Below are 142,677 nucleotides of genomic sequence, written 5' to 3'. Positions count from 1 at the left end.
AATATCTAGGGTAAGACTTTAGCTCCCACTTAGGCCCTGTACAAAGGAGCCAGGGTCTCAGATGAAGGGCTGTGCTCAGCACTTTCTCCTTGGCTCTACCTTGGGGGAATGCTGCTCATCACACTCAGCCAAGAGGAACGGGGCACAGATCAGTGCCTGCAGTGAGGGGGCTGGCTACAGGCATTTTGGGGACTTACAGGACAAACAGAGTGCAGTGCTTTGAATTCTGCAGCAATTTCTTCATTACATCTGGTGTGGCATGGCACAGCCCTGGGCAACTTTGCATGAAAAAATTTACCTGAGTGAATTGTCAAACTTTTGTCCAGGATAAACAACCAGGGAATGTCAGCTTGTTTCTGTAAATTAACCTCTGCCAGTGGACTCAGTGAATGTACCAGGAAAAACTCTCATCCTTCCTCTGCACTGCGATTGTCAAACTTTTGTCCAGGATAAACAACCAGGGAATGTCAGCTTGTTTCTGTAAGTTAACCTCTGCCAGTGGACTCAGTGAAAAAAAACTCTCATCCTTCCTCTGCACTGCATTGTATCCTTGCTTTGTATTGGTAAGATGGAGATTTCCTTGCCTGGAGCCTTAATGGTTCACTGTGCTACAGATCTCATGCACAGGTTTAACTGAAGGGAGGCTGCAGAGAGGTGGGATTGGTCTCTTCTCCCATGTAACAAGTGACAGGATGAGAGCAAACAGCTTCAAGTTGTGCCATAGGAGGTTTAGATAATATAGAAAATTCTTATTTTTAACTGCGTTGTATCCTTGCTTTGTATTGGTAAGATGGAGATTTCCTTGCCTGGAGCCTTAATGGTTCACTGTGCTACAGATCTCATGCACAGGTTTAACTGAAGGGAGGCTGCAGAGAGGTGGGATTGGTCTCTTCTCCCATGTAACAAGTGACAGGATGAGAGCAAACAGCTTCAAGTTGTGCCATAGGAGGTTTAGATTGGATAATAAGAAAAATTTCTTCACTGAAAGTGCAGTCAGGCATTGGAACAGTCCAGGGAAATCCATTGGATGTCCAGGGAAGTGGTGGAATCCATGTCTCTGGAAGTGTTCTAGAAATGTCTAGATGAAGAGCCATGGCTTAGTGGTGTCCTTGGCAGTGCTGGGTTGAGGGATAGACTCGATGATCTCAGAGGTCTTTTCCAGCCTTAATGATTCTATGATATTATAAAATTGCCTGTCTATATTGTTCTTTGATATTCCCCTAGAAGGGATAGCCCATGATGGAGGGCTGATAAAATGTGATGGGAGACCTCACTGGGCCTCCCTGGAGGAATGTGTGGATTCAGAAGACCAAGTAAAAACACTTCCCACATCCTGTCTGAGCCTGTACTCTGAACTTGGGCCACTCTTCTTGACAGCTTGAGCAGGCTGGGATCAACCCTTGCAAAGGGGAATGTGTTCCCAGAAATGACACAGCAACACTCTCATGAGATGCTACTCACCAGGACGAGTTAGGAGCCACTGCAAACAACTGGATGCACACAGGAGGATGTCTTACACTGTCCTCAGCTATCATCCCTCTCCTGCTGTAAATGCATCTGAAGGGCATGATTCCCATGTAGAGTACATTATAGAACCAGGTCAAACATGAGGAATTTGGTTTTTTACCTGCCTGCTAACCTGACAGACCACGTAGTTTGATCTTTGTGAAATTATCTGACTAGACATGGCACTCTTCAAAAGTAGAGGATGAGGAACTATTTAGACAAAGGAGAAGACAGGTGTGTTAAAACACAGTGATGAAAGTTGCTTACCCTAGATTTACAGGGAAAATTAAATTAAAGAGGAAACTGTTACTTATTTGACACTGAATGTGTGAATTATTGGGGAAAGTGTTACTTATTTGACTGTGAATGTGGGAATTATTACTAATTGCAAGAGTAATTTCTTGAAAATGATGCTGTAATGATTCTTTGTATTACAAGTGGTAATGCTGTCATTACTACATTACTCAAACTCAAATCCATGGGGGAAGCTCTGTAGGGTGAGCAGTGATTGAACGTTCAACATTAAAATAACTACACTCAGTCTTAAATTTAGAATATGTGATCTGTATCTAATGTTCTCTGGATTTCTTAAGGTTTCTCTTCCACAAAGATGCTTCTCTTGTCTGCACTGTGAACTGGCTAATTTGTTCTTTTTATACTAATTAGTTGTTCAGGACATGTTTAATGATAATATTCAGAAATGAAAGAGTTTTGGCATTCATACAGTGGCAAAAATCAAGAAGTGAACAGCTTATTTCTTATCTGTAATGCTGTGTGGAGAGAAATTTGTCGGTCCTATCCAGAGCTTTCCTGTTTTTGCTGCCTCTTTGAGATAGGATTTAAGCATCTGAGTGGAAACATCCTGTGGCAGTGTGAGAAATATGACAGAGGTAGGTGTAACAAATGCTACTCCAGGTCTCATTTTCATTCTGTAAGCCCTGGTGAGGCAGGCAGGGTGTGTGAAGGATCAAGAAGGACCCTTCTGATTAGAGTAAAAGAGAGTTATGAAGTTGGGCTTCCACACAGCCTCTCTCTACTAAGTGTCTGCCTCACTGACCCAAGGGCTCCCTCAGAATTTCCTAAGGAAGGCAGAGCAAGCCTTTCCACTGGAAAATACTGTTAATTCCATTCTCCCAGAGGTGAGGAACCTGCTTGATCTGGAATTTTAACCAGTATCTTCTGTACTACTTGAGAGTCAGTTCTTCACCAGCCAGATGGAGGCATGTGTGCTGTGTGTGCAGATCTACCTGGGCAAGGCAGAGACCAGGGAGCACCTCTGAAATGCAGGGAGAAACAAGGTGCTGTGCTCTCCTTGCTTTGTTACTGAGGTGTTCCTGGGGGCAGCTGGGAACTGAGTCTGCTGTGCCCTGCCCTTGGCTGGGCTTCCAGTGGAAGGTTGTGCTGACCTAAGTGTTAAATGCTATTGTGGGAACAACTCTGAAGGAGAGTTTATTCTGACTTCTCTGCACCAAACAAAGGGGAAGGAATTCCCCAGAACAATTTTTGGGTCAGTTGAATGGATGGAAATTAGGTAGTCAGAGGAAAAACACAACCCACTTCCACTAGAAGGTGAAGGAGCTGTGGGAGATGGACTCTCCTGCTTTGGCAGCACTTGCAGAGCTGCTGCTCTGTTTCTCCACAAGGTCCTGGGCAGGGGCTGCTGGCTGGGGCTGCTGAGGGGACGTGGCTCCCACATGAGGGAGGTGTCTGGCCCAGTGTGGGCACTGGGGCCTTCTCCCTGGTCTCACTGCTCTTCCCTTCAGTGATGATTTTACCTCCTTACTGAGCTTGTCCCAGTTAAATGTAGTTGGGGACTTGTCAGGATCCTCCTCTGGCAGACATTTTAGTCTTTGCTCTTCAAACATATTCTCCTTTGTAAAAGCTTTCAGAATGTGTTTTCTTTTTAAGTGTAATTTTGAACACATTAATGATATTGGCAATTACTCAAAGGAAAACATGTAATCAATGAACGCTTGCTCATCTGTGGGGTGATAAATTTTAGAAATACAGTCTGTGCTTGCCTGGAATTTATTGCTTCAGGCAAGGTGATGGCTGAAGCAGTGCCATTTCCAAAGACTGTGCTGTGCATTTATTTTCTCATTAGCATCTAGTTTCTATTGTCTATTTTGAACAAAGGTAACCTTGGAGTAGGAACACATTCCTTTCTGTCAGGAAGAACTTGTGATGCTGTTTCAAAGGTGCATGCATGATTGAGCAGCAATACATCACAAGAAGCTCTGCAAAGAAGATAATTCTCCATGGGCTGTAGTTGAAGAAAAGAAAAGAAAAATCCATATTTTGAGATTATCGTACTTTGTGTGGGGGGGAGGGTTAATTTATGTGTGTTGTGACAAGCTCTCTCAGATGGTGAGTAGACTGTTTGTCAACTCGTAACTATCATTCTCCAAAATAGCAAAGATTCATTGATTTGCATTTTAGTAGGTTTTGATAAAAATCTATATTCCTTTTTATAGGAAGAAAGGAAGCTGTTGTCAGTGAAAATTCTGTTAAAAGCAGAAATTCAGAGGGATTTTTGTAGTTCAGGAGAGGAATTTGAAACAGTGACTCTCAACTTCAACTGCAGCATCCACTGTGTAAAGCCCTTGGTTTATTGCAGTCATTTAATGCCCGTGATGCAGACAGACTACACTGAGCTGGAAGTTCACAGGAGCTGCATTTTTGTGGATGGAGAAGAAGATGAGGAGGGGAATTGAGGAGGGGCAGTCCTGTGGCAAAGCACTGAGCTGTGCCCTGGAGGAAGAGGAGGCCCATGGTGGAGGGAGAAGTGTTTGTGACCAAGAACACCAAATGTCAATGGGAGCCCTGGAAATGGAGCTCAGGTGCTCCTGTTTTGGAAGCACCTGCATGCCAGCAACATCTCAGAAACATCAGACCCAGCCCAAGAAGGTAACTAGGAGTGATCCTTTCTGTAGCTTGGCCCAGGGATAATAATCACTGCCCAGCACAGGAAAGACCCATTCACATCCCCCAGAAACCACAGGGCATCATTAGAGCAGGAAAAACACTGGCAGCAGAGCCAGGTATCAACCAGGATGCTAATCCCAGTTCTCTCATTTTACAAAACACAAACTGAGACCTTTTACAGCTCTGCTTAACCTCAGTCTGGTCTGCTCCAGCAGAAACATGCCCCCACATCTGAGGTGAGCACTGGTGCAGGGGAGTGGCTTCTGCTAAAATCCCACCATGGGATTTTAAAAACCTCTTTTAAAACCTCTGGTGTCTAGAAAGTCCATCAGTGCAGGGGCAGCTGCCCTGAATGCTGCCAGGATTTTGACTTAATGTGCCCCTGGAGCAGCTCCCAGTGCCACCAGCGCTCAGGGATGAGCTGAGCTGTCCCAGGAAAACAGAAGCACAGATAATGAGCTGTGGAAGGAAAGTGCACAAGGAGTGTTCCCTGCTGCTGTGGGTGGGTTTTATCTCGGCTGAGCTGGCTCTATGCTGGGGACTCTGTGTGCTGTGTACAAACAAGGCTCATCCCACTCCAAGGAGAGAGCAGTGCCTGGGAATTCCCGAGATGCTACAGGGCTGCAGCAGCCAAAGCAGCTGGATTGTGGCTTTCAGCTCTCAGTTCCAGTGGGCTGTGGTGTTGGCCCTGGCTCTTGTGTGTTTATGATGGTGGGGATGGAACTGACACCCTGGAGTTTCTTTTTTTCAGGGTTTTTCTGTGATGGCAAGTTTGAATCCTCTGCTTTCCTAGGACACCAGAGTCCCAGGAACTTGCTTCAGGAGAAAATGGGGCTGGTCAGTTCTGTGCCAGATTGTTCCTAAAGGTGAAACCTCCATCAGAGGAGTGAGGGGTTTAAGGATAAACTTCGGGCGAGAGGCAACAGAATTCTGTATCATCACAACATGGGGAGATGGCTCTTGGCTTGACAAGCTTCAGCTCTTCAGTCAGCTACAGCTGTGCTGGCTCAAAAGATCACATTAAATCTAGGCCTGTTCCTATTCATGAAACTTGATGGGTTTTGAACATAACAAACTTTAATGTGTTTGAAAGTGCCTTAAGTTGGTAATGATGATGAAATACAGAGAACCATCCAAATTTCTTCTGTTTACTTCTATAGTATAAACAGCTTTATTCAGTAGTTACTACATGGGGTATTCAAGATTTTTAACCGACAACAGAAATCCACATATGGCTCAGAAAAGTGCTGGCATCCTCTTGTGTGAAGTTTGTTAAAATTGTATGATAGACATCTTGTTATTTAAAAAATCCTTTTCCTTTCAAACAAATTTATTCTGTGGTTTAAAAACTGTGTTTTAAAAGCTAATTGGACAAGGCCAAGGTTATAATTAGATTTATGCTCATGCAGAGTAGTCTCCTAGGACTGTTTTGTAACTCAATGTCTGAAACTGAAGTTTGTCAGGGTGTCAAAATTTATTTTAAAAAATAGTCATCTGCTGTAAGTGACAATTGCAGTTGTACTAGGAATGTTTTGAGTATCAAAGGCAGAGATGATCTCAAATGGGGGGGATCTGCCATTATTTACCACCTACCTTGTCAAGCTGGTTTCCTCCCTTCCCTCCTGGAGGTGATGCTGATGGCCAAAACTGTCCTGCTGCTGGTTTCTGTAGGGTTAAGAAGGTTAAACCAGCGTGAGGTCACTCACTGAAGCTGATTCATAGCTATTAACAAGTGCATCCAGTAATCACATTCTTTCTCCCAAAGCAATCATATCTTTAAGAGGAGCAGAAAATAATTTATTTAGTACATAAGAATCTTCATAAGCAGCCTGAACTTGATGAGGGTTTTTTTTTGGTGTGTTTTTTTTTTAAATGGGAATTTTTTTTTAAATGGGAAGCTGGTTTCTGTAGGGTTAAGAAGGTTAAACCAGCGTGAGGTCACTCACTGAAGCTGATTCATAGCTATTAACAAGTGCATCCAGTAATCACATTCTTTCTCCCAAAGCAATCATATCTTTAAGAGGAGCAGAAAATAATTTATTTAGTACATAAGAATCTTCATAAGCAGCCTAAACTTGATGAGGTTTTTTTTTTTAATGGGATTTTTTTTAAATGGGAATTTAAATGAGGGTTTTTTTTTGGTGTTTTTTTTTTTTTAATGGGATTTTTTTTTTAAATGGGAATTTTAATTCTCTCTTCCTCTTACACAGAAGAGCGTGCCTTTGTTTGCATCATTTCATGGCTGAGAGGTGTCTGGGCCCTCTTAGAAAAGCACAAAAGTTTCATTCAGCCACCCCTGGGCTTGTAACAACTGCCTTTCCCAGCCAGACTAAAACTTTGCTAGCTCTCCCCTTGTGCTTTTACCTGCTGTTATCACACATCAGAGACCTGCAGGGTCCTGGCTGAGCACAAGGGCTGTTCCAAGTCCTGGCTGAGCACAAGGGCTGCTCCAGGTCCTGGCTGGGCACAAGGAGTGCTCCAGGTCTTGGCTGGGCACAAAGGGTGCTCCAGGTCCTGGCTGGGCACAAGGCTGCTCCTCTGGGTTCTGGCTGAGCACAGGGGTTACTCCAGATCCTGGCTGGGCACAAAGCTATTCCAGTGGGTTCTCTGTGGAGAAGCTCTGCCCTCAGCCTCGTGTGGCCCTGCTCTGCTGTGGCACGGGCACCTGGGGGAGAGGATCAGCTTACCTGGGCTTTGCCTCCTCTCCCTCCTGATTACCACAGGAAGCAGCAGCTTTTACAGTGGAAATGAGAGGCTGCTGCCAGCAAGTTCCTCCTGATTCCATAGTGCAGATCCTGCATATTGAAGAAGCTGTTCCTCATTGGACACATGCTGTCATTTAGCACAGGGAGGGATCAACAAAAGGCAGGTATCCCTCTGCTAACAGCTGCACATTTGGGTAGTCAGGGTTCATCTCTGTCCTGGAGAACTTGCAGCTTGTGCACAAGACTCACAGGGAACTTCTTGAATGGAGAATTTTCCAGTAGTGAGACCTGAGTGGTTTTGTGGAAATGGCCTGACTTCCCAGACCTCTGACAGAGCATATCCATGTCTGAATGGCCACTGTTTCCTGCTTTCCTAGAAGCCCCAGTCCTCCCAAAATCCCATACAAATGGAATAAATAATAAAGGCTTTCAATTTCATTTAAAGGCTGGGGGTCTTGGACAAAAATGATGCTGAAAATTTTGTTGTTGTTTTTTGCTTTGTTTGTTAAAGTCTTGTTTTCTGGTAAGCTCTATTTATCACGTAATAGAAAAGGTGGATGAAATGTGCCTTTGAGAACAAGCCCATTAAATGACTTCCCCAGGGTCTCACATGTACTCCAGAAGCAGAATTGAACTTACAGCTCCTGAGTATTAGTAGGGCCTTAACTGCAGAATGATCTCAGTCTTGTTATGTGAACATAATCCCAGCTATATTCTGGCTGACTTAAACCACTAAAAATAAAAGCAAAGTTCTAGCTCAAAAATGAAATAAAATGCTGAAATCCCTTCAGTACTAGTGAATTATTAATATTAACCATTTCAAGATAAATGTTGCTGTTGCAGAGGAATAGACTTTTTAAAGAGTGTTTTCAAAGGACAAATGTTTATATCCAATAACCAGACTGCAGGGAATAATCTCTGAGAAAGCTGCTTTGAGTCTTTACCCATAATTTGCTAATGAATTTCATCTTAAGTGCAGTTAAAATGTAAGAGTTTGACTAGGGACTGGATTGAAAATAATAATTTTTCTTCTTCCTGTTTTTTCTCTAGGCACTTGTTAAGAAATGTTTGAATGCAGTGAAGTGTTAAGAGACTGAGAGCTTGTTAAAATAGCAGAGGGGCAGCTGTTGGAGGGGAGGCAAAGAAGAAAGTAAGGAATGCATCTGAAGAATCTTTCTTTCCAAGGAAGATTAAAAGCACTTCAATTTGAGGAAAAATAAATGTCCTTTCAGATCTTCCTGTTACACACTTTAAAATCAAATGAGGCAGAAAATTTGTTTGGCTGCTTCTATGAGCATCAGTCTTTTATGTCTGCATTGGGGCACCAGACCTGGTGTGCACATGCCCAGGTTAATTGCACTGGTAATGGTCCCATGCAGCAACTGGATCCAAAATTGGATGGATATTTAGGAATAATGGATGTACTCATAGTAACTGGAACTGCTAAAGCCAGGCTAATGTGCTCAAATATCTAGGCTGCAGTGGGTGATACATTCAATTTTCCTACGGACGTTTTGCATTAAAAAGGCTTCTCTATCTCAATAATTAATCATCTTCCATATTTATTGCTCAGTAGCCATCACTCAGCTCTGGTTAGGCATCTTCAGAGATGGCTTCTCCCAGTGCTTCTGCATTCCCTGAAGCTTCCCAGATGGTGAAACCAATGGGATCACATCAGCTTCAACCATAAGGGACAAACCAGCAGCTCTAAAACACAGAAGTGTCTGTCTGTCCTGGTGTCTGTCTGTCCTGGGCAGGGGCTGGATTCAGACTGTGTCTGTCTGTCCTGGGCAGGGGCTGAATTCAGGCTCTGTCTGTCTGTCCTGGGCAGGGGCTGAGTTCAGGCTGTGTCTGTCTGTCCTGGTGTCTGTCTCTCCTGGGCAGGGGCTGAGTTCAGGCTGTGTCTGTCTCTCCTGGGCAGGGGCTGAGTTCAGGCTGTGTCTGTCTGTCCTGGGCAGGGGCTGGGTTCAGGCTGTCTGTCTGTCTGGGGAGCAGCCAGCCAGGCTCTGCAGGGCACGGTCTCAGCGTGAGAGTGCAGCTGGTTGGAGCCTGGTGCTGACAAGCCCATGGTGGTAGTGCAATCCCCACGTGGCCACTCACTCAGGAGTGGACTGGATGGTCCTTGTGGGTCCCTTCTAATTCAGAACATCGTGTGATAAGAGTCTGTGATAAGAAAGCTCACTTGGATTATCCCAGGAACTGTGGGGCTGAGCACAGGCAGCAGCTGCCATTGCTCACTGCAAGTCCTCTCAAATAAGAACCAGTCCATGTTTGTCTGCCAAGGCTGGCACAAGGGAAGTGCCTGGGATGTCTCTGTTTGTGTTTGCCACATGCTAAAGGCAGGGGCAGGTTCTCCATGAGTCCAACACCCCGGTGCCAAACAGGAAAGGACTGTGCCCTGTTCCCTTCTGCTCTCTCTACCTGAGCTGGGTTGGATCTGATGCTTTTTGGACCCTGCCTGGAGCTGAATCTTTTTGCTAATCCAACTGAAAAATAACTAAAATTAATTTTTAAAAGGTGGCCTTTGGTTTGGTTTTGGTTTTTAGTTGGTTTGGTTTGGTCTTGGCAGAATTGCCCCAGAGTTGGCTCAGCACAGGCTCCAATGAATTCAGAGCTGAAGGAGGGCAGGGAGCAGCACCTCTGCCTTCAGAGCTGCTCTCTCAGAGTTGCACCCTATACTGGGAAGTAGACTTAACAAGGAAGATTTGTTAAGTGAAGTGTCTTAATTTTGGTGATATTATTACACGTTTGTGGAGTAGATATCCTGCCCTAGGAGCAGATCTGAGCTGACTCTCTGCAAAGGTGGCAATACACCTTTGTGTAAAACCTTAGCTTGTTTCATGGTTTACAGGCACAGGTATTGAAACAATTCAATTAGATTGCATGTGATTAAAGACACTTCTTCTGTTAATCAGTGTGGATTAGGAGGATAGGTTTAAGAGTTTGAAGGGGGAGCTGAAAATATGGAAGGGGATTTATTAATATCTGAAGTGCAGACTGTCATTCATTCAGCTATAAGGCTTTGGGATCCAAGAAGCCCCTGTTTCATTTCCCAGCAGCACACAGATGGGAAAGTCTGTTGACAGATGCATCATTTTCTGTGGGAGACTTAGGGGGAATGTTTGCCCTGGACTTTTAGTATTATTCATATATAGTTCTTATTTAGATTGGATTTTAAGCAAGAAATCTGCCTCCATTCTAGTCTAGTTTGCATTTCAGGGCTGACTTGTACACGTGTTAGAACAGGTTGAGCTCATGCCACTGAAGCCCTGAGTGGGATGTGGGGATGGAGCAGGCACAGGGACTGAGCTGAGCTCCTGTCCCAGCCCAGCTGCTGTGAGCACAGGTCACCAGGCTGTGCTGGGACAGCCCATGGCTCTGACCCTGTCACACCAGGGAGGCACAGGAGACATCTGGCAACAGCTCTGTAACCAGACCCTCAAATTAAGGTGCCCTGAACTCTGGAACTCTGCAAAACCCCCAGAGATTGCTTGGCTGATATGGCAGATATAGATCTCCAGGCAACTAAAGAATATCCTGCAAGGTATTTGCATTGCTGGCTTTGAAAATTATAGTGGTAAATTTTAGGGACTGAATTAAGCCATTTAAATCATCCAGCCTGACTTCTGTAATATCAGAGTTTTTCCTTACAATCTAATGGAGAAAAAAAAATCTTTCAGCTATAAGGACCAGTCTGTCATCCCCCAAGAGGGCTGTTCACCTACAAATCATCCTTAGTCTTAGAAGTGCATTCTGTTGGGCTGATGCCTTTCAGTTGAGTAAGCAAGTCCATAAAACTGGCTTTGATGTTCAGCCTAATGTGCTAAATTGAGCCTGGGTACTGAAAACTTTGCCCAAGAAGGGTACAGAGGTCACCTGGCTTAAAATTTACCTTGTCTTCACCTTTAAACAAAAACAAAAACACAACAACAAAACTAAAAACTCAAACCAGACGAGCAAAAAGTCCCAAGCAAAGAAAAAACACACAAAGAAATTATTGCCATCTAGTTTACCCATGATCACAGCCAGTCCCTCTTTGGTTGCTATAGTGTTGCTAACACAAGGGGATCAGGAGTACTGCTGCTACTTTTCTGGTTGAGCAATAAAATAATCCATGTTGGGGCATGAGTAGTAATTTTCTGCTACTACTTTTCTGGTTGAGCAACCAAATAATCCTCTCTGGTGTCCAAGTACTTTTCAGCACACAACTGAAAATGGCTTTATCAAAATCCTCAATTAAAACAAACCCTCCCCTAGCCTCAAATATTAAATCCTATTCATTGGCAAAACTGGTTAGCTTGTCAGTTTGTTAAGTATTCCCAGGACTAAACTCACACTGCCAAAAAGAATAATGCAAAATGCAGAGTTTTAACAAAGCCATGAGAGGGGATGGAAGCTCTTTGTCCTGCTAATGTATTTCCAGCACTGTTTGCATCCTTATAATTCTGGGGAGCACAGTCTGAGGAGTACATGATCAGGAGTTATCACTGTGATTTCAGAGCCATTCTGTGACCCTGAGTAATAACTCATTTCCCACCACTGTGCACACCAATACTGCTGTCAGGGCTGAGAGCCTGGCACTGGCACCACAGGGAAGGGAAGCCAGGCACCAACATTAACCATTGTGAGCACTTTACACTTGGTAAAGCCAAACAGGCCCGTGGACCAGAGCTGCAGGCTGTTCTGTTACTCCAAGGCATTCTGGTTTATGGTTATAGTTTTCTGTGGGTTTATAAGACAGTCTTATATTTTCCTGGAGGCACCATTTTCATTTTGAGGGCAAATCATGACCAGTGTTGGATTCATCTGTTTAATGAGATCGCTGCAGGTAGAAGTTGCTCTCTGTTAATTAAAACATTCTCTTGAACTCAAACCTGAAATTCTGTTTGGAAGCAGGAGAGCAGCAGCTGCTGGGTGTGGATGTGAGAGGGAGGCTGAGGTTGGTGGGAAGGTGCAGCTTTGGGGCAGAAAGAAGTACAAGAACCTTTACTCTTTAAATCCCTGCTTTTCAGTCTCCCTGTTGGGCCACCTCACATGCAATGAAATGATGGCTGAGATGTCAATTGACAGAGTATCACAAGGGATTCTTGCTGCTTAATCCCTAGACACAGAACTGGAGACCTAGTCCCCATTTCCCAAACAGGCAGGAATGTTTTCATTACTATGTTAATTCAATCTCTCCTAGAACAGTGATACTTTAATTGCTCCTCTGTTTTCCTCAGACATAATCCAATTCCCTTTGGCCTCCTAGTTTATCCACACATTAATTGGGTTATTGCCTTGTAAAACAGAAGGGCAAATATATAGCTTAAATTTTATAACAGACAGTTAATAAGCACGATTGAGATTTTTTAAGTGCCCTAATGCAATTACGTGCCAGGCTCCCAGGAATCTCAGTGGGATTTGGGTGCCTTCCTGCCTCACATTTCTTGGAAATTCCCACCCCAGATATGTAAGGATGGCTATATTTCTTTACTGTACATTGAGTACTTCAGAGTTTCTTCTTTTCAACCTGAATTCTTGATCCTACAGTCTTTAATCCTGTAAATCTGCTTTTGATTTAATCTAGTAAAATTCCTTTTGATTTCCTTGATAAAGGATTGTGGGGTCAAAGCCTTTGAAGTACAGGTGAAGGCTTTGAAGTACAAAAGAGGCAGACCCAGGGCTTGGGGGACTGGAAAATGGACACCCAGGTTCTCACATTCAGGACTGCAGTCCCTGTCAAAGGTGACTCCGTGCTTCCCCAAGCTTGTGGCAGCAGGACCAATGTCCATCCCCTGAAATCTGAGGGAGATGATGAGCAACAACCTTGTTCAGCACACACGGAAAGCTCTGAAGCTTCCCCATCTCCCCAACCCCCCCTCTGTGGGAAGGAGTTTACTCTGTCACAGCCAGCTCTGGGCTGGTTATCCAAGAAGCAGCTGTCTCTGAACCCCCCCTGTCTCGTGGGCACTTTTGTCCTGTGAACTTCTATTAACTGTGTCAAGAAGCACTGGACCAGGATAGCAGCAATGAAAATTGTTAGGAAAAAAACAGAGCCTGTCAAGGATGGCCTTAATTCATTTTGACTTGAGCAGTGCAGTGGAGCACCAGGGCTGAGCACACTGTGAAGATTTCCCCCCCTTGGCTGTTTCAAGCACCACTTGCAGCAGCAGGATCAGAAATAACCTTCACTCTTAATCAAACACACCCTGCAACTCCTTCAGCTGCCTGGTCTGGGAGGCAACAGCTTGCAGCAGAAGGGGAGATGGCTGCTGCACCCTCCCAAGAGTGACAGCAGGCTTGGGACACCCTGACCATTGTGACAAAGCCCTTACCAAGGAAAAGCCTGGGCTCTTTCGTGTCACTGACCTGGAGTTGGAATCAAACAGCACAAAAGGCAATAGGGAATGATCAAAGGGTGAATGCTAGTGATAAGAACATTACATTAATTAATGGAATACCTGCCATGCCCTACCCACAGCACACCTGTGGAGTGGCAGTGATCGATTTTCTTCAAGCTGGCAAGGGAGAAATAAGCATTGCCAAAGCAATACACACTTTGGCCTCTCTATTCCTTTAAAATATGGAGTGAATAAAACTGACAGGGATCGTTTTGCTTTGATTGGTTTTTTAGCTAAAAACGCTTTCCATCCAACCTTACACAGCATAGGTGTTATAATGGCCAGGGAAAACCAGACATTTCATAGAGCATTACAGGAGCTGCTGAAAATCAGAACTAGAAATAAGTCAATAAGTGCAAGTGGTGGGAGAGAGCTGGGGGCAGGTGCTCCTCCAGTTCCAGCAGGGAGTGAAGACCCAGGGCTGAGCTGAGCTGGAACCTCTGAGTCCTGGTGAATGCAAAGCAAGATGTGTTTTGGTAAAAAAATCACTTTCTTTAGTGGAATAATTATTGTTTAAAGTGATTTATGGATTTAGAATCAGTCTCAAGTAACTTTCACTGACATGTGAACTGGGGCTTTTCAGGAAGTGCTGTGTTCCTAACCTCAATGGCCAGAGTGATAATGAACATCCTGGTTCACTTGGGTGTGTCATGGAGGCAGGCACAATGTTTGCTTTTCTTCTGACTCTTCCATGAGGAAAGTCAGCCCTATGGCTGGCTGGGCTTCCAAGTGCCTGTTGATAAAAAAATACTTCTCTGTGGAAAATGTCCCCTGTAAGAATATAGAGATATGCTATCCTAGGGGGGCTGATCAAAGTCTCTGGAGGGGCTGGATTCTCCATCAACTACAGACAAATTCAGAATATTTTAAAGGTACAGTTGTCCAAACAAGAGGAGAGCTTTATGTGGAGTGTTTCTAATCTGTTACACTACGTTGGCTATGACTGTCATAAGTATAATCTTAAAATCTACAAACAAATCTTGTGCTGTGCCTTTCATTTCCAGGAAACACCTTTAATTTAAATAGAAAAAGTCTGGCTAATTAAGGCGAGCAAAATGCTGTAGTGAGGACTGTGCCATCCAGCTGTGATTGTGCTAAGCACTGATGTTTCCTTTCTCCCTTCCCAAGAAATTAAAGGAGTTACAGTCTGCTTTCAGCCCTGTTCCAGTTCCCAGAGCTCCCTTTGCCCATTTCCCAGCAGGGCTGGAGGCGTTCAGCTGGGTCAGCTGGCTGTTTATAGAGAGGGAAGGGTTCCCTGCCTGGGCTGGACCCACAGACAGCCCTGGGAGCAGCTGAGCCAGCCTGGCCCTGCACACCAGGCAAGGGCAGCTGTGCCAGGGCTGAGCCTTCCACGGGCACTGCTGCTCCTGCTGTGCCCCTCCTCAGCTCCAGCAGCAGAGAGGCGAGTGCTCCCTTGGGGAAACTTCCCTGGGCTTCATTTGGGAAATAATAAAAATGAAACGTGGAGGTTTCCCCTGCCGTGTGGTGGGTTTGGAAGAGACAGAAATGACTGCAGCAGTGCTCTGTTAAATGCTCACTGCCACAGGGGAAGAGATGCTGTGGCTGCTAAATTTGGGGTGGATTAAAACTCCCTTGTAGTGTAGGGCAGAGTATTTTCATTTGGAGCTTGGAGTCCATCCAAAACAGAAATGCAGAAATACAGAACAAGCTGTGCTTCTGACAACTGCTCAATCCTGTCCTTCCATCCCTTCTCCCTGTGCAGAAAAACATCACAAGTTTTCATCTCAAGCCCTTGGTCTTGCTTTCCTTTTCAGCTGAACATTCATTTCAGTGCTCAAGTTCATTTCTTGGAAACCAAGTTCTATTTCTTGAAAAGCCAGAAGCCCAAAGATTTATTTTAGGAGATTCTTTTCTCCATTGCAGGCTTCAGAGTTTACATGAGGGGCCAGGATATACTTCTTGGGTTTTTTAGTTACAAAAGTATCTTAAATAATGTCTTTTATGGTCTCACAATCTTTATTTATTGTTGGTCTTTTCTAATACCTTTCAGGATTTATTAGGTGTGTATATAGAAAGCACCCTAAAATCTGATAATCTGTAATACTTTTACTCAGGCTTTGAGTTGATTGCACCTTATGAGACTCAGTGACATCTTAAGTACTTCATTGAAACTACAGCTATAAGATGATTATTGCTAGGTTATTTGCATTAAAATAACAGTAGCCACAAGGGTTTAAAACTGTTGCATGCATTAGAAAGGGGATAAAATATATTAGTTACACTGGAATTTATTCACACTTCTTTAAGACTGTGCCCAGGTGACCCAGGAAAATGCTGATCTCGCTGAGGGAAGATGAGCTCCCATCAGTTCTGCACCAACAGAATCAGGCCCACAGAAAAAGCCTGAGATGGGAGAACCAAAATACCACTGGAGCTGCTGCTGCTGCCTCTCTTACCTACGTGGGGTGTGGGCTCCAAATTCAAAGCAGAGGGAAGTACAGCACTGATTTCCTCAAGCTGATTCCCAAATGGCCAACGAGGCATGGGGAATTGGGTGTTTTCCCCAGTGAATTTCCTGGTTTGCTCTTTGAAATATTTTTTAATTTTGTCTTGGCCCCTTTCCCTGTGGAAGAGCTGCATGGATTGAACTGTCTAAAACCTTTAAGATCAACAAGAAATTGGGCAGCACAGATGAGAACTTCAGTCCTGTCTCTAACTTTGCACAGGCAGTGTAAGATCTCAGGGATAAATGAGAAGGCTTAAGGGAAATGTCGTGCTTAAAGAACTTTATTGCTTACATTCTGTAGCACTGATTTTGATTAATAGCTCTCTCATGCTGGAAGCATCATATCCAGATCAGAGGGAGCTCCACACGTGAGCTACACAGGGACCCCTGAGCTCAAATAATTTGTGTGGTTGGAAAAAATAAGATGGTAGAAATGGGAAAGGGGGCACAGGTGTTAAAAATGTAGATATGGATTATCTTTTAGCTCCATTTCAGTGAGGCTCAGCTGTGGTGCATGCTGTGTGTTCAGAGGTGCCAGTCTGGGTTGTTAACCTGGGACTTGGAATGGACTTTCATCTGGGGTGCTGAAAACCATGAGGTGATACAGATTGCACCCTCCTTTGTGTGCCACGGCACAATCTCCCTGGCCCAGAAGGACTATCCAAGGCTGAGAGTTCATCTGACTCCCAGGGATGCACAGACTGTAACTTTGCCATCCACAAGTGCTCTGTCACTCTGAAAAATCAGCCCTGTGCCTGGCATGAGATCTGAATTCCCCCTTTGTGCCAGCTGGTGCAATGCAAGTCTCAGGGCTGTTCTAACTGCAGAAATCTGTGAAGGTGGCAGTAGCAGTTGAAGTTTATCAGTTTTTTCAGATGTGTAGGTAAAGGAAACGACTCTGTGACCTTGACCTTGAACTGAACACGACCACTCTCTTTACAGCCTCAGCATAAACCTTATCAGGACCACGTGAAAAAAAGCATTATCACCGTTTGGAACTGAGTGGGCTGAGGGCTGTGATCCTGAGCTGTCCTGCAAGCCAAATCCAGATCTGCCTTCCCTGGCCACAGCCAGACCAACTCCCGGGAGATGAATGAGCCAAGTTCTGATCTCAGTTGTGTTTGTGGACTTGTCCCACATCCATCCTATATAAATCAGATGCTCAGGAAAGCCAGCTGGGTTTTGGTCCCAATTAAGTCAATGGGAATGCTGCCATTGACTGCAGTGAGTTTGGGTTTCATTTGGGGTTGAGAGCTTTTGGTCTCATTTAACTGTTTCCTCCTGGAAAAGGCACTATTGTCCCACAGCTGAAATAAGTATTTGGCATCCTCTAAGCAAGGCAGCTCTCATGTAAAGGTGCATTGCATTTCCCATAAAAACTGCTGCAATATTTGGTTGGCCAGGATGCTTCCCTTTCATGCTGAATCAAGGGCTCTAATAAGCATGATGACAAAATATGAGGAATTCTGTGTAATTATGGCAATGGCACCACCTGCCTCTAATTAAGCTGCCAAAACATTTGGTCTAAAATGATGCAACGAATAAAAAAAATATCTATCCAATATTTTGGCAATGCAACAAGAAGCTGGCTTTCCTCACATAATTAGTTTTAACAAAGTATTGTTAATCTGATTTTTGATTAATAGACTATTTAATCTTATAGCAGGCTGACATGACTCTGATCTGCCTCTGGTTTAAGTTTTTTCCACCAAAAAGGCTAAAATTTCTAAGAGTTTTAAGAGATATACTTGTTTAAGAAACATTAGATTTTTTTATTATTTTCATTGTTCTTCATGAGAACCCCAAAGGTTACATTCTCTGGATTCACTGAACTTTTAAGCCTTTCATTAAACTGGAAGCCAGAGGAAAAGCTCTTTTTTTTTTCCCCGCTCCTCCTAATTCCTTGTACAGAGAAGTCACTGGTATGACTAATTGGGGGGAGGAGGGGTGCCCAGAAACCTGACAAGCTCTGCACATTTTAGAGCTGCTGGTCGGCTGGCAGAAAGTATCAGCTTTGTGGAGTGCTGTGATGCCCTGGGGTGTTTGGTGGCTAATGGTCTCTCCCCCTAGAAGTGCTTCTCGGGTTGGATTTAGTGACAATGAGGAAGGGAATGTAATGTGTAACAACAGCAAAGCAGCCCAACCGCTTTTCCAGGGCTTGTGTGGCCATTTGGGTTTCAGAGCTGTTAATGTAACCTGGCATGTTAAATCAGACATGATCAACACTGTAAAAGAGCCAAGCATACCAACAGTACAGATGGGTGGCAGATAATGAAAGCAGCCGTGGCTGAGCAGTGTAAAACTGCTGATCAAACCACGTTAATCTGTGGGTCTTGTAATTCTGAAAATCAGCATTTGAATATACCAGGATGCAAACAGGTAAATGAGTATTCACTATAGGCACCATCTATTAAAAAAAAAAAAAAATTAGCAGCTTGCTTGTCTCTTGCCCTAGGTGCCTTAAATGCATGATTTTTCCAGTACCTTGTGCCCCCTGTAGCAATTGGTGACTCCATGAAGTGGTGTAAATAGTTTCTGCCAGCTGCAGTTTCTTGTCTCACCCTGTTGAGTTTCTTTCCCATAGCAGTGTCTGGGCTGCATTATCTACTCCCACTCCAGCTGCTAAGTCTTGATGAGCTTTAACAATCAGAAGAGTTTCAAGAAAGTCCCAGAACTTGACTGCTCTGGGCTATTTGTAAAGTTGAGTGTTAATTCAAAAGATTTGTTTCACTTTTCTCATCCCGCAGTAAATGATAACAGCACTGTTCTTGTCTCTGGTATATTGCCAGGCCAGTGCTGAGATTTCAGCATTTGAGGAAAGGTTTTCTGGTGCAGTTCCCTGCTCTGACAGCAGAGATTTGATGACATGAGTGATACCCCTTTAGAGGTCAGACAGCCTTTATGTCTGTGCTCACACACCCTTCAGAGCTGAAGTCCATTTGTTATCTCCAGGCTGCCTTTGTGCAAGTAGTAGGTTGGTTTTGTAGCAAACCGTAGCAGATTTGCTAAATAAAAACCGAGTTGATATGTGGTACCCTGGCCCTCCCAGCGTGAGGCTGCAGCACAAAACCATCTCCAGATTCCCCCTCCTGCCAGAGCTGGAGGTGTGGAGCATCCTCAGTAAATGCTCCCTGTTCAGCTGCTGTAGGGGACACACAGAGGCCCCAAGGTCTCACTGGATGCTGATGGGTGTGTGAGCCAAAGCCTGACGTCCCACAGATCTGCTGAAGCAGCAGGAATCTGAGGTTCCTCACTGTTCACTGGCACACCAGATAATAATAAAAGCCAGGATCTCCACTGATTGCCAAATCTTGCCAATAGACTGCCTGCTCCTCCAAAACAACAGCAACAACCCTTAGGTGGCCTCCTCACCTCTATTACATCTCTATTGGACTGGCAGATTAAATGCTTATGACTTCTTTTTTTTTTTTTTTCTCCACTCTCTGTCTTATTTATCAAATGAGTTTTCAGACACAGATTTGGGAATACCCTGTGTTTACTTTTAAATGCACTTGGTAACATTTGTTTTCTTAAAAGCTTATCCAATAACTGAACAAATGGGCTCCTGGGCCAGTCTATAGAAGGAGGTGGCTAGGGTCAGTTTAATATTTGCCATGATTAAAGTACACACTGCTGAGTAAATACAGAGAGGAATTATATGTTATTTGACTAGCTGCTAATTACGGTGAGCTCTTCCTGGCTGTGCTTCCTTTTTAAAAGATGAAAGTCAGATCCCTCAAAATTCTCATATTTAGTTAGTTCCTTTGGAAAAAATGGTCTGGTAAATAAAACAAGTATTACTGCTCGAGATTGTATCATGCTTCTTTTGCATGCTAATCTGAAGTTCCCCTGAGATAATTTGACAAGAAGGCCATTAATGCAAATTTAAGCGTGACCTAGAAAGGACTTATTTTTCATGTACCACGTTGACTCTGCACAGCTATTGTTATTTGTTCTTCTTTGTTTTAAACTGCCTGGTGTTTTGGAATTGCCCTTCCTTCTTTTTATTTCCCTTTTTTTTCTTCAAGATTATAGTAGCACAACTCAGAAGAAATACATTGTTTTCAAATAAAATGCTGGAGTCAGATATGAAAATGTTGCACGTAAAGAAGAGAATTTGTCTGGCAAACACTAGATACAGTTTGGGAAAACTGTTTTTGTAGGCAATTAACAAAAGTTGACTTTAATTTCTTTCAGTTTACTGGAGAACTTGTATGTAAATGTGCATTATAGATACCTGAGCTTTCCTAGCAGGTGTGTTCTCAAAAGCCCTTCATTGTCCAACCATGCCAACAGAATGAAGTAGATGCTAACAAACCAAAACTATTGCAGATGTAAGGATTAAACACTCTCTTTCCTTCAATGGTTTGTTTCAGTAACTTCTAGGCATAACATAATTTTTGGGAACTCTGGCTCTGGCATTCATGTAAGTTAACTATTGCAGAAGAGAGCAAGGAATAGTCCCAAACACTCCAGGATATCAATGCTTCTGGGATTGGTTATACCTAGTAAAGAATAAAAAGGTCCGAGCTACCTGCTTCCCTTTGGCCCTTTACAGGTCACTTCAGGGGTCTTAATATGGAATGGAATGGAATGGAATGGAATAGAATAGAATAGAATAGAATAGAATAGAATAGAATAGAATAGAATAGAATAGAATAGAAATGGAAATAAAGTATGTAACGTTTCCCAGAGAGATCTCCATGCTCTGTGCCACCTTCTTTCACTACGTCCTTGAAAAACACACATTTGTTCACAGTCAGGAAAAGTAGATCTAGCTAGTTTCTGGATAAAATGTGGCTTGTTACTCTGTTGTAGTAGAAACCTCTCTGAGTCAGTAGGGTTTTCCTGCTTTGGACTGGTAATGGCAGCAGGAAAACCTTTCCTGTCCCTGCAGCTCCCGCCTGCTCTGCGAGGGCACCGCTGCGCTGGCCCCGGCAGCGCGCACTCAGCTCGCTGGGGTCAGCTCGTATTTCTGCTCTCCAGGTCGATGCGTCTGCTTAATATTCGGCTGGAGAGAATGCAAAACACTTCCTCGTGTGGCGCAATGGGCACAGCGCTCAGTCCCGGGGCGCAGGGAAGTTCAGCGCCCCGGGGCTCGGGGTGGTGGAGGCGGAGGCCGGCGGGGTGCGAGTCCCGCCGGGCCGGGGCTGCCCTGCCCTGCCGGGCTCGGGGCCAGGCAGCCACACCGAGCCAGCTTCTGCTGCCGGAGAGCGCATCTCGCCTCCAGCCCGCTTGACCCCCCGGTCCGAGCGACTTGTTTTGCCATTTGTCACTGCCAAATGTTTCTTTATTCTGCCTCAGTCACTCGGTTTGCCACTCATTTGACTCCCCGCATAATTAACTTTGCCAGCCAATTGACTCGCTGTGTAATTATCTTTGCCAGTCGCTCCGGTCTGTGCATATTAATCACGGTGTGTAATGGGCCCCGGGGCAGGCTGCAGCTCGGTGGGGCTGGCAGCAGGTGCTGGCCAGCCCTGGCAGCCAGCGAGCCCAGGGGCTGCCGGCACAGACGGGACCCGGCGGGGCCGGGACAGCTGCAGACACGCTGCCACTTGCTGCTTCTCTTCGCTGACCCGAATTTAACTCCGCTTCCCAGCAGTGCCCCCCTCCAGCCCTGCCCCTCCTCGTTTAATTGCTCTCGTTTGGAATCTCCTGCGCCCGCCTGTGCCGGTCCCTGCCACGCTTCCCCGTGTGCTTTATCGCACCCTTGTGCAGCCAGAGCCCTTCGCCCCCCGAACCTGCAAGGCGCCCACAAATTCTTTGTTCGGCTTCAGGTGGGGCTCTTTCGGCAGGAGGCCTTGGGAAGATCATCTGACTTAGAGTGACAAGTGTGAAGAGCAGTTGCAGACAGTTTATACACCCTCCTCCGGGAAAATAAACCTGTTAGTGTGTGCCATATGCTACAAAGAAGTGGCTCTCGGCCACGCAGCTGAAACACTGGAGCCCTTCCTTGACTCTTTGTCTGCTTGTCTATTTGTCTTCAAAGCAGGAGCCCCTTACAGCTGACACTTCTTAAGTCCTGTTTACGAAATAGCTGTGGACTTTGTAAAGAATGCAGATAAAAGTTTTGGATGTTGTTGGGAATAAATAACATCATGGCTAGATTAATAGGAGGGTAATGTACTTTGGAAAACTATCTTGCCTGCCTGCCTGCCTTTCAGAGAGGGCTGTTTTTCTCTGTTGGTGCAGTTTGCCTTTAAAATCTCTCTAGCCTGTGCGTGGTTCTGCCCCTTCTGTCCAGCTTCAATCTGGCCCCTGTACTGCTTGATTAAATTTCATACAACATCATTCCAGGATATGCTTTAGCTCTAAAAACATGATTCAGCACCAAAACCAAAGACTTCCAAACTAATTTTCCCTCTAGTTTGCCTGGATGGATAAAAATCCATTGCTAGGATTTTGGCCTCTCTGCATCCTTTTGTACTGAGTAGTTATTTGATAGTCCAGTTATCCTCCTTGCTTAGAGGACCTGTAACAAATTCCTGTAAAGAGCTTTTCAAAATCCTTTCCCATTGCTCAATGTTTTGCATCTGTATGTAACCAACAATGTCGTGCAGGGCTTCTTTTTCTGACGTGTCAAGAAATATAAACTCCCAAATGCATTTCTGAGATACAAAGGCACAGGTCCCTGTGGTGCAATCAAGAATGGTGTTGTTATCTCACCTGATTTTAGTTTCCAGGTGCTGGGTTAGTACAGCTCTGGCCTGAGGTGCTTTAGCCCCTCTGCCCAGCCCGTGCAGCCTTGCTCAGAGGTTTCTCATGACCTGGACACGGTGCCCTGTGGGGTGAGTGATGTGAATGTTTCACTCATGTCAAAGGGAGGAAAGTATTCCCCCCTCCTCCCAGCTTTTCTTTTGGTCTCCAGCCTTTACATTCCCTGGCATGTTCCTTGGAGAGCCTGAATTATTGTTGGTAGTGGTTTTGTTTTGCAAGAGGACGAGTTCCTTGGCTGACTCATGCACCGGCAAATCGTCTCTCCTGGCTTGGTCTTCCCTGAACTTCCGCATAACAAAAGGAGAAGGAGCGATCCCATCTCAGCTCTGCTGGGCTCTCACGCCTGAGTTTCAGTCTGGGGCAAGATAAAGGAGCTCTGCTGGGAAGAGATCTGAAGTTCACAATCTGGAGTCTTTCTTCTGAGGCTTAGCAAGCTTTTTTTTCTTTTCAGAAAAAATAATGAGTTCATATGTGAAGTATGAGTACTGTTTATTACTTTTTCTTTCTTTTTTTTCCCCTGAAGTGTCTCTGCTCTGCCTCTCCCCACAGCTTTGAGCTGCAATAAACCCACTCAGAACTGCACCAGGAGCCAGATCTGACTGGTGCAGACAGTGAGGCTGCTGAAATTCGATTTCAGCACAGGAAGTGACATGACTGGGGCAAATTCCTCAGCTTGATATTTAGGAGGAAATGTAACATCATTGGTGGTTTGGCTGGGGCTGCTGTTGTTTTGGGCTAGGCTTGGGTCTCTGGGAAACGCAGTGACAGAGGGGATGTGCTAAGGCAGCCTTACCTCACCTGCTCAGGGACAATCTGGGGGACAAGGGCACAGCTTTGCATTTTCCGCAGGTCAGTCCCTGCCTGTATGGATGTACAAACTCAGGGCTCTGTGTACAAGGAACTCCAGCAGAAAGGAGGAAAGAAACACAGTCCTTCACCGAGCTCTGGCTAAAGATTAACCTTGCTGACTAATTGAATGCTGGGTATGAAAAATGTTAAAACTAATAATAGACTAAAAAAACTGGGCTGTATTTTTCCTCTCCACTGGCTGATGGAGGGCAGTGTTGCCACCTGTTTGGGCCAATATTTTCAGATATTAAATAAAACTGATCTCCTTCTGTGATACAGTACTGAGAAGTTAATTCAGCTCTATTAGAAAAGTCTAGAGCACAAAGTGAGCCAATAACAGCTTTGAGTGTGTCCTTAAAGCTATGTTTCACACCCACCCAGAACACAGAGATAACAGTGTTTACTATCACTTTTTAACTCTGGATGACTAAATCAAAAAGTAATGAAATGAGGCTGCCTGCTGTGTTCCTCTTTCCTCTTTCATTTATTCATCTTTGTGTAAAAGAGCCCAGGGTCTGTGATCCCCTCCTCTGGGGAAAGCAGGAGTGGGTTCCCCTCTGGGGAAATTCTGGCTGTTTTTGGAGAGATGTGGAAGCACAGAATGCTGCTCCTGGGGGGTTTCAGCTTTGCTGACAGAGTGGGCTTTGCTCAGGACTCTGAGTTTAGCCTCCCCACTGAATAATCCTGCCCCCCTCCACACCCAGTGCAATATCCCTCTCTCTACCAGTACTGACAAGAGATTGTCAGAGCGAGGGAGGAAAAAGAGACAACAGCAGAGGAAGGAAACAGGGATGCTGCTGGAAATCATTGGCCTTTGAAGACCTTTTTTAAAGTCTCTATTATTGCAAAGATGAGCTTGCTATAAACTCCCGAATGGACAGACAGAGCCTGATGTGCAAGAGAATGGGCCTGAGACAGTTTTCTATTATCTGGGAGATTTCTGTCTTAATAGAAGCTTTCAGAGCCAGCATGAGAGTTGAGCTCCAAAATTATGCCCCCACAGGAACATAGTGTGTTCTGATGGAAAAAGCAAATAAATTGTTTTTTATGATATTGGACACACACAGTATTATTCTGCTGGTTCTCAAGTCACGCAGACTCCATCACAGACACCGAGCCTAAATGTCTTCTGTGGCAAAAATCAAAATCCCTTTCTCTTCTCACTGAGAAAATGGGGCAATACCTGATGAAGGTGGCTGCTGTGCTCATCTCACGAGCTCTTCAAAGTTTTCTTCTCCTCTCTGCTGCTCAGCCCTTTTTACCCTTATGCACTCATTTTTCTTTTAATTTGTCTTTTGACAGTATCTACTTACTCAACCTGTAAGTGTGAAAATCAAATTTTGCATAATTTGAAACAGTTAAAACTAATTAAAGCAAACTATCACCTTCCAGGCTGGGTTGAAGCAGAGAATAGTCTTTGCCCCAATGCACACACACCCCTTCAGTCCCCTGCCTGTCACACAGCAGGAGGAAATGCTAAAAATTTCAGAATCAAATCAGAATGTCAACTTAGAGGAAGTTCTGCTGTCACACTGCTACTCTGTGCTGTGATTTCAGCCATCAGAACAGAACTCTCTCCACATTCAAACCTGTGGTTTACAAAATAGATTTTGTACTTCCAGTCTTGCCACTACTTTATTTACTTTACTTCTTTCTTTACTTGCCACTTGTGGGTGGTGCCTCCTTTGGGAATGCTGGCCATGGCTTCCATTACTGGCTGCACTATTTATCATAATTCCCCATTATTTTATTTTCTGCCAATGGCAATCATATTATAGCAATGGATTATTTGCCTCCTTTCAGCTTAAATATGATCTATATATTTCAGCCCAACTTAATAACTCTTGCATTTTTTGAAGATTTTAATCAGATGTATGCTCCAATAATCCCTACAACAATATTTATTTTTCTAGCAAAAACCAGGATTCAATAAAGAGGCTGTCTTCATGTTTTACAGGTTTTTAAAAGGAAAGAATCTCGTGAGCAATTTTTGGTGTTATACTTTTTTTTTTAATCTGCAATTAAGGGAATATAATTACTTTTCACCTTGTGTTCTGTTTGCTTTTTGCATTCCACTTCTGTGCTTGGGGTATGAATCATGTTTTATTTCATAGTTGGAAGGCAGGCATGGGTGTGCTGCTGATTCCATGTCTGGGCTGTATTTTTGGTAGAATCACTCAGCTGCTACAAATCAACAAAGGAGTCACTGAAGCCAAGTTGGTTTAGATGAGCAAAGGATGTAACCTTTGATCTTCTGCAAGAAAAAGCCCTTGACCCTACTCCTTTGAAAAATCTAATTTCAAACAAAAAAGTACATGACTGTCAATCAAACAGATACTATTGTCTGGGTGAGAGTTTGCCCTTGCAGGCTTTTTTCCTCCTCCAAGGAATGCAGTCGACAGAATTCAGATAAAAACCTGATAGCTAAGAAAGACCCTTCAGCAAAATGTTTGTCCAGCAGTGTTAGAACTTGCCCCTGGATGATGAGTTAGATCCACCTTTGTCATTCCCTCACAGCTCTCAATTAGGCAGCAGATTCCAGCAGTCCTTGGAGCTTCCGGAGAGTTTCCAGCCTGGATCTGCTCCTGCTGACAATCAGTTCGACCCTGCTGGAGCAGAGAGGGCCTGGGCCATCTCTCCCAGGCTACCTGTGCTCTGTGCTGCTTTCCAAACCTCAGGCTGTGTCACTGATGCAATAACTCTGGAGGCTCAGCCGAGCTTTCCCTTGAACCTGCTCTGTAATTAACTCTGTTTCAGGTTCTTATCAGCAGATTAACGTACTGCAGAAACATTCTGCATTTCCATAGCTTCCAAGCCACAGAGGAACTTGGCCACAGCCTTGGCATTACTCAATATGTCAGCTGGAGTCTTAGAAGTTTTCCAGACCTTTTAATCTTTACTCCTCACATAATATTGTTCCCTTCAAATAGATGTCATTCCACCCACAGACACTTTGCCTCGTGGGGATCTAAAGCAAGCTGGATTGAGTAAAGACCCATTTCACACATGGAGGAAAACACAAGAAAGATAAGGCCTCTAAATATAAACCTCCATTTAGCAGGACAATAAAGCCCATGCTTAAATCCATTCCTGTTGTAATTATTGGTGTTAAGAGAGCTATAGAAACTACAGCCCTATTTATACTTGATGTTGTATGAATATATAATGAGAAGGAAGTGGTGTGTCCTGAAAGACTGCCTGGCAATGTAAGGATAAAGGCAACAGGGAGATCCAAGCCACAGACAGGAGCACAGGAAAGTTGACAAAACCTTTATCTACAGAGGCATTGGCACTGGCCAAAACAAATTACCTGCTGAACAGCGCTGTGATCTCTGTGGGTATTGTGGCATATCCTCAGCCCTAAACATGTATTTAAGTCTAATTGAAGAAATTAAAGTTTAGCATGTGTTTCACTGCTTTGCTGAATCAGGGCCATAATGCTGCCACCAGCCACTTTAACACTGGACAGAGAGGAGCTAAGGATTTTGTGATATCAGAGACATTCCTCAGCAGCTCCCAAATTGAGGACATAGTGTCCAGCCAGGAGAACTGAAGCCCCTTTCTGTGCTGTGATTTTCAACTCTGATTAAACCATCTCAATATACATTCCCGAGGCCACTGATGTAATAGATTCCTTCCAGAGAAAAAACTGGTCAAGCAATGCTGCCAGGAAACGGGAGCCCTCACACTTGGTGCCTGTATTTATTGTAAATATCCTGACTGAAGTCTTTTGTGTGATAGTTTGAGAAGCAGCTTGTTGTTGTCACCCTCTTCAACTGCACCATTGTCCAAGTCTGAAAAGAAATTGGGTTCTCATCTGTGGTGAAAAAAAATCCATCTTAGAAAAGGAGATGAAATACAGTAAAGACAAAAATAGCCTGAAAATGGGTTTTCGGTGGGAAAGAAAGTTTCCTGGAGTTCTTGTCAAAATAATCTTCATCAACAAAGAGTTCTTAAATGCTATGGGATTTTCAGGGGTTTTTTTCCTGTAACAGTAGATTCAATACATGAATGCTCCTTCCCAAAAGTGGTGCTCTCCCTGACCATATGGTCACAACATGACCCCCAGTCCCTCACTGCAAACAAATCCAGCAGCTTGGCAGCCTCCTATGCAAGGGGCCAGCTCACCTTACCCTTACTCATTTCCCAGAAGCAGCAAAATGGAAGGGGAGTTTTGCAGCTGAGGAGGATCAAACCCTGGAGTGTTTGTGCTGGCTCCTCCACCATGCCCCTAGCAAAGGCTTGAGAGCTCTTCTGCTGGAATCAACAAGCCCCTTGTCCCAGCACTCCAAATGTGCAAGGCTCCTTTATGCATTACAGCAGCTAAAATGTAGACAAAAGAAGCAGCCAGTTTTTTGGCATGCTAACAGTATTAAATGTCATTATGCAGTTAGAGATCAAAGGAACTGAGCTTGGACCAGAGTTCTCCCTTGCTGAGAGCAGTCAGTGACTGCAGGCTGTGGCATCTGGGCAGGCCAGCACTAACCAGAGGGGCACATCTGCTGGCTGTGCCTGGCTGGGAGTCCTCAGCCACAGGATCAGCATCCACAGCTGCTTTCCAGCCACTGCTGGAGCTTGTGGGCTTTCCCATAGCCCTGACCACTTGCCAGATCCTCATTACGGTGTCAGAGCTAAAGATGAGGAATGTCAGGTAAAATGTGGGGCAAGAATAGGGCTTAGTCACCACGAGGTGCTCCAGACTTTGATCCTGGGGGCAGGTGGGACTCTGCTCCAGGGATGATAACTGCTGTGGTGGCTGTGGACAGCCACACCGCCCTGTGGCTGCTGATGGGCCTCACCTGGTAAAAATTATCACAGCACTAACAAAAGAGCATTACCTAAAAGAGCTAATTACCAAAATTGAGAGGGGAATGTCTTAGTGAAACCACACAGCTCACTGGGTGTGCCTTCAATTTATGGTAAATCCCTCAGTGGAAATATCATCAATCTGCCACCACAGACACCCTTCTGATTAAAGTGGCAACATCCCACATACATTTCTCAATGTCCAGTGTTCTTTCTTCATTTGCAATGCTGGTTTTGATCTAGGAGCTCCTTGTGTGATTTGGTTAAAGGCTGTCTTGGAGTTTGCTCTGTCTCCCTCCAGCCACCACAGCAGCAGAGACCAGGGATGCTGTGACAGGGACTTGCTGAAGCCAAGCTGCTGAAAAAGCTTTGGGCAGTTCTGTCTCATTGGAATTAATTCTCCTGTTGAGCCAATAAAATCTGGATGTTGAAGCTAGCACAGAGTGTAACACTGGGCCATGTGAGTGAGAACTGAGAAGGTTTCTTAATTGAGGAAACCATACTGGTGACTGTCAGAGGACACATTTTTCTTTTCACAAAAAAGCATGCAATGAACCATCTGCTGATGAAGAAAATATACCTCTTTGCCACCTTTTTTCTTTTTATCTAAGAGTCACATCTGCATGGCAAATATGATGAGCAAGAGCCCCACCCTTCCTTCAGAACCCTGCACTTCTATCTGGCAGCAGAGGAGATGTGGCTCAGCTGTCTGAGACACAACAGATGAAGATGTAGAACATCTGAAGACCAGAGACTTGTCTCTGGATTTTTGCCATGGTGTTTTGTAGATTCTACGTCCATCCTCCCTCACCTGGGAGAAGGTTATGATGTGACAGGGAGCAGTGCTGTCACACAGCTGAGTGAAGCTGCACCTTCATGTGCTAGTACCAAAAAGTCCTTTTGTAGGAAGGCAGAGATAAGGAGAGATTGGGAGACCAATTCAAAAATATTCTGGGATTTTTGTGGTTTTGTGATGTTTCTTCACTCTCCCAGGTGTCTCATTAAAAATGAATTAAAATGAGACAATTAGCTGCTACAGAGAATTTACAATGCTGCTGCATCAAAGTACTTTGGAATGCTCACTAAATAAGAGCCAAGTAATTGGTACCTATCTCTACTGCCTGTCATAAAAACCATGGACATGGTGAGGGTCCTGGAGAGATGTGGTCTTTACTGAAGAAAGAAAATAAATGCTTTAAAATGCTAATTATATACAACATATATAAATTAATATGATTAGCAGTAGCTTGACTGGCTTTTTCTTTCATTTCTCTTTTTTTCCCCCCTGCTTCCTTCCACACAGTTTTGTTCTGGTTGGCTGTAGAATGGCTTTCCTGGTGAACAAATAAGGAAAGGCAGAAATAATATTACATTCACAAAGCTATGGTTGAAATGCCCTTGTGCTTCTTAAAAATGGAAGCAGGTCAGCTGGAGCCCACTCCCTGTCAGTGCCTGCAGGACAGCTGCAGCTTCTTCTGTCTGTCCTCTCTAACCTTGCTGCTTCTCTGGTTAGTTCCTGAGCAGAATTCAGGTCTTGACTACCATCAGGACCAAAATTAAGGCTGAGATTTCCCATGTCAAATGTGCTGTGAGTGCAGCAGCAGTGCCTGTGTGTGGGGCAGGTCCCCCTCTGGCCCAGGCATGTTTGATCCCTGCAGGCAGAGCCACCAGCCTGGGCTGAGGGATCCTGCCAGCCCTCTGCTGTGAGCCAGGATTTATGCTGTTCCACATCTTCACAGTGCTCTGGCTGCTCCTGCCTCCCCAGCTCTCTGCTCTGCAGGATTTCACCCCAACAAAAGGAGGAAAGAAACAGAAAAAGCAATAAGGCAGGGGAGTGGCAGGAGAGAATTTCTGATTAACTCTTTTTCACAAGCTCCATTTTTATTTGAGACGATACCAATTCCAGTTTTCATAACAATGCATTTTTCCTTTGACAAGTGCTTATTTCATTTCATATAGTTGTCTAAATAGTTATCACACTGCTAATGTTTCAAGCCAGAAATTATTCCCCAGTGTGCCAGATCCAGACCTTCCAGTAATTTGTGTATGTAAATTTAGATTATTATTATTATTATGTTCACATGTAATACTACAGGTAACAAAATGAAAGAGCAGGTACAAATTATCTACATAAAAATCTGCATAAAATATTCACATAGAGAAACCTAATTTTTCTTGTTTGTAGAAATGTCTGAAAATGTGAGATCTATTAATCAATCTCACTAGTACCCTTACAGCTCATATTTATTGCGTGAATCCTAACACCATCTTCCAGTAGTTCATAAAATATGATCACTGTGAGGAGCTGAGCAGAATTCAGAACTGTATGATTATTTGGTTACTACTCTGGGTCTAAAATGTCTTTCTTTTTTTTTTTTTTCTCATTTGACAGGCAGCTCAACTATAGTGATCTGGGATTTAGCAGCTGATGGCTGTTCAGCACTGCAGGATGCTTTATGCAATTAGCAAAGTTAATAAAATGCTGGACAGGTGCCTTGTGCTGGGGAAAAAAGCATTGTTCTTAGTTGCTCAAGATCAAACAGTTATATTACCTTGTTCCTTTTAAGAAAGCATTTATTCTAAAAATGGGATAAAATAAATAGAAACAATGATTGACTTGTTACTGGTTGAATTTTACAGTAAGTTTCCCTGTTTTCTGCTTTCAGGAAAATAGAAGGACAATGCCTTCAGGAAACAACATCTACCTATTTGCAGAGGGGCACAGAAACAAAAAGTACACTGAAAAGGGCAAAGCCTGAAGAAGATTACCCTGGAATATCTGAGGAACAAGGTGGAGCCAGATCTGAACCATCTACCTTTAATAATGGGTGGAGGACAGGAAATATAAGAGAGGTCAGGGAGGAATAAGTTCCTCCTCTCTTTGACAGAGGTGATCCTTGGAAATCACACACATCACCTTAACACCTGGAAAGACAGCAGAGAAACTCAGTCAGTGAGAGAGAGCTGGAAAGTATCTGTAGAACAGGGGGAGCAGAAAGTTCCTGCTGGGAGGTCAGCCATGAAGCATAAGAAAAGCAAGGATAAGGTAAGTGTGAGAGTTTGCTTGTACCTCCACTGGAGAACTCCTCTGTTTGAGGTGAATGTTCTCCTGCATCTGCCCTTGAGGGGAAACTAAACTGGGTGGTTCTCTGTGAAGTAGTTTCTGTGTTGTTTTAAAGGAAGATTGGGAACTCTAAGGGAGAACCTGTAATTATGATGGGCTGGTTTTTAAAATTAAAAAAAATAATAATTTAAAGAAAAGAGCTTGAAAGAGAAATTGCAGAGTCAGTCTGTCAGGTTGCTTGTCCTCTGTTTCAAGTCATGTTGTTCCAGGTTGTATTGCCTTTGTGCTTCCCCCACCTCTTCTATATTTATATCCTTCTAAGAAAAGATTCTACTATAGCTGAAGGGAAAATGGAGGAAAATATAGTCTTAGCTTCTTTGTCCCTATCTTGCCTCCTAAGCCATCCACTGCAGAGGCATCTGCTCTCAGGGAACACACAGAGCTGCCTGTGACACTACACCTACCCATGCCTTCCCCTCTGGGACCAGAACTGAATCAAGAACAAAAAGCAGACATTATAAATAGTGTCTGGAAGACCAGCATCACTTATATCTCTGTGATTGTGTTGGATTCTCTGTCTCCTGAGCAGCCATGGGCATATTCCAGCGTGAGCAAAACCCCAAGGAGGCCCAGCTGAAGGCAAACCAAGGACGCTCCATGTCCTGCCCAGCTTGTGAAACCCTCTGTCTGTTTTGGTCCCCCAGAAATCTGCAGAGCATAGGTGTGAAAACCAGGAGCATTTTACTGTTCCTGCTGAGGAAAAGGCAGAGCTCCTTGTGCTGAGGCCAGAATTAATGCTGATGTAGCTCCAGAGTCTGCACAGAGCCACCCCTTTACCCTTTCCATAGGTCCAAAATGGTTCTGTGTTCACAGGTGTCACCTGGGTACCACTGGTAAATATGAAATGGAAGCACGACTATTGTTGTGTGCTTGGGCTGAAAAGTTTGTAATTGCTTGAAAGAACTGTAGTCTTCACTTAAATTGATAAGAGCTCGTGGTTAAGACCCTGGACTGGGCAGGACAGAATCTCTTTTGGGGATCGGGGAGCTGAATTCCAACCTGGAATTTGTGTTAACAAGCAGGACCGCCCATCCCCTTAGACACTGCCCAAGCTGACAGAAGTACAGATGTGTCAGCTCTCTGTGGCTCCCCTCTGCAACCCTGGGCTAAAACAATTCCCTAATCCTGCTTATCTGAAGTATTTACACACCTCATAGTGTCCAGGTGTCAGCAGGAATGGCATGGCTGGGTTTCAGCTTTGAGTCATGGGGTGAAAGCAGTGTGGTCTGGGGCCTGTAGTGACTAGAAATCATTACCTTGTGTTGGCTGCTTGTCCTCTACAAGATGAATTTGTGGGCTTGATCCATTTTCCTCACAGAGGTGCATAAAACGCCCACACATCTGACTTGTATTAGCGTGTCCTTATTGGCAATTTCCCTAAAGACAAACCAAGCTGGGGAGAACTGGGGTGTTTTAATCATCTGCAGCTCACCTGGCCCGTTGGGAGCACAGGTACAGCAGGGGAGCTGCACAGGGGGTGTCAGCCGGCCAGGACATCCTCTGCCGCTGAGCTCCTGGTCAATAACAAGGTCCTTCCTTCCCCAGTGTGTGCAATAACCTTTCCATCCTACAACCACGGTGTTTCATCCTCCCTGGCTGCGGGCAGCCCAGTTAAGCCCGTGCTCTCTGAGGACACACACTTTAAGAAATAAGTAAATAGTCTTTGTCCCTCATCTTCACCTGCTGTGAGCCAAAGCAATCGCAGGTGTCTGAAGGCGGGTTCTCGGGAGCGGGGCCCCGGCCATGCGGGGTCCCCAGGGCAGAGCCCGGGCGCGGTGTCGGGGGCGGCCCCGGCTCTGCGGAGCCGGCGGGGGCAGCGCACGGGGGGATTCGATCAGCGCGGCTGCCAAAGCCAATTATCGGGGAGAGGACGATATAATTATATTAGGGAACATCTGTACTTCATTAAAAGCCCTCGCGGGGCGGATTCGCGCCCGGCCGCGTTACACACAGGCGCTTCCAGCCGCTCCTCGCCCCCGTTCCGCGGCGGCCGCCGCCAGCCCCCATCCCAAACCATCCCATCCCATCCCATCGCGGCGGGCAGGCGGCGCTCTGCGGCCGGGCTGTGCGGGGCTCCGGGGCGGCGCGCTCCGCTCTTCCTCCTCCTCCTCCTCCTCCGCGGCGGCGGCGGCGCCGGGCAGATGCGGCGGATCGCGGGGCGGCTGTGGCCCGCAGCGGGCTCCCGTCCCCCCGCCGGCCCGATGGACGGCAGCGGGGGCAGCAGCAGCAGCAGCAGCCGCGCGTAGCTCGGTGAGTGCCGCTCCGCGCCCGCCCCGCGCCCTGCCCGCTCCGCGCTGCGCAGCCGCCGCTCCTCTGCCGCGCTCCTCCGGCTCCTTCTCTCCCACCAAAAATCACCCCCGGCCCGGCGCCCCACGCCTGCTGGTGCCGGGGCCCGGCTGGCGGCGGGGCTGGGCTGCGGGGACCGGCTCTGCCACCTGCTCCCCCGGCTCGGGCCCCGGCTCCCCTCGGGGCTGCGGAGCGCCGCCGGTGCCGCCGGACGGGGCTTGGGGAGCGCTCCCCGCTCCCGCCGCGCCAGCGTCCTGCCCTCCTCTATCCGGAGTCCCGGGCTGGGGGTGCACTTGGGCTCCCGAGCATTTGTTTCAGGGTAGGACTTTACCGCTGTGAATTTTGGAGTTATTTTGTTTCAGTGAATTTGATTTAAATCGACCCAGCGGCGGTGAGAAGCTGAGAGGAGAATGTCAGTTTGAGGACTGTTTTCTTTACCTTGCATTTAAAGATCTCTCCCTGTGTATCCGCTAGTGATTTCTTTTTGCAAAATAATTTTGTTGTGCTCTATTAACTCCTGGAGTTTCACAGTCCTCCAAGACAGGCTTGTTAGAGGCTGAAATAATCAGCTCCAAGGCGCAGACAGTGCCCTTGGCCGTAACAGGTGCAGCGTGCATATTCTTATGAACAATGAAATGGTTTCAGCATTCAGGTTTATTTGTATGCTCTGCGTTTCTGTGACTCTGGAGAAATTGTCATGCTGTGTTATGTCAAAGATGTGCTTACGGCGTGAGCGTGTCCGCAGTACCCAATTAGCAGGGCAGGGGAGCAGCTGCACAGACCTCCTCAGCCCCTGGTGGCTTTGATGCCCACGGTATTCCTGGTGACATCGCATAGCCTCGGGTGTTTTGGTGGCTGTTTGAGCACCCACACTGGGCACTGCTCCCTCTGGCACAGCATTAAACACTGGGAGGTGAGGAGGAAAAGGAGAAGTGCAGAGGAGGAACCATTTATGCTTTGATTGTATTCTCTAGACTTGATGGTCTCTGCCCATGTGTTGAGTAGGGTGGTGGTGGCACATCCTATGATGTTACTGAAACCTGAAATACTGACATTTGTATTCCACAGGAGAAATTTCCTGGGTGTGTATTTTCCAGATAAAAAGATAGTTATTGTTTTAGTGGCTTCCTGGGCTCTTTATTTAAGGTCAACACCCAGAGTGATACTGCAGTTGGGAATTAGCTTAAAAGGAGTCACTAAGGAATTAGAGGTGTAGATCAGGAGAAAATTAGACTGGAATTTAATTATTGTTCTCAAACCAGTGTAGCTGAAAAGGTGTATCCAGCAGTCCTTGCCCAGGTTCAGCTCTTGCTGTGGGATACCTGTGCTCTGTGCTGCAGCCAGTGGCACCCATTCCTGGAGGTGTGTCTGCCCTTCTGAGCACTGAAAGATGCCCCTTGCTGCTGCTCTGTTTCCCAGGACTCTTTTGACCTCACTGTTTTGTTAGGGATGGGACAAGGGGTGAGCTGCCTTTGAGGGATGGGGAAGATGACTTGGTACAGGAGTGAGGATGGGGAGTGCATTTCTTTGTTACACTCTGGCTCTTTGTGTACTTCAACGAAGAAGTGCTAGAGCAAAGGAAGAGGTTCTATCCAGGGGAAATAACCTGGTAATGAAGTCCTGGGTGATATTAATGGAGGCTCTGAACAAAGCAGAGGCACCAGAGATGTCTGAGAGACCTGAGCTTATTGTGAGAGATGCCCTACACTGCTCAGGCTTGGAGTTATGCCTTGTAGCTTACCCCATCATAGGAGACAGTGCTTCCTCCTCCAGGAAATTGGTGAAAGAAAGTAATGAAGCTGTCATGTGGAGCTGTCAGCCCTCTCCAGAGGGCCTGCCCAGTGGTGGGGTCTGCCAGGTCATGCTGATAACTGCAACAGCAGTGAACTTTGTGTTGCTTTGTAGAGTCTGCAAACCTTGGGACAGCAAAGTGTCTTGCAGAGGAGGTGGAGAAATACAACCAGGATTCCTTGTGGTGTCTTAACTTCCCTTGGACTTCTTACAGCCTCCCCCAACATTCTAATTCCATCCCTCACGGCAGGTGAAGGTAGGGATTTGTTCTGCCTCCTTTGAGTCAGGGCATTTTGTGTAGTTGTAATTCAGCCAAACAAGGAAGATAAACACCTTGTTAACCATTTGTAAGGTGTGACTAGTACAGCTCTCTCTGGTTCATTAAGGTAAAAGTGCTGTGTACTGTTAAAATACAGTGCACTTCTCAAAAAGCCTTTACTTAAGAAAATGGTTCTTTTATACCATCAAGTCAATTTCACCTAATGATGTTTGGTTTAAAATATTTACAGCATTTTTAAATCAAATTCGAGGACAGTAATCTTGAGGGATTCTTTAAAAATCCTTAGAAATAATTAGCAGCCTTATTTAACTTCTTGGGTAATTTATGCTGGTGAGAGAGTGATTTGTCCGTTTCACATCGCTGGCAAAACGTGCTGTTGCTGTGAGTAAGCTGGATAATGTTTATGGCTCTGCCACAGCAATGAAGCTCTGCATAGTGGCCCTTTGGTTGCCTGAGGCTTTTCTTGCTATACATGCTTGTTTAGCAGGGTTTGAAAATCATCTCTGGGAGCCAGCTATATGTTTATGCTGCAGATGCTCGTCTGGCCAGGGCTGTGTCCAGGCTGCAGCTGTGGCTGTGGCTGGCAGTGCTCTGCTCTGCAGGAGTGTCTGCCTGCCTGCAGCTCGCTGCATCCTGACACTGCAGGTCCCTGCTCGAGCTCTGCCCAGCTCACCTGCACCAGAGGAGCTCTGTCCTCTCTCACAGACCTGATCCATCTGCAGGAGAGGGCTCAGGATGAGCAGGTCAGGGTGGGGCTGGTGCAGGAGCAGAGACTCCTGGACACTCTGATTTAGCAGACTGGTAGCCCCAAGCCATTAGCTAGCCCAGGAGTTTAGCAGGATGTAAATTGAGTTCGATGCTTCAGATAGTGAGGATGTGAGAGGAGCGTGTGCTGAAAATGAACAAGGTTTTAGGGGGGTTCCATTCCTTTTGCTCAGTACTGTTCCTGTCTGATACAGTTATAAGATGCTTTCTAGGTGTTGCTGAAGGCATATGGAACTTCTGAGGACTGGGTGGCAGTGCCTGTCCTCTGAGGAAAGCCTCTTCTCTTACAGTAGACAGTTAATAAATGAATGCATTCTTTTGTGACTATAAATTCCTAGTCAGAAGTTCAAATCTGTGTGGTGAATTTCTTAATTAATTTCATTTATTCTGTTTTCTGGTTTCCTTGCTCAAGGACTACTCTGTGTATGTAAGAATAGTAGGTCACATGCTCTGGGATGCTTCTCTCAAATATCAGCATGCTGGTTATTTTAGAAAGGTTTTGTCTAAGCAAGCTCACTCTGGACACTTTTCCCACCTGCAGGTTTCCTGAGGGATGCAAAAGCTTAGCAGGTGTATACTGAAGGCTTTTCCTTTGCTGGCCAAATGTTTGCTCATGTCCTAAATATAACTTCTGGGAATTTGTGTTTGTTTTGGAGCTGGGGAGCACTTTTCTCTTTTACTCTCTTTATAGATTCAGAGAATTTAAGCATATGATTAACATTAAACATGTGAATATTCTCCGCGGACTCATTTTTTGGATCAAAGGCAGAGTGCTCAGTCTGTTGAGAGGATGGAGCCCACAACCACTAAATGAAGGGAGCTGATCTGCTGCCGTGCTTGTCTGAAAGAAGTATATGATATGAGTGCTTTGGATTTATGTCTGTCTGTGCCCCAAATCCCTCTGCTAACTGCTGGCTTGATGTTGCTTATCTACAAAGTGCTTACAAGCATTAACAAACCTTTGTGGTGCTGCTGAGACATGTTGTTATCCCCCTTTTCCATAAGGGGATGCTGAGAGAGTTTGGTGATCTCCTGAGACCACTGTGGGTTATGGACAGAGCTGGGCATTGACCGTGGGGCTGTGAATTCCCAGCCTGGAAGGGGCAGCAGCACAGCTCTCTGGCAGTCCTGGGTGGGACATTGCCATCTCTCACACGTCCAGAATGCTTCCCACATTTCCATCCTGACACAGAAGCTTCTCATATCATCTGCTGGATCAGGCTGCAATGCAAAATACAGCCTGTCTGCAGGAGTGAGCAGTGGCCTGTTAAGGGAAGGAATCTCAGAGTGAATTGTGTCCGTGCTGGCTCTCAGCCTTGCTGGATGCTACAGGCAGAGCTGATGCATCAACATTCCTCTAATCTGAGCTTAGAGAAAAGGGAATTTTTCCATCTTCTCTAAGTACAGTGATTCTTGATTTCTTGGTGATTTAAAAATACTCATAGTGCCTCTACCAAGCAGGGAGCCTGAGTCCATGTGTATAAATATAGAAACACTAGGTGTGTGTGCCTATGAGCTGGCAAATGAATCAGTTTCCAAATCTGAACTTGGCGTGGTGTCACTTTTGGCTCCGAGGTGGTTGTTTTTCATCTTCCTGGTTTTATTGTGCTTCACTTCCTTAAATTAGAAGAATTTCTTGAAAGAGAATGGGCAAACTTCAAACATGGAAGCACATGCTTTGCACTGTGCTTGTGCAGAGGTGAGAGGCCAGTGCCTGCTTCACTCCCTTGCCCCTGGTCCATGAGACCCTCCTGGACCACTGCAGGATTCCAGGACACTGGGAAACTGTGGCGGCCAGGCAGGCTTGTGCTGGGTCCAGTGATAAAGCTTTGCTGTGACAAAGGCAAGGTTCTGTATTTGTTGAATATTTCCTTTAGGAAATGCAATTCACTAAAATCCAGTGTTCTGTAATATAAGGCTGGTGACAAATTTGCACCAGTTCTCAAGTTTTCCACAAGACAGCCATCTGCTGTACCTGCACACACAAACATGTGAGGGACAGACAAGCCCTAATTGGGAATTTACTACCTTTGTGTGCTGGGTGAATGAGCCATCCTGAGCTTTTGCATGTATATAATGGCATCTTTTCTTCTTTCCTTTTATCTTCTGTAGGGAACCTGTGTTCTTCTGAACTAATGTTCCATTCCATAAATGACCCAATCAGCCTTCATCACTGCTTGTTAGATCAGAAACTTATTAGTTAATAGCAGTGCTGTTCTTCCTTTTAGTCCCTTCTACAGCTAAGCTCATGGCATTTTCAGACAGACTTGTTAGTCATTAATATTCTTTGTATTCTTCATCTTTGGCTTCAGAAGAGAAGGCCTTTCATCTTTTGCCTTGCTTTGTTTTCAGAAGAAGCCCAGTTTGACTGGAGGAAAAAAGAAACCAAAAAAACATTTCTCTACTGCTTTCTTACAAGCTTCCAAGCAGTCTCCCCTGCTGACTTTGTACTTTTGCAGTAGACAAACATTGACTTTGTTTTCACAGAATATAGCTGATTTTTTTTTCTAGTTTGCCTTTTTGGTTATGTCTCAGTAGCTTGACAGGACTGGATTAATTAGTCAATGACTGCGTCTTGTGCTGAAATTCTCATTCTTTATTTTTCCATCAGGTTTATTATACCTGAAATCAAGTTGGTGTAGAGAGAACGTAAGCGCTTGTCTAAATTTAGCAAAATAGTGAAGGGTTTCCCTGGTTTGGAGACTAAAAGATTACTGAGATTGATCTGTGGATTCTTGTTCTTTTCTTTAAAAGAAACCCAAATGCTGATACCCAGGAATGTGTTTTAAGTCTATGCACTGGGGGTGACGTGAGCGTGGGCAGGTATGATTGCAAATCATGTTTCTCAGATGGGGAAGGCTTTCTTAAAATCACTAAATTCTCACTACTTGCAAGTGGTCAAATCCTTTGCTAATCTGCAGTCCTAACTAAAATGAAAATACAGAGAACAGCATTTGTTGTCTGTGATCACATGAAATCTCACACCTCATTTCTGAGGAGCAGGATCAAAAGACAAAAAACTTGGTGCCTGAGCTATGTGTTTTGCTCTTGAGGTTTGTTAAATGCTTTTTTTGAGTGTGCCAGTAGTTCATATCCATTCTGCTCAGGTTTCCTCACTCCCAGCTCTGATGCGGTGCACATCACAGTGTGATCATTAAGTGTGATTACTGCATTTTTGACCTATTTAAAAGTGTCTGGCTGTGAAATTCCAAAGATTCTAATTTAAGCTATAAAACAGATTATTAATGTGCCGCCGCTTACACATTTCATGGCTCATTTCCTGATTACAGCAGTTGTGAACGTGTACGTGTAGGCTGTTCCAATGCATGTGCATAAACATCCTACACCATGTTCAGCCTGGTCACCTGGCTCGGGGATCATGTTCACAGTTTAAAAACAAATACAAGAGAAAGCCACAAGTGCAGGAAGTTGGGATGTTCCACATTGGTGCTGCTGAAAGGCCTGATGGTTTCTGCAGGGCTGGAGCTCAGCACAGGGTGTAGGAAAGGGGATCATGCAGGGTATGGAAGCTGGGCAGGAATGTCTTCAGACAGTCCCCTGCTGTGCCCTGTGGGCTGGAGAAGGTCCCTGAAAGCATCAGGGATCCATGGCTGTCCCTGGAGTGCTGCCAGGAGACTTCAGCTGTACTGAAACTGGAACACAGACAAGATGCTGAGTGTAGTCAGTGGATCTGCAGAGAGCAAAGATGACTCTTGAGATCTGCAGTCTTTTCCATCGCTTCATTCAAATCTGTCAACTTGTTCATGGAACTGAAACTCTGCAGACCCTCCCTATTTGGGTGCAGAAAGAATTTGGGGTTATGTTTATGTGGGTCACTTATGATTCACCATTAGGATGAGCCAGCATGGAATAATTCACCAGGGTTACAGGTGCAACTGCAAACAGTGGGTCCAACAGAGAAATTCAGGTAGGAAAATCAAGAGCAGGTGAAAGTGTTGTAGAAAATATCCTGCAAGGCACTTCGGTGCTGCTACATTGAGTCTTCTCCTGCTGAGGGCATAGAGGAAAGCTTGTCTTGCTGTGTTTTGTAGGATTAATTACGTGCTGAAAACTGCACCTGGAGATTTCTCTCCGGGCTGGGAACATGTGTAAAGCTAGGTGTGTGGCTGGCTGAGTTTGGTGCTTTGTTCCAGAAGGGCTGGACCTGGTCCTATGTGAGCTGCCAGATATGGATATCTCCTCTGTGTGAGATTAGCAGTGATTTTATACAAGTTTCAGATGCAGCATGAAAGCAAGGTCTGGAGCAGGCGTGATGCTCTGTATCAGGGGTGGAATTTGTGCTTCTGCTCCTGGCATGTGCACACACTAAACGTAATTTCAGTGTGTATTGCTTCAGAACTTTATGAAGGTAGAGTTGCTGCCATTTGTTACTCAGTTGCTGGAACTGATTTGGATCCTTTGGATCCTTCTGTCTTTCTCCCAACTGGAAGGTTGGTAGCAGGGCTGGCTGAGCCCTGGTGGAAGGTATAATTGCACAGTGTACACAGCTGGGAGAGCAGCAGCTTGTCGTTTGCAGTTGTCTTATTCCTTAATGTGGTGTAGTAAATTATAAACGTACACAAACACCTACGGAGTGTTTCATTCATGAGCTGCCAAACTGCAGTGTGCTTTTGGAAAGTGCTGGTTTGGGGGTTGTTTTTGTTTTGTGAGATAATTTCATTATCTGATACCAGGCATTTCCTAAAAGGAAATGGATCACATGAGGACTCTGTGTCCATTAGTGATTCTGCTAATAAAAATTTGGGTTTTTGGTTTTTTTTTTTCATTCCACAAAAGACCTTCTGTACCACAGCCTTTTTATGCTTTATGGCAGTTATTAGCTGTTACCAGGTCATTTTAGGAAGGTCATTATTTGCTAATGGGTGTGCTGTGGGGCTTAGAAGCATATGCCACAACCTCCTGTAGGCCAACAGAAGTGTTTGAAAATGTGCAGGAGGGTTGAATAAGTATAAATAGGGATGGTTACTGGGAGTCCCTCTCGTGGCATTTCTCACATGCCTCTCTTCCCGGCTGCAGCAGTGCTAACAGCGATCCCATTTGTGTATTAAAGCAAGGATCTTCTGAAGTGGAACCACAAATGACAGCAGAATTAGGATTAAAGGGCGGTCAGTACTGATGGCAAGCCCAACATAACATACAAGCCTGGCTGCGGTTGGGAGGATGTGCCCATCTAATAAGCAGCTTAACTTGGTGTATTACTGTGAAATAGAAAGAACCATGGAATATGTGATGTTAATAGTAGGCTGGATTTCCCTGTCACTTCGTATTTATGTTCCTGGAGCTGCCCTGGGTTCGCCAGGGTTACTTCTGAATTGCACCCAAGGGAATGAGAGGTGGATTTCCACTTCTCAACACCTTTGTTTTTAATCTGGAAACTACTATAATTTCTTTGGTTTAGCCTTAGATTTGAAGTTTTCATATCAGATAAAATGTGTCCTAAATATCTTAGCAGTAAAACTTAATTGGTCCAAATGTTTGATTTTTCCAGTTCAGCTGCTGATACAACTTCATCCAACTCTGTTGAAGGAAAGGGACATTGTTCCTTTCTCATTAATAACAGTTGAATCGGGCCATTAAAGGCCAATTCCAGGAGAAATATTAGCAAATACTAAGGCTTGATCCACAGCTCTTCGCAGTCAATAAATCAGCAATTGCTGTCTACACAATAGCAGGTCTAGCAGGGTTTGAGTGTCTTTGAGATTGAGAGCCCTCATCTTGAGTATTGCTTAAGTTTCCTGAAATCAGTTAAATTAAGATAAAGCCAGTGACTTCTTCATGTCTGTTGGAGTTGCTCAAAATTTATGTTCCTCACTGAGAATAGACTGTGCTCTGCTGTGGGTTGGGGAAGGTGGAAAGTTTTTCCCTTGAACTGTAAATTGGCTGCTGAATATTTGTATTCTAAAGGTGTTCAACCAGCCACTGAAACCATATTTCCAAATTGCCTTAAATAATTTCCTGAAGGTTTCTGTTACAGGTATCCAGGTTTTATCTTTTGTAGGCTTTTACTTGTGTGAAGTTTCCTTTTAAGATGGTTGTGTCTCCCTTCCCTCCCATCAGGATCCTCCTTTACAGCCACATCTCAGAGGTGTGTTGAGGAAAGAAAAGCCTGTTGGTACCAGGCTGTGTCTTTGTGTGTTTCAGCAAAGACCACAGGAAAACAGTGGTTCTCTCCTGCACACCTTCCATCCTGATGTTTTGACAAGCCCCATTTAAGAGCTCTTATGGCAAGTGATTTTTATGAGCATGTGTGGAGGGGAATGTGCAAAGATGGTAGGGACTGGAAGAAGCATGACAACTGCTTTGTGTAAGCTGATCTGTGTTCGGAGGAACAAATGGTGCATTGAGATGACAAATGGAGCAGCAGAGGTGCAGCTGGGCACTTCCATAGCAGGGGCACTGCCAGGCAGCTCCCTGGAAGGAGTTTGTAGTCGATAGAAACAATTTTCTATTAGCTTTGAGCTTTCTGATGAATTAATGATATAATTCTTATTGATTTAATTAAATCAGATTCCAAGGGCTTGATTTGCAGTTTTCTGGTAGTAGTTTTATAACTAGGTGGACAAATAAATGGCCTTGATTTTCTTGCTGGCTGGATGGGGTGTCTGGTGATAATTACTGCATTTATCAAAACATCCTTCCATGCTGGAGATGGGCTGGTTTCCCTTGTGATAGCCAGAAACAGAGACAGTGAGATTCTGGGACTCTCCAGTGGCTGCTGTGTGATGATGGGTCAGAGCTCAGGAGTTAAGTGCTGGCACCCTAAAAGCCAGACTGGTCCCACGAGTTGTGCATCGCTCATCCTTTGGACTACACGGTGCCTTTGTCCTTCCTGGGGAGGGCAAACAAACCCTGCATTGCTCCCTGCCCCAGCTACTGCTGGCACCAATTAAAGCTCCAGTACAAAGACTTGAGGTTTCAGTGCCATCCCAGCTTGGCTTTTCACCTGGTGAGACACTGTGTAATATCACCTTGCTCTAATTGGTTTTGGTTTCTCTCACACGAGTTTGAATGTGCATTGGCTCTTGTCAGGAGATCAAGAAGGAATTAAAGCTTCATTCTACTTAATTGTTCCTCAACAGTTCAATCATGACAAAATTGCTCCACCCCAACTAGTAAAATAACACTTAAGAAGACTTAATTAGAGTCAATATCTGAATTTTATTTATATGTGTCTTTTTAATTCTACTAATTACTGTGTTGAGTAGCAAGTTTAATAAGACCAGCTTGTAAGATGAATGACAATAAAAACAGGGGAAGAGAATGCTTGGGCTTTTTCCTGTAACAGGACTAGAGGAATTTGTACCCATGGGTTAGACTTGCAAAGCCTCCAACCCTCCCCTGTTGGTATTTTTTTCCTAAAAACAAAGATGCTGTCAGCACAAGTCATGACGTCTTGGAGAGGGTCGTTTACCTTTCATAAAATATAATAAAGGCCTGTATAAATACTCCCCATATGCTGCTGCTGGATTATATTAGTGAAATATGTCAGTGTTTGTGGTGTGTGCAGCCCTGTGTTTCATGGCACCGCTTGAAAAATGAAAGACATTCATGTGAGTTATTTGGGAGACAGTGACAAACCTATTTGGCCAAGCAAAGTCCTGAAGGGAGCCTTTCCAGGGTCCTGAAGGGAGCATTTCCAGGCTCCCAGCAGAAGCAGAGTGTGTGACCAGGTGTCCCCAGTGCCAGAGGAACTTCAGCTCAAGTGCTGCTGGAGGATGGATGGCTGTGGGGCTTCCCAGTTTGCTGGGTCTTCCCAGTGTGACCTGTGGGACCAAGTTACAGGCACCAAGCAGATGGCCATGAAGATCTTTTCTGCATGGCTTCCAGATATCTGAAAGCAGGGTGGTTGTTTTGTTTTGGTTTGGTTTTTTGACAGTTTATGTGCTGTTGGGTCTCTACTATACCTTGGCATTTCTTAGCCATGTTTTACTGAGCTTCTTGGATAATCTGTGTGTTGCCAAGATGTGCTGCAGAGCTCAGCAGACACAGCAGAATCCAAGGCTGTGGTCAACCTCTAAAGCAATGTAGATTTCCACCTGACAGAGCTGGCCTGGAGCAGGTTGCACCTCTGTACATCTGGTGCCCCGTTCTGCTGGGTGCAATGGTGACCAGAGTTGTTTTTTTGAGCCAGAAGAGTAGGGGTGCTCAGGGACAAGCTGGGTTTGGATTTGGGCAGCCAAGGAGAAGGTTACCCCAGCCACCCCTCCTGCTGAAGCTGTTGTGCTCTGCCTTCCCCTTCCAATACAACAGGGACAACTGGTTGTAGAGAGCAAGCACAAAGCAGCTTCTGACTGCATCTTTGTATGATTTTATCTAGTCTCTGAGCCTTCACTGTATTATCTCCTTAAATCTCTGTGCCTGACACTTTTGCTTTAGCACAGTTGAATGTATTAGTGTCCTGGGTTGTAAAAGAAAAGCGTGTGCTGCAAGCTTCCATAGGCTTCCTGGGAGGGCTTGGAGTAAATCTCCCAACGTGCAGCTGCCCGCTTCAATTCTCCCTTTTTATGCAGCTCTTTTTTTAGCAGTGAACTAATGCAAGGATAAGTTTCTATATGCAAATTTGAGATTAAACCTATTGTGTTTCCAGCATTTTCTGTTTGAGTTGCTCAAAGAGTGGTTGCAGGTTCCCAGCTTTGGGCTCTGGCTGTGCAAATGCCCCAGCTGAGGGAGGGAGTGTTGCTGCATTCCAGGCTCAGGTTCCTGGGACAGTGAGTGACAGGATTGATAAAACCCGGGGGTGGGTGATTTGTACTGCAGGCAGCAGCAGCACAAGGTGGGGGCTCTTTTGGTTAATGAATATTGAACTGCTCCTGTCTAACAGCAAGTTGTGTTGTGCTCTGCAAATGAGCATCTCTGCAAGAGGCTGAGCTGCGGGCAGGGGGGGCTGCTTGGGAATTCATTAATTCCTGTCTGGGTGATGGGTGTGCTCCAAACAGGGCTCTGCTGGTCACCCAACAGTTGGTGCCATGCAAGATGACTTTTTCTTTCTTCAGTTGTTCATTTCTAATAATTTTCCTCTCAAAAATCTTTACTCAGGATCGGATGCTTTTCTCTGGATGCTTTTCTCTAGCTGCCCACATTGCATTTTCTACATGTCAATGTTCTCAAAGAATTGATGTAATAAATTTGTGTACTTGGCAGTCCCTAAATTCAGCTCTATTTGTGGCAGGAGTTCCAAAGGGCAAATGCATCTCAGAAGCATTGTGACTGTTGCATGAAATGGTAATTGTAATGCATGGAAGATCAGCTGCTGATTTATTTTTATTAGTGCAGATGAAAATTACTATGATGTTTCAAGTAGGGCGTAAAATAATATCTTTCATCTTATTCCAGCAGGAATATTAACTTCACATTTTGTATTTCTTTTCTTTTCCAAACCACTGAAAATGCTTAGTATGCGATTTGAGTGTCTGTTCTATCATGTTTATGTAGGAAGGTTTCTCTTTTTTTTCATGCTCATAATAGGAAAAGAGTATTTTGATTTGTTGTTTTTTATATAGTATAGAAGTTCCACCTCCTTTGATCAGAAAAGTCTCAGTTTTTAAGCAGAAATGTGCCTTTATCCCTGTAGATACATTAGGTAATACTTTTCCAAACAGGTCACTGCAGGTGAATTCAATTTAAAATCCACCTGGAGTCAAACATTTGCCATCAGCAGGAACATCTGGGTACCCACAGCTTGTGGAAGGGACAGTTTCTACTCTTGGTTTCCTACAGGTGAGAACCAGTTTGTTCCTGGAGACTCCACAGATACACAAGTAGTTCCTTGGAAGGCTGACTGTAAAGTGAGGCTCTGAGCAGTGTCTGTGTGCTGGAGTCTCCACTTGTGGAGTTTCCCAGCTGTCTTGGCAGGAGCTGCAGGGAGGATAAGCCCTCTGTGGACTTCAGCTGTGCCCTGGCTCTGGCAGGTTCATCTGCTGCCCATGCCCGTGCCTGGGGGAGGTTGGCAGCAGGAAAGCAGCCCTGGAAATGGAAAGCAGTGCTCCGTCCTGCTGCCACTTCAGGGCTGGCACCTGGAGAGGTGAGGGGCACGACGTGTGCCAGCTGTGTAGCACCCCTGCACGCTGTGCTGCTGCTGCACAGCCCAGGCTGTTCTGGGAGGGCTGACTGATGGCACTGGCCAAACATCCCTGGAGAAAGAGTGGTGATTGTGCCAGCATGACTCAGTACTCTGCTCTGAGCTACCAAAACAGGAGGGTAAGCAGAGCTGTGAATAACTGAGGGTTTTCATCCCTAGTTAAGTTAACAAAAACATGGTTGTGGGCAGGCCAGGACTTCATACCAGCATGTGAGGACATGAATGTGTTTTTCTGTCACATTCTCCTGTCTCTGAGTGCTGCTGTGAGAGCATTAGGTAGCAGTGGTGTTTCAGGGGGGTTAATTGCTAAATAGCAATTGTGGGGAAAATTGTAAAAGGCCTTGAAGAGAATATTAAAGGATTGAAGTATTGCTTAAAGCATTAACAGAAGATGCACATGTAGGTGTGTGCATGCATGTGTGTAATTGACAAAGCAAAGCCTTTGAATTGGAAATCATTGGTACAGAAATACAGTTAAGGGTTTAGAATGGACTTAGTTCAAACAGCCATAGGGAGAAGTCAGCAGTAAAAAGATGTATGGCAAGGTATTCACTTCTTTATCAATGTATTGATTATACTGAAGGTGGAGTGTGTGCAGAGATGGGTCTTCTGGTAGGAAAGGAAAATGTATTTTAGGAAATGGGAAAAGTCACTGAAAGTTCTGTAAGATGTTCTTAATACATCTTTCTAAAAGTCTGAAGAGGATCCCTGTGAGTTCTGCTCTGTGTTCCAGGAAGTTGAAGACTGTCCTGTGTCTGGGAAATGCTTTGCACAGGTGAAGAAATTGGTGTGGTCTAAGACTCCACAGGTATAAGAGAAGGAAAGTAATGATATGAAAATATTTATAGTGGCAAGAAATTGTACACTGCTGAAGTGACACTTCTGCTGTGAATAATTTTCCATAATGAAAGTCAAGAGCTGGGCATCCTGGTGAGTTGACTTTGACTCTTTGTAGTGAGAGTACTCGGAGGTGTTTCTGAGGCAGCCAGGTTGGTGCTTATTATTCCATAGAACAGCTCAAACAGTCTTTATCAGTAGCACACAGTGTGCTAAGGGTTATGATCAGCTGGCCTGGGGAATCAACACCTGGAGTTGTGTGGCCAAGATGTTTTCTATTCCAAGTGCCTTACCTGCCCTGGAGCCCTCTCAGTGTTCCCTCATCTGGGCTGAGCACTCTGTTGGGAGTAAAGCTTTGTGTAGGCAAACTCTGGGGAGGAATTTGGAGGAAGTGGCTTTGGGAGTGTTAGAGGGTGAGCTGGGCAGAGGCAGACAACCCACACTGCACTTGTGCCTGGTCTGTCTGCTGCTGACTTGTCAGTGGTGCCCCTGGCCTCTCCCAGCAGGTTTGGGGTATCTGGGGGCTGTGATGGAGAGCTGCCATAGCTGTGTGCTCCAGAGTGAAGTGGGAGCAGGTGTCCATTGGTGGGCTCCACCACTTCTGTTTGCTCAAGCTGTGCTCTCACCCACCTGCTGTTGATGCCCGAGGCCACTGTGGGTTTCTGCCCAGTGCTGGGGATGCTGAGCCTGTCCTGTCCATGCCCTGCAGTGGGCACACTGCACAAATGCTGTTAACCCCATCCAAACCAGCTCCCACTGTTCCCATGAGGGTACACAGTGGCCCCCAGGCAGTGACAGTGTGAGATGTGATGTCTGTGCAGAGCAGGGTTTGGGGCCAGTTCATTGCTTTATACTGCAGAGCATAAACCTGCCCCAAGAGCCTTCTGGTCACAGGAGGCAGCTCATCCCTGTCTCCTGAGCTTTTGTAAAACCAACAGGCTGAGCTGCTGTGGGGTTTTTTTTTTTACTACTAAGTACAAAATCTTTGAATGTACCAGCTCCTGTAGGAGGTATTGGTATTTTTAAGGATTCCTTGGTTTCCGCTTGCAAATACACAGCTTGTATTCCTGGATGAAGATATTCTTGGAATACTTCAGTGTGAACCCTCCAGTGGGCAATCTTTTATTCCAGAATAATGGGCCTTTGTCCAATTTAACATAATGTACTTTGGAAGTGGAAGCCTGTCGTTTGTTGCACAGGAAATGCACTCATTTACCAAAACTCATTAATTAACTGGCACCTATTTAAGGGAAGTCTCTTCTCTCATGTGGTGCTTAAAACCTCATCTATCATAAAAGTAGCTCTTTAGTTTTTTAGATTTCATCCTTGATTTTACAGATGATTCCTTCTGCACATTAAAAGTAATTTTTCTGCTGTTCCTTGTTATGAAAAAGGGACCTCAGCCTTGAGAACTGCAGTTTAAGCTGCCCAGAGTTGTGTGGCAGCTCTGTGCTTGCTGCCAGAAGCTGGGACTGTGCTCAGGACACTGCGTCTCTGCCGTTCGACTTCATCTTCTACGTGATGAAAAACTAAAGTAGCTATTTTTTTATTCTGTGTCTAGCCCCCACCGCTTCTGAAAGGTACAAGATTAATCTTCTGGCTGCCAATCTACAGAGCTTTGCCCACAGCAGAGACATCCAGCAGTGCCTGCACTGCACCAACTGTGTCAGACAAACCTCGTCGCCTCTCCTCAGTGGGCTCTGTAGAAATAACTGTGCAGATGCTTCTCCTCAGCCACCTCGTCTTTGCTCCTTCCCTTGCCTCACTTTGTCATTTCCAGGTCACTTCCCTTGCCTTTGTCAGCATGTTTAGCATTGCTCCGTGTAGGCACTGCCCCCAGGAGCACTGTCATGCATACTAAATCCACGGCTGGGGCCACGGCGTGGAGTGGCCCATCCACTTGGGAGTGAAATACAGCCATAGGGAAGAACAGGCAAGCTGCTGACCTTCTGGGAGTCAGCTCTGGGCAGCCACACAGGCACCTTCTGCTGTCCTGCCAGAGTCAGGGTGCCAGGGTGGCCCTTGTGCAGGTGGGTGCACTGCTTCTGCCACCCCTGGCTGCTCTGACTTATCTTCAGTGGTGCCTGAGCCAATCTATTTCAGTAATGCAATTATTCACATTGAGCTTAATCAATGAGCCACAGAGCAATCTACTGGTGGCTCCAATCAGTGGAATTACTCAGAAGGATGAAGATGAGCTGCCCTTTCTGAAAATGAAGCTGTCGTTCACACAGAAATGAGTTCAAGGGAGCCCTGTTCTCTATGCAGGGCATGCTGTGACTCAGAGCACCTGGCCATGGCAGTCCTTGCCTTGCTGTAATGTAGGAGTAGGGGTCTGTGCATGTTTGGGAGGATGAGGATTCCAAAGCAGAAGGGCCAGGGTGGTAACCTTACAGAGGGAATAGGAATAAAGGGCTGCAGAGAACCCTGCAGTTTGCTGTCTGCCTGCCAGCAGCACCAGTGCAGTGAAAAAAGATCATTTCAGTGGGGCCCAGATGAGTGTCTCAAGGACAGTGTGGCACAGCCCAGACTGTGATCACTGCCTGAGGTGGAGTTTGTGCAGCTGTCCAGCTGTGAGCTGCTGTGTCTGGTACCTGCTGGCATGAGCTTGCTGTCCCCATGCAAATGTCCCTTACACCTTCAGCACCAACCACTGAACACTCAGCATGTGGGCAGCTCCTCCTGCCTCTCACATGTGCTCGTCCTTCCAAATGACAGGAATCCATGGAGGGTTTCAGGGAGTGGGGAGGGATTTGGTGTGAAAGCTGGCATTCCTCTGTGCTTGGCAGGACTTTGTCCAGGCTCACAGCTGGACGAGGGGAGGCCAAATGTGCACCCCTGTCTGAGCGTGCCTCGGCACAGCTGTGGGAGCAATCCTGCAGATTGTCAGCCTCGTGCTGGGATTTTTATGTGCACAGCTCTGCCTGCACTGGTTATGTGTTCCTCTGCATACCTGCCTGTGTCTGCTGACTAGACCCGAAATCCCACAGCGCTGTCTCCTTCCCCACGTGTGCTGAATGCTCACTGAGAGCGTGGCTTGAAGGTTTTACCCTGCCCATGAACTGATGCCAAAAGGGAGTCCCTTTCCTCTTTTGGAACCGTGAATCTCCTCCCTCTCCCTTGCCTCAGGTTTGCAGGTTGTGGGACTGACAGCGGTGGGCTCCCTGGGCTCATTCTGTGGGCAATGTGTGCTTTTGCTAAGGGGCAGGGCAGTCCTTGGAGGGGTTTTTGCCTCTCAGGGTTTTCATTCTCTGCTAGATCAGCAGATTGAACATCTCCATCCCACTTTCTGCCAGCTGCTGTCTATTGCAAGGAGAGCAACAGGCGGCAGTGGGAGAGCAGGATCTCTCCTTCACTCTCTGCACAGTCACACCACATTATGTTTAACATCCAAATGCTGTCTTGCCTACTTCTTACCTTTAATGTGACTGCAAGTAGAAACTGCTGAGCTTTTATATCATTAATTTTGAGTTCTGAGTATAAAAATGCAGCCACAAATAGCTGTTTGGCTCTATAAAGCTGAAATGTTGGGTGCATGTAGTGATTATTTATTGTCAGACTCTTAATCTGGCTGGGGTAAGTGAGAAGCTGATGGTGAGATCCAAATTCTTCCACACTCTTTCAGAGACCTCAGTTCCCGAGTTGGAGATTAGGCCCAAATATTCATGGTGATCCTTCCAAAAATGCCTCATCCCAAGGGGCACAACACTCTCTACCCATCACTGGGCCTTCAGCTTGAGTTCTTGAGTTCAGTTGCTGCCCCTGGTAATCCCATGCTGTCCTGCAGAGGTAAGGGGGAGACAAATCTGAAGGCATTTTGAATTCCCAGAGCCATTTGTATCTTGTGTATTTGAAATATAGCTGGGGAGAAGAGTGTGTTCTATTACTGTTATTGTATGGTATTGGTTTGGGTGTTTGGACAGTTTTCGTGCTTTATTTGTAATCTTCTCCATAGATGTTTATGTGATACTGAAAACCTAGTCTAGGATTCCTGCTGCTCAGTAAAAATAAAGGCAAAATTGAAAAACATCCAATTGGATCCAGTTTTTCAACTCAGTTCAGATCCCTGATTAGAGAACCCAAAATGTGGATGAGAAAGCCAAAGTGCACAAGTAACCCATGTCTGCAAACCCCAGGCTGTCTCTGAGCACGTCTCTGGCATTGCTGCTCCCCTTGATTTATAGAGTAAGCAGGGTAATATTGTGATACACGTTGGCAAAATGGTAACTTCTCGTGGCAGCCTCTGCAGGCTTCAGGCATCAGTTCAGCAAAACACAGAACCATCTGAGCAGCTCCATCTCTGCTGGATGGGACGTTTATATGTTTACTAAATTTTGAGCACATGAGTAGCTTTGTTGGCTGTTGCGTTTTGAAGCACACATTTAAATGATTTATTGACCTGGGGCCTACATGCAGATGTGAATATTAAAAATTAAAATTAAAGCATCCAGTCCAGATTGTGAATCTGAAATACATGTTTTCAAGGCAGTCTTCAGGATTTAAGCAAACATTTTCCATTAAGTTTGATGGAAGATACATGCCTTAACTCCTATAGACTGCTTTGAATAGCATCAAGTGTTGCAGTGTGAAGTCCTAAATGTTGGATGTCTATTCATTGAAAAGATCTGAGGATCTTGTAACATCTCCTGGTCACTGTTTTGCATCAGGACTCTGACTGTCCTTGTCACACTGTGTTGCCAGCCCCTGCAATTTTATCTTTAGCTTCATGGTACTTAGTTAGTTTTATCTTAAAATAACAATTCCTTATCCTGACCAGTACAGTTTCACTTTCTAGTCCTATTTCTACTTAGCATGTGTTGCAGGGGGTGATGAACATTTACAGCCTTTAAATTCCTGAGGGAAGCACTTGAAACACTTGACAGCATTAACCATAAGCACTCTCATGGTTAGGGAATAGGAATTTGATAGACTTGTGCATGTGTTTTTAAGTCTTGAGGCTTTAACATCAGTCTCCTGGCCTGTTGCATTGCTGGGGGAGCATTTGGTACCAATCTGGCACATGCAGCTTCACAACCTCCCACGTGGGCATCAACCAGACACGGGCACTGGGACTCTGGGTCTGTCCTGCTGTGTTTTAGCATGAAGCTCAGCTGGATGACTCTCCTGCCTGTCTTTCTGGAAAGCACTTACACTTGTCCCAGCTTCTCACAGCTCTGCCTTCTTTATAGTGGTGCTCCAGGGACTCCAGATTGGTGCAGCAAATGTAATTTCTGTGTGCTATTTGTAGAACTGCTTTGGTTTTTTGGAGGTAAAACTGTTTTCCTTCAACTCTGCCTTTTGTTCATAGGCACGGTGCTTGAGGCAGAGCGTTTCATTAAAGATTTATGTAAAGCAGGGGCTGGTCTCTGAAGCAGGAGGATGAAGCTGTGCTTCAGAATGCTAATGCAGAGCTGGAGCAGTTTGAGATGTGCATAATGCAGCACTGGTTGGCACGAGCTGGTGTCTCATCCAGGAGAGGGAAACTTGCACCATGTTCATCTTTGCCACCCTGTAACTTGGAGGATCATTGACATTTCAGTGTGGGTGAGGAAACAGAAACATCCTGCAGGCAGGCCCTGCTGGGAGCCCTGGGCTGGGAGGAGTGAAGGGGGTTTGGCTCCAGAGCAGCCACTGCACTGGGCTCTGTTTGTTGGAAGGAAACCATGTGATTTTGTTCTCTCTGCCCCATCCTCCCTTTTCCAGCTGGCATGAGCAGAATGTGGAGGTGAAGCTTGGCTTGTGTTTCCTTCACTGAAATCTCTCTGATAACTTCTGCAGTGGCTGAAATGTGTGGAGAGTGGCCTTTCTTCTGTCCCTGGTTTGCCAGTGGTGGGGAATCCAGGGAGTCTGCCAAGCATTGAGACACTTGTGAAAATGTACAAGTGCACCCAGAAGCACGGGTGTGAGTGGCTTCACTGAGTACCTGGCAGCTGCTGCAGTGCTGCTGGAATCCTGCCTGCTGGGAGAGCACGTGTGTTCCTACAGAGCTGGGAGCAGGGACTGCCCCAGCCCCATCCCCAGCAGCTTGTGCAGAGCCACGCAGCCTCTGACAGCACTAACCAGACATCTCAGAGCATATGGAGCTTCCCCTGGGCTCCGCAGTCGTGCACAGGAGCCCACAGTGCTGCTCGTGGCAGGTGTAGCTCCTGTTCCCCACTTTGCAGGCAGAGCTCCTTCCTGTCAGGAGGCACCCAAAGCTCCCAGGGACCTGCCAGCCTTCAGCCATGCATTAATGTATTGCTGAGCTGTTTCTTTGGATGTAAAGGCACAGCAGGAAATGGGGCTTGTATTCATGGAAATGTAATTATGTATGTTGTGCAAACTAACTAGTAAAAGTAATTCTGGAACTCGTAACAGGACAAGATTTGAATATTTATTAAGGAAAACAATGGCAGTTGCTGTGTAGGTTGGAATAAACGTCTTTATCCAATAGGAAAGACTGTGTTATCCCATCCTTGCAGCTGGAAATGACCATCCTGCAGGCCTTGTGTGGGAAGCTTTGGCGAGTATGGTTCTGGATTGTCTGCTGTGTGGAGATCCTGCAAATGACAGGATAAAAGACTGGATGGAACAAGCTTGCCTGCACCGGCAGTGCCCTTCCAGCTAGTCTCCTGAAGGTAGGATCTATGTAAAGATAGATCTCCTGAAGATAGGCTCTATATATCCCTTCAAAGTCATTCATGGGTAGCCATGATAACATGGAAATCTCCTGGGCTGTCTCCTTCTGCAGCAGCTCCAGCTGGGCACACTGGACAGACTGCTGCATTGAGTGGGTGAGAAACAAATGCTGCTGGAGGACTCTGCTTGCAGAGGGTGCTGGTGGTGAACAGCCTTGTCGAGGGATGGATGGGGTAGGGTTTGACTTGAGGCTGAAATTTCAGCCAGAGCACCTCAAGTGTGAAACAACCCCAAGTTGGAGAGCCCAAAGTGTGGTTGCAGATAGTCCTTGTGGTGTGAGCTCCCAGCTTCCATCCGCTGTATAAAACAGTTGCACTGCCTGTCACTGAGCTGTCAGACCCAGCACTGATTGGTTTCACTAATTTCACCATGTACCTGAATTAATACAGCAGACTGCAACACTCTCATTGCAGTTTGTTTTGAGGTAAGGCTGTCGCAAATTGGAAAGTCCAGTCCCAGTCCTCTTCACATCAATCATCTGCATGGAGGACACCAGCCAAGTGTGTATTTTAACCAGAACACATCTGGTGGTTTTTGTTCTGCATTTGCCAGAGGCAGGTAATGCCAGCTGATAGCTTTTATAAGGGAAAGTTCTGAGAAGCTTGAGTTATGCTGGTGCAAATCAACTTGATTGCAATGTGACTAGAGCTAAAGATTGGCCAATGTTGTTAATCCTAAGCAAGGGATAGTTTTCTAGTTCTCCTAAGCTGTGGAATACAAATTGAAAAAAACCCCAAATCTATTTCTTCATTTTTGTGATCTCAATTTTTGGGCAGTGCCTGTGATGTAGGACAGCTGAATGTCACTTGGCTTACCTGTTGTGTCTTAGCAATGAATTCAGGCAGCCATCAGCTTCCAGTGGCTTTCAGCATCTCTGCAAACAAGCACTGGAAATGGTTTGCTGATGTACAGACAATGTCAGATCTAGAAAGAGCAGGTTGGCAGTGTCAAGTTGTCGTTTCCCAGCAGCTTTGGAGGACAGGGTATACTTGAAATAAATCTATCAGGTACGATTTCAAATTAGCCAGGGCTGTAAGTAACAGTTTATTGAGCTTATTTATTGTGTGGCACCTAGGAAATGAAATGGAGAAATGTCAAGTGCTTTCAACACCAGCCAGCACAGTTTAGTGCCCCCTCCCCCTTGCTTGGAAGCTCTGTCTTGGCTTCATGCCGGAAGCATATTATTGTAATAAAACACATTCACGTTCTAGGTGGTAAATGGAATTTACCCAATAATTAAAACTAGCAATAAAATAAGTTCATTCATCATCTTCATTCCCAGCATAGCTGAAATTCTTACCACTATATATGGTATAAAAATGTGCACCTTGGGTTTTTTAGCTGTTCATGGTGTAATGACCAAATCCATCTGTGAGAGTCTTGGGAATTGAAGCTGAAGCAAAACCACACAAAAGCTAGATCTGAGCAGTTCCCATAAAGGATGTTTCCACAGTCTCTTCTCCTGAATTTGGACTTTGGCCCGGGCTGAAGCCCATCTTCCTTCCAGACTGCTGGTTGTTGCCATTGCACAAAGACAGAGCAGCCTCAAGTTCCTCAGCTGAGTAACCATCTGTCTGCCCTCCCACACAGACACCTGAAGATGAGATAATGTTGAAAAGAAAACAAATAATTTAAGTAATTTTAAAGCCTCAAATGCATCTTTCTGCATTCTTTAATATTTCCAATATATTTTTTTGATGTGTTAATAGGATAGATATGTTCTTAGAGGTTAAATTTTCTTGTTGCATTAGAATTATGCATTCAGTTTGATAGATAATTGTGCAAAAGGTCTGTGCAAATGCACAAATGAGTTGGATTCAGTGCTGAGGGCCAGCAGCCCTTCTGCAAACCTGGGATGAGTGACATAAGCCCTGCAGTCTGCTTTGCAAGTTATGTCTCTTAGTGCAGTCTTACTGAGTAAGGCCTTAGTAAGCAGTCAAATAATCCATTACAAGCATCACAACTGAGCACAGCAATTTCTTTTCAGAGGAGTGCTTGCTAATATTAGGATAAACTTACACAAAATAGAAAAATTAAAGACAACTTTGAAATGAATCCTGAAATGCAGCTAGAGGGATCTTGGATTAAAAACCTCTTGTGTGCTGCTTTATGAACAAACAACTTCATCCGTGATAGATTGTGAGCCCTGAGCATACATAACAAGGCAATTAAGAGAAAGCACAGTCAATGGAATAATATTGCATTATCTTTTTGTTTCACATAAGTCCTGTATCTCCTTTCCACTGTCAGTTTGCTGTAAATTGCACCTTGTCATTAATAGGATTATCGATAACTCTGCCAAACAGAGCTTCTGCAGAATTTAGTGTTTGCTAAAATGCCTCCTTCACCATTTAAAAGTGTTACTAATATGCTTTAGACGTAAATCTTGTACTGTTAATACCCTTGGTTACAGCCAGCAGAAAGCAGAGCTCTGTGGATCACAAAAGCTGGAAGAGAGGGACCCACTCCTGCTGTGGGATGTGGTGTGTCCAGCTGGTTCGAATTTTTTTTAAGTCTGTCAGTGCTTAAAAGTGAATTTGCCCTTCAACCATGGGGCAAATTCAGGGGTGAATTCTACCCTGAACAAATTGTCTTGTGCCACAATCAAATGTTCACCAGACAAGTGGTGTTTTTCTTTGCTTTGACCCTCTCCTGCAGCTTCCTTGGAGGCAGCAGCTGTGCCGCTGGTGTAGGCTCTGTGGGTGCCTTGTGCTGGCCTTGGCCACAGGGACATGGTGGTATCAGGTTCAAAGTCTGATGGCCTCTGGGTCAGCTGAAGGACGTGGGTTCATGTCCAGCAACACAAATCTCTTAATCTCCTGCCGGCGAGGCTGTCAGCAGTGGGGCTGCATGTCACACATGTCACATGCTGTCACTCTGCTTGGACCAGGGTGGATGACTGCAGGCCATGGGCTCATTTGGGGATAAAAGAGAGAACTGTAGCTGGAACTTTGTTCAAGCCACTTTTCTTTGCAGAGTAGCATCACATTCTGCAGCTTGGGTCTGGGTTTCAGCCAGCTGCTTCTGCTCTTGGTCATCCTGTCCTGTGTGGACATCTTTGTGGCACCTGTAGTGTGGCTGGGCAGGGAGAAGGGTCAGTGGCTTTGGGTCTCCTCTGCCCTTTGACAGCTCCCCAAATCCTCCCTGCCTGATGTGGTCCCACAGGTGCTGAGTGGGATTCCAAAGCAGGGCTAGTAAGCAAAGGTGCCATTGCCCATCTGTGCAGTTTGTGAGGAAGAGTTATGTTGCAGGATTATCCTGGACCACTTTGCTCCTGCTGCGAAGTGCTTTATTATTGACAGGTCTGAAAGCTGCAGAGGATTTGTAGAAATGAAAATAAATTACTTTCCCATCTGTGGTAAGAAGCAGAGATTATCTGTCACTGCTTTTGGTGTCTCATCTCCAGCTTCAGTCCAGGTTGTTGTCTGGACCATGAGCTCATTCAGGTGATCATTGCTGCACCCAGTGTGCCCTGTCTCTGTGTAGTATTCACTAGTGCAGAGTCCAGCTCAGACTGAAATAACACAAATGGATTTAACTGTTATTTGATGGAGCTGTGTGGCATCAATCTGACATTGTAACAAGACACAGACATGCTGTGGTACCATCCTAATATGCTCAAGGACAGTGACCAAATTCAGGCCAATCAAAGATGGTGCAGAGTCATTCCTTGAGATTTTCATTACCAGTGTGGTGATGTTCAGATATTGCTGAAGTCTGTGGCCTGCATGGAGTGGAGCAGTGACCACTACGTGCTCCTCCATTCCCTTCTCTAGCCTGAGTAAAGCAGCGACTGGGGCCTCCTGCTCAGTCATTTAGAAGATGGTTGTTCTCTCAAAGCAGCAGTTTGTCAGACTGTAATTTTAAAATTACACTGTGTTTTTCTAGGACTTGGCAGAACTTTTACAAGACTTTTAAAATAGCACTCCAGAAAAGCTCATTCCTGGTGCAATTAAAAATGAAAAGAAGGAGGAAGAGTGGTTTGAAATGAACTGTTTGTTTGGGAGCTGAGTTTTTGTTTTGTTTTTTTTCTAAGAGAATGGTGCCTGAAACTCTTGCTTTTGAAGATGTATTCCCACGCTGAGTCACATGCAGGGCTCCTGCAGAACAGCCTGGCTGGTGTTTTAGAGGTCGATATTTGTTGACTATTTCAGTGATGTTTCTGGTGCACAGCAGTGGTGTCTCACAGAGGAGGGCTGCAGGCATGCCCTGAGATAAATTGATTCAAGAGGTAGGCACTGCCTCTTGGCTGCTTTAATTTTCCTCCTGCCAGGTTCACTGTGCTGCTGTGATTGCAGCACACACCAGGCTGGAGTTGCCATCTTTCACTGGGTGACAAGGACAAACATTTCTGCCTTCAGAGAGAATGAAGGTTTCTCTATTGTGTGTCACTGTGTCTGGGGAGCATGTAGCTGCATGTCACCTGTGACAAACGCAGCCTTAGAAATAAGTCTGCTGTGGGTTAAGAGCCTCCATCTGGAGGTTATGTGGCTGTTATGCTACTAAATGTCACTTTAACTTACAGAGTCTCACTCCAGCCTTATTTCTCAGTGCTTCAGTTGGTGAGCGTGTGGTTTTGCTGCTGCTCCTCATGAAGTGCATAACTCAGAGTGAGTAAAGACACCCATCTGAAACCATAATGTACAACTACATTAAGCCCCATTAGTTAAGAGCCAGACTGGTGACAAATGAGGGTAAAATGGCCATTTCATTGCTGCATCTGTCTCTTCTCTGTGTGCTTGTTTAATTCTTTGAACGGAGGGTGGGGAATTAAGAGCCACCTCTGTGATACATTTGGTGCCATTTTGAGCCAGCCCAAGTCTGGGAGAGCAATTGTATTTTCATCACCTCTGTGAGTCATCACAAAAAGTGCCAGCTCAGGTTTGATTGCTGAGATTGCATTGTTGCTGAAGTGTGAGACGTGGAGTAGAAGGAACACAACGTGGTGTTTAGCTGCAAGACTGAGCTCAAGATGCTGACAATTTGAAAAAGCTGGGTTTTGACTTTGTGTGCCAAACAAATTTACTGTTGGAAGAACATGCTGGCCACGCGATGATGTCATTTGCATGGAGTCACTTTACAGAGGGTGCCTACAGCTCAGCAGAAGGCTTGGTCTGAATACAAAGACCTCTTTAGGGTTCTTCTAAGTCTCCTAGTTGGAAGAAGGCCAGTACTTTTGTGATACTGAAATGCAGGTAGTGAAACTACTCATCTGGTAAAACGTGTGCCCGAACTCACTCACAAATCAAAAGTGTCATTGAACTGCCTAGAGAAGGTGAAAACTGTCAAAAATTGGGAGATGTGAGAGAGAAGGAAAAAAAATATGAGGATTCTACAGAGGATGGAGACATGGTGCTGGACCAAACTCTTTCTTTGTGGAAGGATTGCTTGGAACTTGGAAGCTCTTGGAGGCTTTTGTAGAAATGAGTGTTGAATAATGATGGACTGAGCTCCACAATAACCTCTTGACTCTGGCTTCTCATGGTGTGTGGTGTGGCAGTGAAGCAGAATGAAGAGCTGGTGTAACATGAAAAGCTTTAAAAAGTGGAGGATTTGGGAATTTTGAAATTGAGTTCTCACAGAGAAGTCACTCAGCTGGCAAAATGGACTACAGCCCTGAAAAATGGTGGTGGATTGTACCATATGTGAGATGGAACTTTTTTGCTCCCAGGTAATTGTGGTAGCCATCTAACTGCTCACTATGTTAATACAGATTTTAAACAAGAAAGCAATTATGTATTTATGAATGGCAGGCACACACTAAAAAATGCCCTGGACAATCAAGAAGAATGTTGGTCATTAGTGTGGTAAAAGATGTATAATAGGCTAAATCACTTAATTTCCCACACATTTCTGGATTTGGCCAGTGGGAAAGATTTTGCTGAAACGATCACAAAAAAGACTGAGATAATCTTGGCCAATATCCTCCTTTTTGACAAAACAGATTCTAATAATAAAATCCTGCGTTTGATCACTTATCCCAGTGAAAGGCTTTTCGTGGTCCTTCCTTTTCATGGTGTTTAATAGGCTGTAGCACCACTGCCAACCAGCCCAGAGCAGGAAGGGAAGGAGAGCTTTGTGCTGGCCTTGGCAGGAAGGTCAGGGCACAGATCTGGCCAGAGTGCAGTGGCATTTGCAGGGACCAGCTGGGAGCTTTATTTAATGTGTGGGATGGAAGTGAATGGGAGCATTGGTGGGATCTTCACAGATACTTCTATTCAGAAGATAGTTCTTGAAGAAAATGCTTCTAACATTATGGAGGGAATTCAGATGTGGGTGAATTCCTTCTGTTTCCCAAAGGGGCTCCCATGCCAGGACTGATGGGGACTCTTGGCCCCACTGAGATACACGGAGCTCTCCAGGGGAGGGGATGTGACTGCAGGTGTGCACTGCTGAGCAGACAAATAGCAATACATCTCTGCTTTTGGACACTGCAGCTTCTCTGGAGTTTAATCTGCTAAAACTCTTTGAAAAACTTAAATATGCAGAGCTCTGTCTAAAACTGAATTATGTCTTGTCCTGTTCATGTAGCACAGTTTGCTGTTTTCAAGCAATCTCTGAGTTGCTGGGTTGTTGTTTTTTTTTCACTGACTATTAAAAGGCACCCGATTCTACCATGTTGTTTTAAAGCTTGAGTATTTCAATTTAGTGGATATTTTAAGCTGGCATCCTTGAAATCCCTAAGAAACCAGCCTGTTTCTCTGAGTCCCAGGCATGTCTTCTGAAAACACTGTAAATGTCATAAGAAGCGATTTCACTGCACGGCTGCCCAGAGCAGACATATTGATGTTATTTAGCCTTCACTTGCCAGGCTGAGTGTTAGGATTGGGTTTTCACATGCAAGGCAGCTATCAGCTTTACTGATAGCCATATTTTCATAAGCTGCATTTGGCTGTCACACCTTCTCCTGTAATTCCTTGATATGCAAACAAGTCTCAGTTATATATGCTCCTGGCGTATAAACTGATGTCCCTGAAGAGTTCCTGATTATCCTTCCATTAACTTTTACTCTCCTCTGTCTCCCTTGGGGAGGTAACAAGTAGTCTTTCCTCCATCATGGATTTCCAGCTGGTTACCTTCCTGCTTCCCTCCTAAATAGATTCTTTCAGTAGGGAAGTACAATCTGTGAAAATTCAGTGTTATTAATAGTACAGCAGGGACTGCTGAAATGAGAATTTAAAAATTTGAAATTTTACTGGAATTGAAAGTGCCCTCCCAAAGACCAGAATAACCATACACATCTAAATGCAGAGTTGTAGTGAAGCCAGGAGCAGGGGCTTTCTGTTTGTATGTGGTGTTTCAGCTCCTCTGCTGTACTGCTGGAAACTTTGATGGAGGCTTGTGTGAGGCTCCATTCTTACATTTTCTGGTCTAGTTAGTGTCATTTACAAACCAACATTCAACCCCACTTCTTGGTTTCACTCAACACACTTCACAACATTCCTCCCTTCCACAGTTTTCTCTTTATGGAGTTCACATTGTTTTTTAATCAGATTCCCATACCCTGTGTCCATCATAGCTGGGACATCCTAGCAAAGCATTCAGCAATGAAATCTTCACTTGTGCTTGTCCATCCTCCTGCAAACTGATGCAACAGTAAATGTTTGTGTGAGTACCTGTTCCCAAAGACTGGGTCCATGGAGGGTGCGTTGTGCTGGGAACCCACCAATGCAGGTTTTTGCACATGCTGCTGGCTTGATCCCTAATCTCTATAATTATTTAAGTTTTAAGTGTTCTTAAACAGTCCTTGAAGCCACTCTGTGCTATCCCATATTCCTACTTGGATTATATCCTGTTCACAAAGGGCTGTGTGTATCTTCTAGTTACTGCCTTAAAACTGAGCATAAAGCAGGATTCTTGTCAATGTTCTTTGTTTGCAGCAGCATGCTGGCTCAGCTTCTTTAGAATTATTCAAATTGAAATAATTATTTAGTTGAATAAACATTTCAATACAAGTTGCACATTCTGGTTTTGATATTAACACTCTTAGAAAGTTTGCAAATACCAGAGACTGGGCTTTTAAATCTCTAACCTTGTTGCTGTAAATATTGATGTGAGCCTTCACTTGCATTTGAGGAGCAAAGGTGACTCCTGTTATGAATAAAAAGTTATCTATTTTTTTTAAGGTTGCAGAGTTAAAACAGATTGGACCAGTGCTGTTAAGTTAGTTTCATTGTTAAGAGTTCTTCTTCAATTACCTGTTAATGGTCGGTGATTAACCATTGTCACCCTGATGCTTGCCAGGGAGAGACACCGGGACAGACCCTGCAGGTAGCAGGGGAATAGGAGTGGCATCAGAGCTAGCATGCAGATGAGAAATGCATTGCGCCCCGAATTTTGCAGTTTTCCAGGAAAACCCCTAAGAATTATGAGCCAGCATAGAACTAAGTGACCTAAGTGACGTCTAAGGATGGGAGCGTAGTCCCGTACCTGCTTGGATCCTTTTTGCTTCTCACCCTAACCTAAAGATGTTGATTAAAGAGATGCCCCGGGGTGTTAGACAAAAAAAGCAGGAATCTGCTACTCTCCCGTGAGGACGGAATCCCCAGCTCTGCCTGCAGACCAGGACAAAGCTGCATCCTCCTCCGTGCCACGCCGGGGAGCAGCAGCGGCGTGGGCGCGACCCGTCGATTTCTCCCCACCTGAGCTGATTCTTTTCAATAAGGGCATTAAAAAGGAGAAAGATCTCCTGCCCATTTATTTCAACTCCCCTTACCCACATGAGCAGAACCATACTTGTGGAATACTCACACTGATTTCAAGAGCTTTTTTGAGGCCACAGAGCAGAATTAAGATGGCAAGAATATGGCCCCAGCCATGAGCTGATGCCAGACCTAATTTGAGCATGTGATTCATCCTATTTCCTGTGCAGAGTGGAAAGTCAAGGGTTTTCTTCAATTGCATGTATAAATCTACAGGCTTGAGAGATTACAGGTGACATTAGACTCTTCCTTTTGCAAATACTCCATGTTTGCATATCTGTAGATGCATAGTTTACCAGAAATTCCCCTGTGGAATTTAAAATCCTGTGTCTGTCTGTGCAGGTCTGGAGCCTGAGAAGATTAAGTAAGGGTGAGACATTTAGCCACAGGGTAACAACTCTGGTGTACATTCAAATTTTGTATCAGCCAGTTTGTTATATTATTAAAATAGTGCAATTTCATAACAGTGAGAGTTGCTGCTATTAAAACATCACTGTTGCTCAAACAATATGCAAAATGAAGGAATGAATATAGCTTTTATATGTTGGGTGCTATCTGTAGACACAAATTGGGATTTATGCCCTGTTCAGCATATCCTTTTCCAAGCATTCCAAAGGGGTGTCTATGTCCCCATCTGAGCTGCCTAAACCTTAGACAAGCTGCTACCCTGCAGTCTTGAGGCTGGGGAGAAGAAAACCCATGCGTGTTTGGGGCTTCTCAGAGCACCAAAATAATGAGTGATTAAAGCTCTGTGCCTTCTGATGGGTCACATATCTTTTTGATCTACAGGATTTGCACCCTTGACACCATCTTTTGAGGACCACTTCCAAAAAGTATGGAATGAATGTAGATCATGTGGGAAATATCTCAGTAGTGTGCTCACACAGCTCGAGTCAGCACAGTCTCCCACTGTTAAGTGGACATGTCCTTTATGGAAATTGGCTTTGTAGCCCACATTTCAACTGCTGAAGAGTTATGAGGTCAGCAAGTGCAGTTCAGAATTTAGCTAATTTTCTGTATATTTTGGACCATGTTCACCCCTGGGTTTTATACCACAAAAATCAGTGGAATGATGCCAAGAAAAAAAATTCATCTCCTAATATTTAGAATCAGCTCCTCTGACTGGAATGTATTTCATTGGGCTCCCTGCCATAGCTCTAAGAGTTCTGGTGCTGGTTCCTGAGAGTTGTAATTTCTGCATGGGCACTGAGAATCACTAACAAGAGCAGGTTTTGTATGGATATTAAATCTCATGCTTCAGGGTACAAACTCTTCTCCTAACTAAAGAAAGAGGCTGCTGTAGTGGGCAAAATGTTCTATTTCTGCCCCTGCTCTTGCCTAAGATGCTCCCAGTGGTGGTGGCCAGCATGAGAAGCAGGTGGGAGAGCTGGATCGACCACGGGCAATCCCCAAGTTTCTCTGAGAGCAAATTGTTGATCCCAAAGCCAGGGCATCACTTTGCTGGTGCTTTGATTGGGAGCTAAGAACTAATGTCTGCAGTCCTTTTTAATGACAGGCTTCTAGCAGTGAAGATCACAGAATTGTCTTGCAGAGTTAATTTCAGCTAATGAGCAATTAGTCAGCTCAGCAGTGACTCTCCCTTGCCGTGGCCCCTGGGGAAGGGGTGGTCAGGGCTCAGCATGGTGCTTCCCTGGGGTGTTGGGAGCCTCAGCTTGTGGGTCCAGCACCCTCACCTGCGCTGCTGCTTGGGCTGCACCTCAAATTTCCTCCTTCTGAAGCAGAGGAATTTATTTTCCAGCTACAGACTTGCAGTGATATCCTAAATGTCAGCAGTCTCTTTCTTTCTTTTTTTTTTTTTTTTTAAATACTTAATGCAGCCAGAGAAAATCTGTCAGCCGAAGACTCCTTGCCTGCCCAAATGAAGGCTGAACTTGTATGGGCTTGAGCATATTCCAGCATGAATGTGTTTAAATTTGGGGCAGCCAGGGGTGCTGCTGCTGCTTCCTGGGCCCCTGCAGGGCTGCCTCGGGTCACGCTGCGGCAGCGGGTGGTGGGACTGGGAGCAGGCACAGATGGTGCTCCAGAAGGGGAAATCCAGAAGCTCACGAGCTCATTTCTTTTAGGGAGACGTGTCCATATGTCACCCATAGAGGGTGAGAGCCTGCTCATCAGTCTGGAGCACTCTGAGGCTGCTGAAATAACCTGAATCTATGAATAACCTGAATCTATGTCTGAGCTGGAGCCTGGTGCTGATGGAGCCCCTGTGCTCTGTCCACCCTCCCTGCCTGAATGTCTGAGTGTTCAGTGCCTCTCCTGCCCAGGGCTGAGAGAGGGACTTTTCTAGAGAGCCTGCATGGCTGGATCCATCACTGACTGACCTCTCAGTTTTCCTGCCCACAGTCCTGTGCACAGCTCCTGGAGGTGATCTGGGGCTCGGGGATGTGAGCACCATAAATCAGGTGCTTGGTTGTCTGTCCCCTCAGCCAGGCACTGCACACCGGAGCACATTGATGCTTCACACAAAGGATGCCTTGCAGCTGGACATAAATCTCAGGGGTGCCTCCAGACCCTGGCAGTTGGCACAAATGTCACTTAAATTTTTGCTCCTGATCTGGTAACTGAGCATTGCTGGAACACACTGTAATGAACAGAGGTGATAAATGGACATGGGTGACAGTTAGAGCTTATGCTGCTCTTCAGAACGTGTTGATGTTTTCTGAGATAAAAATGAGACCCTATTCCATTTAATATTTTAGCAAATTTGGGGGAGAAAATGGGTCAACAGAAATGTTGTCCTGCTCAAACTGGAGCAGTGGTAAGGAAGTTACTTGAATTTCTGTATTTACATATTGAGGAGGAGGGGTGCACTTACGTGAATGTGTGTGTCTCTATATAACTGCATTTACGTATGTAACACCCAAAATACATCATTATGCATTCATAGTCACATGTGGTGTCTGAGGATGTATGTATAAAAATATGATTTCTAGGTTTTTAAACCTCCCTGACAGATTCCAGGAGACCAATTTCTAAATGTATGCCAAGATTTTTTATTAAGAGACAGGTAGCAGTAGGTGCTAATAAAGGAAAGAACTGCAAGTAAAATGTTGTGACATCCACCTCTCTGAACAACCTGCAGAGCGCTGGCAGAATCATCAAACCAAGCTGAGAGTAATCAGCAGGGACTGATAAAGCTGCTCTTGTAATTATTTGTTTGATATACAGCTTTCCTTCTTCCTTCTGCATAAATAGCAGAATTGCTTTGCTTAGTGTGGGAGGTTTTTTATTCCTGTCAGGGCTTGTTCTCACCAAGATGTCATGAGAGGAGGACTGAGATCTGCATTTTTGTTTTATTTACGGGCTTTCCATTGCAATTCTGACAGCATGCAGTGGAGACAGCATTCGTTTAGCTGGGGAGAGGCAGCCTTGCTCCTGCAGAGGGGCCAGACTCTGCCAGGCTGCTCCTCTCTGATTCCTCCAGGCCTGGCCTGGCAGAAGCTGTTCCTGGGAGGAGGTGGCTGCTGAGGACTGAAGGCAGTCGTGATGTCACACTCAGGTATTTGGGTATTAAACACAATTTCCACAGCGGCTTTCTTGATTTCAGGTGTGAGTTTGGTGATGCCACAGCCCAGACTGCCCAACTAAACCACACAGCCCTGCAGGTTGACAAGTGTTAGTTATCCTTAAATAACTTCCCCTCCTCACCACTTCCACTGCTGAAGGAAGAAGATCCAAGCATTGACTGATTTCCAGGCAGTCCCAGTGGTGGCCCGTCAGTGATGACTGAGCTGAGCCAAAAGGCTCCTGTTGATGTCAGTGGTTTCTGGGAATGCTGCCTGTGTGGTTTTGTTCTGGGATTTCCCTCTCTGTCCATGCCTGGTTGAGCTCTGACTTCACTCAGGGCAAAGTTTGCAATTTTGTGTTTAACAAAAGGTGCAGTAATTCATTCCCACCCTAAGCACTCTCATTTTCCTTTTCCCATTTATGTACTATTTAACCTCTTTCTTTCCTTAAAAAAGATAGAAAAAGAATAATGGATCATTTCTGAGAGATAAAGAAAGGATAACTACTACTTTTAGAAAAATTCTGTGCACCAGAATAGTTTTTATATTGTCTAAGGGTTTTACCAGGATATCAGGAACTCTGGAGGAAGGGGAGGCATAAGGGGAGAGAGAGGCACATTCGAGCAGAAAATAGATTTCCTAGCCTAGAGAGAGAAATCCAGACTGCTGCCTTTGGCATGCATTTGAATATTGTCAAGGGCATCTGGAATATGTTGATAGCCGTTCTCCTTCTAATAATTTAAAAATCTGTTAATGATGAGGCACAGATTTGCCATGGGCTGTGTCTGCCACGTGCACACCCAGCACTGGGAAGGGCCTGAGACATCAGAGGCTGTGTTGCTCTCCTGGCAGGGTCAGCACCAACTCCCTGTTACTCAGGAGAAATACTTCAGACTTGAACCAGATTAATGAAAAGAGAAATTGCTCTGAGACTAAGAAAAAAAGCTTTACACCCATTGCAGTGTTGTGGGGGGTTGTTCTTGAGCGATTACAACTCATCCTTTCAATGCCTTCTGATTCCAGGCAATGATGGCATTTTAAGATAAATAAAGTGTTCATGGCTCTGCTTGTTATTGAAGGGCTTTTATTATTGCTGATGTTACATGAAAAAGAAAGTTATTAAAAAAATGTGGCACTAACAAATTGAAGCCCCCGGGGAACTGTTGCCTGAATGGGATTTTGATTGGAGTTCAATTTAATTGGCCATAAATCTTCCCTTTTCTGATTTACATTCTACTTCAGACCAGTCTACCAAATTCATGATAATCAGGTTTTCATTTTTCTCTATTGAGCAAAATACTCTGACATGAGCATAAACAGAAATATTCCTTCAGCAAGGTGACCTTGTTCTTGCTTGCACCGTGCTGGTAATTGATTTAATGCCTCCTTACCTATAAATTGGGCCTCTTTCTGAGGCATGTCCGTCAGATTTCCAGGTAATTGGTTAGCATGGTTGTTTTTCTGACTGCAAGATATTTCTCATGAACCTCTAGTACAAGATCATTTTACCTCTAGGATCATTTTACTGACATGATGGAATGAATTCAGCGGGCAGACATGCACTGGCTCTGCTGCAGCTTTGAATGCAGCTATGTGCATTTCTTGGGGAATTACAAAAGATCTTGTTCTAGCCTGGAGTAAATCTGTGGAGTTGTAGACCCCGGTAATTTCTGTGGAGTTCAGTTTTGCAGAAAAAAAAAGAACAAAAGTTTTCCAGGCACCCTGAGGCTCCTGGCCCACATCCCCTGCTCTGAGTGTTGTGTCACACATCATGGAGCTGTCCTGTCCTGTCCTCTCTGCTGCTCAGCTCTCCTTCCTTTACCCAAGGCTGCTTTCTGTGATTGCTGGTTTACATTTGTGAGGAGTTTTCCTTCCCCTCCTCTCTAAGAAGGCTTCACTGGGTGAACTCTTTAGGGAAGTGATATGTGTGGGTGGATGAGTCAGAGGTGAGAACCAGGTGGGATCAAAGGAAACAAAATTGTCATCTAATCCTGATTAGATATCCAAAGCTGTACATTCACTTGCTGCTCTTGCAGCCTCATTCATGGGAATCTCAGTGAAGTCCTCAGCTGCTGCAAGGAGTGGGTAGGACAGGGGAGGGAACCTGCATTGAGATGTAATCATCATTATTGAGATTGGAGAATATTGCAGTTAAATGTTTTTCCCCACTGTTCTCATCCCTTGTGCTTCCTTTGTGTTTCTAACTCATGTAGAGCCTTCATTATATTGCTCATTTAACCACTTCCAGCAGTACTGGAATTGACAGGTTGAGTTTTCAGCAATCTCACAACTTCATGGGCTGTAAATTGAATGTTTTAGGGCCTGGTGAAAAGGTGATAAGAAAGTTACATCTGCTACCACTTTCCTAATTATATCATCATCAAATGCATTGAGTTTGTTAATGTCAGGTACTCTTGCTGAAAATACATTTATAACCATGGCCTTAGCAACTGGAAGCAATTACTTTGCAGTGGTTTTCCTTTTGTATTTCTGAAACACCAGAATTCTTTTCTCTTCTTTCCTCTGCTTCCCTCCCTACAAAAGAAGCAGAGGAAAATCTGAATTTTAACTTGTTATGATTATCTTCTGCATTTTTTTTTGTCAGGAAAGATGAATAGCTAGAAAATTACTGAAAGTAATGTAAGGAAAAATGAGCATCTGCTGCTGCAGTTTCTGCTGAGCTCAGTGGTATTTGGGGCTTGTGTGACAGCAGTGGGCAGGTACTGAGGCTGATGGGACCACAGTGCTGTTCTGACAGGGGCTGTGGACAGGGTTTGTTCCCTATATAGTGATGGCTGGGTAGTAGACCTGGTTACTAAAACTGATCAAGATGCTTTTCCAAAATGTTTTCTTGTGAGCCCTCTTCCTTTAGTTAAGGTTTTGGTGATTGTTTGATCAGAAAAGAGGTTTTCAGGATTGAGATGGGATGGAAGATGTCTCCTATCTTGATTCTCAACTCACTCTAGATTAAGTATGTTTGTTAGAGTCTGTGCCTTGCCAAATGAATGCTTGACTTGGGTCTCCCATACCCCTGGTTTGTCCCCTGCCCATGGTCCCTGAATGCTGTCTTGCTTGAGTGACACTCATGGCACAGATGGATACCCCAGCCTCCACACCTTCCCTTACCACCCTCTCTAGCTCCTGTAATTCTGCTGGGAGATTGTAAGAATCTTGTGCCTTTCATCCCTGGAGTGGGAAGGCTTTTATTTATTTGGTTAATCCAAAAGTTAAGTGGGTGGGAAGATAAGTCGTCAGCCCCGTTCCCTTCGTCACATGGTACCAACTCTTGTTTCCCCTTGAGAGAGGCAGAGCAGATGGAAGGCAGAGATGAAATGAAGATCAAAAGTAAACAGTGTGATTAGGTTTTTGATAAAGGATAAAATACTTATCACATCAAAGGCGCTGAAAACCACATTAAATGTTTCCTGAACATTTCGTGTCCACGTAAGCATTAACTGTACTTGCCATGGGGACGCTTGTATCAGCAAGTGGTGCAGCTGGGGGATGCTGGTGGGTATTTACCCTCGTGGCTGTGCTGCAGGTCACCTGCCTGGCCCAGGAAGGCAGAGCTGGCAGCCTGCAGCCGTCCTCTGGCACCTTGAACCTCTCCTGCTGCAGATCAGCAGGTCCACGTACATGCTTAGGACTCCTTGTCTTGCTTTGCAATAGAATACAATTTGCTTGACAATCCAGGACGCTCCTTTAAGCCTCCTCAGTCTTACAGGTCTGGGCACTGGTTTTCCACAGATTTCAAGGCACTTGCAGATGTAGATAGGTGCAGAGTTTGTGGGGTAACTTTTCTTCCAAGCACCGGTCATCCTTTGGTTTCGTGCTTTAGCTCAGTGAATCAAGTCCTGAAATACTTTGTGTAAGCAGCATCATTTGTAGTGAGAAGTGTCTATGTCTTTTTTCATCCCTGTGTTGAAATACTGGGTGGTGCTGGCCTGTGGAGGGAGATAAAAAGGTGTATGTTGCCATTAATTTTTAAATGGTGGTGCTGATTGCTCTGGCCGCAGCTGGTGGACATAACATTTTGGTAAAATTAACCCAAAATGGTACCAGCCTTTTGCCACATGGGAGGTTCTGTGTAACAGACCAGTCCCAGAAACAGTCTGCCCCTGGATTTCCTTTTTGTTTTTTAGCCAGTGCAGAAACATTTTGCCATCTCCTGGTCTCAGCCCTTCAGAGCACAGAGGTAGTTTAAATGCTGTGTGTGTGTAGCCACATGTGTCATCAGTCATTCTGCATGTTGGGGGTGGAAGTTTGCCCTTCACTAACATCTCACCATCTCACTTCCTCCAGAGCACCATTTATCAACTGCAATTGGCATCAGATTTGCTTCTGAAATGAGAGGAACAGCAAAACATTGTGTGTTGAATTGGATGAAAGTTCATGGAAGCACCTGCTGAATCACATGCTTAAATCTCATTGATTTCAGGTTCAGTCCAAGAGGTTTTCAAGTGAAGGTTTTGAGTCTTTTTTAGCACATTCAAGCTGTTGTTTCCAGGAAAAGTGGAAAAAACTTTTTATGCCAAGATGGACTTCTTTAGAAATATCTAATAATCTGGACTCAATTTTTACTTGCCAGGGTTTATATTAACAAGCTCAGAAATGGGGCAATACTTGAATGGAAATGTGTGTGTTAGAGTCACAGAGAAGCCAATCAGAAGCAATCTCTTGCACTCATTAGTCCAAACTCCCACTTGAAGCAGGGCTTGAAGTTTGCTCAGAGTCTTATCTAGTTGAGTTTTGAAAACCTCCCAGGATGGAAATGGAAAACCTCCCAGGATGGAAGTGGAAAACCTCCCAGGAAGCACTCTTCCACAGTGCTCCGGGGATGATTTTCTCTTCAGCTGGAATTTCTCTGCTGCAGCCTGGGAGTGCTGCCTCTCACCCTGTCACTGCTCTTCAGGGGAGGGTCTGCCTCTGTCTGTGCTGCCTTTTCCATCATCCAAAGGGTTCAATAAAACAACTCTCATTGGTTGTTTGCTTGTTTTCCTCTCAGTGCTTCCCTTGTTTCTGTATTCTGTGAGTGATTGGCAGCAGAACCTTGTCTGTGTATTTGGGCTCTTTCAAAGAAAGATCTTGTTTCTATTTAGTACTCTTGAAAACAGAACTCTGGAAATGTATGAACAGAAAAAGGAATTAGGCAGAGAAGTCCCTGTCCTGAATTCACGTCTGCCAAATGCTAATGTTAGTTATTTTTGAGCTTAGCAGTGCAAGAGGCTTTTATCCTTTGTACAGCTGGCCTCATCCTGCTGTGAATGGAACATAAAAGGGAGCAAAAGGCATCTGTTAAAACCTTCAAGTCTTCTTTGGCGGCAAGTAAGGTGGCAATCATGCACCAGCTCAGATATGACACAGGCCTTGCCTGAAAACTTGAGGTTGCTCAGGAACTTCATAATAAATAAGTCAAATTTAATTTCTTGACAATACCCAAGACAGATGTCTCGGTGACAGTTGTACAGCTGTTTTATTCCCTTTTAAAAAATCGACTTTTTCTTTAAAAGCATTACCATGTATTTCAGCAAGATTTCTCATTTAATAATATGCAAAAGTTCAGGCAATATCCTGTTTAGATGGTTTCTATCTGATAATAAAAATGGCATTGACAGTGAGAGATTGCACTGAATAAATCATTAGTTGTGAGTTCTGTTTTATGCTGCAGCCAGGATGTGTCCTGTAAGTTCACAGCTGTTCTAACTTTTTCTTTTCCTCATCTAGACAGCTGTATGTCCATGAGATTTATTTCTTGATCTATGTGGACATGAAATCCTTCTTGGGATTATTGCCATAGAAACAAGCCATAACATAGAGCATATTAGAGGTAACAAATGGGATTTGGCAGTCCTTCCCATTTACTACACAGAGTCTGAGCTATGTGCTTCAAAAAGCAGCAATTACTTGCTCTCAGAGCTTTATTAACAGGCACATCTGCACATTCATTAGGACTAGATGCTTCAACTTCCATCCTGGCTGGGATGGCATTTACATATTCTGGTCCTTAAACTAAAATCCAGCATCTAGTTTATTTTTCAGTCAAGGCAGAAATTGCCCAGGTTTGACATTTTGGTTCCTTTTTGTTGTTTGCAAATCCCAGAGACAGCCTGTGTGAGCCTCCCAGAAGGAGATAAGGGGTGGAACTGCTGGCTCCAGGGAATGCTCCCTCCTTTGAAGGATGAAGTCACCCAAGTTTGGCTTGTAAAGCCTGATCTCCCACGGAGCTGGGACTCAGCTCCAGCCTCTCCCAGGGCTTCCCACCCTGCCTGGCTTACAGGAATGATTCCCTTCTCCTCGGTGGCCCAGGGTGGCTCTGAGCTGGGGGAGTAGATGGGCTGTGCCAGGCAGGGAAGGGCTTTTTGCAGGAGTGAGCTCATCAAGCTGTACCTGGAGCTGAGGCTGAGCTGACTGCCTGGGGCACAGCACAGCTGCTGATATCCATGGGGGGGAAAGGCAAACTCCAAATTCTATGCCAGATCCGTGGGTCAGCTTTTGAAATGGTATGGGATAGTAAAGAGGCAGAAAAGCAGAGGGAACAGAATGCAGAAAAGGGCAGAGGAATGTATTAAACCCCAAGGTGTGTCTGCTGGCTGTGTGTGCCCAAGCCCTGGCAGTGCTGTCACCGTGGCCCTGGGCTTCTGCCATGGCAGGTCAGTGCTGGCTCAGCAGGGCACAGGGTGCAGCTCTTGCTTGGCTCTGGTGCTCTTCTCTCATCTCTTTCCTATCCTCCCTTTTATGAGGTAAAATCAAACATGAAAACAAATAGTCAGGTCACAGAGGGGTCCCTTGCTCTGGATGATGCATTTGCAGACCTGGAAGGGAGCACACACTGTTCTTTTCCCATCCATCTCCTATAATGCTGCCTCTAGCTGAGAGAGGAGCAGCTTCCAGGAGGGATTTCAGAGGCAGCTGGAGATGCTTTAAAGCTCTCAGGGCAAAATCTCTCATCCCTCTACAGCAATTCAAAAACAAAACAACTTTGCTCAACAAGAGGAACATTCAAAGCTGATTGTAAACCTCAAAATCAAGATGAAACCTAGAATGCAACCTAAAAAACCCAAATACCTGAAATATAGGGATTTGAATGTGGGCTGTGTGCTCAGAGTCTGCCTGGCCTCCTTTTCAGAAGTGCTGAGGACTGAGCAGCTCTAGTGAAGGCGATGAGCGCTTGGAATTTCTTTGAAACATTTATTTAGTACCTAAGTATAGATCTAGGACTGACTAACTTTGGGCTCCAAATATAGTTCAGATGTCTGCCTTCTCACTCTTCCTAATTTCAATTTTTCTTGCTATTTAATCTCTTCATCAGCTCCCACATTCTCTGTTTCCTCCAACTCCCTTCACTTTTCCATCCTCCCCCAGCTGACTTTGCTCCTGCTCCTGTCTCCTCACTCACTCTGACACCTCTGCTGTCCCATGGGAGCCACAGGGCATTCTCCAAGGTCCATCCCAAGTAAGCTCTAGATGGCACCCCTTTTCTCTCCCTCACACCCTACATTCTCCCTGCCTCATTCTCAGGAGGGCAGAGGTTCAAACTGCTTCATCCTGTTCAGAAACCTGCTGATGTTTAAGTCCCAAGTCTCTCTCCTCTCCTGTGTGGGCCTGACCAGAGTTGGAGTGGAAAGGGAATCATCACAGCCACTCTTGATTGCGGGGGAGCCCAAAGTAGCTGCCATCACTTTCTGGCCCAAAAGCATAAATCAAAATGTTCCATTTTCTGTGCCCTGCCCATTGCAGGCACAATCTGATAGTGCCAGCAGTGAAAGAGACGTGGAGGTTATCAAGAAGGGATCATGTTAATTTTGTGCACAGGAAGCTCTCATTAGTGGCTGTGTTGTTCAAACCAGCCAGAAGACAGATGTGGCTGTGGATCTGATGGATGTTGTCCCTGTCTCTGTTGCAGGAAGGCATGCCCCAAACGCTGAGTTCTACCAGCATGTTTACCCCATGTGGCTTCAGCCCTCATCTACATACTTCAAAAGAAGGTGAACAAGGAGGACTGATCTTCCAGGATGGAAACCTTACCTCAGCATCTCTGGATGCTCTAATCCAGCATCTGATACCTACCACTGATTACTACCCTGAAGTAAGCAATTCACAGTATAATAAATGGTTTAATTTTGATGAATTGGGGCAGCACTTTATGCAAAAGTGCAAATGTGTTAAATTTTGAATTAAGAGGGCTCATTTAAAAGCAGCATACAATTAAAGCTTGGTAAATTGATGCATTGCTTTAAATGCTGTTTCACTGCTCTATAATTGTTCCCATGAAAAAGCAGATCCCAACGATGATACTGCTTTTAAATAAGAGAACAGGGTTGGGGGGAGCTGTCGTGGTGATGAATTAGTGATGTAGCAGTTGGAGCTTTTCAAAAATAGCAGCGCTTCCCAGAGAGGTTTAGAGGAAAACTGAAGCAAAAAACTCCCAAAACTGAACTGGCATTAAATTAGCTGAGTTTCAGTGGCTGCTGAAGTCATCCAGGTTTGCCTGTATGTACAGAGCATTCCCTTGGCGATGACAAAGATGCTTCTTCTGGTGGGTTTGTATTTACCTGTATTGTATTCACAACTTTGTAGTCACTGCACAGCATAGTCCAGATCCTAATCCTTGCTCCGTCAGTGGAAATTAAGTGTTTCCTCACCATGAGTGTGAGGATCTAAACTGGAAGCAGGTTTATGGTCCTGCAAGCTATTGACTTCACTGGATTTTGTACATCCTCAGTGGAATTCAGACAGAGTTTGACTGGAAGACTTTTAAGTGCTAATATATCTCCATGGCTTGTATTTCAAAGCACAGAGGAGCATTGACTTCTGGGTGCTTGAGGAGACTGGGAAAGTTATCAATGCAGAGCAGGCAGCATGTTTTAAATTACCCGGAGCTCAGTTTCTGATCAGCTAAAAATAAGTAATAAAGAAGCATCTCAATTAAAAAAAAAAAAAAAGGAACAGAAAGGCAATAACAATAGGTAATGGGCAGATCAGGCTGTGAGATTTTCATTAGGCAATGCATGATATGTAATATTATACCTGCTGCTTGGGAGCATGGCTAGGGCTGAGGGAAAAGAGATAATTCAGGTGCAAGGATGCAAGAAGGGGTCAGGATGCAACAACTGAGACTTCATGCATGTATTTGAAATTCACTGCTGGAATAATTTGAATAATCCAAGGATTTATCCAGCAGACCTGCTTCCCACAGCTCCACAGATGTGGAACTGCAGGTGATATGACTTGGCTGATAGAAATGAAATTTGGGGAGTTAATAGAATAAATGAAATGCTGCTTAAAATAGGCTGGGTGATATCTGCAGGGCAATAGCAAGATGTGGCTGATGTGGGGGTGTCTACAGCTCCCAGCCCAGCACAACTCAGAGATTCCTACCCATTTAGCTTTCCTGTCTCCAGCATCCTGGTTGGGCTGTCTCCTGTACCTGGGCTTGCTCCTGCATGCTCTCCTCCCTGGATGTTTGCCCAGGGTTTAGGCAACCAAGGGCTGGAAGTGGATGCTGTGGAGGAATGAGATGCTGCTGCCTCCTGTGCCCAGTGTAACCAGTTCCAGGGTCAGGAATTGTTATGTCTTTTAGACAAAAAGTTCTTGCCAAGTAGAAATGGAAAAGCTGTGAAGTTCAGGGCTTTTACAGTCAATATTACCCACAGTGTGGCTGCTTACAGTAGGTTTCCTTGTCTTTGTCCTGCAGAAAGCCTATATCTTTACATTCCTGCTGAGTTCCAGACTCTTCATCGAACCCCATGAGCTTTTGTCCCGAGTTTGTCACAAGTGCATTGAGCAGCAGCGGCTGGATGACCCCGTGCTGGACAAGGTTAGTTTATGTTTACAGCAGAAAAATGTGAGGTGTTTTCATGGGGAGAGGATTCTGGGGCTCTGGTGTGTGTCCCTTGTCTGTCTTTAAATTGAATGAATCTTTCTCATAAAGGATTTGCCACTGAGATCCTGACATGGAGGTATCCTGGTATCCATGTCTGAGAGCAATGCTTCAGGCAGTAGTCACTTCAAATCTTCTGATTTTCCCTTTCCCCCTGTCTCAGTCTTCCCAGGTGACTTTCCTTCTTAACTTCTTTAAGGCTCTGGGGAACCTGCAGGATGCAAGGAGGTAGGACATAACCCTCACACACTGTCGAGTGCAGATGGCCACACACCACTCTCTCTCCCGTTTTTACTTAATGTCTCTGCCCCTATGCTTTCTTGCTCCTGGTACATTAATATTTCCCCTTGGCCTTCCTGTCACTTTGAGCACCATGTAACAGGGGACAGCACCCTCTGCCCTCAGAGCAGCACCAATGGAGCACCTTGAATGGGCAGGAGCAGCAGTGAGGCCCTCACAGGTGAACTGAATGAGAAAATCCAAGCTGTTCCTGCCTCAGCACTATTCCCACTTTGCCCCAGGGACTGTGCAGCCTGGTACAGTGTATAGGAACACATGTGCACCCTCTGGCATGCCACAGACAGTGCAGAGGTGATGGGTCCCACTGGATGCTGCTCAGTGCTGGCTTCTGCCCAAGCTCTCCTTGCTGCATTGATGAACACTTGTTTGGTGTGTTATCTGCAGCAGGAGATGCACCTTCAGAGCAGTGGAGGGGGACAGAACATGCATTTGTTGGAAATTTCCAGAAATTCTGAAATTGTTTCTAATATCAGGCTTTCCAGCTTTGAAACTGTGAATTTGGCATCGAATACTGAGTCACCAGCATCAGACCATGGGCTTGCTTTTGCACAGGCAGCTGCTTCCATGAGCAGCAGGAGTTCTGCCTTCACTGTGCAGAGTCATTCTCCAGAATGCTCAGCAATCCCAGACTTGGGTTACCTGTACAGTCAGTGTTAATAGAAATATCTGTATGGGGTACAGATTGCAAAACAAGTTTGCTAAGGTGTGAGGTTCTGTTCTCCAATTCTATGAGAGATACAAGTTTGGGAGGATTAAATGTGACCATTGCAAAGTTTTGCTGCTCATTAAACTTACAAGAAAATAAAAACACTGTCTTATTGTGAAGACTTCTTATCTGCCTGAAGTTCATCTGGGTTTTGTAGCAACACAGGGCTGGTGGGACACGGCTGATTTTGTGTTTTGTGAGAGTGGGGCTGATTTTGAAACTTTGTACAAAAGCAACCTCCCATCCCATGTCCTGTGACTTGCAGAAAGTCCTCTCCATCAATTCGTAAAGCAGTTTACACAGCTGGAGCAAATGTCTCCCCAGACCTTTGTAGTTTCCAATAAAGCTTTCCCTTTAGCAGCCACCTGCTGGTCTTTGAGCCTGAGCTTAATGCTAGCTGACAGCAGTTATTTTTAGAGATGTGGTTCATTGAAACCTGTTGTTGGTGGAAAGCTGAAATATGCATTTTGACCACCTTGGTTGAAAAACAAAGAGCTGGAGAGCTTAAGAGTATAATTTCTCCTGATTGCAGGGTGCACTTCATCTGCAGTACGTGGGGATGAAGAAGAAGGCTGCTTGTTTCGGTCTGTGTTTTCTGTAAATAAAAATGCAGTTTGTTTTTTAACACCATTTCCTTTTCACATAACGGAGGATGAAAGCTTTGGGAGCAGCCACACTGGCTGTCTTTTGAGATAACACTAATGCACCAGTTGTGCTATTCCCTGCATTCCCCTCCTTGCCCCATCCCGACTATTTCCACTGCCACATCCTCAGATAAATCTCCACCAGAAGTGGGCAGCAGCTGTATGCTGTGTGAGTGTCCTTTTCCCATCATGACCTTGAGCTCATGTGGGAAGAGAGCAACACTACCAGCAGCCCAGGTAAACTTACAAAAGTGCTGCTGTTCTGTTCATCTTTTTCTTCATTGTGCATCTGTCACTGATCACTAAGCATTTTTTTTTCATACAGCCAGAAAGCAAAGGAGTAAAAAACCTCTTTGATAGTCAAGAAATTCATTGCAGTTTTTCAGAGAAGGATGAAAATATAGAAGGGTTGTGAGTACAAAAGGGAAGAACAAATGATTCGACTCAGCAAAAAGGCCAGATGTTTTTAAAAAAGGTATAAAGGTTGCACCAACAAAATGTCCATCCAACCATAAACAGGCCAATTGCATGTGCAGAATACTTAAATCTGCATGTAAAACAGGCAGTTGTGCATGCACCTGAGTTCTGGTACATTTTGCATGCCAAAATGTATTATTTGTGCACCACACTCTTTTGTATGCATGTGTGCAGGTTTTGCAGGTGCAACACAAATGCCTTCTTTGAAAACCTGGCCCCACGTTCAGTGACACACACACAGAGACTTTAATGAGTGAACATGTTTCAGTCCCTGTCCATCATTCAACGGTTTTCATTTCAGGCTCGAATCAGAAAATTTGGACCCAAAATCTTACAGTTGCTGACAGAGTGGACAGAGACATTCCCATATGACTTCCAGGAAGAGCGGATGATTGGCCACCTCAAAGACATGATTCACAGGATAGCCCCATGTGATGAGGTGAGGGTGCCTGACTTGGCATGTTCTGCTGATACATTAAACTCATTTTCCCACTTGGTTCCTCCTTTTCCTATTTTTCCTGCATTCTGTTCCATGCCTCTTCCTGGATACTCCCAGAGGTTTTTTCTCCAGTAATATAAAAACCTGTAGTATCTTCTCTGAAAGACACATCTCTCTTTAGGTGCTCCTGGAGCAGTGAGCATTGGAATTTATCTCCTGCATGTGGAATTGTAGGATAATATCATTCCCATTTTATAGAAGGAATATGTGAAGGCATAGCATAGACTGAATGTGCTGGTGACAATTCAAATAGCAGCAGAGCTGTGATCTCCCAAGTTAGAATCATGGAATCACAGGCTGCTTTGGGTTGGAAGGGACCTTAAAGACCATCTTGTTTCACATTCCTGCCATGGGCAGGGACATCTTCCTCTAGACCAGGTTGCTCCAAGCCCTGTTCAACCTGGCCTTGAACACTTCCCAGGCTGGGGCATCCACAGCTTCTCTGGATCTAAGTTCTTATCTTTAAAGAAAATACTAATATTAGTGGACATGTAGCTTGTCTGGGAGCATGGAGGTGGCAGAAGACAGCAGTGTGTGGCCTGCTGAGCACAGACTCAGGTCTGTATGGTCCTGGGGTTCAAATATGTGAGCTCTGTGTGTGGCACAGTGGGTCACAGTGAATGGAGCCTCTGGGAGACCTGCTTGCAAATTCAGGTGGGTGAGCCCCATAAATTAATTCGGAAGCATTAAAAAGACCACAAAGTTCATGAAAATAATAAGCAAATAGTACACTGAGGGTCTCTAATTACTTCTAGGTTAACCATGGGATGTGGAAAAATTCATTTCCACTGGCTACATGAAGGCCTGGCCTCGAGCCACAGTGGAGTGCAGTCCGGTAGAACAGCAAGAACATACCCGTGAGGATGGGAGAGAGAAGAGGGGAGAGAGGACAGAAGGAATTTCCGGGGCTGCAGCACAAGAAAAAATTAAATTGGGCTCTTCTATGCCCATGAAATATGTCATAAATGGAAACAGCTGCTCTTGGACTGGGCTGGCAGCATGTCTGGCACTTCCAGGGAGCTGTAGGCTGGCATGGATTGACTGCCTGGGCTGGGCAGCCCGTGGGAGAGAAGGGGTAGGACAGGGAAGCTGTGAGACACAGTGGAGGTGAAGGCAACAAAAAAACTCAGAGCCAAAGTGGCTTTAGTTCCATTAACCAGAATAGTAGAATTCCTTCAAGGGAAAGAGGCAATGGACTTGCTCCTGGCCAGCCCCAGCAAAAGATGCCTTGCAGCCCTTCAGCATCAGAGGTGAGGGAAACCCATGCAGACCCTCCAGAATTGTATTCACAGTTTGTGTCCACCAAAGGGTGGAGAACAGGGACTTAGCATGTGCTCTTTAACAGCAGTAATTGCCCTGGTGAAGAATCATAAATGCTATAAATCAACTTTCTGGTTTGTTTGCCTAACCTGAGCAAGCACTGCCCACCTTTGCTCTGGAGCATGCACAGCTGTGTCCAAATCTTTGTGGGTGCCCTGGGGGGCCTCAGACTACATTAGTTTCAAATCACTGTTTTCAGATATTACTAGGCACTGTAATTGCAAGTGATTATGCCTGGGCAAAATCAATAATTAATTTAAGAAACAGCTCATATCCTGCGAATGCAAATTTCCTTTTTTTAAGGGACAGCACAGAAGAGTGATGGTGACCATTAGTTTTTTGGAAGAAACTTGTTCCCATTGTGAACCACAGAAGTTAAAGACTGAAAGATTTGTGATGTCATCCAGTCCATGTAGGTCAGTGCAGGATTTTCCCCTGCAGTGTCTGCTCCTGTTCTTTGTAGAGTCCACTTTCTAAAGGCTGTGATGTGCTTATAAAGGTGTCCATGCTGAGAAGCATTTCTTAGTAAGTGCTGTGATTTGCATTTAGAGTTAGAAATTTTAATTAAAATTTGAGCTCCTAAGCCACCTGCTGAGGCCTGCTGTCTTCAGAGGAACTTTCCTAGTTAAGAACGAAACATTTTCTTTAAATATTAAACAGTAGTGTGCTTCTTTTGACTCTTAATGTGGCAGTGAAGTGAAATTGGTTGATAAGTCCAGCATGCAGCCCCTGTACAGTGGGGGGTCACTTTGTGGCAAGATAATTACCAGCACGTTGAAGGTAATGAACAATGTTGTTTTCAGTTAGTGGATGTAGTTTAAAGAAGGCAGGAAAGGCTTTTAGAAGGGCAAAAGCAGGGTATTTTATTTTTTTAAATTTCTCTCTCAAAGTGCACACACAGAAAAGCTTTCTAAGCAAGGGTGCACCCAACTGATTTCCAGTGAGTCTCTTCAAGAGCTCTGATTTCTGTGTAATTGTTTGTGTCCTTTAAGTGTGTCTCTCTTTTTTTTTTTTCATTCTTTATTAGGTTGTTGGCTTACCTGAGTCTTTGTTTACTATTGTCTGTGTCTATTTTTTGTGCCATATTCCTTACAAAGTGAGGTGAAACTAGATCTCTTGATTAAGATTTATTGAAAGACTGGCTAATATGTATGTCTTTCAAGCAATTTTATGCAGCTTTTTGACTTTTAGTCCAAACTATAAAGAATTTGACAGTGCATAGAAATGGCTGGTCCAAGATTTTTCATCCAAACTCCTTTTAGACAGAGGATCTGGGTTTCCAGCTAAATCTTTTAGCCAGATGTTTTTTTATCCATTAGAAGGCTTGGCTTTCAGTGCTGTCCCTCCACCCCCAAAAAACTGAGTTTCCCATTTACAAAATAAGTTCACAAAATGCCAAATATGTCACTATTTTAGTTTTCACTAAAAAATCACACTGTGTTCACAGAGCTTCATAAGCTGTGTTGAGGTTTGCAAACACACCTGGATATAAAACAGGGAAATATTTAGATGGTGGTCAGTAGTTTGGGTCCAGAACAGTCTTTGTTAATCAAAAGTGTGACCGTCTGTTGACATGAGAATTTACATGAAGAAGGCTTTTCTTGGAGCTAATATGCATGAGTAACAAATAAAAACTGAAGGAGTGGGGTTTTCCTCACTCAATTTTCACTCCACCTTTGGGATTTGATTCCAAATACATTTTGTGTTGTCATTCTCCAAGACATGTGCCTCCTGCCTTCTGGGTACTTGCTTCATTTCAGATTTAACAGCTCTGTTTCACGAAAAAGAGCCTGACTTATCCTGCTTATCTGGTACATGTTCTAGCCCAGCCCAAGAGAGCATCTTCCTTTAATGACAGGAGAGCAATGTGAGTCCAAGAGAGCAATGTGAAACCTTCTGTTAGAAAAGCTGCATCAAAGTTACAAAGGGTTGTGGCAAAAGTTGAAGCACTTGAGATGTTCTGAAGGTCTCCAGCCCCTCCTCCTACGTGTCATGAAGACAGAGTAGATGGGAGAAGTTACTCTTCACTGTGAAGTAGGAGGAGGTGCTATCTCCAATGTGCAGATTGGATCTGTGCAGCTGAGAAGAGCACTGACTCTGGTTTCTGGTTCCTTGAGCACTTAAAACATGAACGCTGTCAATGCCTAACACTGAAGACTATCCACAGCCTACAAAACTCTGAAGACAAGGGCTGGATCTAAACCATGGGATTACTTCCCAAAGGCTCACTTGAGCTGCATCCAGCTTGGGACATAGATGTGTGTTGTTCTTTGTGGTGAGGCACAGTCTAGCCAAGGACATTTCCAATTAACCTTGTCCTTAGAACCCACACACCAGTTCTATTATCTCAGTTTTGTGATGTCTGCATCTGTCAGTCATGAACAGTTGAAGTAATTTCTTTCTGCCCATCCTCCATGGCCACAGACTCCACTCATTGTCTGTAAAGTGTTGCTCCAGCTCTGAGAACAACCTGGGCAAGTTGGTAATGATGATCCTGCTGAGCACATGGCTGTGCTTGGAATATAATATGAGCTTCTTTCAGTAGCAGTTAACATTTGGATATTAAATACTCAAAGCTACGCAATGCTGCAGCCACTCCAGCTGGGTAGCAAGCAGCTGTGAGCTTCTTCTGCATTCAGGTCAAAAGGATGGAGAAAATAGCATTAGAAACATTTCTTATTCCTAATAAATAAAGGTTGACAAAGCAGCATTAACAGGTAGAGTTCTCAGCCAAAATGTAGCTGACATAAAAGATAGATACCAAAAGCTGCTGTGCTCCAGAAAGCTGCAGTAACTCTTGTGGTAGCATTGCCTCTCCTTTGAACCTGATGTTGGCAGGAATCTGGAGTATCAGTGCCAGCCCAACCCACCAGTCCTGCCTGCCCCTTCTCTTGACTGCAGTCTCTGTGTCCAGAGCACAGAATTGTAATTAAGCCAACTGGTTATTCTGAAATAGGCTTGTTGGAAATAAAATGGTAACCTGTTGCTGGCTTAGGAGTATTTTGCAGAAAGGAAAATCCAGCACAAAAAACCACTCCAATGTGAAGTTTTCTGGCTGGCTTATGTCTCTCTCCCTGTCTCTTCAGGCTTACTGGAAAAAGATGAATCAGCTTTTGCAAGCCCTGAATCAGAAGCTTGCAACCCTCAGCCATGGGCAAGAAGGGATTGTCAAGATCAGTACTGCTGTCTCTGATAAGCTGGTTGCCTTTAAAACTAAACCTCCATCAATTCAGAGAGAAATCCTGAGTGTCTGCAGTGACCCTTACACCCTGGCTCAGCAGCTGACACATGTGGAGCTGGTAAGTGGGAATGGTTTCCAACTTCTGCAGCCAGAGATGTTATTTTAAGCCATCAGCTGCTAAGTATTCCAGACATAACCAAAAAATGTCTGCACTGCTGCAGCATATCCCCTGCTGTATCAGCACTGCAGCATGAGGCAGGGTTTGACAGGTTAAGAGTGCTTGAGAAGAAAACTATATATCAGAGTGTCCCTGTGCAGCTTGCAGCAGGTCACTGCACTTCAGCTTGCTAATTTGTGAAATGACAATCCTATCCCAGCAAAGTCAAGTCCCAGGAATGTCACTTCTATAAGGTGCTCAGAGCCCCACAAGCTCTACAGCTGCTATTGAAATGGCTGGTCATTAACCCTTTTATAAATTTGGAAGAAATTTTAGCAGTTCAAATCCATTTCTCCAGATACACAAAGCAGTGGCTTGTCTGATGTGCCTTTCATTCTTCCCTTTGGGATTTTGTGCATGGACATATAAGGGTGTGCAGACACCACCCCCACAAATTCCTGCTGTTCCCCCTGTGCTGGGCTGCATTCTGCTCCCAAACAGGCTCTTGTGTGAAAAATTGCAGTGCTGAAGCCTTGGTTGTGCTGTTGTGCTGCACACCCTTCTCCCGGGGTCAGGTCCTCCCCACAGACCGCCTGGGTGTGCACAGAGAACATAAAACATTGCTGCCATCTGCAGATCTCTTGTTGCTCTGGTGCCCTGCTGCCTGTCCTCCTTCCCTCTGCTCATCCTTCAGGGGAAGGATGGGAAAACAAAGTGTGAAATGCACTGTGGAATGGAGAGAGTATTAGGAAATCAGAAATTCAGATTTCTGAAGATAGGTTATATTCTATTTGTCAAGAAGTGGAATGGATAGTTTTCAGAACCTGCAGCTTTGGCTCTCTTTGCTTTCTCTAACTTAACCCAGAGAATAGAAGTCCTTTTGCATGGAGTTTTGCCTTGCTTTTGTTTTTTTCCTCTTCCACAGTGCAGCTGTCTTCCAAGGGGAAATTCCCTATAACTGAGGCATCACTGCCTTTTTAAAACAGATGCAGCTAGAGATTTTAATTCCACTGTACTGTAATCAATTCCCTCTACTTTCTTGTTCATTGCTATGTCTGATATATCAAGTGCTGTGCACTGAAACTGTCTGATGCTTATTTGTTACTAAGACTTATTTGTTACTTATTTAAAAGAGATATTGATTAGTAAGGGCCCTATGCAGTGTTTAGGTGAGAGGCCCAGAGAAAAAGCATAGGGCTAGACATAAAATTTTCCCTTGACCAGAATTACAATTTATTTTATTGTTGCTTGAGTATTCTAAGCTTTGATGGTAGGAATTACAAAATACCTCCTCTGAAATACCTTTGTGGCCTACAATCTACTGAAAATATGTATTTTTCAAACAAACATGTTTAAGGAAAGTGAAAAGCCTAGCAGGAAGGTCAGTGTGTTGTTGGAGCTGCCATGATTTTCCAGGAGCTGATGGAGGTGGGCTCTCTTTTACTAAGAGAGATTTGGATACTTTCTTTATTCTTGTTTTGCTTAGTGCCTGGGACACTCTCCAGTGTAAGCAAAGCCTTTGATGTGTCACGAGCATCCTCAGTGCCTTCCTTCCCCAGTGACCCAGAGCCATTACCCCTCAGGGGAAGCACCTGGGTCAGTGGGCAGGAGCCAGGGCAGAGCCCTGTGGGGGCAGCTAGCAGAGGATGCTGTGGACTCCAGATAACAGCATTACTGCCATGGTAACAGCTGGGAAACAACTGGCTGTGGAGTGATGCTGCACCACAGCGGGTCTGAGGGAGCACCGAACAGAACTGATGGCTGCTGGCTCCCAGATGAAGCCCTGTGCATCCAGCACAGTGGAGGGGATTCTTACTGTGACTTGTCACTAATGAGATGTATTTATTCTAATTTTCATCTTTCTGCTGACAGAGTTCTAATTGTTGTTATGAATTTCAATGTCCGTTAGTTGGCTGTCTACAGTTCGGTGACACCACTCAGAACTGACAGAAAATGATGCTGTTTTATCAAGAGAAACAGAAGATATTTTGGGGTGCTTTCTTATTTTTCCCTCTCTTCCCACTCCCCTACCCTCAACAGGAAAGACTCAGTCACATTGGACCTGAGGAGTTTGTGCAGGCATTTGTACATAAGGACCCCCTGGACGGCACCAAGGTATGGCTTCTCCACGTGCAAAGTGTCTCCTGTGACCACAGCTTGTCCAGCTGTGACGAGGTCCCCAAGAGCAGGGCCTGAGTCACAAGCTGGCATGGGCCAGGCCAACTGGTGACCTGTGTTGTCATGGCAAGGCAGAACCTGTTGGTAGAGCTCACACTGGCAGGTCACTGCCATTCCTGCCTGGTGACAAACTGGCCACCACCCTGGTGTGCTTTTGGGCTTGTTCCTTCCGAGCTGCTTTGACTGGGACAGATGCTTGTGGCTGTACACAGCCAGGGAATGTCTGCTGCTCTGGTGAAGGACTAAAGGCTCTGGGTGTGATGTAATGGCCTCAGTGTGTGCCCAGACACCACAGCCATGAGTCAGTGCGTCATGAATCAACTCTGCTCTCTCTGCACAATAACCCAAAGCACCACAGGGAACAGAGTGCCTGATCAGGGCTTCCTCCAAAGGCTCTGAAAGCCACTTGGGGTCTTTCCAATGATTCCACTGAGGTTTGAAGTAACATTTCAGTGAGTGCCTCAATAAGGAAAGAGGCTTCCTAGCTGCAGAGGGAGAGTCAGAGATTTCACATACTGTCTGAAAACAAAAGGTGGAAAATTCTTGCCCTGAAGTGCAAGTGCATTCTCACTGAGATCATACATCAATGGCTGAATTTCCTCATTGGATGCCAAAGGTACCAGGAAGACCTGTGTTTGTAGAGCTGCAGAAGAGCACCAAAATAGCTTGTAATGGTGAAAAGGATGGATGGATGGATGGATGGATGGATGGATGGATGGATGGATGGATGGATGGATGGATGGATGGATGGATGAAACATGCAACATTGGGCCCTTTCCTTCTTGTCTTGGACTTATGGAGATTCTGCAGTTTGTTTCAGGATGAGAGAAATAGGCAGAGATGGAGCTCCAGGTATTCTGGGCATTGATCACATTCCTTAGAAAGGAGCTTAAAGGCAGCAAATGTGTGTCAGAAACACAAGATACCAAACCAGCCACAGTGAGATTTCAGCCACCTGGGCTTCAAGTCAGCAAGGCTGATCACAGTGGGGGGAGTCTGGAGCTTTTATTCATACTCTGTGTGGTTGATTTAGCAAAGCTTCTGTGCCAAGATATAGCCCAGGGTGAGAGCATTGCACCCAGAGTCACAAAATAGTTTAGGTCATCAACTCCAACCCTTAGCCCAGCACTGCCAAGGCCACTACCATACCATGTCCCCAGGTGCCACATCCATGCATCTTTTGAACACTTCCAGGGATGGTGATTCCATCACTTTCCTGGGCAGCCTGTTCCAATGCCTGACTGCCCTTTCAGTGTAGAAATTTCTCCTAATATCTAATCTAAACCTCTTCTGGCACAACTTGAGGGCATTTCCTTTTGTCCTGCTGCTTGTTACTTGGGAGAAGAGACCAACTCCCCCCTGCCCTACAATCTCCTTCCATGGAGCTGTGGAGAGCAAGAAGGTTCCCCCTCTTTGTCTCCAAGCTGAGCTCCCTCAGCTGCTGCTCCTCAAATTCGTGCCCCAGCTCCTTTGCCCTTCTCTGGACACATCTTGGGACAAAGTAGAACAACCTTATGTGGAATCATATTCCCTGACCCCTGCAGAACATCCCTGTCAGATGCAGGGAGTTGGCTCAGGTCTGAATTCCCTCCAGCTGGAGATCAAATTAAACATCTTTCTTGCGTGAGGGCTTCAAAAGGCTTCACTTATGAATGTTTATCAAGCATTCTGAGCTGCAGATGGAAGATGCTTGGGAGGTGCTAAATATTGCTGCCATTTATAAAGCTTAACCTTTAAAAAGCAGTCTGTCTCCACTTTACTGTTGCACATTTCTCACAAGTTTTGCGTTATTAGCTGTGGCTCGTACTCCCTAGCACAGGACAGCAGTTCTGACATGGAAATGCTATTTTCAGAACAAAACCTGGGGTTTGTGTACTTTTTGCTGTAATAGGAAACAAGAAACAGAGCATGTGAAAAGCAGCTTCTGTGGTGAGACTGGGGCTGATTCAGGTTTCCTTTGGGTTTTTGATATTTACATGCTGCTTGCTAACATTTACTTTTGAGATGCTTCAAAAATACACTTTTATTGTGTTTGTAGTCTATTCATAAAGTGGCTCAGAATTTCAGTCCTGTTAGGCTTTGCTCCTCCATAGCATGGTACTGTGATTTCTGTTCCTAAACACGTCTGTGTACAGAATCACAGGTGAATATTTTCTTACTTTAAGTTACCTTGGGAGTCATATTAAGCCACATTTCCAAAGGGGTTCTTAGTCACTGGTTTACCTTACATAATATGGGTGATCCCATTGACATTAATGGATCCTTGCTTATGCATTATGATTTTCCTCTTAGTGGTGTGTGTTTATGGTACCTCTGGGAAACGATCGTCCTAATAAAACAAAAATCAGTATTCTCTGGTACCCTCTAGTGGATGTTACTGAATGTTCAGACAAATCTCTTGAACTTTAGAGAGCTGAGTGTCCTAGATGGATTGTCTAAGAGTTTAAAGCTGGGCAAAGCACTTGAATTTTTACAATCCCAAGCAACATATTCAGGCTGTGTGAACTGCTCCATCACTCCTCTGAAGTCAAATTTTCTATTGATGACAAAGGAACTGGTAGAATTCAGCCAAGGATCTGCTCACATAGCCTGTATCAGTTATGGGAATTTATGTTAAGTTTTATATAAATAAGTGAAAAATATGCTTCTTGTAACAGCTCTTATCAGTGAAGTGCCTCTGGCATGTTTGACCTGTTCAAACACAGCTATCCAGGCAGAGCTGGTTGCTAAGAACCTGTTTTTCTGAAAACTCACTAAGGAAAATAGTGGGTTTTTCATAAAAAATCAACCAGAACTGTGTTTCTTCTTGTTTATCTCTTGTACACTTGACTAAATTCTGGTCCCTCCCCTGCAGAAAAGGGCTGTGGGTGATTTTATTTACTGAGGTGGAGGAAATCCTGGAATCAAAGTCACAAACTGTGCCTGTCTTACTTTGTCTGCACGTCCTTGTTGATATCAGAATCCTGCAGTGCCTCAGCTGTTCATATCCCAGTGAACAAGGGTCAGAGCAGACCCTCAGTGAACATTTACTGCAGGCAAAAGGGGGCTGTTTTCTGGACACCAGTGTGAATTGTGCAGTGTGACACACCCAGGTATCCACAGGATTTTTAAAAGGGGCTCTTATGCAGTCTTCCATGAGCAAGAGAGAGATGTGGCCAGTAATTACCTTTGTGCAGTATTTATCTTAGCGATCAGGTCACTGACTGGAACACAGTCACATCTTTCTGTGCTTTTTCCCCCCCAGACTTGTTTCAGTGAACAGAAGAAGACGAGTAACCTTGAGGCCTATGTGAAATGGTTCAACAGACTCTGCTATCTCGTAGCCACAGAAATTTGCATGGTAAGTTACATTTGCACCATGTTTTACCGCATACCTGAAGTACCACTCTGAGATTTTATATTAATAAACAATCCTGGGGATTTATTTCTTACGACCCAGCTAAACATCTGATGGTAAGTTTTAGTAGTGTTGCACTTGCAGAAGAGACCTGATAAATGACAAACATATTGCAAAACAGAGGTGGTGGCACACAGGGGAATGCACTGTTCTCTTGATGTAGTAGGAGGACAGTGTGGAATAATGAACCCTGCAGGGAAAAAGAGAGGCAAAAATGCCTTGAGTTATCCTGTGAGATTTCTGCCAGCAAAGATTCTAGCAGAGCCATATTTGTTATCTGTCATCCTAAAGATCTGCTGTGTGTGTGAATTTCCACTGCATGACTCTCTGTCCTGCTGCCCATGAGTGTGGCTGTGGCTGTTGTTTCTTAACTTGTAGTGGTTTTAGTTTGTTTAACTTGGTCCCATCAAAATGAAATTCATGGAACTCTTTGGAAAGGGTATGGAAGGGAGGAATACTAATAGTTTAAAGAGCCAGGATAGCCTGTGACACATAAGAACTACCATTTGAAGATTGTCTTTGGAAAAGTTAGGGTGATTCCAGTCCAATTAAAATGTGTATTTAAAATGCTATCATTTGGTCTGGCCATGTTGCTAAAGGGACAGGAGAGGGAAAGGGATTAATGCAATGAAAAAAGCTCTTTCTGAGACAAAATGCTGCTGTTACACGGGTGTGAAATCCTGTGCTTGGGGAAGTCTGTGCTGATGAGCCCACAGACTTCAGGGAGGCCAGCAGGGAGCTGAGGCTGTGGTTGGGCTGCCTGTTCCAGCACTGAGACAGTCACTGGGGCTGGGAATTGCCATGGATTTCTTCTGTGTCACTGCAGTGAAAGCTTTGATTTCAGAGGCTGTCAGTCACCAGCATCCACTGGATTGCTGGAACAGAATTAGGGCCAGTGACTGAAAGCAGATGGCCCAAGCTGTGCATGAAGCCACGCTATGCACGGAACAAATGCTTAGGATGACCTCCAGTTCTGCATATGCTCATTACAGATACTCATTTATTTTAATTTACAGCCTGCAAAAAAGAAACAGCGAGCACAAGTCATCGAATTCTTCATCGACGTTGCCCGAGAGTGCTTTAACATAGGGAATTTTAATTCACTGATGGCAATCATTTGTAAGTACAGCTTCTAACCAGGTCTTCCATCAGCTGTCACAGATGGAAAAGCAAACCCAGCTCTTATCAATGGCTCTGTTTTTTTCTCTCTCACTCATAGCTGGAATGAATATGAGTCCAGTTTCCAGGCTAAAGAAGACTTGGTCAAAAGTGAAAACAGCCAAATTTTTCATTCTGGAGGTAAAAAAAATATAAATTCCTGATGCACTGCTTTAATTATGTTCAGGATATTTTTGTTTGGGAATTTTATGTTGTTATCTGGGTGTGAGATGTCTGGAGACACATTTCAGAGGCAGAGAGCCTATTCTAAGCTGAAATATCCCAGGTGTAGTGAGGAGGGTGTAAAGCTGATGATATGTAGAGGGAATTCAGAGTACTCAAATAAATAAGAGGAATTTAAGAAACCCCAAAGTATGAACCTATATGCACGCCACAGTGCTTCTATTGATGCATGTTTTGTTTGGCCATGGGCACAATGCTGAATGTAAAGCTCCCAGTCTATACCTTGGAGGCTGAGTGAACACCCCACAATAGTTTGTGATAAGGATTCCAGGATTTGGCACACACAGAATGTGCAGTGCTTATTCTTCACATAAAACCTCAGTAAGCTGTCAGTAGAAATATCAAATGTACAAGCAGCCATGGGCTGCAGACCTCTCATTGCGCCCTTGGTGCGTGGGGCTCTGCAGGCATGTGGATTTTGAAGATGTGCATTTTGAAGATGTGCATTTTGAAGATGGAGGTTCTGCTCACCGTTTGCTACAACTGAGCGTAAAATCGTCTTTGGAGGGCCCAGGCCACTTTCTAACCAAGGTGTGTTGTTTTGTGCTTGTAGCACCAGATGGACCCTACTGGCAACTTCTACAACTACCGGACGGCGCTGCGGGGAGCTGCCCACAGGTCCCTCACGGCGCACAGCAACCGGGAGAAGGTGCGTGTGAGCACAGCCCTGCTGCCTGCACGGGCTGGGCTGCACTGCTGCTGGCACTCTGTGGCTCCACTTGATGCACATGCTCTCCTCCCTTCTCCTCCCTTGAAGCCTGTGTGCTTCAGGATGCAACCAGAAATGTCAAATGTGGGGGGAAACAGTGGTTGAAAGAGTCTGGAGAGGATCAAAGCAAATCTTTGTGGGCTTGCTGTCAGACATTGGGAGGGTTAGAGAGGGCAGGACACACAGCGTGGAGAACTTTGTTGCAAGTGTCTCTACATCCCTGGAAAATTCACACTGTTTAGATTGCTGATGGAACAGGTATTCCAGGCTGAAAAGACTTTTATTCTGGTGATGGAGCATGAGCCTGGCAGACCAGGTGGAGCTGTGCTTTGTTACAGCCGTGCCCCAGGCTCTGGCACAGAAGCCCCTATTGTGTGATGTGTGAGGTGAGATGGAGAGCAAAGGGCACAGCCATGGAGGCGAGGTGGATCTCCTTTTACATCAGGGAAAGATGATTTACCACAAGTCCTGCAAGGGAGTCTAGTCTAAATCCATTGCAGCAAATTTGGGGTGATATTCTGTCCTTGTGAATTTTCATTTCATTTGGTTGTTGCTGCCATCTCAGTGAGTAAGAACTGAAGTGTTTTATCAGTGTTCATGGCAGATGTGGAGCTTTCTGACATGTCACTGATGCTGCAAAAATCAGATTGACAAGATGTTAGAGTGTAGGATCCTCCTGGGCTGTGCCCCAATGTGTTTCTTGTTAATTTTCTTATTCCTCCATTCAATTCTTTATTTTTTGGTATGTGAAAAAAGGTTTGTGTTTTACACTACAATTGCTCATAGTCATAAATGGGTAATCTCTGCATTAAGCATGGCAAAGCTAAAGTAGATGCTGCATGAACAAGCACAATAAGGAATTTAGTATTCATTCACTAGAGGAGCCAGGCCAGATGCTAATCTCACACCCCTGTAAATTTGATGTAAATCTGCTGAAGCTAATGGAATCTCACAGCATTTACAGTGAAATGAGATCAGCATCTGGTGGCAGGCTGACTCAGCTGCAATGGGAGTGCACTGAGTTGTTCTGAAAAGCACTGCTCTATGCAAAGGAGAGATCATTTGGATGTGTGTGACTGGAAAAGCAATTCTTTCAACTCTCACACACTGCAGTAAGGACCTGTCAGTCTGAGATGCTTTTACAGTTTAGCTCTTCTGCAACCATCACAGATATTCAAACCAGTTGCTTTATTGTTTGACTTAATTTCCTGTGAAGTTAGCAATCTCTGTCATATCTCTACCCCTAGCTGGTTAATACTGATGGCAGAGAGGTTATTAGACTGAAAGGAATCTATTTTACATCAGAAAGAGCCCATATTCTGTTTTCCTTGTGTAGACAACATTAGTTCAGGAAAATGCTCTAGGATATGACTTGGTAGCTGCTTATACTGGGTATTTTACAGTGTCAGATACAGCAGATCATGTAAAGCTTTCTGTAGGATTAAGAAATTTTGTTTCTTTTTATAAGCAAGATTATAATTTAATTGTTTTAATGAACGTTAACACATCCAAAAGAACATGATGACTTCTTTTTGATAGATGTTACATTGTTTCTTGGCAAACTCATAGCAAAGCTCACTGTGAAGAACATTTTTATCTTCAAACTGAATTGTGCTTGCAGAGGGGTGTACTGGTTAGTAAGCAAGTCTGATTTTGTCTGTGCAGTCAAATGACCTGTGACAGCTCCAAAATGAAGTCATTCCACTGGGAAACTCTGCTTTGTACTCATGGCATAGCTCTGGCTTTGAAATGTTGGGAGTATGTACAGCACAGCACTGTTGTGCTGTCTGATACTGTGGAGCAAGAACAAGTCAGATCTCATTAACTTTCTTCTTTCTGCAGGAGGCAATTGTCCTTCAGCATGTGGGTGGGTTGTATGGCATGGAAGGGGGATAAAAATGGAGACAAATATGAGTTTCTGGCACTAACCCAGGTTTTATGCTAGCAAAGTGCCTGGAGTGAAGCCAATATTAGAGTAGAATTGTAACAACTTTTGTTGTTTTTCCTACAGAAATTTGGAAAGGAAAACATACAGGGAAATATATTTTTATTGGGAAAATAAATGGTGACCAAAATACAGCAATTCCATGGAAATGTGTAGAGAATTGGTATCCTTGGCTATGTCTTTTTAGCACCTTTTGGATGAGATGAGAACAAGCTCTGCCATGTTCTGAGCTGACTGGGGGCTCTGTGGCTGTATTACCCTGGCATCCAGCCCACATTTGTGTACCTTTCCTCTCAGCAAGGCTTCTCCTTCATGTTTTGTACCACTAATGGTGCTGACCTTTCTCCCAGGCAGTGGAGCAGGACAGAACAAGCTCACATCTGCCTGCAAAATCAAAAAAAAATGTAGACAGAACCTGGCAGTGATTTCTAGCTGGGGATCAGTGTCTGGCTCCAGCTCTCTGTATCTTCCCACCTTTTGAGACCATACTGGTTACAGAGTTATCATCATTTTTGGTAGAAAACAAACCACATAGAATGAGTTGTATTCTTTACTGCAGGTTGATGATCTAGTTTGGGTAATATGAAAATAAATCCTGAAACACACTTAGCTCAGTTTGACTAGAATTTGTTCCACCTGATCCTAATAGGAGGGCTCAGCATTTTGGGAGGATAAGGCTGTGCTTTGTGCTCATTCCTGAGTTTTATCAGTGGAATGTATCAGGATAGGTATCCAGTGGCTCTTGGGACATCAGTCCAGGCTTTTTTTATGGCTGTTTGCAGTGACATTACAGAGTTTATCTGTGGCTGTCCCATAAGAAAGCCAGCAGAGATGCAGATCTTTAAAAAGTTTACTGGATGTGGTAATTTAGCTAGAACAGAAATTGGCTTCCATTTTCACAAAACACACTGACAGTAGCTTGTGGACTCTTTGCCTCAGTGTTTTCACTTCTATGGCTTGTTCACCTTCATTGGAGCATCACAGCATTGTAGCATCCATGTAGACTGGAAAATAACAGCTGCCAATCCTGTTCATATCCTGATGTACAGCATGAGATGGAATAACATTAATGAGATGGAATAGCATTAAATACTTAATTAAAGGATTGCTCTCTTGGCTGTTCTTGCTTGCCATGAGGGCTCTTTAGCTTTGGTGCTGCTTAATAAGCTGCAGCTCAGTTAATATACAAACAGACCACTGGAAATATTTGGACACTGCCATGCAGTGTGTTTTCTTTTATGTTTATGGTGTTAAGTTTGTGCTTGGTGATTTCAAAGACAGACATTGCTGCCACAGGAAAGTTCTCACAGAAGCAGCTGCTGACCTCCAGCTCAAACCCCCCAAGCAGCCTTTTGCTGTCACAGTGTCACTGCTGGCGTGGTGGGCAGACTGAGGTTTGACAGTCAATTTTCATGGACTGGTCCTTTGTGTTATCTTTCTTTTCCCTTTGAGTTGTGAGACAAAGGACCCTGAGAGAGTCTGCTTCACTCTGGATCTCTGCTGAGGTTGAGGATGCACTTCAGGAGCGCTGTTACTGCTCTCTGCTGTAGAACATCTGGCATAAAACTTATTTATCCCTGCTTGTAATTCCATCAATTTCAACAGTCCTACCCAGACTTCTTTTATAGCAAATTATAACCCAACTCTGATGGGTAAGAGGGAAGGCTTGGGTCACTGCTGTATGCCATTCTGCCCTGGATGATGGCCAAGGCTAGTTTTGAGAACTACAATGGTCTCTCTGGCTACTGTTAGCAGTTTCCTGTCAACCAGCTTAATTTTTTCAATCCTGTTGTCTGCAGGTTAATTTGGAGAAGCAGGTTGTACTAATCAGGCACCAGGAAGGAAATTACATGCCTCAAGAGGTAGCCATGCTTGGAGCTGTTGAAAATGAAACAGCTGCTGATTAACTGCTTGTAGACAAGTCCTTGGTCATCAAATTTTATGCAGTCTTTCCTTGTCCAGGGACAATATTGTTTCTTTGGTTCCCACCTGTGTTTAAATTGCTCCATTTGTGTGTTCAACATCTCTGCTTCTAAGGACACAACAGGATAGGGAAGAGTTCTGCAGTGTTATTTTGTTCTTTGCTGTCTGATGTTGTCATCAGACAGTGGTGTTGTTGATAATAAACTGGGCTTTAAACACTTTCTTAGTCATGTTATTGTGCTCAGTGAACATTGTGTTCAGTTCACTTTCATCTCAGCATACATTCTCCTGGTGGCTGGAGGTCTCTCTAGCCACCACTGCCCTTTTGCTGGCCTGTAACTGTACTGCTTTTCAAGTGCACAGCACACTGAAAAGTTAATACTTCTTTATTCTCATCTCTCCCAATTGAGTTGTTCTTTCATGCAGAGAAAATACTGAACTGAAAAGATAATGGTATTGTCATTTCTCTCCACAGATTGTGATCCCCTTCTTCAGCCTATTGATCAAAGACATTTATTTTTTGAATGAGGGATGTGCTAATCGCCTTCCAAATGGACACGTCAACTTTGAAGTAAGATCTGAAAAATGTTTTTACCTACTCCGTTCTGATAGCTGAGGGACTCTCTGAGATGATTAGCCTGCAATTTTCAGTGCAGACCATCAAACACTGAACATGAGGTAATATTACTATATCTGAGTGGAATGATTTTGTGTTTACAGAAATTCCTGGAACTGGCTAAGCAAGTAGGAGAGTTTATAACATGGAAACAAGTGGAGTGTCCATTTGAGCAAGACCCTAACATCATCCACTACTTGCACACTGCTCCCATTTTTACTGAAGATGGTAAGACTGTACAATCACTCATCACTGAAAAGGTCTCTCTTCATCACTACTAATTAACACCCTGATCCACGCTTTGGTGATCTCTCTCACTGTCCCAGCTGTTTCCTGGCTTTCCTGCCAAACAGCTTGTTTATGCCCAGTCTATCAATGTGTTTTTGCAAATACAGCTTTCATGAAGCTGCTGCCTGATGGCTTTTCTCTTATCTGAGGCTTCTCTATAAGGCACTGTCTAGGAAGCTGCCATTGTGGCCTTATTTTCTTAATCACGAATTGAGGCCACACAAGCCTGTCATGGGCTCCTGTGAATGTCAGCTGTCCCTTAGCCACTCATTCTGTGATTGATGGAACCAGAACTAATGTCTCTCACAAACCAAGGCTGTCATCTGCTCAGTAAACACAGCCCAGGGCGATGGAGCCCAGCTGACCTCCTCCTCTACAGCAATGGCATGTTATGTACAGAAAAGAATTTTTAAGAAAACCTTTTCTACTCATTTCAGCTGTAGCTATGAAAGCCCTGTTCTGAAATTATTTCTTTGATTGTCTTTTTATACTTTTCTGTCCTCGTCAGTTTGGTACCCAGCATGTCAGTATGTGTCACTTCATACTGGGTTGTGTCAGCTGCCTCTCTACACATTGTCACGCACAGAATTGTCTACAGCAAGCTTCCCATAAGCTATTCTGGTGGTGGGTTTATTTCTTCTTCATTCTATAGGCAGTTTTCTGTACTAATCCAAGGTAATCAAACCAGACAGCTTTTATTTCACAGACTACTTCAGAAAGCAAAGTACTGCTTCTAAAATCCTGCCTAAATCTTAATAATGACTGCCAAAATAGAATAATTAACATGATTAAAGTAATATGTATCAAAAGGAGATAGGATGAAGGCATTTATTCTTGGTTTAGGCTCTAAAGGGACAGAAAATGAAAGTCAGGGTAAAAGTACAGTTTTCAGGCTACTGGACTAAAAAAGAGTGACCTCAACCTACTAATTGCATGGAGATTTTCTCCCTCATGTCCTCCCCTACAGTCATGCTGCTTTTGTGAAATGCCCTTTGCAGAAGCCACAGGAAACCTCCCCCATTACCCAGGGGCAGTGCAGAGTAAAAAGAACTGCCCTGAATTAAAGGTGGGAAGATAACTGAGAGAGATTCAGCAGTGGCACGTGAAATGCAGCTGTACTGTGCTTGTCACAGTGTGGAGGAATGGTGGCCAACACTTGAATATCACAAGACAATGCATTTGTAGCACAGGCTTGAATGGTGAGATGGTTCCAGCAGTAAAGAATTTTTATCCTTTATAAAGAATAAACTCATGAAACAGTCAAATGAGGAAATGTGTGTGAACAGAAATTACAGCCTGTGATTCTGTGAAGACAGTGAGATATTATTGCACTGCCAGCTTTTGCAGAGGAGACTACAATCTAGACTCATTTTGGTGTCATAAAACGCATCCTACAGTGTAAAGATTTGCAGGGGGAAAAAAAAGGACATATTTATTTTCTTCCACTGCATTCCTTCTCTGGTTTCTGTAACCCACTCTTACCTTGATGGTATTTTGTATCCATTTAAGATACCATGTCCCCATAAGCTTTAAAAAGATTGAGGAACATAAAGTTGTGTTATGTGATGAGAATATCCTTAATTTTTAAAAGCTTATGTGCTTAGGTGTCAGCTCTCACTGTGTCTTTTTTAAAGTTCATATAATTCTTGAGTAGCAGTGCTGTGATGGAGGAAATGGGCCCAGATCTCTGTATGCAAAACCAGAGACCATTCAGCTGCTTAATTGTAATGAGGAGATCATGCTAACATATTTTAACTCTGGGCTCCTTTACTGTTCCATCAAAATTAACGTAACAGGCTTCCAAGATAGATATGTGAGCTAAACATCAGAGCCCCACTGATTACCAGCTACCTGAGGGAACATGAACTTTTACAATTTATCTTTCTGCGTGGTACAAAAGGACATGCATGAATGCAGAGGGATAGGGGTTACTGATGCTGTTGGAAATAACACATATTTACTGTTTCCAGGTTTGTATCTGGCTTCCTATGAAAGTGAAAGTCCGGAAAACCAGACAGAAAAAGACAGGTGGAAATCCTTAAGGTAACCTCTCATTTTATCAGCCCATTTCTAAAGTACTTCCAAACAGCTGTTCTGATACCAAAGCTTGTGAAGTGCAGGTATTTAAGCTGTAACCCCTGAGTGAGGTCTCTTCCATTTAAAACTAATTTGCAGAGCTGAGGCTGCACTGATAAAAGCTCATTTTAATCTCAAATTATCCTCCCTGTAAAGAATGCCCTCAGCTTGCTCTACCCATGCACAAGCCTGATGCAGATGAAGAATGCTCCAGGTCAACTGGATCTTCCAACAGTTTACAGCTCTTCTAAGAGATGTGAAATGGTTTGATATAAATGAAAATATGAAGAGAGTGATTAAAACAACCCAAACCTTTAAATGTGTTTTTTTAAAAATTGTCCTTATGTTTTACATTTACAGATCCACTATCTTAGGAAAGACTTGAAGATTGAGAGGTTATTGCAGTAGGTCAAGGAAAAGAAATCCGCAAACATTTTGCACTACTGATTCCAAAGATGCCTGTTTGGGATTTAGACAATTTCTTTTGTTTGAGTTTTTTTTTGTTGGGTTTTTTTGACTGCCTAACATGATGGATGAACTGGATTCATCCACTGAAATCAACAGAACTGTGTGCACAATGATGCTTTTCTAACTATGAGAGAGAGAGAGGAAGGACAAACAGACTATCTGTGGCTGTGCCCAAACTGCGTCAGGATCACGGTAATTTTGCCTCTGAAGGAAAATGCAAGAAAACCAGGAGCAGGGAGAATCATGGTACTGCAACAGAGAATGGAAAAGTATAAAAAAGGAAAGCAAAAATACACAAGAGTATTTCAGAAGCAGTTGCTTCAGACAGCAGTTCTGTAAACCTTTGAGGATTGTAAAATTAAATCAAAGACAGACAACAGCAATCTGGTTAATTGCTGAATGAAGAAAAAATGAACTTAACCTTGCATCAGCAGTCCCCCAGCCTTGTTGAACAAAGCACTGACTGCTGCAGGTTGGAGCTTGCAGGGATGAGGACTGGCACCACTCACACACGTCTGTCACATGTAGGCCACGTCAGCATGGGAACATTGTCCTGACCCCATGGATTTTTACGGAACAGCCTGGAGTGTGGCTCTTGCTCAATTTAACTTCCCACCAGTGTTGTTGCTTTCCTTACTGTGAATCTGGTCTAAGGAGAGCACAGAGGGTTGATGGTGCTGCTTGAAGACACCCCCACCACTTCTGAGATTGAATGAAGAAGCAAATGACTCTGGCCTCAACTTTACCTCTATTTAATGTATGTAGTGTATTCCCTAAATTTATTGATGCTGAGTTGCATCTTTTAAGGGGTTTTATCACACTCAAAGAAAAAAGGTACTGCATTACCATTTCTATTGGGTTCCAGTTAACACAGTACTGTTTATTTTGTAACGTGATACTTAGGAGGATGGGGGTTAATTGCTCTGAACTTAGGAACTACATGGTATGCTTTAAGAAGACAAAGAGTTTCAAACTGGAATGAATGCACTAAAGAATTTGTCATTCATGAGCAGATAACCATTTTTGTCTTTTTTACATTTAGGATGTAAAGATCACAGTTTCCTTACAGATAACATGAAATAGGGAGAATGTCTTGTGTTTAAAGTTGTACAATAATCAAGGTGCTACTGTAATAGATACATTAAATGATAATGAACTATATTAGATTCAAAACTAAGCCCTAACAGTAGACTTATTGTTTGTGTGCAGAAGGAATGTTCCTAACTGCCCCAGAAAATATCTCAAAGCTTAAATGAAATCTAAATGCCACATCATACTGAACTTTGCATTTTTATTACTAACTTGGTGCTACCTTTTCAGATGTTCCAGTCCTTCTCTCCCTACAACAGAAGGATGCAACCCTTTCTTTGACATCAGTAATAACTTTATTTCAGCACAAAGTGATTCCAAGTGGCTGTGGTGTTTTGAAAAATTAGGGTAATCACAAAACCTGGCTGTGTGGCCTATTCAGCCAGAAAACTGGAACTGTTCCTGCCCTCTCTCAGGCCTCAAAGCTGTTGGTGCCTGAGTGAGCTGTTGATCTGGAGGCATGGGCAGGCTGGTGATGGAGGGCAGCAGCCTGGGGATGCTCTGTGGGATGAACTGCAGGTTTGATGTGTCTGCAGAGCAGTTCTGTGCTGGGTTGTGGCCGGTGGGAGCCCAGTCTGGCTCACTGAATCCACTTGTGCTTGCTGAGCTGAGCAGGATGGATTCTTCTGGATTTGCCAATGGGTCTTGAGGCAGAACTTCAGATCTCCTTTTCTTGTAGATCTATCAGCACATGAATTCAGACGGGGGGACATAAAACTGTAATATGTTTATTCCAGCTTTGTATGGAAGAACTAAGTGTAAGGATGGTGCAGCATCATTGCAGCCACGGAATGATGACTGTTCTGCTGATACTGTGAATCTGCTGTTTGTTAATTTTTGTACATGAGCTGAGAGCTGTACAGAGAAACTATACACATATAGCTGTTCCTTCAGGCAGAACCATTTCCAAAATGAAGCCATTAAAAGCTTGTTAAATTTCAGATGAATCCAGAGCAATAACCATAAATGTATCTACAACAATGCTAATGTTTAAGTGTGTTTCCTAAATAGTAATTTTTTGTTACTATCTGCATATTTTTAACAGGCACAGTGTGACTTCACAGTGGAAATATGGGGGTTTTGCTTATCTGAAACCCAGTGCAGGTGGATGGGCCCTTTCTTAAAACCTGCTTTTTAAAACTGAAATCTTCACTCCTTTTCTAATGAGCCACTAGAGGTTGGTACTGATGAGATTAAAATATGATTTCTCATTATAATTCCTTATATTTTGGGGCACCTTCCATGAATTTGGGCAATTGTGTAAGTATAAGTTAAATTAGATCTCCTAAAGTTTATCACTGTTGCAAACTAAACCACTTTTGTAGTCCAAAACTTTCAGATTCTCAGTGCTTAAAATGGAAGCATAAAGGTCAGATCTAGGTGGGTATTAAGGGCTTAGTGGGACTGTCAGAAGCACTAAATTATTCTTAAGCCTTTATGTAGTCACACATTTAAAAGGTCTTTTTTCAGAGGTGCTAAACATCCTCATCTCTTTGGGAGTAGTGAAGCAATTATTGCTTTATAGAGGTGCATGGCACATTAATCTGTAGTGTTTGATCTCCAGGGACATTCACTGCTCTTTGCAAAATGATTTGGAGATGAGAGTGCAAAACAACTTAAAATGAGAAGATAGTGCTTTTAAAAAACGGACTTCAGGAGACACAGCTTGTCTTCACAGAATTTTGTAGCTGAATCCTATTTAAACAGGAACAATGTAAGCCTTAAGTTGCAGCTGTCAGTTGCATTTCTAATCGATCTGTGGCCTAACCAGGGTGAACAGCTCCTGGCAGGAGTGGGGTTAGAGCCTTGCTTCACCAACAAGCACCAGTACAACTGAAAACAAAGAATGACAACTTGGGCAATAAATTTCTTCTAAAAATGTATTAATATTACATGAAAATGAGAACATATACATGTCCAGTAATCTTTTTCTTGCTATAAAGGCATAAAGAACTCCTGCTATGTTGAAAAGAAAGGATCACTTCCCACCAAGCACTAAACCACTGTAAGGTGTGCAGTCATTAGACCAATATCTAGACAAGTTACTTGTAGTAATGTTGTGGCTTTCTAATTCTGCTTCTTTGAGTGGATTCACTCCCTGGCAGCTGCTTGAACTAATGCTACACAGAGAACAGAGCAAAGCCAGACCTGTAGGTCTGTGCTGTTGGTATCAAACCCCTAAGCTGGTAAGATGTGAATATGACACAGTCTTGCAGAAGCATTAACTTAGTTTCTGGTATGCAGCAGTATTTTAAAAGACCCCCAATACATGAAATCACTTCTACACCTCCTCTGGTGTAATCAGAATGGTTGCAAAACTCCTATTTTTCCATTTCTCAGTGTGCCATCCTGCAACACGGGGATAGGTATAAAGCTCAGAGAAAAGCAGGGAGGGAATGGTGTGCCTTCAGCTTGTGTGAAGTCAGTAGATGAACTTGCTCAATGCCTTTCAGAAGACACTTAACTGTACAATGTTGCCTACAATTTCACATCTGCATTGATCACATTACTGAATTAAAGGTGCATGGATATAGGGCAGCTAGGCACAAGTAAATTTTCAGGGCAGAAACTCAAAATGAGTCAAGCACTCAAGCATTCTGTGCACCAGAGTGCCCCAATCAGACAGTCATTATTCCCCCTCTTAGGCAATGAACACAATCCTGTTGTACATCTCTGGAAGCTCCCCATGTGGATAAAGGAAACTGTAATCTCAGCTTCTGCTGAGGCGTCACTTTAAAAATGTGTGGAGAGCTGCTAAAGCACTTCAAATAAGAAACAATTTAAATGTAGAGATATTTTTCTGAGCTCAAGAATATTTTCTGAGCTCAAGAATATTTTATGATGTGGTCAGTGGTGATAAGATAATCACTCACTTAAAATTAAGCTTGTCCCTTCCTAATATCTTGGTTATTTAATAATGTTTTATTGCAATAGTATATGCACCTTTTTTAAAGCATATGAGCACTGGTTTGCACATGACTGTAAATCCAGTTTAGAACAGAGCTCAGATCACTGAATATGTAATTGGAATTATCAACTGAAAAGACATGTTAGTAGAAAAAGTAGTTATGCATATCAATATAAAAATGTTACACAGTTAACAATCTCTGGCCTAGCAATGACTGTGTTCCACGGAATGAGACTGATTCCAAGCACAACAATGTGCCAGAGGAAAAACTCCAATTAATTTTGATGGGCTTTGGAGCAGTCCTGCAATTATTAACTGTAGTACAGTTTTTAGTTGTTCAGAGGTATTAAGCTGTATTGCCAGCTGGTGTAGTCTCTGTGCCAGGTGCAACTCTCAGAGGGGAGATGCATTTAATAGGGTGAAAGTCCAGCCTTAGCAAAAGTTATCTTTGACATTGTTGAACTTTCAGCAGCAAATTCAAGGACTAAATCTGATCCAATGATTTAATTCATGTCTGAGGGTAAAATTTTACTTTCTGACTTTAGCAACCTTTTTCTCTTTTTATACTGGTAGAAATTAGCCATACTGTCTCAAATTACTCTGTCATTGGCAATTAAACCCCCTTGGATTATGAACTGAATATTTCCATTGTTGTAGTTGCAGAATGGGGTTAGGAAGTGACAAGGAAACAAGAAAAAGCCCCTTTGTTACTGCTCAGAGACTCGACTGTGGGCCAAAGCTGTCTTTTTTTTGGTTCTTTCTAACATCACCTGTGGAGTGGAATTCCCTCTGTAGGTGGTGCAGGGCATTCCTGAAGTGTGGGTTCCCAGCTCTCGGGATGGCAGCACAGGCACTGCCAGGGGATGATCCCAAAGCTGAGTGCACATTCACAGCTGAGCCTGCTCTCTGCTTTTCTGGGACACATCCCTTTTGAAGGAGAGAAAGTTCTTGGAAGTTCACCTAAGGCAAAGCCTGCTATACTTCCATACCCACCCAATAGAATGATTACGAGAAAATTCTTAGAACTAAAAGAAGTTTTCTTTAGTGGACTTAAAACAGTGAAGAATTTGTTACTTAGTTGACAGAGATTTTAAGATCTAAGAAAAATAAGTATTTTGAAAATTATGAGGAATACTTTGATGGTTGTTAACCTTCATATTTCACTGCATGGTGGCAGAGTGGAACAAAATATCTTCTATTAATACAAATGGCAGCTAGACAGGCAAAGGCAGGAGAGAATACAGTGAAATACTGATGTAGAAAATGTTACCAATAATTTTGTTTTAATATTGGCTAGAGTGTGTCCCTTCCCCTGAAACCACTGCTCCCTCCTCTGTGGAACAGCTGAAGCAGTTACCTTTTTAGATGGAACAGATCTGAAGTTTAATCTGGTTTGTATTAATTTCATTTAGGATTCTTTCTGCATATTGTCAGATAGGCAAAATATACTAAGTACACTAAAGCTAATGCTCATACAAGGCATCACATCCTGCATTGTTACATTATGCCAGTGTAGCTAGGGGCAAATCATTTGTATGGCTGGTATTTCATACACTGTGCACGGGTGCAAGGCACTGAAACTCAGGCAGCAGCTTCAGCTGCAGAAAGAAGCTAAGAATGAGTCACGCCTGCCCTGCTCCCCTGCCCTGCTCCGTGGCCAGCACAGGCTGCAGTGCTGGAAATCCAGAGTGGCTTGGGCTGCTCGCTCCTCCCTCGATGCCTTTCCCTCCACAGAAGTGGTATTTTGCTCCATAAACAGCTCTTGCAAAATGCCAAAGGAACATTTTTCTAGCTCTCTGCCATACAAAGGCTCTGTATTCATACTCCAGATCTGTCATAACAGAATAGTAGTCCTTCTCTCTTTTCATCCCCATGGCCTTAAAACTGCCAACCCAGATTAATACTGTAGTGTAGCAATGTTCCCAGGCCTCCTAGGATGCAGAAGACTTAGGAGTTCAGAGTTCAGGAGTCCTGCAAGTTAAATGGTTGTAAAGGAACCTTCTTTCTAAAAGGTGCAAAGCCCCATCTGATGGAATTTTGAACAGAAAATTACATATTCCAGATACCTTTCAGAGCAACATAACTTCCTCAGTGAACTATTACTGGTCAGTACTATATCACCACTTTCATTATTGAATTATGCTTCTAAAATTCCAGTATTTTTGAAATTAATATATGATGGTTTTTTGATGATTGGTCTGTGGGCAAACAGAATAAACAAAAAGGGGGGCTGTAGTTTATGCTGTTGGCATCATCTGTGTTTCTTTAGCAGCTCAAGCTGGGTTATCACTTACTGTCTGTCCTTGCCTTGAACCAGAAGGAATTGTTCCAATACAATTGTTCAAATTATTAAAACTTACTGAAAGATGCACATGCAGAGCTATTAAATACAGTGTTTCCAAGTCTGATTCTTAGAAATGTGCAAGTATTTCCCTTAGGGGTCTGTCTGTAAAAATACCATTACTACTACACAACATACATAGAAAACAAATTATCCTCTGGGTTCCACAACTCTTAGCAAGCATTCGTAAGCCTATAAAGGTGAAAAATCAGATTTTAAGATTTTTTTTCACTTTTAGCAACAGTGACTATCAACTATCTTAACTCCAAGAACATAGTATTCTAAAACTCTTAGAATGATACTATCTAGTCACAGAGTAAAAATGGGTAAGCAGAACTATCTTTATTTTCAGACTGAGAAATTCAAAGGTTGCATGACAGGCCCAGGGCTACCTGGGAAGCATGTCCTTTCAAAAAATTATCCAAAAAGATATCCAAATTTTAGTTTTACTTCTGGTATTACTCCTTTTTACAGCTGTGCTTAGATAAATGGGAACTAAACTATCACTTTAGGTTTTAAAAATAAACAAGCTAAGAAATAAATATATCTTAAAAGAGTCATATGTATTAATCATGTGAGTGATAGCAATGAGGAACAGTGCTTTTCCTGTATCTTTTTCATTAAATTAAAAAAAAAACATGTTGTGATTAGCATTTTCAGGTCAAATTGAAATCTCTCTACCATAGAATCATAAAATTACAGAATCATTTAGGTTGGAAAGGACCTTTAAGATCTTTGAGTCCAACTTTTAACCCATCCATAATACTCAAACTACGTAGCTTTGTTAGAAATTCCCAGAACAAGTACCAACACTTTATTGATTGCACAGGCAGGAAACAGTAAAGTTACTTGAAAGTGGCTGTTATGATTTTGTGACTGTACATAGATCTTGCAAAATGTTATTGGTAATTTGCATCCTGTAGCCCACATAAACACTGCGAGAATAGCATGGTCATTGTTACGCTTTATAGCTGTTGTGGAAAATGTCTTAACCTGCATTCATGATGGTAGTGCCCATCCTACTCCCATGCCTTTTTATACAGTTGTGGTAAGATTGTTATGAAATCCTTTTGTCAGTCATGTTCCAGCTAACTTACCTATGTATAGAATTTATATATTAAACCCCCCCTAATTTATACTGTGTTTTAACAGTTTGCCTGAACTGTCTATGGTTTCTAAATTTTGTAATGTGAGTGTCAAATAAGAACAATTAAAAAAAAAAAAGGCTCGTCTGTGTGGATTTTTTCTTTGGTTTTATATGTAGGAAAGATTTCTTCAGGCTGTGAAGAAACTCACATTGTTTTGAAAGAGATGTCCCTGACTCTGCACAACAATTAATGAATTAATTACTATGTGTGTAGTAAGAAACCTGTGGTTTCTGCTCTTTCTCATTTCCACTTTACTGCTTCTCTCTTCATCCCACACATGCAGTTCAAGCATGTGCACTTCAAGGAAAGGAGACAGATTTACAATTCCCATAATAAAGTATTTTCCTGCATAGGAGTTGTAGAATGGAAACTTCATACTAATAGGAGGAAAAAGCTGAGACTGCATCTGAGTATTTTTAGTTTGTTTCTATAAAACTCCATGGTACAACTGATGTTTAAAAGCGTTATTTTAATATTTGTGTTGCTGACAGCAATACAAATAATATGAGGTGCTACTGAGATGAGGGCCCCATTTCAGTAACAAGGTACCAGCAATTGGTTCAAGCAGCTTAAAATTCTTTTAAATAAAGAAGAAAGAGGATCAGAGATGAAATTTGTGTAGACAGAAGTGGTGGAGTTCCCTTGATGTAACATTTGGCACTTGCACCACGATGGTTCTGTGAGTGCGTAACTGCTGGTCCTGCCTGCTGTCACCAAGGGAGAAGGGCTTGATGTGAGTGGTGGCACCTCCTTTCTCAGCAGTGTTCTTACTCACAGTGCCAGAGCTCCTCTTGCCAAAAGGAACTGTTGAGTCATCTGCCTGAATTTCCTGCAAACTGTGGCTTCCCCAGGCTTCCCCATGTGAAGCCCCCAATCCTCTATTAGGCTAAAACATTTCAACCCTCAGGAGGCCCAGCTGTGCCACAGAGAGTGACAGAAGTCCAAGTTTCAACCACCCCTGTGAGCTTTTCAGTGGAAGGGAGTGGCTCAGCTCAGCTCAGCCCAAGGGGAGCCCAGCTGGCCATGTGTCACCAAAGTGAAAGCCAGCCTGCCTGCTGGGGGGAACACTCCCTGCTCCAGGTGAGCTGCCAGGACATGGTGTCCCCATCGCCCTCAGCACAGCCCAGTCTGCCACTGGCCACAGCTCAGGTGTTACCTGGCCACAACTTCTCCCCACCAGGGAATGAATACAAGTGCCCACACTCACAAAAAGTTTCTGGGTCACTGCTTTTCTAAGAAAAATTCTAATAACTCCTAAAGAAGGAAAATGCCATAACCATAACCTTGTTGTTTTTCACCTGGCTGAGTATATTTGCATTTTTTTTTCTATTCTACTGCATACTCTAAAAAGAATAATTTTTTAAAATCTATTTAAAATTTTTCCTTTATAAAAACAAACTCTCGTGGAATGGAAATGCCACTGTCAGTGGGTTCTCACTTTGTCTTTCTGCTGATCCACACATCCAAGCTCCTATTATCTCTTTGAATTTACATACGCCATAACAATCTGGGACACTGGCTCCCTTGATCAGTAGTTACAGTGATTTGTGAAATTAATAATATATTTTGCCTGATGTATCTTAGAAATTCTCGTGGTGGATTTTCCATCCCCATTCAGTTCAGTCCCTTATAAAGAGACAGTATTGTCATTACTCTGTCCCTGAGCTCCCAAGCAAAGACACAGCTGCTCCCACACAGTCGGGGGAACCTAAGAAAATCTCTCTGTCAGTGTAAAAATCAAACCATGGAACTGTAGAAATCCATAAACAACTAAAGGCAAAGCACAAATGCTAATCAGCCACCCTCCGACACTAGAGGGAGGAAAAACAAAACCAATACATCTGTAATTAAAAGAAAGCAAGCACAGCAGGGGAAGTACTAAAGTCAGAAATTTTTGGCTCTGCCTCTGAGTTTTTCTGAGGCTTTTAAAGCAGACAACCCTTGCTTTAAATTTTGTATCCAAACAATGAGAAAACTCGATAAGATCTATATCTCCTGAAGAGCTGCTGTGAGGATGGATCACCTCCTGTGGCAAGACATTTGAAAGAGGGACCTTACAAAATTGCATTCTGAAGAAAATGGTTTGGATGTATCTTTTCATACACTCACAAATGTGTCCCAGCAGCACAGTAACACTGAATTGCAATGTACTCTGCTGTACAGAGCAATCTAAAACACAGTTGCATTGTGTGTTACTCACTCCACAAGCTGTGCACACATTTGGCCTTGCAAGTCTAATTAAAGAAGGATCTCTCTCACATAAACAAAAGTAAATACCATAAGGGCTGACAGCAGAAGTGGCTGCAATTGCACTCAAATGAATTTCCTGAGTTTTGTAAAGACTGAATGTCTCTGGTTTGATTCTTCATTGTTCTTCACCTCATCCCTGACTTAAAAATGGCCATTTCTAGAGGGACTGACACTTTGTGCTACCTAGACTGGTCATAGGCAGCAAATTTCTCCTGACTTTATCCTTCTCTGAGACACCTCCTAAATTCCAGCTGACATTCCTCCAGTGCTGTGTCTCCACTGCCACCTCCTGAACAGAAAGGAAAATTACCTTCTTCCAATCCTGCTTTTCTTTTGATTGTCTGCAGAGGTGGTTTTGAAAGCACTTTGTTCAGCACACAGAGAGGAGCTGAAACTGCTTTGCAATCTGTCCAGAGAGGCTACATTCTATAAAATCCATTGTAAGGCTTTTGCTTCAGAGGGAAATTTCTTTATGTATGTTTGATATGAAGGTGGTTCAACATTTATACACTGCTTTTCTTCTTCAAAAACATCCAAATATTAACTTCTGATAGGTTTATTCCTCTGTCAACTGTCAGCTGAAAGCCTGTGACTGAAACCAGTAAATCTTTACAGCTCCCATTCATTCTGTTTCCACAACGCACAATAGCTATTTCTACCTTTTCTATTCCAGGCTGAAGATCCTTATTCCTAACAGGAGAGAACCAAAATATCCTAGAACCAAAATTTTCCTGCTTCCAAAGGGAGTCAGTTCTGAGAATCTCTTCTGCATTAATTTCCTTTTTGCCCACTAAATGTCATTTCCCAAAACTGTCCCTGAACTGCTATACCCTGTTACAGGCCCTGTCATCCATTTATAAGGGGAGAGGAAATTAGCAAAGATGGAACCCAGTAAATACTCAGAAAAGGCACCAAGGCAAGAAAGGCAGAGAGTGTGATCCTGTCACATCCCATCTTCTCTGCCCTGCCAGGAATACCAGCCACTGGTTTGTCATCAGCCTTCCAGCAACAAACTTTCCATAAAATCCAGATGATCTCCCTAGACACACCTCTTGGATTAAGAAATTAGAGAAAAATTGTAATTGTGTGGTACAGTTGGCTAATATCAGGAACATGGATATTTTCTGCCCCTTCACAGGTACATGTTCACTCTGTAAATTTAATTTCATGCTTCTATCTTTTTTCTGCTGCTTGAAGTCTGAGAGAATTCCTCAGACAGTATCAATGGATGTTGGGAGAACTCTTACTGCTTGGCAGATATTACTAGTTTTTTTATCAATAATAGCCAGTCATTTAGGTGCTAAATGAGAAACACTGAAGCAATGGCACCAAAGCCATATTTGGCATTAAAAGATTCGGTATACAACATGAATTATGAGGCTAAAAGATTTTTAAAAATACAGCGGCCAACAAACAGGTGTCAATGCTCTGTATCTCAGTTTGTCTTCTTTAAAACAAAACAAACAAACAAAAAAAAACAAAAAACACCAAAAAACCCAAAAAACCCAAGAAGAGGAACAGGATTTCCACTCTAGTGCAAACTGGGTTTAAATGGCTAGCTTACTCTTGTTGGCAAATGAATTTTAATTATAATTTTAAAACCACAAATAGTCTCATTTTAGAACAATTTACTAATGTTATTGGGGACTAACATCAAAAGGACAACAGCATTCATTAAATTCTAAGTACATTATACCTTAGCTGCTGTGGATTTTGCTTCAGCTGCCAAACCTTGCTGTATTAGAGGTAACACTTGCTAAAATTATTCTGGGAAAGAGCCACTACGTTCAGGAATTTTTCAATTTACCCATTAACCTTCAGAGATTGCTATTTTCCCCAGATCGCTATATTCCTCCAAGTAGGGAAAGAAAAAAAAATCCCAAGCAACCACAAGTAGAATTTGCAGTTCACCCCAAAATTGCTATTTTCCCCCATCATGAGCTCCTAAATCTGAACATTGTGCTGCAGTTCGACTTTTCCCTATTTCGGGGCGTGCTTTTCTTTAATTCACAACAATCTCTTTGGGCTCACTGAATCATATCTGTGAGACTTTCTCGTCAAACTTTCATCCTTCCCAAGAGAACGCTGCCGGGCTGAGGGCAGGAGGAGCAGGCGATGCCGTGTGCCGGCGCAGCCCAGCGCTGGGTGCGGCGGGGCGCTGCCGTGCCCGGCCGAGGCTCCGCCGGGCCCGCGTCCCGCACGGCCCCGCAGCGCCGGGAGCCGCCGGAGGGGCCGCTCCGAGCTGCGGGCTGCGCCTGCTAAAATGTTTCATTGCCTTTTTACCGCTTTCACACAGAAACGGCTCGCGCAGAGCCTGCAGCCAGGCCTGACTGCGGAACCACCAAAGTGCTTAAACGCGGCGTTTGGCCAGTTCATTGGAAGGAATTAATTGGCGGTTGGGACTAACTGGTGAGTTCTGCGTTTGATGAGGCAACAGAGGACAGCAGGCCCGCACATCTGGAGCTGCCTCTGAACTCGCCCGCCGTGCTTGAACTCCTCCATGAGTTTGGCTTACGAAGCCGCGAAGATCTGGGTAAAGATGCCCAGCATGAGCGGCGGGGCGGCACGGACGGCACCAGCTCCACCCCGCTCCCCTCAGGGCGGCCGCCATGGCCGCGGCACCGCCTCAGGGGCGGGGCCTCTCCTGGCTCTCCCGCCCTGCCGGCGTTTGCGCCGTGCGTCTGACGTCACAGCGCACAGACGCCGCGAGAACGAGGGAGAAGGAGGAAGCAGCCTCTCCGCGCCCTCAGCCGCCATTTTGTCTGTGCGCGCAGGGCGGACACGGAGCTCGCTCGCTTTCTGTTCCAGTTGTAAGTGGTGAGGGCCGCCCTTCTTCGTTCTCTTTTCACCTTCGCTTTTTTCCTCTCTCCTTTTCTGTTTCCAGCGGGGACAGAGCAGCGGGGAGACGGAGGGGAGGCAGGGCGGGGGGTGGGGTGGCAGAGCTGCTTGCGTTGTGTGCGCGGCGCGCATCGGGCGCTGCTTGAGGAGGTGCTGAGTGGGGAGGGGGATTCTCGGCTCAGGAGCTCTGTGGGGGTCTCTGCGGAGGGCTGGGGCGGGCGGAGCCGGGCTCAGCCGGCCCGGCAGTGCCTGGCGCCCGCCCAGGTGGCCGCGGGGAGCGGCCCTTCCTCCCCCGCCGGCCCGGAGAGCTCCCGGGGGAACGCGGCGGGGAAACGCGCTCGGTGCCCCTGGCTTGGGCCGGCGGGGGTCCCCTCCAGGACCTGCCGCGCCGGGACTTTGGCCATCCCGAAGGAACAAGCCTTTGACCTCCTCCGGCTGCCAAGGTTTTGAGGAGAGGCATTTGGAAATTGCTGTGTGGGCAGCTTACGGCGCGGCTTCCGTGGCCCTTGTGTGTGTGGGTCTGTTCGGGAGGGGAGCGGCTCCTGCCTCAGGAGCCTTATGGCAAAATGTGGGAGTGAAAACTGCCTGCGATATGGATTGGTTCCACATGCTACAGGAATGCATATGTTCGTGGCAGCTGTCAGTATTACATAAGTGAAGTTCTTCGGTGCATTAAATCAGATAGAGCACCGTAGTTTAAAAATTTTAAGGTGGCTTCTAGCGTAAAATGGACTCAGACCGATTCTGGCAATTTGCTCTTTATTTAAATGTACTTGGTTCCTTTAGGGACAAAATATGTAAATTTTTTCTAAATTTCACTAAAACTATGTGCATTTGGTTGTAGTTGAGCAGCAGTTAGTCTTCGAGCATTTTCTCCAGCTTCCTGTGTAAAATATCCATCCTTCCTGCCGCCAAGCGCTGCTCTGCAGGACGATTTAATGGTGATTTTAGTTAGATAGCTGTTAATTACAGAGCTTTATTGCACCCTGCCTTCCTCCAAGTAGGGGACAAAATTCCCGAGTAGAATTTTCAGTTTACCTGTAACTGAGTTTGTCTGTTTGGAGCTCTGCACCTCAAGAGTAACTGAAACCTGAGTGTGCTTCAGAACCTGAGTTATGTAAGGTGAAAATACAGGAAAATGGCTTTGGAGCTGTGTAAGAGGAAATTTAAGCACGTGAATGAAACACCGAGTCGGTGTTAATTTTTCAGGTGGTTTTGTTAGTCATTTGCTACATTAGTATTTTTGGATTTTGTTAGAAACTCACAAGCGAGTAAGATTTTTTTTGTGAATCATGCCTCGCCCAAAATGTGTACAAGGCACATATTTTGCACAGTTTGTTAATATGTTTTTGATTTTTAAAACATTGTTGCAGATATCGGTCTTTTTTTTCCTTTAATTGCCAGCCTCTCTCGGATCCTGAAAGTATGAAAAAACCTTTTCTTTCAGAATAGGCCTGTCATTTGCATGTTCTAGGAGTTTCCAACTTCCTGCCTTCTCTTTGTATAGAGGCATTGTTCTCTGTAAATTTACACGGATTTGCACAATTTACACATGATTTACAGTCATGATTTTTCTGCTCTATTGCTGTCATTGTCTCTAAACTACTGTTCTCACTGTCACTGCTAACTGCAGAAACTTTTTATTATCTTGTATGAATTCATTCTTTGGAATATTCTGGAATAGATATAGAAGGTTATTTTTATTTTCAAAAAACCTCCTGCAGATGAGTAAACAAATAACAGTTGATTTTGTTACATTCTTTAATTCTACAGCCGTGTTTTACTTTACCTTTTTTTTTTTTCCAGTTGTGCATGTACCTGTTTGAACAAAGAATTCCTGCACCTAACATCCAGCAAGAGAAGCTGGTGGGTTTTGTCTTTGGCAAATCAGCTGAGCTGTAGAACACCCGCAGTCCTGCATGCTAATAGGGTGCAAAAGTTGTGACTTGGCTCCAGGGGCTCCGAAGTTGTGTTAATCCATCAGAGTTCACAGTGGTAGTTGCTAAAAGTGACTGTTTCCTGGTTTTCTGTAAATAGTTTAGCGAAAGAAGTTTTTAGACTGGTTGTGCATTCTTGATTTTCACGTAGTAACTTTACAATACAGTAGGAAGACCTAAATCCAGGTTTTCTTGTTAGAGGATGTTTGGAGAGGAAGGTTTCCTCCAATAGGAGGCTCTTTAAGGATACTATTGTGCTTAGTCACTTGAGAGTTCATTTAAAACAGGCTATAATGACATGTTTGAAGCTATTAAATGGAGATGAGTTGGCCTATTTAATCTTGATTTGTGTTTCATAACAGCTTTAGTGTTGGGATGAGGAAGCCGAGTCTGCTGGCCAAACTGAAATAATGGGGGAGGGAGCTGAGGGCAAATGGGCCCTTTTAGTTCTGTCAGACTCGATCAAACTGCCGTTGTTGACTTGAACCTACATGTCTGTTTGTTGATTTTATTAAAAAAATTGTTATTATGATTGTATTTTCCAGTGGGAGATGAGGCATTCAAAGCAATCTCATTGCCCTGAGTGGGACGACAGGAGGAGCTGGGATCAGAGGAAGCACAGCAGCAGCCGCAAGCGCAGAAAGAGGTCCCACAGCAGTGGCCAGGAGAGCAAGCACTATAAACCCAGCCGCATTTCAGAAAGGTATTACACTCTGAACTGAGCAGTGCAAATGTTTCTTACCATGTCTGAAGTAAATGTGTTTTCAGGGTAGGAGTTTTTGAATGCCCGGAGTTGTCAGTTCCTTGTGGTTTGGCTCACTTAAGACAAGCCTGATAGGTAGTTGTTAACACAGCACCTGAACCATTAAATAGAAATTGTTGAATAAAAGCAAGTAAATGTTACTAGTTTGTCTCAGTGGTGTCAGTTAAATTTTGGTATTGACTACAATCAATATTAAACTTCAAGTGGAAGGGATGCCTTTTAATGTGAACAAAAGGAGGAGAAGGTTTGTTTAATCATTTAATACAGTGGTAAGTATGAATTTCTCTTACTAATTTGGAAGTGATTTGTGTTTTCTCCCACACTGCTTTCACTGGAAAGATGTATTTTCTCTGTTTTGTCTTGGGTTTTTTTTCCCTTGAAAAGATCCAAAGGAATTCTTTTAAAAGCTCATACTCAGGCTTATTAAAATGCTGGAAGGAGTAGGCGTACAGCAGTCAGGGAACTCTGTGCCTCAGCAGCTTTCTTAATGGTCTGTTTTCTGTGCAAAAGATCCTTGTTCCAGATCCTCTGAGGTTTTAATGTTGGTTGCAGAGCATTTAGAACCTTGCTACTTCTCAGTCTCTAGGTTTTATTTGAACCTGGAGCTTTGAAAGTGTAGAAGGGATGATTTCTGTATTGAAGGTGGTTTGTCACGTGACTTTTAAGGTTGTAATGAAGTTGCTCAGTATATTTTAGGAAGTGTTTCTCCTTTTTAAGTCTGAGTTTCTTGCTATGCAAACTGTGGTCAGATACTACATTGTTCATGTGGATGGCTGCCATGTATTTGAGACTGACAATGTTGTTAAATTCCTAATAAAGTAACATCAAAAGCTCCACTATTTTTGGGGAGGGAGTCAATTAAAAACATTTGTGCTGTAAAGACAGATACTGTGTAACTCAGCTCAGGTCACTTATCTTGTTGGAACCTCAAGTTTTTGAAGTGGAGAACATTCACTTAAAATATATTTTCAGTCATTATTTGGACGATAGAGCCATAAATGAAAGAGACCATCATGACCGGAGATATGTTGAGGAGTACAGGAATGACTTCTGTGAAGTGTATGACCACAGGCATTATCACAGAGACTATGAAAAGAGTCACCATCATCACTATAGCAAATCCTCTGGTCGGAGCAGGAAAAGTAGTCATAAAAGGAAGCATAAGAGACATCATTGCTCCAGTCACCAATCGCATTCGGTATGAGTAATTTTTAACTTTATTATTAATGAATTAGTGGTAATAGACTTCTTAAATGAGTGCTAGAGCTGCAATTCCTGATCCACGGTACTTTAAGAAATACATTATTAAAGAAGGATTTGTATTTATTTGAGTCTGTTTGTGGAGCATGTGAATATGTTGTTGGTTGAGATTCTTGGATCGTTGTTGGGTGGGGGGTGGGATCATCAGTACTAGCTGTACACTGGGAATGTAGGTGGTTGGTAGTCAAAATGACTGGGATTGATCTGAAAAATGTTATCTTGAAATTGAAGACAGGCAGCTCTCCTCTGTCACTTAGTTTTGCAGCATTGGGCTCTGGTTTTTTAGGTAGTCTGTGAGGTTCTATCCACCCTATTGCTAAAAGTAATTGAGATGACATGCTTTTTTAACATGAATTGAAAGTACGAATGTGCATGTCTGGTAAATGGATGTGAACAATTTTACGCCTAATTCCAGAAAGCTTTGATAAGCCCTGTGCCCAGCTAATGGCACCTAATGTTATGAGATGGGATAAGTTTGCTGCTTGCCTTCTTTGAAGGTGTGCTCCTTGAATTTCTCATGATTGTCATGATGCCCACTGACGCATCTACAGTTCCAGATGTTTTATACCACTTTTCTGCAGTAGAACAGCAAGGTGTATTAGATTATATAATGCAAATTAAGGACTTCAGAGTAATTTTTCTCCCCTCCCTAAACGTGGGGGAAGTAAAATTGTTTACATGAGTGGATGTTTTAAGAATAGAAACATTTCACCTGACTGAGAGCTTAGGTATGTACATAAATACTGGTTTTTGCTATTTGCTAGCAAAGAATTAGAAATAGCAGTGTTGCAGACTTAATCTGTCTTCAATTAAGCCACTGTTTGAGAGACAAAATTGTGTTGTTTTTTTTTTTCTGTTGCTTGTATCACTTTAAGTATTTATCTGAAAATCTGTTCCTTGCCATGTTTTTCTTCTGTAACATAAACTGTGCCCTGTGAATTTCTGGGGACTGAATTTGAAATTGCTCCTGCCAACTGTTCGTGGCCTGGTGTGTAACTGAATGCCTGAATATCTCCCCGCTGAATGAATTGCGTATTCTGCCCTGAATTCACTCTGATATATTGATTGGCTGGACGATCTTGGTGCCGTTTCCAGAAGAGTCACCGAAGGAAAAGATCCAGGAGTGTAGAGGATGATGAGGAGGGTCACCTGATCTGTGAAAGTGGAGACGTTCTAAGAGCAAGATGTATAGAACATTTTTCAACACTTTTAAAAAACTTTTCAGAAAAAAATCTGTTTAGAATAGTATGTCAGAGGAGGGGGGCTAAAGAAATCTCATTGCTCTTTTTGTTCTGTTTTTTTTTGTGCTTTTTTGTTTTTTTGCATATCTTCTTTTCTGTAGAATTTAAATACCGTGTTCAAAATTTTCCAATTAGTAAATGAACTTGAGATTAGAACAAGAGATAGTTTTTTGGCTAACTGTTTTCATGACTCCTGTCCAATAAAATAATGCATTCTGATGCTGAAATTTAAAGTAATTATGCTTTTGTAATGGCACATTTTAAAATCTACATTAATATGTTCATTCTCCTTTAAGTAGTTGTATAATTCTAACTTATCTTTGTTCTTTTTAGATGAAATTGTTGCGACTTTAGGAGAAGGAGCTTTTGGAAAAGTAGTGGAGTGCATAGATCATGATATGTAAGTGTTGGGTTGTCTTTATTAATGGATCTCATCATAAAAGATACCTAGATCAGAAATTAAAGCTCAAGGACATTTTATTTAAGAGAAAGTTGCAGCCCAAATGCCCTTTTAATGCTTGAGAACTCTGTTCATTTTTCTGTTTCTGTGAAGTACTGCTGCTGTAACTGGAGAATGTGAGAGCAGCTGAAGAGTGCAGAACTAGTTTGGGAGGCTTTTGAAGGTGGTACAGTGACATACTGAGAAAGTAGTTTTGGTTCTTAGTGGAAGCAGTTTCTGGAAAGCAGTTGCTTGGAATCAATTGAGCTGTTAATTACTAACCTCAGTTTTCATAATCAAAATTATGCTTTAAAGTTTTTTTGAATCAACAGTAACCTAGTATTGAGTACTTTCTTAATTAAATAATTGCTTCTATATGGGGGCATGTCTGGTGAATGAGAAGAAAGTTAACTATATTTCCATTAATTCTGTATGTTCCAACAGTTGTTAGAACTCAGACTATTCTAACTATGTTTTATATCAGCAGTTCTATGACATGGTTTTAGTACTTTGTCCTCTACCTTTGGTTTGTTCATTCTGTCATTTCATAAGTGAAGCCTGTTCTGGAGTTTGAGGTCATGTTGTGAGGGCAGAGAGTGTTCTGAAGTTGTTAGAATTGAAAGAGCTCTACAGAGACAAATTGTCTAAGAGCAAATGGGACAGAAGGAGCTGTGTCTGTGTTCCATTTAAATAACAGCCTTACAGTCTGAATGCATGCAGGCATTCAGTGCAGGGCAGTTTTCACTGGTGTAAACTGCTCATAATCCAAACTTCAGAAATTACTCAATTCCCCTGATTCCATAAGAACTCTGGAAAAGAGCCAGCACAAGTTGTGCAAGTAGCAGGAAAAAAAAACCTGTCCATTTTTTATAGTATTTTTGTTCAAATGAAAACTTTGTTAATTTTTTTATCATTCTGCTGGCAGATTCCCAATGTTTATTCTACTTCAAATGAGATAATAACACTGCGAAGTCATTAATAAAGCATATGCTATAAGTATTTGAGAAAAGGATAATTTTTTTATCATTCTGCTGGCAGATTCCCAATGTTTATTCTACTTCAGATGAGATAATAACACTGAGAAGTCATTAATAAAGCATATACTATAAGTACTTGAAGAAAGGAAAGATCAGGATTACTTTTTTTTTTTTTATCAACACTGTTCTGGTTGAGTGCAGCATGCTTAAATCAAATTCCCCTAATCCAGCTCATAATTCTCCATGACCTTTAATCTTCCTGTTTCTTTTATTAAAATCAAGCTGCTTTGGGGCTGTGGGTATTTAACAATAATTGATTCAGTTTGCTATGCATTACTTTCTTTTCAAGGAGAGGAATGCATGTAGCAGTTAAAATAGTGAAAAATGTTGGTCGATACCGGGAGGCAGCCCGCTCAGAAATACAGGTGTTGGAACACTTGAACAACATGGATCCGAGCAGCAATTTGTAAGTATGAAATCTGAGTAGTCAGCATACCAAGGATTTGAGGGAGGTGATTCATTCAATAGTTTTTCATTTGGTTTTTTGTTTTCTCTTTGAAGCCGCTGTGTCCAGATGCTGGAGTGGTTTGATCACCATGGCCATGTCTGTATTGTTTTTGAGCTACTGGGGCTCAGTACTTATGACTTTATTAAGGAAAACAGCTTTCTGCCTTTTCATATTAATGACATTAGAAACATGGCCTATCAAATTTGCCAGTCTATAAACTGTAAGTAAATTTCAATACTACTTTCAAATATATGGGTGTGTTTTGGTTTCTCCTTGAATTCAATATGTAAATTATGGAATACTGTTCTCTTTTTCCTTGTAGTTCTACACCATAATAAACTAACTCACACAGATTTAAAGCCTGAAAATATCTTGTTTGTGGAGTCTGATTACATAGTGAAGTACAATGCCAAAATGGTAAGTTTGTTCTTTGTTTCTCCCAGCTTGAATTGCAGTAGCTCTGTCTTAATTGAAACTTGTCTTAAAAAAAAAAAAGAGATAAGTAACTGAAGTTAAAGTAAGGTTAACAAAAGAGGAAAAGAACTCTTGTTATTGCAAATGGTCTTTACTCAGCTGTTTTGGGTACTGAGATTAAATCACTTTGTTACCTGCTCTTCTTTCTTGGAGCATTGAGCTGCACAGGAATTAAAGTATTTGGAGGAAGTGCTTTGTTACACATTTAATGTAGCTGGTACTTTGAAGCTAATGTCATCATGCCTTTTGCCTAAGCATGCTTTTAAGAAGTATTAACAGCATTTTGGTTTCTTGCAGAAACGAGATGAACGCACTTTAAAAAACACAGACATCAAAGTTGTTGATTTTGGAAGTGCGACTTTTGATGATGAGCATCATAGCACATTAGTGTCTACAAGGCATTACAGAGCTCCTGAGGTTATTTTAGGTCAGTAAAGACTTTTAAACCTTCTGAAAGTTCATTGCAGTTCATTCAGATGTCTTTACTTCATAAACTGGAGTAGTTGTGCATGGTTCTGGTAGTCAGTCATCTCTCAGGTGGTGGGGGTAAAATTATTGAGAGTAAACAGTAAAAGAAATAGTCTAAAACCAGAAACAAGCTGAAGGGTTTGAGGAGGGCATGGGGAATAAGTTGGGCATCAGTAAACATGTGGAAACTGGGTGTGTGCTTTGTGGGTTACACATTTTGAGAACATACTAAAAAGTAAAACAAACTTTGCTTATTTTGCAGCACTGGGATGGTCTCAGCCCTGTGATGTGTGGAGTATTGGTTGTATTCTGATTGAATATTACCTGGGATTTACAGTGTTTCAGGTGTGTATGTAAGCTTAAATAGAATGTGTTTCTTACTGACCACTGATTTTAATCTTTTAGTGACATGCACTTAACTGTGTAAAAGGCAGGACCCACGGGCTTTTAAGGATTATATAGATGAGATTGGAAAACCAGCATTCATACAGGAAAATGTAACATCTTGGATATCTCCTTCAGAGTATCCAAGATGACCTTTTCTGGCATTTTGAAGAAGACTGTCGTGTTACTGCTGGAATTAAGAGTAAAGAAAGCACTTGTAAAATACTTGGTTTATGAACTGTTGTTCAAGGGTCATCGTCACTGTGGAAAGTGTTATATAATCTACATTGCATAATCTGTTTTTAATAATTGGCAGAGTGGCAGAGTTTAAAGATATTGTGACAGTGCTCTGGCAAAAGCTTGTTTGCAGTTTGTTGTTACCAAGTGGTTTAGAGGAGAAAGATGTGCTAAGTGCTTTCATTGCTTTTTCTACACAGACTCATGATAGTAAAGAACACCTGGCAATGATGGAAAGAATACTGGGGCCTCTGCCCACTCACATGATCAAGAAATCCAGGTATGTTCATTGTGGAAGTGGTAAGTTGACTAATATTTTCTCTTACAAGAGAAATTGCAGAGTTGCCATTGTAAGCTCTGTTGCAGATCAACAGAGATTCATAGGCAATCTTAAGTAGTTGACAGTAGTCCTCTTTTCTGATTTTAGTATGAATTATCAGCCTCTTGAACTGTTAACTTGAGTATGAATATTTCTAAGTTTTTAAAGCTAAGTTTGGTATGGTCACCAGAACAGTATTAGATACATTTTTTTCTTTAAAGTCTCAGAATGAAAAAGATTTGTTATCACAACTATTGCAAGGAAGAGGAGGGTCCTTGCCTGCTAATACAGCTGTCATCCTCTTGTACTGCCCCTCCATATCCCCCAGACATGTGCTTCAGTGATCTTTCTCTCTTCCTCAAAGATAACTCCATGCAGCAGGAGTTTCTGACTTCCATGGCAAGGAGAAGCAGCCAGCACAGGGTTCTCTCCTGACCCCTCTATGTCCAAAATTTAGAGGTCCTGGGATTTGATGGTCCATTTTCTTTCTTACATAAGCTGTTCTCTTGCCACTTCATGTAGATAATTCTGTAACTCATGTTAGAGCAGAAGTGCAATAATTCTGTGTTGGGTAATGTAAATTGTTTGTTATGGTTGTCCAGTTGATTATAGAGCATTTTGGAAAACAGGAAAAAGCTTGGAAAGCAGCACTTGCAGTAGATTCAAGTAACACTTTAAAAAAAGAAAAAAAGCTATTGTGTTCTAGTTATTGTGGCAGCAATAATAAAAACCCAGCAGATCTCTGAATAAATGCACACTAAAACATATGTTAGCTCCCAAATGCAGAGATACATGCAGGAGCACTTCATGGTGTTTTAAAGCTTCTTGGTAAAGCATCTGCTTGCTGTGTGCACTGACACCAACTTCCTGCTATTTCCCTTGTCCTGCAGAAAACATTATTTTCACCATGACCAGTTGGACTGGGATGAGCACAGCTCTGCAGGCCGGTACGTCAGGAGACGCTGTAAGCCTCTGAAGGTAGGAGACAGCACTTTTATTGCTCTGCTAGACTGCAGTTGTGAAAGCTCTCTCTAAAATACCTCCTGTTTTTTTCTTTCAGGAATTCATGCATTGCCAAGACACAGATCATCAAAGTCTGTTTGACCTTGTTCGCAGAATGCTGGAATATGACCCAGCCAAAAGAATTACTCTTGATGAAGCCTTGCAGCATCCTTTTTTTGATCCATTAAATAAATAAATTCAATGATCTTCTATGCTTCTTCAAGGAGATTTCCTAGACTGTGTCAGTCAGTCAGCAGAGGTTGCATGAAACTTTTGTAAGCTTTAAATTATTTTGTACAGTTAAGTATGTAAATAATTACATATGTTTTGTATAACTGTTATGTTTACCTTGTTGAGCAGTTGTAGTCTTAAGGGTATCAAAGTGAAAAATAAAAGTAATTTTCATTTTTGAAAGCCTGTACCACTCTCCTTTTACAGATGATGCTAGTGCACCCTTTGACTATAGGTGAGGACTCTGGGCTAGCTGAAGGAGTTCTGGAAATATTCCCTAAAACTTCCTTTTGTTAGTCTTGAAGAAAAGATCCACCTAGTTGTGCTGTATGCAACAGTTTGATGGCATTTTGAAACATGATTGGAAACAGTGTATATCCTAAGTAGGAAGCTTTTGTGGGTCACCTTTTTCCCAGATTTTCTGTTGTGTAGTGTACCTTGCTCCCCAGGTAGGTAATTAACTCTTGGAAACTTGTCTGATGCCTTCAGTTTCAAGTATTCATAGCTATCTTTTTAGTTAAGATCTGTTAAGGAACATTTCCTGTTTTCAGTATTGTTTCTAGTCATTAAAGATGAACATTTTCATAATAAGTTTTTAGAAAGATTGTATTCCTGCAGAGAAATACAGTGTGCCACAGAATTGTGGCATATTTAAGCTCTTGCAGTAGTGAGATCACTCTGAAATCTTTGAGGTGTATTTCTGTGGAGCTTTACTTGTAGTTACTGGTAAATGAAGTGGCCTTGGGAACTGAGAAGTGCTGGCACTGAGACTGTACAGGATGGAGGTGGCCGGGTTCTCAACTGTGGCTCCTGAACTCTGGTACTGAGTTGAGAAGAAAATGGTGCAACTTTCAAGACCCATTAATGTGCTTTGGTAGCTTTGGGGTTTCCATAAACTCTAAGTTGATGGTTTTTACTGCAACTCCTTTAATCCATTTGACAGTGTATGGGTAGCTTGCTGAGCAGTAGGAAGGGAGCCTTCCATGGAAAAGTTCATTCTGGCTGTAATAAGCAAGTTTGGGCAATTTATTTTAATCTTTACTGCACAAGTCTTTCTTCAAAGGAAGGAAGCTAAATTGTTTTGGCTCCACAGGAGCCTGACTTAAGGTTTTGTGCTTGCTGAGTTAGCCCTAATACACAGTAAGATCTTAACCTGATGTCGAGGAGGCTTCATTTGCAAGAGGCTCCAGACGTGCATATCTCTGAGCTGGGGGTAGAACAGAGCTGGGCCAGGCTTTGAAAGCTTATCTTCTGCTGCTAGTGCCACCTCCTGGGCTTGATTACAGCTCATCACAGCCACCTCCTTTCCTTGGATGTTGGTGTTGATGACATTGTTTCTGCTTGGCATGACAGAAAATGTAACAGTCTGTGCCATGCAGGTCAGCTCGGTAGGGCTGTGCAGGACAAGAATAAATTCCTTCTCTTCTTCCCACAGTCCTTTCAATCCCACAGCTTCAGAGGCAAAGCAAGGACTTGGCTGAGTGTATCAGCTAAGCAATGCAAATCAAAGGCAGATGGGGGGAGAAAAGTTTATATGCTGCTATAACAATAAAACTGTAACCATAAAACAGTTCTATCTGGGAAATTAGGGAAAGATGGTGGGCTCTTGCTTACAGAGTGCTTCTAGCTGTTGATGTAGGTACTGAAATCTGTTGTGCTTAGTAAAGGAGATATAGCTTAACCCTGTTATAAAGCCATCTTTAAACAGACTTTTCTTCCAGTAAATTTAAAAGTTCTATCAGGATTAATGTGGCACCTGCAGCAAAGTAGCAAGGACTTTTGCAGGCCTTGTAGCAGCTACTCCAGTGTTGGTTTGCTGGCACACGAGCCCAAGGCCCCCGAGTTCCCCAGGGAAGCTGTGTGGGGCTCTGTGCAGCACCCTGGGGCAGGGTCTGCAGGGCTGCCCTCGGTGCTTCTGTCTTTAGTAGGGGATGGATTTTTATGTGCACACGCCACCACCCCCGTTCTCTTCTTCATACTTGAAGTTTGTAATCTTTGCAAGTTTGGATCAAGCTATATAGCTGTTAAATAATTAGAAGAGCATTCACATCTATTTCTGCACTTTAGATTTCCAGCTCTTGTACCTTCAAAATATGGTCTGTGACTGGGTCAGCCAGGCAGACTAACGGTGTGCATTTCCGCAGTGCACCAGTCACACTTCTTACTAAACAAAGAGGACAAGCCAGAGAAAAACTGTCTTTTAAGTGGACAGCCCAGGTTTCAACACTGAAGTGCACAGAGTGTGAGATCTAGGGCTCTGGAACCTGAGGGAGGAGTCAAGCTCAGGGCTAAACTGTATGGGAACAGCATTTGGATTTCTGGGGCAGGAGCTCACCTGCTGCAGGAGTGATCAGTCCTGCCTCTTCCTTCAGTGTCTGGATATCAGGGCTGCCTGGAGGACTTGGGTCACACAGGACAAGATGCTTTGCACCTGAGCATCTCCCCAAAATCATGGCACTGTCTGTTTTATTGCTCTCATGGAGCTTGTAAGGAAAGTCTTGGCATGCTCATACAAAGGAGAGGGTTGGGGAAAGGAGGTAAGAAATAGGGTCTCACAGAAACAGAGTTTTCTTTTTATCTTCCAGATATGTAAAAAAGCAGAAACTGGTTGTCAGCACATGCTATGGATTTACCTGGTTTAACTGCTTTGGAAATAGCTACAAAAAGCCTGTGTCTATCCCCATGTGTGTGTTTTATTAACAAACTTAATTAGAAGCTGACATTGGTAATGTTACTGACATTGTAGCATTTCCTAGCTGTCCTAGGCTTCAATAATCTATTCTACAATTAAGAATTACTCCTTGAAGGGCAAGTGTCCAGGGGGCAAAGGGTACACTGGACTCTGTATGCCATGTGCTTAGAACCTAGACAAGAATTAAACTGCAGGAGGATGTTTTATAGGTGAGTTGTGATGCTCTGTGTAAGAGACGGACTATATGGATGCTTGGAGCTTACGCGTGAGCAGTTTTCCATCATTCAAAAGCTCACGAAAGTGGATGGAGCACTCCACTGAGATAACAGTGAGTTACAGTGCATGGTGCGGTTCTCTAGAACAGCTCACGGTGCAGACGGGCTGTGAGGCAAGAAGGTACAGAGCTCCCGGGCGGGTGACACCTCTCGCGGGTCGCACGCTCCAGGGGAGCCGGGGCCGCTCTCCCGGCGGGGGGAGCCCGCTGGAGGGCGCCCGGCCCGGGCGGGGATGGAGCCGGGGGGAGCGGTCCCCGCGGGGGGCCGGGCAGCGGGGGTGGGATCTGCTCCGCGTAATCCCCCATGGGGGGCGGCGGGCCGCGCTCGGAGCATCCCCCCTTCCCCAGCGCGGGGGGAGGCGGCGGGGGAGCCGCCACCCCCCGCTTCCTCCGTTTAAGACCCGGGCTGGCGGGGCGAGCGCAGGAGAGCGGCCGCTCCGCAGCTCCGGCCCCACGCCCGCGGCGCGCACGGGGCGGGCGGCGCCGCCGGCGCGGCGGGCACCGCCACCTCCGCGCTGTGCCTGCTGCTCTCGCTCACCGCCGTGGCCGTGTGCCTGCTGCTGGGCGCCAAGACGGCGGAGCTGCAGGGCCGGCTGGCCGCGCTGGAGGAGCGGGGCGCCGCCGGCCACGGGCCGCTGCTGGACGCGCTGCAGCCCCGCGTGGAGCAGCTGTTCCGCGAGGTGAGTGAGAGGCGGGCGCGCAGCACCGGCGGGGCGACAGGATCGGGGAAGGCGCTCCGGCCCCGCTCCGCCGCGGGGTTCGCTCCGTGTGTCACTGGCTTCTCATCCTCTGTCAGAAAACTTACTCCCTGCTACCAAACTTTCCCCTTTTTGCTGCCGTTCCCATGAATCAGGCATGGGGCGAGGCGTGGCAGAGCCCATCTCGATTAGCCCCAGGTGAGGCGCCGGCAGTCGAAGGTTAGAGGACACGCGACTTTCCCCTTATTCTATTCACTGACACAGGTAACCCGAGTACTTTAACTATTTGTCTTGGGATTTAACGGACCATAATTTCCTTGTTAGAAATTATGAACATGATCCCCGGTATCTGGACTCTCTGTCACAGACTATTGTGGTCTGGCAGTGCAGAAGTGATTTATGGCAGGCAGAGGAGACCCGCCACTTGTTACTTCACTTTCAGTCCTGGGGTTTTCTGAAATTATTCAATAAATATTTCCGTGCTGAACAATTCCGCTTACTTGGAGAACTATTATCCACACTGATGCCCTTCTCAGTGCCTGACTGAACCAAATCTCTGGGAGAAGTTACACTTTATCCCAGGGTTATCTTTTTCCCGATTCTAGTGTTTAGGTTTGGGGCTTTTTACAGGCAAGGCGGACGTGAAGGGCTCCATCACTCATAGGAAATGCTTGAAGATCCCACTGTTGGTTCACTGGATTTGTATAAACAGAGGTTCGTAAAGTTCAGCAAGATTCAACACGGCTTGTGGGGCTGCTGAAGGGCACCCCTGAGTGATCAGTTCTGACATCTGGGGAAGGTTTTACACCGGGATTTTATTAATGGCCTGACTGCGGTGCAAAACATGCATTAAAACCATGACAGCCACGAAGCCTAAATCATGCAAAAATGTGTTTGTATGTGGAGCCCTGTGAAAGCTCTGGGGCTGTGAGCAGGGAGGGAGGCAGTGCTGGGGGCATGAGACAATCCCTCACGCTGTGTGTTGCTGTCAGAGCTAGGGTGAGGGTATTGCTGGCACCACCACAGCATGTCCTTTTGCCTGGAAACTTGGTTGCATTGATGGGCCTCGATAAAAGTGAAATGTTAAAATATTTTTGTGAAAACCCTGAATACCAGACCAGGGTGGGGGGTGCCTGTGAGGCACAGTCACAGCCTCTAGTTAACGTCTGTTCTCCAGGCAGGAATTAGCCTGCCGGTTGTGGCAGTGGTTCTGTTCCAATTACCTCAATAAATGTGCTTAGCAATGGGAATGGTTTCTGTGGCACTGCCTAAGATCATGTGCAACCTCTTGCTGAGATTTAGTTAAGTGTGGAAAGCTTGTTTTGTACTGGGAATGCTCAGATGGAGTTTGTACAGGGGAAAATAAAGCAAAACCACATAACTGGGTTTCTAATGGAAGAGTGAGCTTGTTGAAACATTTAGTGTGACCAAACTTTTGTCAATGCTAAAGTAAATTTTGAATCAAGCAACAAATTCGAGGAATCCATAGTAGTAATTGCACTATCTATTAATGGTCACTTTAAATGAACCTCTTAATTTATGGTAAAGTTTCAGAAAGTGTTTCTTGCCCAAACTCTGTTACATAAGACCACTCACTTGTCAAGCAACTGCTGCCCTTTCTGTGCTTGAGAGTTTCTGGAGAGTGAGAGAGTATTTCCATCGTCATGAACATCAACTGATGCCTGGGGTCAGTTTTTTTGTTAAATGCTGTGTTGGTCTTCCTTTGAAGTTTACTACAGTATTTCAGAAGTGAAACCAAAGCTCCATACGCTCTCTGTGCATGACCCAGCATCCTTTGTTCTCCACCACGACTCAAAAAGCTTTACTCGATGTACCAGTGGAGGGGTTTGCTGGCATAATTTATGGCAGAGCTGTGTATAGAGAACAGCAAATACAACACCAACACACTGGCTCTGTTCCTTTTAGTGCTGTTTAAATGTCTGGCAAATAAAAGAGGATAAGAAATTATAAAGGAAGGGTAAGTGTGTAGTTAAGGTAATGAAAGCCAATCTGCACAACAAGGATTTCGTTTCTGGCTCTCTGACAGGCATCCGTGTAACTCTGGAGAAATTGCTGATTTGACAGTGGCAGGACCTTGCCCTTCCCTTGGCTTTCCCATTAGTGGGACGTGCTGCAGGCTCCTGCTTTGATGCCCTCTGAAACATTGCCAACAGCACGGTCTGGACGTGGCAGCATCTCCACTTGCTCTGTGTCAAAAGCCCCAACTCCAAGTGTGTAATTTTCACACTGGAGGGAAAATATTAACAGGAGGATTATAGAAACATCCAGTTGTTGTAAACAAAGCCAGACCATTTTGTTCACAAAGGATTTATTGTCCGCAGTGTCCAGATTAATCAGTTTCATGACAAGAACAATTCAATGGGAGAACAGAGGACTCGCTCCAGGATTCAGATCTCCTCTGCTGTTCCCAGTGAAGCCTGCTGAACTAAAAATGTGGGAGAGCTTGTTTTCATTTCCTCGAGCATCTTCATCATGCAAAATACTTTAAAAGTAAACAGATAGAACTTCAGCAACTCTGTAACATTTAGACTGCAGGTGGCTGTCAGAAAAATCTCCTTAGATGTTTTTTTTTTGCCGCATTTTCTGAAGGAAAGTGAGTGTTTTGCAGAAGGCAGCTGGATGTTCTGGTATTTATACTTCCCTTAGGACAACTTCTCCATCAGGTGCTATGAAACTGTGTTGATACTTTCAGGACCTCTTAGCGTCACATCCAAGCAGATAGAGGAAGCATAGGATTTCAACAACAGATAAAACTATTTAATCCTCAGAATAAAAAGAAAATAATCTAATTCACAGGTAGCCTAATTCCCGAAAGTCCACAGTGCTCAAATATTTGAAAAGGGACTGGGTCATCAGTTGTACAATATTAAGTCTTAACACCCTAAACTGAATAAGTACTTTGAATTTTCTCTTTGAAATGTAGGGATTCCAGTTATCAGATTATCGGTTTGTCTTTTGGCAAGTACTTTAGGTAGGACGGGGCATTCCTGGAGGACTGAGAGAGTGAAGATTGTGGGTGAAGATGAGCTGTTCCCACCCTTGCTGGGCTGTCCCAGGCAGGGAGTACGCCTGAGCTAATGTAATGTACCTGTCATCAGGCTCATTAACTTGGGCTTGGCAGGGGGCTAAAAGCAGGCACGAACAGTCTGCTTGGCTTAGGGAGCAGCCAGAGCGTGCACACATCTGCCTGCAATATGCCACGTAGACACTGCTCTAGTTCCGTGAATTTTTATGTGTTCTGGTTATCTCATTGATGGGCTTTTCACTCTGGGGATGGAAACACTGGGCTTTGGGTAGGCCTGAAGGTGGGTGAGCACTCCAGTCTTGACTGTCCTTTACATCATCCCTCTGCTAAAGAAACCTCTAGCATTCCACAGAGCGTGAACTTTAAGTACAAAATCAACCAAATCAGGTCAAGTTTGAACACGGGACTTGAAAAGGAGCTCGGGATGAATTCTGCAATGGAGCTTTGGGATGTGCAGGAGTAGGGTCTGCCTGCTCCCTCTGAGGGCTGTAGGACACCACTTGCCCAGAAACATTTAATATTTACATGCTACTGTGGCATGGGACATTACCCAAGGAGGCTGAACGCCACAGGATGAAACCATTACCCATCCCTGGAAGGAAGCTGGATGGTTTGGATGTTGGCACGCGTGCACAGTCCGTGTTTAGGTGTAATGTACTCTCTAAAGGGCTGTTTTCATTCCCCTCCAAACAGAAACTCGGCGAGGGACTGGCGAAGCTGCGGACGGCGCGAGAGGCCCCCCCAGACTGCGTGTGCCCCCCAGGTAGGTGCCAGGTTCCAGCACAGCCCGGGGCCACCCAGCCACGGAGCCCCTCCTCTCCTGTTTTACATGCTCCTTTCCACGGAGGAAAATGTGTTAAGAAGTGTTTTTCCCCAGCTGAAGCACTCCAACGTCTCCCAGCGCCTTGCTCTGGCCTGTTTACAGATCAAGGAGTTTGAGGTTTGGACAAAAGCGACGTTTGGCTATAAGAATAAAAGAGCAAAGAGCTTGACTGGGTTGTGAGCCCTGGGTGTTGGGCCAAAACAATTTAGAAGTAGTAACAAAATCACTGGGGCTTAATGCAAGTGTGATAATTAAAAGCTGCAGCCTCTCTGCCTTTTCGGAGGGCAGGATTTCTTTTGCTGTAGGAAAGCTGTCACCGATTGTTTAAATTTCCTCCCAGAGTTTAATGAACTTCTAAAACCGTCAAAACTTCCTGTTCTGCTGTGGAAGTGCATGCTCCTTGGAAACAATAAACAGCTCAGATTAGTTTGTAAAGGAACCTCATTTATTGAAATGTTCTGTGAAGTGCTCTGCTGTCACTCTGAAGGGTGCTGCGAGTGGCTTTGAGCTAGAGCACCTCGAGCCTTTATTTTCTTTTTTCTTTTCACAAAAGTAGTGAAAGATGGGTGAAAGATGTGCAGTGCTTTGATGCAGGAGAATTCACAGTGTTACAAGAGCTTGCAAGCAGCAGAGAGTTCCATTGTAGTTTTAAAGAAAATAAACAAACAGTAAATGCTACATGGGGATGGCGGAGTAGGCTACGGGACAGGGTCAATTTCCCCTGCGACCCTGGATGCAAATTCTGCCAAAACACAAAAAAGGTTTTTTTCCCCTGTAAGATTATGTTTAATCTCAGAAACATTTCACTAATGATGCTCTTAAATGTACTCGCTGCTTTTCTGGTGGAAGGCTCCCTGTGTCTCACTGCCTGGTAACAAAACCCACCAGCTGAGAAACAAATCCTGCTTATTTTCAGCTCTTTGCAAGGTTGGTCAAATCAGATTTCTCTCTTGTGATGCACAGACCCAACAAGTCCACCAACCTCACAGGACTCTGCGGCTGTGTCTTTCTCTGGTCTGGGCAAACAGGGCACTGCTGGCGTGCTTAAGTGGTCAAGAGGCTTTTCCTTTGCTCTTCGGAAAGCAATTGGGATTGAAGAGGCTTCTTTTGTCCTGGAAAGTCCCAATTCTGTTCCGGGTCACTGAGTTGCTGGTTGCTGTGTTTGGAAGATGGGGGAAGAGAGGAAGGGGAAGGTTTTCCCACGTGCTGCTGAGATGCTCGTTACAGTCATTAGTAACGGGACAAAGTAATTTGTGAGCCGAGGGAAGGAGAAGTGATTTCCTGGAGGGTAGGAACTGTCCCAAAGGTGGCTGCTCCTGGCTACCACTGCAGGGAGCTGGCATGGGGATGTGCTGCTGGACTGTCCTGAAGCCTTTTGGCTGTTTTCTGAGCAAATCAAAGACATCTTCAGCTGCATTTCATTCTTTTCCTCTTTCTCCTGAAAAAGGCTGAATTGCCTTCTACTCTGTAGTTAAAGAGCTTGGTCTGGAAATATCTGAGAGCTTGTGACCCTCACTGGCATTCACTGCTGACCTATTCCAGGTTGCAAACCAACAGCTGAACTTCAGTTTGCCTCTGCATTGAAAAAGCAACCCGGATGAAAGGAAAATTTCCCTGTGAAGGGCATGGGGAGATGCTGCCAGCCCCACTCCTGCTTCCCGTGGGCAGCTGGTGGGTGTCCTGAACACCAGGGCTGGGTGGCTTTCCTCTGCCAATAACCCTGCTGGGCTTAAAAATTCCTCATTCCGACTGGATTTAAAGCCAGCTGGGGAGAGAGGCAAGGGAGGCTGCTCTGTGCGTTGCCATGCGGGCGTGCTCCCTCCCTCGGTGCCTCTTTGGGCACACGGGACCCACAGAGCCAGCCGTGGGCAGCGGCAGCGGCCAACGCAGGCTCAGAGCTGGCCGTGCCAGCTGGGCTTGCTTTAAACAAGCCCCGTTTTTTTCCTAGAAATGAGTCAATTTGGGGTTTGTTTGGATTTGAGGGGGTGGCGGTTGTTTTTAGGGCACTGTTTTGATACCATTGACTTGCTACACATTCAAAGCAGCTTTGGAACAAGATGACAACGACCCACTTAAAAGCTAAATGAGGGTCAAGTTATTCTAACTACAGCGAAATCCTAAATCACTGCTTGGAAAACAAAGACAAAAGACAAACACCCTTCCCTACCATTAAAACCCCAACCCAAACTGACCCATTTTGTGCTCTGTGCTCCTCAGGAGGTCACCTATTTGGCCCTAGGGTACAGCTGGCATGGTTTCTAGGAGGGGACCCTCGGGGCTCTTTGCGGCTGCGGGGCTGGCAGGGGCCGCTGGCCGGCAGAGGGGGCCCGGCTGTTTCGCCAGGGCCACGGAGAGATCGCGATCGTCAAAAGAAATCATAGAAGGACTCTTTAAAAATCATCTAGTCCTGTGGTGAGCAGGGATATCTCCAGCTAGATCAGGTTTCTCGGAGCTCTATCCAGCCTGACTTTGCAAGTAATAATAATTTGACAAAAAAGATAATTAAAAGAATATATTTTTTAAAGCTTTAAAAAAATAACTTTTCTGTCTCTAATGCTGAGCATGCTGTGAAAAGTTGCCTCTGCAGTTGCTCTGAGCATCTGTGTACTGCTTTGAGCTGACTTGTTTTGCATTATTCATTCAACCAAGGCGATGCGGGGGAGGATGACAACAACTTTGTGTCACTTTGAGTCCTTTGTGGTTTGGGCATTCTTGTGGCTGAGGGAGAGGACAGCATCCTTGAGGGGGTTGAGGCAGCTAGGCTGAGTGTGGGTCAGGCTCGGGAACGCAGTGACAGGCTGGTGACCCCACTCTGGGGCCAAGCATGGCCTCTGAGTCCCCTGAGCTGTTTGGGACGGGGTGGCAGCGGTTGGATGCTGCGGGCGCCGGGCAGGGCCAGGACAGGCTGTCCCCATATGTTGTCTTGCAGGGAAAGAGCAGCTTAATACTCGTGTTATTGTCATTCCCTAAGGCAGGCCTGTAATGCTTTGCAGAGAGGCCCCTCGTGCCCTTGTGTTCAGCCTCTTTCTCTGGTGGGATCCTCACAAAGCCTTTGCTGCAGGATGAAACGCAGCAGGTGCAGGAGCACTGCTGTACATGGCATTTGGGACAGGCTGCTGATGAGCTCTGGGAGGCGGGTTGAAGGCAAGACTAAAACTTCACACTGGTAAACTATTTGTTTATCAGTTGTGTGGGCTCTGGCTGCCTTCTCATATATACGTTTTTAAGGATTTTTCTTTCCCCACCTTGTAATTTTAACAGTCTTTTAAAAACTCAGGTGCCAAAGACTCTCGTTAAAAGTGGTATTTGCAGAGCCAAAAGTCTTCAAGCTCTGTGAGAACAAGTCCCTCGAGAGCTCAAGGTGCTGGATGCACTGTGCTGGAGCCTGAGAGCAAATGTTTCCTTAAATCCAGTAAAGAATGGCTTAAACCAGCCCCAGTGCACAGAGCATGCTTTGCCCAGCAGCTGGTCCTTGCTGAATTGTGGCAGGGTGTGAAAAGCTCCAGCTCTGCTGGCTGCTCTTGCACTGCATATTTCTACGTATGTATTGTGTTTCCATGTGCCTTTTCATTTAACAGTACCTCTGCAGCCTTAACTCCAAATTCCCTGGCCTCTGGATGATGCACATCCCTGTTTTCATCTTGAATTCACGCTGGGACGGTGTCGTGTGCTTTTGAATGTATGGATATATTACAAAACAGCGTTAAATGTTCAGTGCAGTAATCTGATGTTCCAGCTAATATGTGACAAATATTTCCCAATAATGGCTTGGCAGCAGCAGGAGTGCAGTGGTGCTGCAGCCGCAGGACGGCGGATTGCTCCATTTCCCTGCAATTCAAACCATGTGTACTGGGGGAACTGAGCAGCTCAAACCCTCTCCACCTCTGCCGACTCAGCAGCTCCACAGGCTCTCTTGCTTAGATTTTTTATAGAATAAAAAAAAAATTATTATTACTTTTTAATATCTACCCTAACTTTATACCCAGGGATCAGCATTCTCCAGCTTGTCCTGGGAGGTTGGTGTGGCACTTTTTGTGATTTCCAGTGACTTGAAATAGCTGCCTGATTTTTACTGGTGTAAATGTTGCCTTCAAGTGTCACTCGCTATCAGCCTTCTCCCCGTGTTGTCTCCCCAGGTAATTAGCACAACAGAATTTCCCTAATTGCTGCAGATCAAGGGAGAGAGGGCTCTTCTGGCTTTGTAGTCCTGACAAATGGCAGATGTTTTCCAGGAGGCCAAATGGGATGCACCCAGCTCTGCTAATTCTGGCTCTTTGTTTTGTTCTCTCCATGATAGCAGCTCTGCTATTGCATCTTCAGAATCTGGGCCTGTAGGGCCCCATTTCTGAGTTTAACAGATACTAAAAAATGTAAAATATGAGCAAGTATCAATTTTTTTTCTTAAATTAGCAGTGATCTCTGCTTTTCTAAGTTGCTTTGCTTTTACTGACCTTAAATCCCTGAAGTATTCCTTACACTTAACTCAAGATATCCTTTTCTGCTTACTGAAGCCATGAAAACTCAGTATTTTTCTGTAATTTCTATGATATAGAGTGAGACAAAGAGCTTTATAGAATATTCAAGTTTTAAAATGACTTCTGAATCCCCCTTTGCCTTGGTTTTCCATACCCTGCCAGTCTCTTCACTTCAGCAGGGTTTGCTTTCTCCATCTGCCTTTGCCTGCAGGAGGCTGGGACATTGGAATTACGGATTAGTGTAAACAGGATTTTTTTTTTTTGTAATAAACTTACAAATGCAATCAGAATTTTCTCCTGCACAGAAAAGGCTGTGCCAGGATTTTAAAAAATGAGCCAGAAGCCAAGTGTTAAAGCATCTAAATAACAAAGAACAACTGGCTGGGAAGGACTTTTGGCAAATGGTGCCATTTAAATGCAGGCACTTTCTTTCTGTTTCACGTGTTTTCAAATTTTACTCCTTCAAAAATCCAATCTGCAGACCTTAGCAACTTTTGGAAAAATGCTCTTTGAGCATAGAAATGACTGCTGGCCACCTTCCATCAGCTCCTTCCTGGCGACCATTCCCCAGTCCCTTTTGGATATTTGTGGAAGGCCCCAAGGACATCTGGAGCTGTGTCTGCACACCACATGTGCAGGAGCTGCCAGCTCCTTCTCCCAGGAGCTACCTGGGATGGGCACTGACACCTTCCATCATCTCACTGCTGGGAATCAGCTGCCTTGGGGTGATGGGTCCCCACCTCATCCTTGGGACCTCAAAGCTTTGGCTGCAGGATGGATGGAAACCTTTAGGTCAGGGGTTGTTTTCTTGAGTGGTTGCAAGAGACGGAAATAAATGGAGGAAAGGGAGTTTTGCTTGGTTTGGCATCTCCTCCCAGCCTTGTGGGTGCCAGCCAGCAACAGGAAAAGGAGCCCAAAGACCCCTGGAAAGAGGAGAGACTTTCTGGTGGTCCTGTGGGTGGCTGTGTGCTCTGAGGGGGTTGCTGGAGTGGTGGCAGCAGCCAGGTGTGTCATGGGAGTGCCAGAGGGGCTCTGCTCACAATTTTGGCACTCTTCCACACCCCTGCTGAGGAGCTGGTGGTGGTCGTGCTGGGGGGACCAGGAGGTGACAGCCAGGTGTGCAGCAAAGGGGAGGTTTGAGTCTGGGAATTTGGGGACTGCTCTCAAACTGAGCTCCCCCCATGTGGTGGCATGTGAGGGGGGGCACATCCTCTGTCCCACACCCATCCCAACAGCCCCGTCCCAGACCAGCTGCTGCGGCAGCCAGCAGTGACATTTAACGTCCTACCGAGGTGACTTCAAATGCTGGATGTGGTCAGGGCTTTCTGAGGCAGGAAATAGCACAGTATCAGTGTTATTCCCAGAGCTGACGGCGCCTCTGACACAGAGGCAGAGCACGAGCTGAAGGCAGTCTGGCCTCAAAACCACTGTCGCAGGGAAATGGGCCGGAGGCATCCTCAGGGAGGCTGAGGCAGGGTTTCTCCTGGTGGTGCTTGGTGCAGCCCCAGCATTTGAACACCAGGGTCTGGAGCAGCCCCCAGCAACATTTGCCTTTAGACCACTTCAGCAAAAAATAATTAAAACTGGTGACATCAATAGGAGAAGGCTTTGAAAATTTATTTTTTCTAAGTCTGCCAAAGTTATTTTGAGTGTAATGAAAACTACAAAAATAAACCTGATGACCATGTCCTCCGCAAGAGGCTCTGTGTAACTTTATCTTTGTCTCGACATATGAAGTCATTTACCCAGGCACAGATATTTTTTGCTGCCAACCCCTTCAGTGCTGCCTTTCCAGAGAGAGACTCTGGAGCAGGTTGGTTCATTGTTCATGGGCTGACTCACCTGGGAAGTTCCTGTTAGTTTCAAATTGTTTTCCTCCTCTTTCTTGTTCAAATGATGGATCAATGTCATGCAAGTGAGCAGTGACTTGGCTGTGCAGAGCTGATTATTGAAAATAGGCAGTGCTGGCATGGTACCTGCTGTACCTTCATCCTCTCATCAAGTCAGTAGTGCTGTCATCTCCTGCCCACCCTGGGTGTAACACTTCTCATCCCACCAGGCCTTAGGTTGAATTTTTCAGTCATGCAGTGTTGATAGAAGTAGGTTTAAGCACAGAAATCTTTTGGGACAGTGAGCTACCAGTGATGTACTCCTGAAGCAAGAGCCACCTTATTTCTCTGGTACAAGAAGCTCCAGACTGACATTTCATGACTGGCATTGCACAGGAATCACCATCACCTGTGCCTGTGGTGGTGTAGGTGACAGCAGTCAAAACCAAACTCGAGCAGAAGGGCTGTATAAAAGTTTTTAATCTGCTATTGCTGCACTGGGTGGGTGCCATTCATTCACCAACAGATACCATTAATTAACTTCCCTCTGGCCAGCCCTGACAAAGGCTGGACAAATAACCCCATCTGCCTCAACAGCTTCTTCCCTTGGCTTCCCACTTGAGAAATCCCAGACTCTGTACAAAACTGGTGTCTCCTGATTTCCATGACCAGAAGCACTTCTCTTCCCTGGTGCTGTTGGCTTGCTCCTGTTTTGTTGCTCCAAGACATGGTCGTGATTTGTTTGACTTTGTAGGCTGCAGGGGCAGTAGGTGCAGTGCCCTTTAAAGGATCCAAATATAACTCCATCACTCCTGACACACAGTAAAGGTTGGAACAGTGAAGGGCTGAGTGGTGCTTAGCTGCCAGCTGGGGTCAAAACATGAGCAAACCTATCAGTAACTTTTTTTGTTATTTTTTGTAATTTTTTGTAAATTTTTTTGTTATTTTACAGGCTTTTGGGTTAGACAGTCCCTTTCAGCACTTGTTAAATAGTTTTCTTTAAGGAAAGTGTTGTGAGCTCCAGCCCCTGAACAGTGCTGTCTTTGCATTGCAAATGTGCTTGTGCTTTGACCACCACATTGTCATGGGAGGGAGGAAGGTGAGCTGGAGAGTGACACCCATAGTTGGCTGTAGCTGGGAGTCCTAACAGGATTTTAATCAAGTAATTATGTTGCAACAGTTGCTCACTGAGAAGTGTGGCTTGCCTGGATTACAGAGGCCGGGGTGTGAATCCAAATACCAGCCACAAGCGTGGATCACTTACCCTTCCACTGCCACCCAAGCCAACACAAGCCAAGCACTGATCATACCAGCTGTGAGCATACTTAAGACTCCAGGTGTTATTTCAGACAGAAAAGAGAGAGAGATCACGAAATTTTTGTCTGTCATTGTCTGTTACCTTTATTGCAGTAGCTGTCTGTCTAGATCAGCAGTAAAATTTTACTTATCAAGTCTGCTACACAGAGCACCTGGACCTTGCTCCAGGGCAGGGTGCTGTGACACCAGCAGGTTTGTCCCCACATGTGCTAAGGGAGAGGCAGTTCTGACACTGTGTGATGGGATACTCCTGCACCTCGTTTTTTATGAAGCCAAGCTGGCTGCAGAAAATCACTGAATAGCTATTTTGAAAGCAGCTTGAGGAGACAGATCCAGTTGCTGATCTTTTTTGCGTTGCACCTGTCCTGCCTTGATAAACTAGACTGTAAAAAGGCTGGATTTCTTTCTGCTTTTCTAAATCAGACTCAGGAGGCAGCAATTCTCGTCACTTCCCAGCATGAGCCCAGGGTAATCCCAGCCAGCATCCAGCCTGGGGGGAGCAATGGTCTCTGCAGGCTGTGCCTTCCCACCCAGCATGGACTGGTGGGGAAGAGCACTTGGGTTAGTGCAGCTTTACAGGACACACTCACGTGGTTAATGACCTAATTAAGCCTCCACCTGCTCTTTGTTGTCACCATCAGTCTGTTTTATCCTGTGGCAGAAGGGGTACTGGTGCCAGGACGCCCCAAACACGTGGCTTTGGCAGCCTGAGCAGCACAATGTGCTCCTTGGGTTTCATCCCTGCGGCAGATGGGGTGAGCTCATGGCCTTGTGTGGGAGTGAGGCACGGAGCTGCTGGAAATGCAGGAATGACAGATCCCCAAGGTCCCCCTGCCCCCCAGCATGTGCTTGTTTGCTTTTTAAAATGTGACCATGTGGGGCAAGAAGGAGAAAATCTGCATGTGGTGGAGGAATTGAGTGTAGCCAGAGGACTGACAGAAGAGGACTATGGAGAGCCCATCACCGCCTTGAATGCTGATTTGGTGTCAGGAATTCACTTTTTTCCCTACAAATTTGAGCTAGGGATGTGTTTGTGAAAGATCTCCCATTCATCTTGTATTCCATACAGGACCTTGGTTGGGGTGGGGATGTGGTGCAGTGCTGGTTGCAGCTGAAGCTGTTGTTCGTGTTTCTGGCTCACTTTTACATTGGGTCCATTTATGTAATTACATCTTGAAGGCATTAAAAGAACTTGGCTTCTGCTGAATGGGGCTGCCCTGGATGGTTTATTTTTTCACAATGATTGCAATCATGGCAAGACATGAAGGCCAAGAAAAGCCAGTCTTTACCTGAGGTTGGTTGTATGACACAAATTCCTTTTTAACCCATTTGAGCCATCCTATGGCAAGAGCCACTGACTTTGGGACTTTGTTCACCTGAAGATTCCCTTCAGTGCAAGTCTGCTGGGACATTTATGTCAAGACAGCTCCAGTGAGGGACTTGGCTGCAGCCCACATGTGATGTTTCCTGTACATTGCAAGAAATCCCACTTTTCTCCCTTTGTTTCTGCCTGTCAGTGGCACAACTATGGATGTTGGCTGTACAAGCAGCAGAGAGAGGCCATGTGCTCCTGGGTGGACCTATTAAATTCTGTGCACCACATAAAATGTTACCCCTCATGTGCCAGGCTCTTGGGTGGCTTCCCAGCAAGGGTGACATGGTGGAGAAAGAAGTATTCACAAAGAAAAAAAAAAATTAAATAGGTTCTATGGTGTTCCCGACCATCTGTGTGTTTGTTGTCAGACTTCTAAAAAAATACTGGTAGAGATGAGATCTGTCAGTGCAGTACATCTGGAAATGTTTCTTTCTGGCTCAAGTTTGTCTGGGTTTTCTCCCCATTTTGTGCTGTTTCTGGGCTGTCCCCATTTGTGCTATTCCAGCCCACTTGGTGCAGGAGGATCGAGCAGGTTTGTGCTGCTTCACTGCTCAGAGACATTGAAGAACTTGGAGGAGATGTTGAACAGATTTTTCTTTTTTTTTCTTTTTCCCCAGCAGATCTGTCTGGAGGATGAGAACAGTTGGTATTGATATGATCTGCTTCATATTTTGGGAAGTCTTGGCAGTAACTACTACCAAATAATGATGCTTCTGGGGCCCTATTGTGCAAACATTTAAATATGTTCAACCGTGTTGCGCAGAAGCCCTGTCAAGAGACTAACACGCCATCCCAGAGGGACTCGAGGGCATGGCTGGTGGCAAAAATGGGCCTTGACAGGGAATTGGGAATGTATGTTCCAATTTCTTAAAAGAAATCCTGGCTTTTTGGCTGCTGACAGCAGCTGGTGGCATGGCTGAAGGCTGCTGGTGGTTTTTTGGAGGTGGATTGGATGGGAAGCACGCTGCTGCTGGAGGATGGGGTGCTGTTGGTGTGGGCAGTGCTGCTCATCTGTGCCACGGGTGCAGGGACTCCTTGTGTTCATTTGATTCTTTCCATTTTTCTCCTAAACTTTGCATCCTAAACCACAGCTTCTCCACCTCATTACTGGGGTGATCACTGTACGTAGGTTTGCCCCATCCCTCATCCTGGGCAAGCCATGTTGGGGGAAGGCAGTGATGCCCTGAACCTGGTCAGAAAGTTGCACATGCTTTTCTTTTCTGCTGCATTTTCTCTTTTTTTTGTTTTATTTTTTTGGATCTATCCATTTTGTAGATCAGGACCGTATAAAAGTAGGTATTTAAAATTCCAAAGATGTAATTTGCTGCATTTTCTCTTTTTTTTGTTTTATTTTTTGAATCTATCCATTTTGTAGATCAGGACTGTATAAAAGTAGGTTTTTAAAATTCCAAAGATGTAATAAAATTCCCCAAGAAGTGCTGTTCAACTCCGCTTGGGAGCTTATGCAGACCAGTTGACTTTAAGGATAAAAGCTCTGTATTTGAGCTCCTCGAGGGTTGCTTTAATGTCAATTAAGCCAGACTTCAAGGAGCTCTGCTTCATTTTCAGAGTGACAAGGTTCCCAGTCTTTAAACCATTTCTTCACAGAGATGTGAGGTCAGAGTGCATCGGTGCCTGGCAGCATCCCGGGACAGGGGGGCTGTGCTGGAGATGATCAGACACACGAGCTCTGCTCTGTGTGGAGCAGCAGCACAGCCACCCCCTGGTCTGCTTCCCTTTGCTTGTGGTGGCACAAAGACACATTCAGGCCCTTTGATAAAAGCCAGGCTTGGCTGCTTTTACAAACACAAACAAAACAAAACAGAAAAACAGTAGAGGAGAGGGGGGCTGGGTTTTGTTAGAGTGGGGACTTGGGATTTAGCAAGAAAAGAAAACCCAAACCTCTACTTCTTTCTGAATTAACAAGGGAGTCTCCATCTCTCCCACCCTGTCAGGTCAGTGGACATTTCCAGACCCCTCCCTGGGAACACTTCTTCCTCTTCAGCCCCATGATGGTGTTTATGAGAAAGAAGGAGTTTTATAGAAATACATCTCTCTCCCCGCCACCCTCCCTCTCTCTCTATATATATACCTTCCCATATAGAATCCCATAAATATTTATATTTAATGCTTGTTAAGTGGCAAAGCAAAATGCAGTCAAAACCAGCAAGTGACAAACACATTTCTTCTCCTTGGTAACTAAGTGCCTACCCTCTCTACTGGGATTTATTCTGGGCTTTGCTGGTTGCAGGCTTTAGCTCCTCTTTGCTCCAGACTGGCCCTGAGTGCCAGCTCAATGCTGAGAGCTCATCCCCAGGGGATTCCACTGGGGGGAATGGGTGAAATTAGGGTGGCTTCATCCTGGTTTGGTTTAAAATGGTAATTATGTGTTGCTTGAAACCAACCATTTGTTGAACTGTTTCGCTTTCAAATTTATTTAATACCTCATTTTGGAAGTTTTTCTTGTTGTAGTTGGGGGTTCCTTACAGCTGTTCCACTGCTCTATATTCCATTACCACCCCGAATTCCAGCCCCTCCACAGAGTGAATTCACTGCTGGCAGGAACTCCCCTGTGCAGAACTGGTGATGTCAAACCTTGCACTGATGCCCTGAGGAGATCGGCCTTTGCCACAAAATGCTGAAAATGTTTCCTTTTTCCTGGGTATAAAACTGTGCAGTGAAGGCAGAGGGAACACACATATTGCAGTTGTGTCACTTAAGATGTGGCAGTTTATCTGAGAGGCCCCAGCACAGGGTGCCAAGAGCAGCTGTGGCTGCCCCATCCCTGGGAATGACCAAGGCAAGGTTGGACAGGGCTTGGAGCAACCTGGGGTAGTGGAAAGTGTCCCTGCCCATGGCTGAGGTTTGGAGTGAGATCAGTTTTAGGCTCCCTTCCAACCCAAACTGTTCTGTGGTTCTACAGAAACTCTTCATTGCTGGGTTCCCTCAGGGAGGTTGTTCATGGCACTGCAGTCCTGAGAGGCTGAAACCGTAACAATGAACCTGTACTGGCACATTCTACCCTCAGTCACATCCCCTGTGCCCCCAGGAATGACCCCAAAACTGGCTTTTGCCTCGCTGCTGAGGAACCAGGAAGGATATCAGGAACATCTCTCCCTGTTCTGGGTACCTTAGGGAGGGGAACAGAAAAGGCAGAAGGGCTCTGTTTGCCGAGGGCAGCATTGCTTGGTCAGGCTCCCTGTCTGGCAAGAACCAGAGCTGCCAGGTGTGACTGGGCACAGCTGCTGCTGCACCACTCAGCACAGCTGGGTCTGTGGGGGCTCCTCTCCTCCCACGCAGCTGGCTCAGGGCTGCTCTGAGGCTCTTCACTGAGCCTTGTGGGGTGCCTTGGCAGCGTGCATGGGGCTCCAGCCTGGGGGATGCAGATCTGTGCTCTTTGTGGCTGAGGTGAGTCCTGTGCCCTTCCCTCTTTCTCAATTCTCTGCAAGGTGCAGCAAAGGGACAGTTTGGAAGCATGTTTATTCTGCTGTGAGCTGGGACTGCTGGTCAGCCTGGCAGTGAGAGCCATGTGCAGGTGACTTGAAAACAACAGAATCCCCTTGTGAACTGCAGGGCAGAGATTAGGGGGTACAGGAGTGAAGCAGACAAGCAGAGGTGTGTGTGTGTGTGTGTATTTATGCACACGTGTGTGTGGGACAGCTTGTGTCAGGTCTGCCTGGGAGTGGCTGCTGAAGCAGCCTGGTGCCCTCTCAAGAAGTCCTTTATGATTTTGTTGTTGTTGATGTGGGGCTGTAGCAGAACTCCCTGTGCAGTCTTTGTTGTAGGAATTGCAGGGTGGCTTTTGCTCTAACCAGGGGCACAAGTGTGTAATTTTAAAGTTGGTTTTAACTCAAACCAATGCAAACTTTTTGCCCTGGAACTGGATGTCTGCTTGACCATGCTGTGCCTGGTGAACGTGGGAAATGACTAAAAACTGTGCACCTTAAGGAGAAATCCTGTGCAGAAGGGCAAAGTGGCCCAGGTTCAAGATGTTAAATCACAGGAGGCTTTAAAGGGTCCTCACCTTTCTGGCTGTTATTTTTAGTGCTTTTCTTGCATAAAGAACTCTTTTACACACAGATTGTGCAGCTATCCCAGTGCAGTCGAGGCGTGGTGGGGAGCAGGGGCTGGCCCTGGTGAGACACCAGCGTGGGGTTGTGTGGGAATGGCAGGTGACATACTGGGATGTAATCCCAAAAAGGTGACTCCTAGAGATGAAAAGATTCATCAGGCAGTGGGGGCAAGGTTAGTAACGACACTAATTGGCTTCTGTCTGTAGGAGTCTTTCCAGCTCAGTTCAGTGACTGCGCTATTGTCTTTAGTGCTTTTTTCCCTGTGGTGTTTGTTTGTTTTTTTATTTTTGTGGAATGCCTCTGTTGGAAGAGGGTGGAGGCAGACCTTTATGGATGAAGGAAACATTTTCTTGGCTAGGTGCTACAAAATGTAAAATGAGAGGAACCCCAAGATTCCTCCAAGCAAGCCCTGATTTGAAGAGGCATCTCAGTCTGCTCTGGGCAGTGACTGCTGATGGTTCTGCTGCTCAGCCACACTCAGAAGCAGGAGCTGGTGGCTCTTGGTGGAGCTGGGGGATGCTGAGGTCGCTGCTGATGGGCCCCAGCTTTTGTGGGGTTGGTGCCAAATTCTGCTTTTAGATCTCAGTGCTTGGTAGAATTTAGCAATAGCCTGGCTTAATGTGAAATGGGGCCCTGGGTTTGAGCCATTCAT

The 142,677-nt window shown here is 44.4% G+C and overlaps 2 protein-coding genes across 9 annotated transcripts; both read left to right on the top strand.

The window, feature by feature from the left end:
- Window positions 1-33,582: 33,582 nt before the first annotated feature.
- On the top strand, window positions 33,583-106,175 carry RASGEF1C (RasGEF domain family member 1C). Of its 2 annotated transcripts, XM_039701614.1 has the most exons (15): window positions 33,595-33,732; window positions 35,674-35,815; window positions 74,348-74,530; window positions 76,139-76,261; window positions 78,753-78,890; window positions 83,357-83,569; window positions 85,649-85,723; window positions 89,031-89,126; window positions 90,200-90,302; window positions 90,403-90,482; window positions 91,138-91,233; window positions 95,637-95,732; window positions 95,882-96,005; window positions 98,036-98,108; window positions 98,502-106,175. In XM_039701614.1, the coding sequence occupies exons 3-15, from the start codon at window positions 74,354-74,356 to the stop codon at window positions 98,524-98,526; spliced, it is 1,419 nt and encodes a 472-aa protein (XP_039557548.1). In that variant the 5' UTR covers window positions 33,595-33,732; window positions 35,674-35,815; window positions 74,348-74,353; the 3' UTR covers window positions 98,527-106,175. The 2 variants fall into 2 exon arrangements, with proteins under 2 accessions (XP_039557549.1, XP_039557548.1); XM_039701615.1 differs by lacking the exon at window positions 35,674-35,815 and having other exon boundaries at window positions 33,583-33,732.
- Window positions 106,176-111,028: 4,853 nt separating this feature from the next.
- Window positions 111,029-121,420, top strand: CLK4 (CDC like kinase 4). 7 transcript variants are annotated; one of them, XM_039701507.1, is made up of 14 exons: window positions 111,035-111,155; window positions 112,990-113,049; window positions 113,666-113,823; window positions 114,856-115,081; window positions 116,239-116,329; window positions 116,718-116,784; window positions 118,150-118,266; window positions 118,362-118,528; window positions 118,631-118,725; window positions 119,080-119,209; window positions 119,513-119,595; window positions 120,072-120,151; window positions 121,081-121,168; window positions 121,251-121,420. In XM_039701507.1, exons 2-14 carry the CDS (start codon window positions 112,996-112,998, stop codon window positions 121,386-121,388), a joined length of 1,494 nt encoding a protein of 497 aa, XP_039557441.1. In that variant the 5' UTR covers window positions 111,035-111,155; window positions 112,990-112,995; the 3' UTR covers window positions 121,389-121,420. The 7 variants fall into 7 exon arrangements, with proteins under 7 accessions (XP_039557442.1, XP_039557441.1, XP_039557440.1 ...); XM_039701506.1 differs by having other exon boundaries at window positions 111,040-111,162; XM_039701508.1 differs by lacking the exon at window positions 112,990-113,049 and having other exon boundaries at window positions 111,029-111,162.
- The last annotated feature ends 21,257 nt before the right edge of the window (window positions 121,421-142,677 follow it).

The sequence above is a fragment of the Passer montanus genome, unplaced genomic scaffold (genome assembly GCF_014805655.1).
Source record: "Passer montanus isolate IOZ18808 unplaced genomic scaffold, ASM1480565v1 scaffold15, whole genome shotgun sequence".
NCBI classification, from domain to species: Eukaryota; Metazoa; Chordata; class Aves; order Passeriformes; family Passeridae; genus Passer; species Passer montanus.
This window is presented reverse-complemented; position numbering and strand designations above follow the sequence as displayed.

Excerpts from the sequence above, each read along its gene's own strand:
- RASGEF1C (XM_039701615.1), top strand. The coding sequence starts at position 74,354 with ATGCCCCAAACGCTGAGTTCTACCAGCATGTTTACCCCATGTGGCTTC. Across the intron at positions 78,891-83,356 it reads GGATAGCCCCATGTGATGAG|GCTTACTGGAAAAAGATGAA; the intron begins GTGAGGGTGCCT and ends CTGTCTCTTCAG. Across the intron at positions 85,724-89,030 it reads ACCCCCTGGACGGCACCAAG|ACTTGTTTCAGTGAACAGAA; the intron begins GTATGGCTTCTC and ends TTTCCCCCCCAG.
- CLK4 (XM_039701507.1), top strand. The coding sequence starts at position 112,996 with ATGTACCTGTTTGAACAAAGAATTCCTGCACCTAACATCCAGCAAGAG. Across the intron at positions 113,824-114,855 it reads CCCAGCCGCATTTCAGAAAG|TCATTATTTGGACGATAGAG; the intron begins GTATTACACTCT and ends ATATATTTTCAG. Across the intron at positions 118,267-118,361 it reads ATGGATCCGAGCAGCAATTT|CCGCTGTGTCCAGATGCTGG; the intron begins GTAAGTATGAAA and ends TTCTCTTTGAAG.